This window comes from Antedon mediterranea, chromosome 3 (assembly GCF_964355755.1).
Source record: "Antedon mediterranea chromosome 3, ecAntMedi1.1, whole genome shotgun sequence".
NCBI classification, from domain to species: Eukaryota; Metazoa; Echinodermata; class Crinoidea; order Comatulida; family Antedonidae; genus Antedon; species Antedon mediterranea.
In genome coordinates, this window is record NC_092672.1 from 9,781,784 (window position 1) to 9,913,682 (window position 131,899).

General features: G+C 31.8%; 1 protein-coding gene across 6 annotated transcripts; it reads left to right on the forward strand.

The window, feature by feature from the left end:
• Positions 1–2,964: 2,964 nt before the first annotated feature.
• On the forward strand, positions 2,965–76,030 carry LOC140044793 (kazrin-like). 6 transcript variants are annotated; one of them, XM_072089456.1, is made up of 16 exons: positions 25,658–25,965; positions 36,700–36,920; positions 51,655–51,754; positions 52,610–52,831; positions 57,852–58,159; positions 58,563–58,794; positions 60,503–60,544; positions 66,250–66,447; positions 67,247–67,464; positions 68,055–68,167; positions 69,116–69,350; positions 69,767–69,868; positions 70,558–70,724; positions 71,597–71,747; positions 72,492–72,591; positions 75,768–75,831. In XM_072089456.1, the coding sequence occupies exons 1-15, from the start codon at positions 25,890–25,892 to the stop codon at positions 72,576–72,578; spliced, it is 2,472 nt and encodes an 823-aa protein (XP_071945557.1). In that variant the 5' UTR covers positions 25,658–25,889; the 3' UTR covers positions 72,579–72,591; positions 75,768–75,831. The 6 variants fall into 6 exon arrangements, with proteins under 6 accessions (XP_071945555.1, XP_071945557.1, XP_071945553.1 ...); XM_072089454.1 differs by lacking the exons at positions 25,658–25,965; positions 72,492–72,591 and adding an exon at positions 2,965–3,009 and having other exon boundaries at positions 75,768–76,030; XM_072089452.1 differs by lacking the exon at positions 72,492–72,591 and having other exon boundaries at positions 75,768–76,030.
• The last annotated feature ends 55,869 nt before the right edge of the window (positions 76,031–131,899 follow it).

Consider the following 131,899-nt stretch of genomic DNA (forward strand, 5'->3'; position numbering starts at 1 on the left):
TGGCAACTAAATTGTCAGTGTCAATGAGTTTAAGTGTAAGTTGTATGGAATTACAAACTTCATCTTTACATACCACATCAATATTCTTAATTTCATCAAGCTCCATTTTGTTTCTGAAAATTGCTCTCAGTTCGAACATTTCATCACAAAAAACAATTTTTTGAAAAACCATATCAAGGCGATGAACAGAAACTTCCAAGTCTGCTGTAGGTGCTTCGAAACCCTCTATATAAATGTGAAACTTGTATAAGCCTGTGGATTTTGGGGTAAATTTTAAAGCATATTTTCCATTCTTGTTATCATCAAGATTGAACACATGGGCTTCTTTATGATCATCACAGCAAGGAAAATCAACTCTTGCCCTTACTTGAAGACCACCGATTAGACAAACATTGCTGTTAGAAATTGACTGTATATGAACTTCAAACTGATGATCCTTAAAGGCTACTGTTGGGTGAGAGATCTGAAATCGAGATGGACTGGTTCTGATTTCATTAGCTGTTTTTAGCAAAGTCTGGAAGTTGTTATCAAAATCAGCATTGTCGACTTCCATAAAGACATTTACTGTTGCTTTTTCATTTTCAAAAGCAAGGTACTCTTTTAAATCACTTATTATCTTCCTAGATTCTTCAATCATGGAAACTGGTGATGCAAGATGGAATTGTTCAATTGCCGTTTGGATATTCTCAAAGGTTTTACATAGCTGCTCAGTTACTTCTACATCTTTTCTTAATTTAGAGGTTTTCTCTTCCTCCATGGTATGAAACTCACATTCCTTGTGCTTTCCATATTCTTGCAGCAATCTCATGGATGTTTCTTGACATTTAGAAATCTGTGATTTCACAACTTCCAAATTCTCGTTCAAAGTAACTTCAGCTTTTTTCAATTGACCCTTTCGATTAGAATCTTGCTTGTACTTCTTTAAAGCCTGGTTACATAACTCATCGACTTCTTGTTTTGTCTTTTCCATTTCTGTTATCAGATCAGTAAGATTATGGCCAGTGTGTCGGTCATCTTCGGCACACATGTCGCAAAGGTATTCTACCTGTTCATGATCATAGCACACCAAGGCAATGGAATGGCGTTTGTGCTTTGTGCAGCTTCTTTTTCTTCTAACCTCTTTCAGATCAATATATTGGATAGATGTAGATTGAGGATGGCCTTCAATTTCAAAACTGTCATGCATATGACAACATTCTTTACATAAAACTTTACTACACTCTTCACACCAGCCATATCCAATATTCTTTAAGCAACAATTGTCACAAGTAGGACTGTCCAATCTGCTCCGATTTGGTTTAAGTTGATCTTGAAGTAAATCTTTTAAATAAAGCGCTTCTATGTTAGTTGAACAGTATTCATTAAGTTCTGTATCGTTTGGAGGTAGCACATGCTTGTGGTTGCAGAAGGGGCATTTGACCGTCTTGTCATCAGGACTATGTTGAATCAATTTTTTAAGACACACAATGCACACGGTATGTTGTCTACATGGAAGATATTTTGGCAGGTGAATATGTCTATCATAGTCCTCATCACAGATGGGGCAAGAAACAAGTTGTTTTATTTTCTCCTTTTCAAAAGTTAATGCCATGTTTCCAATACTTTCTCTAAATGATCTAAAAAACAACAACAAAAGATATCATTAATTTTGTCGATGGACTCAAAACAAGTCTGTCACTGTCTCGTCCTCATAAAATTATTTGTTCAGTTTTAAATAAACATAAAGAAACCTTGTTAGTCTTTCACAGAAAACCATAACTAAAATCTTTAATAATTGAGTCTTCTAGAATAAAATTGATAAACCAATTAATACAAATATGTTATTTTAGGGAGTGTTGGTTAGGCCTACTGAATATAGCGATGATGAATTTGAACTAATAATATCATTATAAGATTAATCTCATACTTTTTTCCAGGCCCTTTTAGACCTCTTAGTAAGCCGACGGTAATACAAAATGGGGTCATGGTCATGGTCTCTTCCCCCTGCTCTACAAATGATTTTCGCTGGTCTGCCTGGTCTAGGCTATAGCAGAGAGAGTGTAAGATATAGTAGCTATATACTGCTGGTCCCCTATTCTGTTTATAATAAAATAGAAAAACAAACTTAATTTATCAAACAATATTATTATTCGTTACCTGTACAGTAAGTTTATCGATCTTGCTTTAAGCTTTCATGAAAACATGAATATAATGACGGAAAATGTTCTTCTTATGGGAACTGGGCGTGGTGTAAGATTTTCGGCAGATGTGGGGTTTTTCCAATAATCATTTTGGAATTCCCCATTGTAAATAACGCCACCAACGTGCACGAGAAGAACTTACGTACTTTATTTTTAAAATACCCGCTTTATTTTAAAAAACGTCATAAAAAGGAGCCACGTTTATTATTTCTAAATCCTTGATATGACTTTCAAAGTGGCTTTTAAAACTTTGTGTCATGTCTGTCTGACAAAGAACTTGCATCGAGCAGCTCCTTATTTATTATTTATAGGGCATACCCATAGGATAGGCCTACTATGAGAGAGGATTCCATTCACGGCCTGATTTTTTTTCCTAATAATTTATTTCTAATAATTTCTTTCTGCTTTATTCCACTATTTCAGGCCCACGATATTATATTATACAATGGCACTAAAAAGTAGTAGGCCCACGTCTTAACGTTAGTAATTATGTTATTTCATCAATTAGGCCTAATTGTCATTGGTGTTGATAATGAATACAAAGTAAGTAGGCCTACTATATCCATGACTTAAGTGAATCGTGCTTTCAAAATGTTAGTATTTCTTATTTACATTAAATATCAGACGGTTGTGGTTTTGTATCAACTCTTGATTCTTTACCGAAAAATGTAAGGCGCGAATTAATTTTTTTACTAGTTCAATCACCCCGGGAAAATTCTTACAAAGTATATAGCGCCCTCTCTGTTAACTAATTCTAAATGAGACATGGCTGGATTTGCAACCGTAAAGATGACCACGGACATGATAAATAAAGATTCTCTTTCAACTGGTAAGTAAAATCATTTAATTGCTACTACATTTTATAAAATGATACAATATCTTCCTGCATGTTGAATTGCAATTTTATGTCCGTTAGCCGTTTGGAATTTACCGGCGATTTTCTTCCACTGAAATCTAGGCCTCGGCTGCTAAGCACGTCGCGATGGCCTACTCAGCACTTGTTCAAGAAGTGGTTGGTGTCAATTCGCCTGGGAATAAATTCGCATTTTCCAAACAACGTCGATATTATTGAAATTGCCAATGAGCAGTTGTTAGAAACGTTTAGAAAATCTAAACTACTACCGTACTCAATTAGATTTTTTGATAACTCATCACACCTACCACTAGCTAGTATAACTTAAGAAATGGTTTTTATTTATACGATTGTTTGCAAAGGGCATTCACCCAACAAGATGATCCGAATATCCCCCTTATTCAAAATATAAAGCCCTGTTTCCATAATGGTCAATGAATGTACTCAGCAGAACTGATGCTTTTCAGACTATTATTCTCCCTTGAGGCCTATTTCATTCTAAATTGTGTGGTTGTAATTTACAACTCCTAATGGGTTTACTGAATGTATAGATTATTAATGGATCATATCTCTCTGGATGTTTTGCTATCAGATATAGTTATAATTATGCTAAATTTGGTATTTCTGTCTCAAATATCATAATTTGCATTTTCTGGTTCCATTGAATTGATGAAATAATAAATTAACATACTAATAAAATAAATTTAGTTTAGTTAATATTTTCTAGTAGTATAGTTTCTTTGGCAGAAATTAAAAAATATAATAAAAATTCCTCTGGACATAATTCCTTATTGCTCACCTATACACGGCGGAACATCCAGCATGAATCCTGCTAGTAACAGAGAACTGGAACTGGAACAACTTTGAATCTAGTCAGCCCTTCATGAAGAATAAACGCTACAGGAAAGCAATTTTAATTTTTGAATGAAATTACAATTTAATAGCATGATTTTCATAGGATTAGAATTTTCACAAATTCCTCTGTTGGCCTACAGCTATATATCTGAAATGTTATTTCATTCAGAGTCCCATAAAGAATGGGCCTGGTGTGTACCTTTAAAGCTAAATTTATAAATATTGTTTTAGATAATGATGTGATAATATGCACTATTTATCAAATGTAATAATTTAATGTGATTTAATGTGATTTAAGAATTTGGTATAAAACCATATTTAATTCTGAATAATTTCAACTTGATTAGATCGCTTAAGAAATTAGCCCTCGGGGGAATTTGTATGATCTTGGAGGCATCAACTGGGTTGCACTACAGGATAGAGTGACTCAGTCTTATATGTTTAAGCCAGAGTAGCTTTGACAGCTAAATGTAGCAAAGAAATTGGCATTTAAATATAGTTTCTTACAAATTACTGAGGCGCTGCTTTTGCAGATTGAACATGTCCTGACGTTTAAGTAGCAAGTAGGCTTGGCTAGGCATTTAATGGGATTTGAATAAATCTCCAATTTCCATAGTGTACTGCTATAAGCTAACGATCATTGCTAATTTTCTATAAAGATATATTATTAGATAAAAATGCAATATATCTCGCAGGCCCTTGGCAGAACAGAAGGAGGTCAGGGTTGAAAAACTTTCCACGACCTGTTTCTGTTAAGCGAGAGAATATGGTTTTAAAAATGTTTTAGTATTTTTACAGCCAATAGCATAACTACCATCCCAGAGATAAATGCTCCTTTAGTACCCCTCTACAGAAATGAAATAATCCATCAACCATGCCATTTTTTAGGCATCATCATGTCCCAACGTACCACCGATTTCATAACTGCCTTTAAAATCCTTTTTCCAATGTTTTTTGTATCGAAGGCAGATCCAGGAATTTTATAATGGGGAGTGCTAATATTCACAAGTGCTAACCTTACCCTGGATCTGCCCCTGTGTATTTACTTACATTAATTTAGTGTGGTAATTGAACAAACCATGAGTTTCAACAGATATTGTTGTCAGTAAAATATCTAATTAAATAATTTCTCCGTCTAAATTTTGGAGACTAACGTTGACACGGCAAATTTGAAGGGTACACACCTGTAAAGGAGAATCCTATGCAAATTGTACTATGTGAACATAGTACAAATTTAAGTTGTGCAAAGATTTAAATTGTTATTTGGTGCCTTTCAGTTTTAGTTCTAGATTGAGGAATTTCTAGTTTTCTGGCGCCAGCAGCATGTTCCGGGTGCATAACGTTACAGGGACGGCCCTATTTATATAAAAACTCATGTGACACCCATGTTGTATTAGTAGATAGATAGATAGATAGATACAATTTTATTCGTCATAAAATAAGTAAAATTACATTATGAAAATTGTCTTCCTTGGCAAGAATATAAAATTTAAAAAGACCATATTTAAAATATTACTAGTGTTAAAAATGCAACTGCATACTTTTCAATATTTGGAATACTGTTGTGAGATACTGTAAGCATTTAAAATGCTATTTACAGTAGTATTACACATCATGCTACACCCCATACTGCTTCATTCCACAAAAACATGATGGTCTAAACTGAATTAAATGGCAAGAATGTTTATGTAGCAAGTATTGGGTGGTAACCCTGTAACTATTTTCATCCCTCAGGTAGACCAAAACATTAGCTTAGGTTTCAATGCAATGTCTACCAATTGAACTTTGTACTTGCTGTTCTGCACTAAGTTTACCATGATTGGTATCAGATCCCTGAGATATTTGTGAAACATGTTTACATTGAATGTGAACATGAATTGAGAGTTTTATAGGTACTGAGATCTAAACTTTGTATAAAATTTGTTTTTGTGTAATATGTTGATAATTAATATGGGTATAGTACAGCACATCCACTTAATGTGTCACAACCTAGTATGTTATATTACATACAGTACATTACTGTATACAGATAAAGGTGACATGATGAATATGTAATGAAGGTCAAAGTACAGATCTTTATTCAAATTTTGAATTTTGAACTACTGTACTACCTAACAATCTAGGCTCGCGCTAACCGCTCGCCAATTCGCCAATGGCGACTGGAGTCTCCATTTGGCGAAAATAATTATTGCCTCGTTCGCCAAATTGGCGAAAATACATTTCCAAGCCTAGGCCTAGCCTGGTCGGCGTGACTTCTTATGGGAGCGAGAATTCGCCACACTTCGGTACTTTCTGACTCGGGTACACTTTTTACCACAACAGCATTTTATGTGACGACGTCACGATCGCCGTGTTCATTTTTTTAGTTCTGTTTAAACATGCGCAGAGCGTGCCTCGATGACGTTTTAATGACACACAGTTAATGTGATTGGTTCGTGGCCGGTCGTCGTCGACGTGATGATGAGCGAATAAAAGGGGAAGTCCCTATTTTTCGACGTAGAAAATGAACTTCGAGAAGAAAATGTAAACAGAAACATGTGGACGAATACTTCCGTAAACGAGGCTGTTCTGTTATTTAAAAAGGGGAATTTTAAATTTAACAAAGTAATTACCTCAATAGTATAATGTTAACATGTTTAATTTTATTTCCCTTTCGATTATTCTAACCGAAAGTTGCGCTTTAAATTGAATAGCTAAGAAACAACGTATACTACAACGGCAACCCTGGCCAAAGCGCGTTTCTGCCGCCTACATAGAATGGGTTACGGCCGCTGCATAGCAAATTCAAAGCTTCTTAAATTTCTGTGGTACATTTCTTCCTAACGTACTTGTTTTATATAATAGATTGATAAATATTCCACTTATTAAATAATTTAATAAATCGGTAAAATTGACGTTTCGAAGCAAGTATTCCATGATGAGAGGCGACATTTTTCGACATGCCTCGTGTGCGGCGAATACTAGTTCAGAAAATGGAACAGTCCACTGTGCGGGGGTTATCCAATCATTAATTAACGCGCTAATACCTAGGCGACGGTAATTTAGTAATAAGCGGAGAACTGAATCCCCCGTAAGGAAAATGGTAAACACTGATATTTATGGTAGGGATTATTTTTTTCAGTGGTTGGTCTTGTTGGCTTCTTCGCACCAGGTCCACGCAAAGTCAAATAAAACGATGTGGTTTATCAAACAGAAATATAAATTAGCTTTAATTCATTACTAAATTAGCCAGATTTTGATAATGAGAAAGGCTAAAAAATTGTTATCGTTAAAATTGACATATGAGGCGGATGTACATAATAATAATAACCGATTTACATATCAAAATAAAGAGTATTTAAAGCCTGATAACATGCAACAAAAATTACTCCACCACCTATTATGGACCTCGTGCGATCGGGTGCGAAAATGGGTAGGTGTTTTCCAAAGTTATTTTTAGCGCGCAGATTTCGGCTCGCCGGCTTTTGTACCTCATTTTTAACTCGTGTTTTCTATTAAAATATTTAATAAACATAGATTAAAAATATATAAAAATAATCCCTTAAACAAGATCTTTCCAGGCATATAATTTTTATTCTCATGGGTACATAAGAAATAGTATATTTTTAACTTCAAAGACACGTCACTTTTTGAAATTTCACGAACGTGTTAAAATCGCGGTAACGAAAATCAGCTTCATTGGGATAAATAATAATAATATAAATGTAAAAGAAGTAAAATAACAAACAAATACATGCATTATTTATTTAATAAACATTTTTGCGAATTTTTATGGTTTTTTAAATTTGGCTAAAGGATTTTCAATTTGGCTAATGTTTTTCAAAACCTTTCGCCATTTTGGCGAACGAAAATTTGACCTTAGCGCGAGCGTAGACAATGTAAGAGCAGGGAGTTGTAAAATATTTTACAACTCCCTGGTAAGAGCCAGTATGTTATATCCATCCTATATTAAAATCTATTTCTTGCCTTACTAATACCTGGATAAACTGACAATTAGTCTCTATCTCCAAAGAGAGGAATACATTTATGGAAATAATATAATTGTAATGTAATTGTTGAATGTCATTTTGCATCTATATTTAATTTTTATCAAGTTTGTGTGGTCCAAATGTTTCGTATTGTGATGGAAAATGCATTAACCATATTGGTTGGTGTAAAGATATTGAGAAATAATTTGTAAAAATCTTCTGTATGTATTCAAATTCAACTATAAAAGTGGAGTTTAAAATGTTTATATTTTCAATAGGCTTATCAGTGCAGTAATAAAGCACTTAAGTATGTACTTTGTAGTTTTAATCTACTTGGTTATTTATTGCCTCATTAATCTTGGCCTACTATATGGTCTTCGTTAATTAATAGCTTAATAAACTATTCAATCTAGCATGTGAAAATACAACCATGGTTTTTCTACCATAAATACAATATTTTCAATAGTTTGCTTATTTTAATCTAGTGTAGGCCTACTTTTTTCTCTCATCTAATTGTTCTTACATTATTTTACATCTATTTTACACAGTAACTTTGTCATTAGAAAATATTGTATATTCCAGCCTCATTGTTTCAAAACTTCAGCCTTATGCAGTCAACATAAATATCTATAGTACCATCTTGATACTGTATGTACATGTATCTATGTAGTAGGCTTACTGATGAAGTCTTGTCTTTGAAGTTATTTGAAATATGTAGTAACTGTTACATTTGACTGTAGTGTTCATGCAGAGATGATTGAAAATGTATGTATAATTATTCAATAAAAAAAAATCATTGAATGCCTATAGTTTTTTCACATGACCCTAAATCATCACATTATTTTGTCTATTTTGTGTATTTTTGCATTTAACACATTTATGTTGGCCTAATATTCTCCGAAAAATTGAAATATACCTAGGTTTCCATACAATTGCTACACAGCACAGTACAGTGTCAGTATACATACTGATGCAACAGAAATTTCAACAATTTTGTGACATAAGCATCTTAGTGCCACTGACCCAAATATAATATGATCCAATAATTTGTGGATGCTACAGTCATAATTCTTGGCAATCAAATTTTGATTTTAAACCCAATTTGTGCTGCACAAAATTTATTCTGTAAGGTTTGACCAGTTAACGTGACTGAGTAATTTCCTTTTGATCTTCATAAAACACTGTGTCTTCTATTTAACTGGATGAATTAAAAGTTTTTATTTGTTACAAGTGGAAATACATATATATATATAAGGCATGTTTATGATGCATAACGGTGGAAAACTGTTTTAATCTATCTCTAAAATAGATGAAAAAATATAATTTATATATTATTTAAAAAAAAAAAAAAAAATTTTGGATGATTGGCTATGAAAAATGTGAATATTACCCAGGATGCAATGTCGTTTGGCGGTAGGTAAAATGTTGTACATTCTAAAAGTAGTGATTGTATATTTTAACCATTTTCATAAACTAGTTACTTTATTAGAAATTTGTCTTTTTTCTGCTGACAAGAAATTGGGGGCATTTTAATTGTACAGTTGTTAATTATTTGTCTGCAGTAGAAACAGTTCCTTATTAAAGTAGCTAAAATAAGCAATTGCTATAATTTAGGTTAGAGTCAAAGGATTATTGATGACATTAGAAACAAATTATTTAATTTGATTAAAGTCAGACATATAATTAGATAGATTAGTATACTGTGAATGCCTTTTAATTATTTATTTAAATGCTTGTTGGGATGTATTAATAGAAGAAACAAACTTCAAGAAGAGGAATATTTTCGGTTTCTGTGAATTGGTTTTTTCATTAACATTTGTTTTTGTTGCACTAAATGGTAGCTTAAATGATAGCTCAGGGTATAAAGTTCCTAATTTTTTTTCCAGCCATGGAGCGAGCAAGCGTTGTGAAGTAAAAATGTGGAGTTAAACAGGACTTTTTTTCAAAAGGTATAATTTTAGTACAAACATTGCTACAGTACTACAGTACGAGAACAGTTTTAGGGTCGAAATTGAATGAATTGTATGTCTTTTTGTATGACAGACTTGACCTCAAAGAACTTAGTTTCAGTTCTTTTTGTTGACAAATTAGTTTGTTAACCGTTTTGTTCTTTTCAAGGCATTTACGTGAGAATTAACCGTATTCATTGCTTGGCAAATAGCCTGCAGACATTGCCTCTTAACTCATTAACCACTGTACACATATTAAGCAATTGTTGTAATCGTAAGAAACGTATGGGCTACAAACATCGTGTTTCTAGCCATGGCAAAACAAATGGTCTGGAAATAATGAAGTAAACGAGGATTTGCTAATTCTGTATGGTAAATTGACAGAACTCTTGGTTCATGATCGAGTCATAATCATAATTAATGATGTGATCACGCAATATATTTCATCCAAAATATGAAATTAACTATAATTTTCAAATAATTTCTTTGATTTTAATATTTGGTTTATCATGCCTAGCTTACTTGGATAAACCAAACATAGCCCACTCTCTCTCTGTAAAGAGGATACAATAAACATGATCAAGTGTTTAAAAAGTGGTCTAATGAAATCTGTAGAAATATATAGGAAAAGAAAGAGATTAGTGGGTAGCTGTACCAAAAATATAATATCGTCCAAACATAAAATGGATGTTTTTCTTATAAATATGAAAAGGTAAATATGATGAAAGGAAACATTGATTTATTTTTAAAAGGTGATAATTTAACACCCGGAAATTATCATCTTTTTCAAATTAGTGATCATCATAGAAGAAAAACAAGTGACATCTGGGCACAGTATGGTTTCCTTGTCCCACGGCCGAATACTATAAGTAAAATGTTTACAATTTGTGTAGGAAGCAAGCGGGATATAGCGTCCTATAAAAGTATACACTTTGGATTGTCTCAGGCATTTATGTAAATTTGTAAAATTTGCTCAATAAATATGTGGTACTTTATTATGTCTAGTATGTCTTTATTAACATTTTCTGCATTAAATTAATTACCAAAACAGTATCCAAAAACAACCTTAATATTCATGATAGCCTGAAATATTATTAGAATAAACATAGAGATATTATATAATATCTCTATGGAATAAATAACTGTCTTTTGTACAATGGGCATGAGATATTACTTACATCAATCCTAACCTAACATTTAACATGCCTCATTTCTTAACTGTATTTATACAATGAAAACACACATTGGCACACCATTCAGAAGCTAAAACTGTTTATATTTATTTCCTAAACTTTAGATAATGAACTTTCTTTAATTTGTTAATATCTTTTCATAATTACAACGTCTTCAAAGCACACTGACTTAACTTTGATGTTATGTTGTTCACTGGTGTGTACAAAGTAACTAACTTTAATGCATGCATCACTGAAGAGACATCTACTCACAGGATTAAAAAAACAACAACATTGGATGGATGCATTGCTAATTTGTAAGTTAGAAGTTCCAAGGCTAGTGTCTATGCATTTCTTGCTTTATATTACAGTACTGTGTAGGCTTAATTTTGTTGAAATAGACTCGAGACTGTTCAACCCAAAATTATATATACATTATCATAATGCATGTGTATGTATGTATAAACACAACAGGCAAAGAACATTCATTCATAACCGCCCAGGATATACTGAAAATGTATTAATTTGAAATGTTAAAGATGAAGAAATCTGTGAGAGTGAGAAAAAGTCGTCCCAAACCTGGAACCTTCTTACAATCTAAGATGTACAGTATGAAAATTATTGTTATGGCTATATTTAAAAAGATAATTTTATAATATATGATTATTATGTATAATTTTAATAATTTATATTAAATTATGTATATATAAATCTTGTTTTTTTATTTCCAGTTATTTCTATCTACATAATATACACTATGTGGTTTGATTATTTACATGGGAATATTAGTTTTAACTTCTTGATGTGGTGAAAACCCTATAATTAGATCTGAGTACCATACCTGTTTGCCTGCTACTGTCAGGTATTCACAGGTATCAACCACTCTCTTGTTATGATGTGAATTTTGCACTTGGTTCAATAACCACCCATTTATCAACACATCATTAGGCCTATAACTGTCAAGAATTCCACCAACTGCTCCTCTAGTAGCCAACAGATGTGATAGCATTTTTCCTTTTCATAAAACTGCCTATTTACTTACTAATAATTATTTGTAAATGATGTCTGGTTTTGTAGTTACTTTTGAATTGACATCTCCCTGAGGTAACAATTTGACCACGCCTATATTTTTTTTTCAACAGGCATCCATCAGTTACAAACTTGCCAATTTAAGCATGACAAATGAAACTTTCTAATCTAAGCACGTACCTGTTTCTGGCAAAGAAAAGAATGATTTTAAAACCAGATCTTTTTTCCTTAGCTATAGAAATAGTCCTGACAATACCACAAAAAAAAAATGATCTTAGATATTGTAATAAAACTCAAATTTATTTTACTAATATTAGTGGCTGTGGAGTAATTTTGAACAGCAGTGCTACACAATCTTGGTTTAAATTTGACCTTAAATGTCTGAGGTAATATTTTTGCTATTTTCTTCTGCCATGAGATGGATGTAATTTCACATACTTGTACTGTTATTTTCTCACAGCAAAAAACAGGCCATGTGTTAGTACAGTGAGTACAGTATATAAAAATGATAGGGGCACAACCCAACTGCAATTATTACTTAGCATTTGTGTTAATATATGTCTTAACATTTTTCTATTTTGCTTAAAATATTCCACTACAACTACAGACATAGTTTATCTTTTAATATGCTGATAGGTTGAGGAGGAAATCAGTCTTTATGTATGTTATGGATAGTAATTGGTTCTTCGGTTCATTTGATAACAGGACTATATGAATATTATGGATTAAGTATATTAAAAAGTGACTTGTTGACTCCCACTGTGTACAGTTAATTATAATTCCAATATATATACATTATTAAGCGATATTTATATTGTATACATACTATAGTAGGTTATTTTCACGGTTTTCTATGGGAGTTAACATATAACACAGTATATACTGTATAAAAATCTCAGGCACAAAATAAATTTTAAACCGTCTGAAATTTAATTAATTAATTTTAAATAATAAAAATGAGGAAACATGTGAGAATGAGAAATCACAACCACAGATTCGAACCAGAAACCTTCTGCTTGATATGCAGATGTCATAACCATTACATAGACCACTGGGGTTTTCATGGTATTGTAAAAATTTGATTGAGTAACGACTCTTTAACACAGTCTTACCATGGTATGGCAGAACAGCATTAGTTCCTCAATTGTACACACACGCACCAGAGATCTAATATAAAATGACAATTTCTTTTATCTTTTTTAAATATAAATTATTAGATTGTATACAATAAAAATGTTATAGAAAATTTCAAATAACCAGTTGGCATTCTCCAAAAAATATTCTGAATATTAAATCAATTTCTGTAAAAATTGTATTGGCACACTGGCAATGTAATGATTTACATTTTCATTAATGTTTAGAATTCTAGAAAAAAATGATCACCCTTACAGTTGTCATTCCTCATATAATTTTATCTATGAATATTCTGTGGATTTTGTCAATTTTATTTAATAAAATTGTATTTCAAGTTAAGTTACAACTCAACCGCTGCATACAAAATACCACAATAATAATTAAGGTTTTTATGCTTCAGTCAGTTTCAGCAAGATGAAAATATGCACAAAATAGATGTAGTTATCTGCACTGTAATCAGTTGGTAAATATATAATTCAGTTGTATAACATATACAGTATACACAGTAGTAAAACAGTAGCCTCTACTGAATAATTTATTGTAAGTAATTGGCTTTTCACTGATGACATCCTTATGAGATTTGGGTCATTCTTCTATTAATGGGTCATTGATCATTATGGGTCAGTAGATTTAAATTCTGTGGGGAAAAAGGAGAATCACACTTATTTCCCCTAGTAGTGCTTACTGTTGGTGACAAAAATATCTTGGCATTCCTTTATAAAGAGATACTGGTGATGTTTTGTTGACTTGAAATTAAATATTTCTGGGGGATAAAAATTTTACATTGATTTACAATTTTATAAGTTTTACATCACTTGACGGTGGTATGTTGATACGTTCCCACATGAGGGCATGGTTGTGGACTGGTCCATTATAATACAGGGGTGTTCTAGGAACTTTTCACTTTTGTATCTAAAGCCCTCCCTCTGGAGAGCATGGGCTATTGTCGGTTTATACAGGTAGCACTCATTGACTACTAACACCAATACTGGTTTGTTTATTTTTCAGGTACTCATGATTCTATTATTTCGGATATCTTGCCGATCATATAAAAATACCACATTTTCAGTTCTAATTCTGCGATTCATATATGAACACACCCACAAGGACTAATTTCCATTGTCATTTCCAAACAGGAAGGATGATCAGTAAAGACTGAAATTACATCATCTTTATAACAACAAATGATAAACATTCTTGTAAAATGATTCTTCTGGTACTTATCTACCAATAGTTCCCTCCTTTCAACCTTTGTTAATTGTATTGTGGTCAAGTAACATTACATGTTTCTCGTCCCTGACCGCATCCTTTTTTGGACCCGTCTCCTTTTTTAGGGCCGCCTCCTTTTTTGTGGCTGCCTCCTTTTGTTTATTTTTAAATTTAAACACGATTAATACTTAGGAATGAATGTATAATTGTTCAATTGGGAGAATATTCTCATGAGATTGAAGTTGTTCTATTCAACAATGGAAGCAAGGAAAACGAATGCTATTTAAGATACAGTAAGACAATTTTCTGTTTTTAAATACTGGAAATCTCACTTCATATGTAGATTAACCTATTCAACTTTAAATGCTTTATTGGTAGTACTTGTATGTGAAACATGTAGTCACTTGAATGGTATTTGTAAAATGCTATACAGTAACTACATCTCATTTGTTACACATATCTCAACTTATTTTAAAGCAATTATAAGTTATTTAGGAAACCACCCAACAGAAACAATATCATTGGGATTATTTAGCACTTGATCCAGATCATTGTATCTTAAAAGATTGACTCATATTGATAATGATTTATATATTCTATCAATATGACTCATTTGCAGTTTTATCTATTAGTTTTGTAGGTCATGTCCCCAGGTATTTCAACATAGTACCATGTCTGGGGTTGTTTGCCCTGTAGGTTATCTGTTGATTCAGAAGGGTTGATATACAGGCCTATAGGTATTCTGCAAACTGTACAAATGGTGGTATGGCATTGTTGCTTTGTGGTTAACCCACCTTTCCCAGGGTCCTGATTTCATAAGTAATATTCTGAGTTTCACTTCAAACCACTAAGTAAAACCTTATAAAACTTATTTTCTTCAAAATCATAGTAATCCGGATATACATGTTTAATTATTGTTGATAATTTGGTGGCATGTTCTCTGAAAAACAAGAACATGTTTCCTTTAGTTATTGGTATAATCCTATACACTTTCCTAGAAATTTCTACCACATAAATCATATTTATAGTAAAATAACTGTGTATATGCTAGCAATTGATATTTCCTTTAAGCTACAGAGTATAGGCTATGTATTATGCTCTCTAGTTCAGATTTCCCTTGAGTACTTATCTTTTTTCTTTTGTGCTTTAAAGAATACAAGCTGAAGCAAATCTGTATTGTTATAAACTCATTCACAACCTTATGTCTGGCAAAAGAAAATATAAGTTTGTTTCTCTGGCAGTTGAAGCTATAAAGACTTCATAGAAGTAAAGATAAATATTTACTGTATTATTTGAATAGTAACATAATGGCATTATTTGAAGATTAAACTTTAGAACTTCTAAACAATGAAGAGAGAAATAAACGTTTAAATTGTATGTATTCAATTCATTTCATATTCTGAAATATATTTTCCTATTGAAGAATCATGTGACTTTAAACTTGGCTTATGTTCAACATTTAGTCTTTAAATGTAAATAATAGAACCCCTTTTATGGGGACACCTCAGGACCAAAAAAGGAATCCCCTTAATAGGAATGTCCTAAATAATAAGGTTAGCTGTTAGTATATTTTCCTTAGGCCTACATCATATCATTAGCAAATGAGAAATTATCCCTTAATAGAGTTGTTGCCTGAAGGGGTTCAACTGTACAAAGTTATGGATGAAGAGTGACAAGAGCACATCATTTTTAGAGTGGTATTGACCCAAAACAAGTTGGTTACATCCCACAACAGATAAAAGCTTGATATAGGGCCAATACCCTCGAAAAAGAGTATAATCATCCTACACTAGGTATGCTACAATACTTTTGCCATTATGAGGAAAACAGTTGTTAGTTTTTACATAAAATTGGTCGTAAAATGGGCATTTTACTCTTGTTGACTATGTCGCATTGTCTCAATTTGGTGACAGCAGACTACCACTTGGCTTGGCTACCACTCCAAGGGTCCTGGGTTCAAGTCCCGTCACATGCCAGGATTTTTTCTAAGGACCAAATTCTCCACTCCCAAAGACTTGTAATAAGACTTTGTTTATGTAGAGCATCTTGTGTATATGTTTGTCTTGTGAACCTCTGAGGGTGCCTAATGATCAGCAATAGCTGGATGGATCACCCTCATTAAATATGGTAAAAAAAACATTAAAAAAAACAAACCAACAATGCTGATATTCCCATGAACCTGGGTTGAAATTAAGACCTTTTAAATCCTTATAGGTGTACTTAATGAACAAGACAATCATTAACACAATATGTGTTATCTACCCCCTTCGGGCCTTGCATTGTGATTTCAGAGCTATTCATTCCTCTTAGCCACAGACCTCTCAATACAGTTGCCTTTGGGATGTCTGAGCACCCTATGGATCACCCCACATTCAAAGCTGGGTTATTTATATAAATGACAAACAGTAGCTCATTATCCTTTTATCTGTGGTGTTGAATTGAAGTGTCTTTGATCTAACAACTATTGCTGGTAAATCTAAAGTATAGGTGTGTATAATTGCAGGCTTGATGCCAAGTCATTATTTGTAATGAATAACATGATTATCATAATTTACTGCATACAATTAAATGGGGAAAGAGAGTATTTATGTTAGAATTTATGACAGAAAAACAAATACTATCAAGTTTGTACAGTACCAATATTACTAAACACAATATAGTAGACTACTATTTGCCAAACTAAAAAGTGATAGTTAAATACTGTAATGAGCATCAGATAAGTTGACTAACTGTATAAAATCAATTGGCCTACTGAAATTTAAAATTCAAAATTATCTTTTCCAAGCAAGAAACTTCTGCAAAACCCAAATATTGTGCAATGAAATTCACCCTAAGTGCTTTCTAAACCTTGGAAAATTTGATAATTTTTAAAGAAAGGTCATGTTGTTATAACAAATTAACACAAGTATGTGCAGTACTTTGAATTGAAATAATATTATTGTAAGCTTCTATTCTAATAAAATAATCCTATTTAATAGCATAATGTAAACTTTATGACTAAAACATTTTTGATAAACGTGTTTTATATAGATTCATGATAAACCTGCACACTGCCCCCTATAGTTTTCACATGGTGGTATTTCAGGTGTACTGTTTGTCCTTGGTATTAATTGGATTTCTATTGTTAATTGAGAGTTATTTCATTAGCATGCAGTGTCATATTCTATCAATCCCCAAGTTCAAGCTATTACTTGAAAACATAAGATACCATTGGGACCTTTTGTATGCTTTGTGTTTTTTGATGGTCAAGGTTTTATAATAAGCCTTTAGGTGAATTTTATTGCAAACCAATTTTTTTGGATTTTTTTGCAGAAAAGTTTATTGCTTGGAAAAGATAATCATGATCTTTTTGATTTGCAATTTTAGCAGAGCAATTGATTTTATTTTATACAGAATTGTTCATCAGAACATTATAACTAACAGTTATTTGTCATACTTGTTAGTTGGTCTCATGACATACACCACATTTGTAAAATATTTTAAATACATTTTTTTAAAGAACAAAATAAGACCATAATGAGTGAACATAGCATAGTTGAAAATTATTGGAAAATAACTAAACTTAAATAATTCAGACATACAATTTTGTAAAAACCACACAAAGAACAAATCATTGGAGCTTAGGCCCTGTTCAGACCCATGGCGTTAGACCGTTTTAGCGTACGACGCTAAAAGAATGTGTGTCTGAACAGTTGGGGATTAGCGTACAACGCGTCGTACAACGGTTGTAGCGTTGTAGTGGAAAACGGTTGATAGTACCGTTTTAGCGTACGACGCTACTGTAAGTCAACGTTGTATCCAATCAGAACGTTTCCTGTTATGACGCGAAACAAGGTTTGACCTAGGCTGACATCTTGTATCGTCAATGTGTGAGATGGATTTCAATAACAAAAAGGCCAGAATAAATAAGGCCTAACTACACTACAAATACAACTGTTACAAAGGCTACAAACTATTATCAACTGATTACCATTATATTTTCTAACAAATGACATAAATACATGCACCTTGTATTTCAACATAGGGACTACGATCCCATCCGCTTTTAGGCCTAGCTAGGCCTAGAGCCATTCAGGCATTTCATTCAAGCTAAAAACTAGCGTGGGACATCAAGTCACTCATTCATACAAGGCAGACTAGACTGGACAAGTTTAATGCTGAAAACCCCCTAACTCCTAAAAAAATCAGTAAACAAACAAGGGGAGCTGTGTCCCTTTTATTAGCAAGTTAAGGGTTATTTTCAACCGACTGGACTGGGTGGGAATATATATCTTTGACTGGACTGGATAGACTAATCACAATCATATTTTTCTTCATCATTACGAGGCCTGCTTTATTTTCGTAGCACAAGAGCCTGGGGAAAATGTTTTTTACTACAAAATAAAAACAATTGAAACAGAAATTTGGCTTTACTATATTTTTCTTAAATAAATTCTGAGGTATGTTTTATTTACGGCAAATGTTGTCATAATTGTAGGGCTGAGATCTAGGCCTATATACAGTGGAAATGATGAAAACACGTGGGTAAGAGCACATGAATATGCAACTAGAAACAACCTGGATGACGTACTTCCGTTGTAACAATAATCGTACGCTATGGGTCTGAACACCTCGTTTTTTTCTCTGCGGTTTGTAACGTGACCTTGATAGTAACGTTGTACGCTAAAACGGTCTAACGCCATGGGTCTGAACAGGGCCTAAGTGATAAATATGTATTATTTAAATTATTATATGCAACAAGTTTTTAATAAATACCTTCATGTTCCAGACTTTAAAGATTGAATAGACAACCACATTCCTCAGACATGTTTTCCATCCTTTTCATCAATTTAGAATATTATGATTTATGTGAGAATAAAGTTTGTAATTTACTAGAAACCATAAATCTCAATTCCATGACAAATAACCCTTTTAGATTTATTAGCCTTTAATTTATTAGTATGCCTACAAAATTTCTCAATATATAAATTTATCTGATTTAGTATCTCCCCTAAATCTGTGTTAAAATTGTTTAGTTCTAGTAAAATAAATTGGTCTGCTTTATCTGTATTCAATAGTATTTTCTGTCAACTCTTCAAACTCTTGGACCGGCCTTATATGTCAGTCTTTGAAGAAATGTCAGTATTCTTGACCAAAATGTGTTATTTAATGGTAAAACAAATTTGGAATCTTTTGGACTTTAAAACAATTCATTGTGTCTGGTTTTAGGAAAGTTTCAGGTTTTCAGAAAGTATGGTGTTGGAGGAGTTGACTTATTGCGAAAAAATACACAACAACAAGAGAACTCATTTAATTTAAGCACGGAATACAAAAGAGAAGCCAATGAACTGTGACTTAAACCAGGTTCCTATTGTTGTTTGCTGCTTGTGCATGTGTCACCCTTTATTGTTTGTTTATTGCATTGTTCATTAACATCATAGTAATAATATTGAATCCATCAAATTTGATCACATTGTCAATTCTTCATATTCATGGGAATACAAGAACTGGAAGAAAAATGATATTTTGATGAATAATAGTTACTCTCTTCAGAGGTCCCAACTTGGGAAAGTCCATTCGCAGGAGGTTTTGTCGTGAACCACATTCAAATTCAATTCATCGGGGCGTCGAAAGTCAACGCGCGGGGAATCGAAAATCAACACGCGTGTCGTTTACGTCTCTTAGTCTTAATTAACTAAATATGTTACATATACAGTATATTATACAATATTTACACATAAGTTGGCTTAATTTTTACATAGGTTTATACATCAGTATTTTTACATTTTAATATTTTTTTTATGGACACATCCTCAGTACAAAAAATGTAAAAAATATATACTGTATTTTAACTAAAATTCAGTATATAAAATAATTTAACTTAATTACAAAATGTACAATAAACACATGATAGTATTGCCCAATAGAATTTACTCATTTTTTTTAGGCACAGGCCTAGGCCTAGCCTAGGGCTTCTACTTCTAGGCCCTAGCTAGCTACCATTACCCCAAAACAATCGAAATAACTATCCCGAATCCGTCTTATGCTACATTACGCGAGTTAACATATTATTTCAGATGAAAAACATTGAGTTTTATATTGTTTTATCCATACGTAATTACACTGGCATTAAAGATATAACATTAAAATGTAGGCCGTTTATGAGCTATTTCGCCGATTTCTTATCGCTGGGAAATTCCCCACCAGCGATATTGATCGATCGAGGAGTAGGCCTAGGCTAGAGGCCTAGCGTGCATGCCGGAACGGGTGGATTATTGCTATATAAATAACTAGTTTGAACAAAAGAGCTTACGAAAATCTTAGGTAAATTTTTATTAAACGTAGGCCTACTTGCTTGGCGAATCCATGCCTTTTAAATCATTTAACATGTTCGTATTATCGGATTGTACAGTAAAACCAAATAAAACACCGCCTCAACAACCTCGTGCGATGTGCGATCTGTTGTTCTTTGCAGCGCGCGGATCAACATTGGTAGAGTTCATTAATTATGAGGGTGTTTAAAATGTAATAACTATTAAAAACGTGTCTCAACCACTGTGTAATCAAAGCGTTTATTTAGTTAAAACTTGGATCCTCCCAAAATTTATAATCGCGTATTCCGGTTACCACGTGATTGATTCACGGTTGGTTGCACGCTTCTTTTTTTTCTACGTCCGGCGTGTAGTACCGTGCATGTTTATATTATTGTTACGGTTTAACAAAGGCAGTGCATACAAATAAAAATACAATAATAGACCACAAAGACTACATGAATAGACATTGTTTCAACATCCTGCCTCACTTTTTCCTGGTTATTGACTATTGTTGACCTGGGCTGAGCCTGGGTGTAACCGTAAATCAATTTGGCCAAAAATATGGGGAAATTTGAAAATGCGGTAAAAAAATCAAAATGCGGTAGAAAACGTCGAGATAGCGGTAGATGGGTACTAAAAGCGGTAGACTACCGCGAGTAGCGGTAGACTTGGGACCCCTGTCTCTTATCTGGATCTTTGACAGTTCATAATTTCAGTGACATAAGCCATTTTAGAATTAAATTATATGAATAAAATGAATATAAAATACACAGTTATAAACAATATGTATGATTTAATTGATGATAAGGAAGCATAAGTTGAGAGCGATACTAAAAATTGGCACTTAATCTAAATTGTTAATAGTGATATGGTATAACATGTAGCCTGTGTATATACACAGTAATACTAGGCAGATAATGAAACCATTTGTCACTGATGATTGCAAAATTCTTACTTTAAAGCTGAATTGGAACAAGAATAACACTGACAGTTATAAAAATACTTTATTATACTGTACTTACAAGTTCAAATTTATTGTCAGAAACTTACAATAAATACAATTTTTATGGACGTAATTTTTTTAATACTTTTCTATTGGATTAGTTACATTTTGTTTGTTCATCCATATACTATTCCGTATTGCCAGCATGAATTTACCTTGTCGCTTTAAAAGTATGGTCATTTGCACAGCCATTGTTGCAACCTACTGCATATACAAAAGAACAAGGTCTGAAGGTCTCACAGATGGACATCATTGCTAAAAATTGAACATGACATTATATGTACTATATTCAACATTGAAATAATATTAGGTATACATAAAAATAATTTAGATTAACAATAGCAGCAATGGAAACTTAGATATTTTTATTTTTACAACTTTACACAACCTTTTCATAGATACAACTAAAATGGTGACTTATATCCCAAATTAGAGAAGTTTATCAATTACTAGTAGAAATCTTTGTATAGAAATATGTGAAACTTCCAGAATTCCATTATCTCCTCTACACTAACAGGGCTGAAAATTAACGGTGACCTTTATTTGGTAAGGGCGAGTATTAATTTGGTGATGGTCGACCCGTCTGGCGACTTCCAGAAACTGCATCCACCTACCTTTTATAACCAATCTAGGCCTAGGCTAATATAAGCTAAGTTATAAAGCTACAAGCCTAATGGCAGTCCCTTGTTTTTAAGGATCGCGAGCGCAATCGCACTCAACAACCTTCGAAAAGGAGAGCAATTAATCGCGCTCCATCTCACAGTGCGAGGTGGTACACTACCAAGAAAGGGGATTCCCCTGCCTGCATTCAAGGGCGAGTTTACTTTATCGCCTCATAGTGCAACCAGTACGGTGTCATAGAGGGGGGGGGGTTATCCCCAGCCCCGTCGGGCAAAAAAAATTTGTACAAAAAATTAATAAGGGCCAGCCATTTTTAATAAGGGCGACCATCCTTCAACTTCAACTGGCCCTGCTGGCCACTATGGTTTAAAGGTTAATTTTCAGCCCTGCACTAATATAAAAAACATTTGATGTTGCTCTACTCCATTGGCTCAGTCCTCTAGATATTTTTTATTTAGGATAATGATCAAATTAGATATTTAGATACTGCGTGTTATTGATAAGAATTTCTTTATCTTAAGTTAACTGAATCTATTTGCTCATAAAATAATATCATTTTTACCAGTCCAAATTCTTTGAATAAATATAGATTTTACAAATTACTATTCAGTGCACGTTTTTTGCAAAGTGTGAAATGAGCTGAGAGAATCTTGTTTCATATTTTATATTATTTCATCCTTTGTTTTTGTTCTCTCAATGTTTGATTGAGTAAATGATTATTGTTTATAGTGATATAAACAGCTGTCAAATTGTATTGAAGAAATGTATCTTCACCCAGGCATAGAATTTTTCATTCTTTTTTCTCCGCACAATGGTATAACAGAGAGTATTTTCGGGCCTTTTGATTCATTTGTGGTAAAAATCTGAGCTTGACAGTAATATTTCTAGCCTGACCATGAACGTATCACAGTATCGGTGACAAGTTTCAAGTAAAAGAATAAAATATTTTTTCCATGTTGAAATATTTGAATGTTTTGTGCACAAATTAAACATGCTTTTATGAAGATTTTTATAGGATCTTCATATTCATTGTTCGGTTGCTTTTTATATTTAGTTGCTTATTAAGCAGTTTTATATGTTTGGATAATGGAATTACCTTGCTTAGAAGATCATGCTTTACCTTCTAATGAAGAAAATGATAAATATGAAGAGTTGATGCTTTTCACAGAAGGTATGTTAAAATAGTAGAATAATTATACAGTAATATTTATATTGACATTTATGAATTGGTTAAGGGCCTGTTCAGACCTACAAAGTTATTCTTTTGTATCATATATGGTCTGAACCAGGTAAAGACAAGGAAGCCAACTTTTACAACAAATTCTGACCTTTCTTTCTTTAAGCGAAATCTAGTACTTGCAAGATTTGTGCGCGATCCTTACAAAAGTCGTGCATCATCAATTTTAACAACTAAAGAATCAAATGTACATACCTGATGTTCGCCCCAATCATTGTAGAAAAAAATCCTTTTAATATTATCTATTCTTTCTGACCCATGCTTGTTCATTTCCTTATTGATTTCAATTATGTTGAACTATTACTGTATACTACCTCCTAAACCCAATTGAACTATAGGATAGTACCTTTTGACATTAATACTTCCTATTTTATTCTTTTCGACTGTTAATGATGCTATAACACAGTAAACATTTTGTTACATAGCATAGTGTGCAATTTTATGGTTTTGTACAGTCAACTATATTTATTATTACCCAACAATTGAAAATATGAGAACAATTGGTACATATAAATTCACTTAAGATCCTTGATTGATAGAAGATGCACTATTTCAGTTCACCAGTATTCTATGGAAATTATACAAACTTGAAATACAATTGCATAAAGATATTATGGGAGGAATGATTGTTTCTAGCATGCCTAAGTACTCTTTAAAGTTGGTACACATAGCAAATGTGTAAAAGATGACAGATATATGAGTGACTTGTCATGCTTTAATATCAAACTTGTTTTTATTCTGTCTCACAATATTTTGCAAAAGAGAATGTACTATATTGTCAATGAACCAAAACAAACATACTCTATTGCTTATAAATATATATATTTTTTTAGGTACAGTATTATTATTAAATATATAGAGTACCTGGTAATACAGTATCTTCCATGTTTGATCAAGTTTAATAACATTTGTACTGTAGGCTACATTTCCCCTAGTTTTACTCAGCATTGAAAAGTTTTGTAGCCACAAGAAATAGAGTTGTTAGTTGCAAGAAAAGAGAACAACCTGTGTGCTGACCACAGTGTTGTTGAAGGCATCTCTCTGAAAAAGTGGTTGGGTTGAGACCTTACAAACCATACTGGTGGCTACAACCTGTTGAGGTTGATCTAGGATTTTTACATATAATAGGGAGCATATAAAAAGAGACTTATGTCCCGTCTATTTTCATCGCATTGCAGATGTTTAATTTTATACACTTCAAATACTGTACTGTATCCAATAATGTGCCTACTTTATGTCAGCTATATTTTAGCTACGGCATGTCTTTTTTACAGTAAATTAATGCTCATTTAAAAATAATAATCCCTCCTCAATTACAGTACATTAATGTATTCTTTACACCTACTTCTTAGAACTAGACCAGTACTAGAATATGATTCAGACCTCACAAGTGGTGAGGTTAAACACTGCCATCTATAGTCTATAATATTATGTTAAATATATTTTGTAATGTCTGGAATATCATACATTTCTTAAAGGTAAAATTGTTAAAGACTACTATTACAGTTTATTGGTGGTCATAACTTAATTATGAAGTGATGAGTTGGATGATCTGAAGTCATAATCTTAATATTACTGTCTAATTTAAGAAAGTAAATAATAGTCTGTATAAAGCATATTAATTTAAAAACTTGAAAAAAAATTAATCAATGAAAAAAGGTTAAGGTCAGAAATACCAGTCGATTCATACTTATCAAGATCATTTCCTTTAAATAACTTCCTCTTGATATGCCACAAAAATGGGTTACATTAACCTTGGGCAGGAACTGATCCCATGTGGGCATCCAAGTGGGTCTTAATTATTTCTAGCACAAACACCACCCAACTATTGTTTTCTAACAAGTTGCTGATTGGTCAATGAAATCGATTCTATATATGTAGGAATTTCAACTTTGTGTGTATGGCTTTATTGCATTGTTTGTGACATTGTTTATATTGGTTGTGATAATTTATAGTCCATAAACATACTGGTTATGGAATGAGAAAGTATATAATCACTTCTACTCAGTGAGAAGAATTGTGAGAAGCAGTGCAGAACATATGACAGATGAGTTTATTTGGATTAAAAGGAAGGAAAGTGATAGATAACCACCTGTGTACATATTGTGTTATTCTTAACCTGTTGACAAGTCTTTTATACCTGTTTGACTCAATGTTTGAATATTGATTGTGGGAAAACACTATGTTAGTTAACATCAGTGCCACAAGTGGATAATAAACAGTTCATCACTGGATTGGATTTTATTAGATTTAGATAAAGTCTTTCAAAGGATAATAATAATGATCATTGATTGAAATATACAGGCTGTTGCTATAGTATTATAATACTGTATGAAGGAATACTAATTTTGGGTTAAAAAACACCTTTTGTGGTGTCAGTTTCACAATGATTTCGGTGCAAAGAGTGTGGCTAACAGAGGATTGGATGAACTCTGACTACGGATTTAACTATATGGAATTAGGTTTGTGTTAATTCTCTTTTTATTTTTATCTAATTAAAATGAAAAGGATAACCAAGGGTTAAAGTTGGGAACCTCTCCTTACAGTAGCTTCATGATTTATCAAGCTATAAATATGCCAGTTTTACACCTTTTCGCAATATATTTCCTGTGTGAAAAGGTGTAGACCGACATAACGTTGGCTTGTACCATAGTTTCTGTGTGGAAGGGATTCAAATCATTTGGTGACCATCTGTTTCCCTTCTCTTTTTCTAATGAAACACACACACAAACTTCTATTACTTAATTTTGAAAATATCTGTTTAATTATATTACAAAAATTATTTATCTAAATAACATTTCCAAAAATAAGAATGGTTATGTACAGTAGGCCTCAGTATGTTTGTTTAAATTTAAATGTGTTACTTTACAATTAATCTATATTTGGCATTACAAATGTAAAAATATAATTAATTAATATTATACAACATAGTACTATCTCTGACTTTACTATATAGCTTGAGGATATGATGTCACATTGTTTTGTATATACAGGAACTAATAAAGTGACTTATTTACTAAACATCAACTCCCACAAATTAGAGTTGAGTTTACAGTAATTTAAATGTAGTTGAGCTTAACATTTAAAAAATGTAATTATATTTCATTAACTACATTTATTTTGATTTATATATTTTGATTTATATATTTTAAAACCTCGGGAACGTAATAATTATTTCCATACTGCCCGTATATCGTGCCTAGCTTACTTGAACTAGCATACAGACCCTTTCCCTCCAAGGCGGGAACATGGTAGTCAATTGGTGAATACACTAATAGTAATAAAACTGTATAGCGAATTTATAAAAAAAAAACGTCTATACACTTAAACTACAACCATGTGCGAATGAAAGATAAAAAAAGAAAGGACTAGAAAAGTAACAAAAACTTTGAACACCCCAATAGGACAAAGTGGTATTGTCCATGAGCCACACCCTCATGTGGGCAACCGTGCCCATACATATCTCACCATTGTTACAGGATGTTATGTACGTTTTCTGTGGTTTTGTAAAAAACAAAAAATAGAAACGAAAAATTTGGTAATTTACTTGTTAAAACATGTTTTTTTTTTATGTTAGGATTAAAAAATATTATAAACTTATGTTAAATGGATGTAAAGTTTTGAGGAGAGCTAACTCGCTAAACACAGTCCGATTTACACAATGGCTGATCCAGAGTCATCCAAACGCCTCCTTGAATAGGACCATATTTCGTCTTCTCTGGTTTACATGGCATACCACTGCAGTGTATACAGTATTATTACTGTTAGTCTGAAAAGGAAGATTACTATTTATTAATAAAAAAAAAGTTTTGTTACGGTAACTTCATTGACATATACTTATTGCAAGATATTTTTTACCATAAAGTACATCCCATGTGGCATTTGGATTTTTAACTTGAAAGGCAATTCTTTGCAAAATGAAAATAGTTATTTTTTACTTGTAATTTAAAGCTGAGTTATATTTTCAGTACTATGAACAATGTGAATGGAATTCATAACACAATAACTACAAACAGCAACCCCATGTTGAGTAACACATTTATGCTTGACCACACCGCAATAGGATTGTTGGATCATGCGTAAATACCCAAGCTGCTTCTAGTTATTTTTTTGCAGTCGACAAGAATTCTATATTTTAATCGCTCACTTAATCAAGATTACATTTGATGTTTTGTTATTGAAGTTAATCCAAATTTTGTTACTGTATCTTTTGGCATATTTATTACAGTAATTATGATAATACAGTTTAGTTATAATAAATTCATTGATATTTCTGATATTGCCATGTTTAAGTACTGTATGCTTATTTCTGGTTTTGGCATTAATTATAAGCATGGCTTAGACACGAAGTCTTGGAGCAACCTAAGAATTTGTAGTAAAAGTGTAGGTGTTAAATGTGTTGTTTGTGGAAGACAACATGAATTATTATTTAATATCAATGACTGATACTGTATCGATATTTTAAAAAGAAAATTAACTATAACACTATTACTGTACATCATAAGGATTACCCAAAAGCCCTCTATTGAGCCATCAAAAATAAATACTCGGTACTATTTAAAAATAGATGACGCAGTCCTTCAAATTTCCCAGTGTCTCAATTTCAAATAATTTCCATCAATTTCCTAACAGCAAGGTATAAATCTGCAAAACAATTTATATTCTTTTGTTTACTATATTAATATATAATTGAAAAAATGATAAATATTGCTTTATTTCATGTCATATTTAAAGAGTAGGAAATGCAGAACTGCTTATGACTTATTAAAGAACACAGTTATAATAATAATGTTTCACACTCACAACTTAAATTTTATTAGATACAGTAGTACATTTAAAATCTTGTTCATTGCATAAAAACTCATTTTTACAATTATAGGTAATATTGTTCAAGGGTATTTGATCATTAATGTTTTATACAGGAAACTTAATCAGACTATAATATTGTTACATGAAATGTCAATGTTAAAATTAGTATAATAAATTTACAATAGAATACACAGACGATGACAAGCTCACTGAGGAATAGATAGCCGATACAATGCTATTGTGTTTTTTAGCCCTTCAGTGCTAAAAGTGCCCCATAGCATATGTCACTATAATTTATATTTCTTCCCACGCTAAATAATATTCCATAAGAAAAGTATAACGCTTTTATATTTGATCAACTTGTCATTGTTGATCGGAGGAGGAGTAACCGAAACGTGGTACTTCATATCTAAAGAAGAGCAACATTGTCATGTTTTTATTTTCATTGGATATATTATTGTTTGGTATTTCATAATTTTTTTCTGTGGATATATTTTCTTGGATTTGATTATACCACTTTGTTTTAGGGTTTGCAATTTTGGATTTATGATGTTTATGTGTGAAGACTGAGAATAGATGAGGAGAACTTGCATGAATAGATGTATGCGAGATGTAAAAAAAAAACACCAATATTAGGGATGGACCATATTTTTTAATTGATGTATAGATACAGTAGGCATTATGGTCATTAGATTAATGTCCAAAACCTAATAAGAATCATTCAGTACTGGATTCTTGTATTGTTTGTAGTAATACAGTACAATGGACATTTAGTTTTCCCTATGTTGAGAAAAATATTGGGTATACACGTAGCTGGTATCGTAGAGCAAAGATACTGTAGTAAGGGATCGCAATGACATGCCAGGGTTTTCAACCAGCAGTAGTATGACAGTGGCTGACTGCTGTATGATGATGATAAAGAATCTGTAAAATTGAAATGTCCAAGGACACATTTAGTATTGTACTATAGATATATAAATTTTTCAATGTGTATCTAAAGTATATTTATAGTTATTGAGTAAAGCTTAGGTTGAACATGAGCAAAAAGCAGATCTTTGCTGTATTGATTGTACCAGGTGGTACATTCTATAAGATCTTCATTATCATTTGATGTGTAGCATATGGTCTTTTTATTGTGAGTGTATAATATGGCCTTATTATGGAATTATTGATATTTATTTAAATCCATCAAAGGTGTGATTGAATTACAGAATGTTAGTGTTTTTTTTTCAAGTTCAAAAGTTTCAATAAACCAAACCAGGCTATAGGTAAACAACAGGTGTGTATTCAGATACAAAGGTGAATAAATATAGCTTTTCATACCAGTTTTCAAACAAAAATGAAGATAATCATTTCCACAGTATAGTGGTAGAACATATACAGTTTCCTATTTATTTTTGACAATTGCTTAAAGGCCAGGTGCGGGCAAAAAATTTCTATTGATCATACATTCCAATAATTATCGATCTATAGTTTCCCCTATGTTTCATAATTTTTGGGATTTTATTTGTGTTACACAAGCTTGTTGAAAATAAGCACTTTCTTATCAGTGGGGGGATAGTTCAAATTACACAGTAAAATCTGTATTCTTTTGTACACAAATTTTGTAAATAGAGAGGCATTTTAAAAAGCTACGAAAAATAAACAGTGTGGTAAAAAATTTTATCAGATGACTAAGTATAGGTAATATAACTTGAATATTACATTTCTGGAATTTTTATTCAACTTCAAATTTTAATTTTCATGCTATAGCAAAAATTATCCACCGTATATCCACCATCTTTTTTCACCTACTAGGGAGTCACAAGACATGTTATTACATTAGGTTAACTACCTAACTACTGAAAAAGGTCTTCCTGGTTTTTATGGAAGAATTTTGCAAAATTTTGTATTTGGCCATATTAAGGGAAATTCATGTTTTTTTGTCTTGATTTCTGTTACAAATATTTGATTTATGTACAATTAACCAAATATTATATTTAAAATTCATGCCTGTACCTGAGCTTTAATTCTATAATAAATCACCTGTGTATCTTTATAAACACCTGTTGTCTGTTTATACCCTTGCTTTCAGTTATGACATGCTTTTAGTAACTTGATATAGAAAAAAGATGTTCTTATTACTGTCATTATATAATTATTGATGGTATGGCATGATGATCAATTTTTATTGACTAGCCTTGTCTTTTGCATTGAGATCCATTTTGTCAATACATTCAATGACATGCATTGTTTTAAGTCGTTTACATTCAACTAGCCTTACTATAGTACTGTACAATGTCTTCATTTCAGGATTCATTTTAATTAAGTAGATCATGCTTCATTTATTTGACTGAAGGATATATTTGTTTATTTTTCATAAAAAATATCTTGAATATAGGCTATCTTTTAAATCTGGAATTTAGGAAGTATTAGAAGCTATTGAAGTTTTTCGATTTTGTTTGATACTGTACATTTGTTTGTAATTTTTCCTTTGTTGGGGGCTTTCATTTTGTTAAATATTGTGATCTACAGGTACAGGTACTATATACAAATAATTTACTCAACTGATGTGGATTGTTTGAAATGTGCTTTTATGTGATTTAGTTTGTTGTAATTAATTATACAACTAATCTGGATTTTTGGAAATATTAGATTTACTGTACCTGTAGTTACTTTATTTGTTCATGTACTTTAATATATTTGTCAAATTTAGATATTAGTTTGTTATTTTTATTTGTTATTTTGATATTTCTATTAACTTTAGAGTTTGTTTCAATTGATATTGATTTTGATAATCTTTAAAAAAGTGATCCGTATAAATATCTGGAGTGTTGGATTTAGTTTCTTTCTCATGGCATTGGTATCCTACTGTACTATTAGTACAGTACTTGGATTTAATTTGACATGAATTGAAGTATAGATGTTCGTAACCAACAAAAAGGAACTTAACTTTGGAATTTTTAATTTGATGCTCAAGTATTATGATAAACTCATTTGGTCTACTTTCAGTATGTATATTTGTGTATTCTGATATCTATCTCAAAATATCAAGTACAACGAATTGTTAAAAAGTTAAGTAGGGAAAAGTTATTAAAATTAAATCTCTTCACTGATCAGATCCATAGTATAACTTGGAAAACATTTGGTTTTAATACTAGTGCTTAAAAGTAAAGAAACTTAACTTTAAGTGTGTTATTTTATTTCAATTGATCTGGAGGGTATTTTAATTTGTATTCAATTCAAGATAAAACTTAATATTGTTGAAGGTAAAATAGGTAATTACTTATGTATTTATTCAAGATCCAACAGTGTAAAGAAAAAAACACCAAAACAGGATCGCCATAAAATATACATTTGATTTACATAAAAAAGAACAAGGAACAGATTTATATATTATTAAAAATGACATTAAAATCAGAAGTAGCTCTTCCCTGGTCAAATTCATAACAGATCTAGTACATTTGTTTACTAGTCACGCTATATACTGTAGATGATTTTGCCAAATTTTAGTCAAATTTAATTAATATATTTTTGTTTATTTGTTAAACTTTTCAGACAATTTTAATTTGTAGAATTAATTACTAATCAGTCTAATGTATATATTGTTTTATCATACAATATCTTAGAGCCTGTCTTTCTTGTAGATCCCAAGTTCACTATTTTGAACTTTATTGCCTTGGGCGTTAATTTAGGTTGAGACGAAGGAAGTTTGCATTTTAAATCCACGGTTATTAAATATTATATCTATAAATTCATATTTCCCAATTAATTCTGGAAAAAAAGTTAAAGAAACAGAGAGTTATTGCTTATTTCCATATTGTACTGTCTGGCTACTGATACACTGGAAATTATTCAAAGCATTAGGAATTTTGTCAATTGGTGAAATATTAACAGTAATTTTATTTTCTGCTTGAAGAACTTTTTATTCAGGATACAAGATTTATTACTGGTGTTTCCTTACAAGATGTGTCAGGTGTCATAAACATGTTTTAGTTTATTTTATCTGATGTTTTATGATGCTTTTATTGAATGCAAATTACAAGGTTTTAATGTTTTGAAACTATTGAATTTTTATTGAATATTCAATGTCTTCTTACAGATCTGTTTTCAATAAAAGAGTGATTGTTTTGTATCATCATTTATTAAGAAATAATTAGTGTAAACCACCTACTAACTACTGAAACAGACCATTCATTTAATTCAAAATGAAAATTCAAGGTGTTACTGTAGGTTAGCATATGATACCAAAGTCATGCACCATTGCTATTGACCGAAGTCAAGTGACCAATCAAATTGATTCTTGGATACCAGATTTTCACCCTGATTGGGAAACTTTTATTTATCATCACTATTAACTTACCTTGAGTTTAAACAAAACATCACTAATTAAAACAAGCTACCTTATTAAATGATTTTTAACCATTACTGAATATACTGGAGGTAATTTAGATTTTCCAGGCCTGAGTTTACCATAAAGTTGTCATCATTTTTTTAGCTTTAAAAAAACCAAAATAAATTAGTTTTTAATTATTCAACTACACTTCAACTTGCTAGCTCTGTTTACTATATTATAGTGAGATGGATTATTTTAATTTATTTACCAGTTCATCTCAATGTTTCTATGGACTTTCCTATAGGTTTTTATGCTGTAGGTTTGATCACTTTCTTTGTTGTGTGTTAATTTATCCAAGTTTGTCGGCTGTTATTTGAAACTCTCTCGAGTAACTCTTTAAAGTATCAATCTGAAAGCAAGAGAAGGAAACAACACTGTAAATTGTCCTTGCATTTAAAATCGGGATATCGACACAAGCCACCAAGTTTTGAATTGGCTCCAAATTGAATCGAAAGAACAAGCGATTGTTATTAGCTGGACTTAATTGTAGTTGTGTTTGCCTTGTTATTGGTACGGTGCGATTGCTCCGGTACACTATGTTGCAAACAGTGAATAAGGATATATTTGATGGGGCTAAAATGAAGCGGACTTTTGATAGCCGATTGATTCTTGGTAGGTATTTTATATTCATTGCATCTAAGTAATTACATTTTGGTAGATTTTTTTCTTCAGTTTTATGAACCAGTAAATTAATATTATTATACTAATGTGAATAACTAGTATTTTCAAGCCTGAGTACTTAAATGTGATTTACATAGGAAAATCATTTTGCAAAACATAAAATAACATTAATTTGTAATAGTATTTGATTAAAAATTAATATTTTTGCGTGAATTTCCCCTGTGATAATTTAGCATTTTGTGAAATCGATCTTTCTGTTCATTACCGGTATTTAGGCCTACGGTACATGAATATAAATGCATCCTGTTGATGATGATAATGACATTATTATACTCAGTTAAAAGTCAATTACTGTTAAGTACAGTGTGTTTACACTTTAACCTGATTTTATGAATTTAGAAAGTTTTTTAACACTTTGACTGCCACTTTGACTGGTTTTTCCAGTTAGAAACTGCCACCGCCAGCGTTTATAGCCCAATTAGATGTTTTTATTAAAGCTGATTGAAACTATGTATGTGATCTGATTTAAATGTAATTTAGACTAAAATAATCATATTTTAGCTTTACAATGGTACCAAGAACGATTTTCAAATTGCAATATGTAAATCGTAATAGTAAAATGAAAGTAACCCACTTTTTGAGTTTTTCGTAGTTTCGCGCAAGAAATTCGAGATATTCGCGATTTTGTGCAAGACATCACAATATGAAAATATCGCCCGGTGAGATCAACAAACAACGAAAAAGTTACTTACACGGCACCGGTAGGCCTATAAAAACAAGTTATCACTATCGAAAAATGTATTACATTTTATAAATCATAAACCTTACATCAATGTTTCGCCAAAATCCACATAGTAAAGACATCAGGCCTAGTTAACTAGGCCTAAAGTTGGTCCGGAACCGTTTTACGACTAGGCCTAGGCTATAGCCTAGATAGTACTAGCCTACTAGCCTAGCGAGTAAATTGATAATATTCATACCATTTCTAAACAAGTTTGTTGCGTGAAACTCGGCCACTTACAGTGAAACACCAAAACAATTAGGGTATACATACAATAATAAAATTAAAGACTTCATATTGAAAATTCATCCATTGTTTTTTATTCAGATAACAAACAAACATGCCAATCCACATAAACCTTTGTAATGCTCGGCGGCAAAGCTAGCGTGCGACCGATACACAATGCGCCAAACCATCGCTGTACGCGCTACTGTGAAGCGCGGTGTATGTTATTTCGGCAGGTACCATTTTGACAATCGTTCGTAACCAGATTAGTTACTTTCAAAAAGTAAAATATTCACGGTCCAGACCGAATATAGTGTCCATATTTATAGTATATACCAATAATTAACCTATCTACCAGATTTCGTAAAAAAACGCGAAAAACAAAGATCTTCGTGTTTGGCAGTCAAGCGTTGTGTTTCCAAAAACGAAGATCTTCGTGTTTGGCAGTCAAAGTGTTAATGTAATTGTCACACATTACTTGCAAAAACTGCCTTGTACAGTACATTGTAAATTGAAACAAACTAGAGTCATACAGTACATTTATACAGTAAAAAGTGTAGTTACTACAGTACAGTAACAGTAGTAAGATAATGTTGAATGATTCCTTTAAAAATAATTTAATTTGCTTAAATGAAGATTATTACATTGATTTCAATTATATACCTAATTTTGAACAAACAAAATTTAAGATAAATGTTCTTAAATTAAAAAGTATATTATATTTATATCAAAAAAGAAAGGCAACTTGTGGTACTGTATGCTTGCTGACTTATACTTTCTACCATAAATTTGCTACTGTATGAGGAAATCAGTAGTCAAGAGTGAGTACCGGTAGGCAGCCTACGTAATGTTAAAGTACTTCCCTTGTAAGTTGGCCATTGATTGAGTTTTGGATGTTGGAACATTATAAATGTCACATATACTCACATGTTCTGGATAGAATTTCCTCATACTGATGAAGTATGAAAGTAGGGTTAACATCCTTAATATTTCGGCTGTACCAATTAGTACCCCCGGAAAGATAGATAGTGGTAACAAAGTTTCAATACCACAGTGGCTATTGATTAAAAGTTGTCAATGTTGATCAATGTATGTTTATATATTTATATTTGGTCGAATGATGATTTGCAATTACTTAAGCTCTGTCTACACTATTAAATATTAGTTTGACAAAAAAAGTGTCAGGTGGCCAAATATGTGGTAGTAATATGATGTCATCGTATACATATATGGACACATCTCATTGTCACTTAAATTTTGATAGTGTAGACAGAGCTTAAGGGCAAATAAAGGCACAAAAAAGAACCTATAGTATCATAAGAATGGGTTAAAATACCCAAACAGTTTCTGGTCTCAATCACCAATAACCACTTTTGAACTTTCCGGCAGAGCAATTTTGAGCTCCAATGCAACAACAGTCTCAATTTGACACTGAAAACAGTGTGAACAGTCTAACTTCTGCTTAACGAACTACATTATGGGAACTATAATTACATCATTTTATAGCAAACCCTACCCTAGCTGGAACGCTCAGCTACTAAAATCCATGCCAAAGAAAAATGTTTGTTTGAGATTCTTAAATAGAAACAGAAGAGGCAATAGTATACTGGGCAGTAGTACGGAATTGAAGCTGGAATTTGTTGGCGTTTCAAAATTCACTGAATATAATGTTAAGTTAAGAGTATGTAAAAAAAAATGCAACGTAACGTGAATGTCCTTAACATTGTGTTAATATTTATAGACCTCAGGTGCAATGATTGATAGGAATAATGATGATAAAAAACATAAGTTTCATACTTTCTGTTCTGTTTACATTAAAACAAAGACATCATTCTTGAAAGGTACTCAATAAAGTATTGTATATAGTAAATTTGAATGCGATTGTTTCATTTTCTTTTTCTTCTGCTAATTAACAACTTCCTTATTACAGCCAAAGTTTACATTACATTGGATTATAGAATCATTAACTTCAATTAAAGTGGTTCGTTTTTAAACTTCTTTAGAAATTCAAAAAATGTGGTGTGTGATACCTTATTTTCTTTATACTGATTATGGACAATGAAAGTTGTTGAATGATGGTATAGTATAGCTACAGTAGGCTTATTACTCTGGGCCTACAAGACATATCGGGTGATATTTTAAATTCAAAAGGAGCAATAAAGTAACAAGTCAGACTTGTGTATGAAGGCACATATACGTTTTACCTTATATTTATAACATAGTGTACAGTACATACCTATATTAATAATATACACACTTCTACAAAACTGTTTGTCTGTCTTGTCTGTTTTATTACTGATATTCTCCAATAAATTTCTCTATTTCTGAGTCTTTGGTTGTTTCCTCCATTACACGATAACTTTTATAACGTTTGTATTTTTTCAGCAATCCAGTCCCTAGACACTCTCAATGACCAGATAGTCCAGTTCATCCTCTCGCCAAAGTCTTCCGAAAATGATACAAGTATCTCACACCCACCTGAACGAGATTCCCTCAAGTCAAATCTGGCGTTGATGAGACGACTACTCGTTGATGCACAATCAAAATTCCGTAAGGTCATGGAGGAAAACAAAAGGTTAACATCTCGGATAGATAATTCACTACAGGTGAGAAACACATTGAATGGGTATTGCTAAACACCGCAAACCCCGAAAACCTCCAAAAAACATAGCAAACCCCACCGAACCAACATAAAAGTGATTGAATCATGTAGTGTACGACCCACTGGGTATATCAATGTAAAAAAAAAAATTAAATTTCTACTGTTAACAACTTATTTTTGGGGTAAAACATCATTTTTTGATAAAAAATGATTGCTAAACCCCTCAAACCTCCAAAAAACCATAGCAAACCCCACCGAACCAACATAAAAGTGATTGAATAATGTAGTGTACGACCCACTGGGTATATAAATTATTAAATTTCTACTGTTAACTACTTTTTTGGGGATAAACCATCATTTTTTGGTTAAAAATTAGCAATCATTTTTGACCAAAAAATGATGTTTTACCCCAAAAATAAGTAGTTAACAGTAGAAATTTAATATTTTTTTTTTTACACGGATATACCCAGTGGGTTGTACACTTCATGATTCAATCACTTTTATGTTGGTTCGGTGGGGTTTGCTATGGTTTTTTGGAGGTTTGCGGGGTTTAGCAATCATTTTTGACCAAAAAATGATGTTTTACCCCAAAAATAAGTTGTTAACAATAGAAATTTAATTTTTTTTTACATTGATATACCCAGTGGGCGGTACACTATATGATGCAATCACTTTTATGTTGGTTCGATGGGGTTTGCTATGTTTTTTGGAGGTTTGCGGGGTTTAGCAATACCCCATTGAATTCCATTGTGAGTATCAAAAAACATAGATAGAATGTGCTACAACAAATTTGAGCACATGTACAGTAGTATACGCTATAGTTTGCATTACACACATTTTTTGTGGACTCTACAGGGACGTAGCCACGAGTACGGTTGGTAAGGGGTCAACCTTACAACTTTTCACGGAGGCCTTTGACAACCCGGTGGATTGAAAAAACATTGTTCCCTTTTCTTGGTGAAAACTGGACCACTTTATTTCTCATGGCTACATCACTGTATGCACTTTCATTTAACCTAATTTTATTCCCTATGAAAATGTGCATTACATTTGATCAGTTACAATATAATCAAATATACCAATTGCAATTAAATTAATTAATTTTATAACATTTCTGATGTACAGTAATATTGGTCAGATGCACTTAATACTACAGTATATGAGAACATCTTGTTCCCTGAAAACTGCTCCACAGTAGGCCTACAATTATCATCCAATTGTGATATAAATTATCAGAATCTTTATTGTATTGTTAACACTCTATTGTGTGTTTGGTATTTTGAACTTGATATATGACTTTACAAAGATATACAGTATTACAACTTTATAGAAGTTTAAAAAATGGATTGACAATTCGTTCTTTATTATTGCCTGTATTCAATATCTTTCTATTAAACAATATCTTACGGAAATACTTTGTAACACCTAAAAGACATATTTAAGGGATCAGTATATGTGCGGGCTTCATATGGTCTATATTTCCTATAATTAAATCCTTATTGTCTATAAAGTTCTTAACCAAACTTTAAAAAAACTTGTTCAAGCTGTTCACGATGGTGAAGATAATGCTATCATTTTTAAATAATAACATTTCCTTTCCAATTCTAATTTTGATTAGATTTCAAAGGTTGAACCCAAACACAAAATACATATAGTAATTATAACCAAAATATGCATCGTCATATCATATTTTTATTACAGATAATTTCATTTCCTATACGAACAAATATTTTTAAAAATTATATTTTACTTTGTTGTTTTTCATCGGAGTGTCATAAATGAATAATTCATTAAAAGTAACTTCCCAAACAGAGTTTGCGTTCAAATACAGCTCCTATTTTTATACTGTACACTAAATATTAAACCAACAAGTCTCCAGCGCTTCAAGGGAGATATTGTATGTGTGCATACTGCATTTTTATCCAGCAGTAGGCCTCTCAGTGACATAACGCAGAGGTTTAAAGCCCATAGTTTACAAACCCTAAGTGGCCCGCCAACGCTGGAGACCTGTGTCGTTTTTAGCCTATTTTAATGCGTGTTTTTTTTCCTCTGGGCACTGCTCAGGGGCCCCATAGCTGGCTAATTTTAGCCAATGAGCACTTATAGCCGTTGCGTAACTGGGCCTATAACTGTAGGTATCGAAATACATATTTCTAAACATTTGTATTTTTTATTTGATCATTTATTAAAGCTAACAATCTACAAAAAGAACTAAGATTTAAGTAAGATTAAAATATGATTTAATGTTTACGTCTTGTCTTTTCATCTGTTCTTTGGATTTCCAATTTGCACAAAGAGATCAGAAACAGGAAACACCTTAAGTCTATTGTTTCCCTTTTGTATTTCATTATCCTGGAAATTTCCAGGTTAAAAATTAAATAGGAACAATTTTTAAAATATGATATAATGTTATTGTTGTAGCATAGGGATTAAGTAATATCTATGTAGATATATACATTTTTGAGGTTCAGATCATGACAATTTTTTTTAAACAAAAGAAAATCAACAATATAACCCTTCCACCTGTTTTGTTTTATCCCATGGCATTTTATGACCATGCAATAGTTTGTTAAAATTCTGTAACTGAGTATAGTGTTGGGGCCTGGGTTCGGGGTATGAAGTTTGTTTTGATTGCATTAACATCTTACCTGTCTCCGAGCAGAGAAATCCACAAAAATTAATTAAAAAAACTGTGAGCATGTTGAACCCACAAATGTGAAAACGCCCACAAATGTGAAAACAACCACAAATGTGAAAACGCATCACCCACAAATGTAATAAAACAGCGCCCACAAATGTGAAAACGACCATCGCCCACAAATGTAAAAAAAAAATCAAATCAAATTTAGTGCTAGACTCAAACAAGTTTGATCAAGTTAATACATTATATCATGTGTATTGAGTTGTTTCAATAATTGTGTGTTCACGATACGTCTGTTAGAGTCGTCATTAACGCGTTGGAATATTACCATGTTCGATGTTTTTTGCATCGACTTGGAACTATACGTACATAATAGTAAGTCAACCAGTTAACAACTACACAACTACAAGCAACAATGATATAACATGGCCTTGATCTGGAAGGAAGTATTGTGCATGCGCGCAGCAAATATCGTCTTGAACTATACGTACATTAAACCACCAACAAGTTAACATGCAAATATCGCGCGCACGAGCAGTAAATTGTAATAATCCAACGCGTTAACGATGACCCTAACAGACGTATCGTGAACACACAATTTTTGAAACAACTCAATACAATGTATATACATTAACATTAACTCGATCAAAATTGTTTGGGTCTAGCACTAAATTTGATTTGGATTCTTTTTTACATTTGTGGGCGACAAGATCTCTCTTTTTTTCACATTTGTGGGCGCTGTTTTCACATTTGTGGGTGATGCGTTTTTACAATTGTGGTTGTTTTCACATTTGTGGGTGATACGTTTTCACATTTGTGGTTGTTTTCACATTTGTGGGCGTTTTCACATTTGTGGGTTCAACATGAGCACCTCTTGACCATTAGGTTTGTACTCACTGTACAGTTATTAAGAATATATACAACTTTCAAACAGAAACAGAACAAATTTTCAGTAATCGGCTAAATGGAATTCTAAAAAAAATCAGTTAAAAACACCCAATTAATGTTAGAATATCATTTAAGTGGTTATCGCTGTACATTAACTTTTACTGTATCTTATTTTAACGTTTTTTTGTTAAAGACCAACCAAAAATGTAAACTAAAGCAGAAATTTGGTCGGCATAAAAATTATATTTTTTAAATAAACAGTTTATTCAATGCTACAGTATATGCAGCAGAAACAAGTCCTATAAAAGCTTTCACTGTACTTTTACATACTGATTATTTTTTACAGGTAAAATAATAGATCATGTGAATGTTTGATATGTAGCACATGAGGTGCTCCATTTTCGTAACTGGTGTAATACTTGCTCTACATTTCTTATTCTAGATTTCAATCTCATTTCCTGAAGATCTTCAGCTCTGTGTTTCCATATGTTCACATGTTTCTAATAAAAACAGTTTAATTCCCATGTACTTTTGTTTTTTGTTTTTTTTTTTCAAAAGAAAAGAAAGTGTTTGAAACATTTTCCCATACTTTTTTTTATGTGACAATGTTTCCAATTGCCCTATTGTTAATTATTAATTAATATCTTCCTAGTAATGTTTGTCACATTTTCACGTAATTAAGCAAAATCAAATATCTAAAATAAATATACTGTTTTTGTTATAGATTTTTAGGTTAATTTTGTGCATAACTTACTGGGATAGCCAAATTCTTTCCAAAGAGACTAAATATTAAAAATAAGAGAGAGGATATGTTTTGTCATTTTGTTTCATTTTATCTACAGCAGCCAATTAAAAGCTTGCTTATTGCGTTATAAGAATGAATTATTTATGAAAAGACATTCGGTTAAAAATCTATTGTCCCCTAAAACAAATATAAAAATATGAAGATCAATAAATCAAACTTTGAATAAGTTATTTTGTAGTTTTAATAAAGCTAATAACTTCCATTGAAAAAAAACAAACAAATAATTTGGTTAAATTCAACCAAATTTGACTATTTTTGTGCTTTAAATTACATTTTTTTCAGGTCAATACATTTTTATTTCAATCTAATATCATAGTGGATAACTATGTGACAATAAAATGGTATATTAAAAAAAAAAATTATAAATTATACATCTTTAAGCTCCCTTAGCTCCCGGATTAAACCCTAGTCAGGCCTTCCATTGTCATTCTTTCTTTATTTTCCAAAGTTACCTTGCAAAATAAAACTTGATGTTTTTCTTATATGTAATCTTAGGATGCTGTGAACAAATTCAAATTACATTTTTGCTATTGGATTATATAAAATAACAACAGTGTAAATAACTATTCTATAACCATGTAGGTTATCCTGAATAACAGTAATTAAATGTGTTTCTGATCGATTACCGTATAATATCATCCGTTGCACTTTATGATTTCATTGGAAATCCCGCTTTGACATAAGGCCAAATGTGGTGTCATTCTTTTTGCCAAAATGGCTGTTTATAAATTACTTGCCAATAAGGTTGTTATAATTCATTTGACAGAGTCAGTTTCTATAATTAAATCTTTGAGATTTAGAAAAACCTGCCCCATTTTGTTGATATGTTTAATAATTGACACTAATCAGTGTTATCATTATGTTTGCCAAGTTTATTATCATTTCAAATTCTTCAGACAGTATAAGGCACTGTTTCTGCTGCCAAGAAAATACCGTATTTTATACGGTATTTTTTGAATACCGTATATATACCGTATTTTTTTGGCAGCAGAAATAGCGCTCATAAAAAAAATACCGTATTTTGTATACCGTATTTTCCCCACAAAATTTGTGGATAAAATACGGTATTTACAAATTTATACCGTATTTTTTGTACCCTTTTCTGCTGCCAATTAAAAAATACCGTATTTTTTTTGACCTGTGACATGAGGTCAACATCGTGTTTTTATTTTCTGTCGCTGTCAGCTTTTTTACACACGTGTATAGATATATTTGGCGAAAATGTGGAGCGAAGACGTCACAGTATTTACTATATAAATCTGTGTGGGGAAGCTAAAATGTCTGGCCAACTAAAAGGTAATAAAAGGGACAACCACATTTATAAAGACATTTCTAAAAAAATAAAGCAGCAGGAGTACGGAATAGACTTGTCTCCAAGCAAGTAAATTCAAGGCTGAAGAGCATGTGAAGCAGTACAACATTGCAAAAGACAATAACTCGGGAGGGAACGAATTACTTGTCCCCATTACGATGTTTTCTGTGCTCTCACAACATCTCTTCACTAGGGCTAGGCTGTTGAAAGTGAGACGTAAAACTTCCTTTATTACGACTTTTAATTATCGACCAAATAAATGAATGACAAATGTGTGTAAAAAGGATGAAATTTAACACGACCACCCAAGAAGTACAGTATTGTTAGCAGAAACAGGGTACTAAAAAATATGGTATAAAAAATACCGTATTTTGAGCAGTTGCAGCAGAAACAGGCCCTAATATGGAGAAAGATAATCATACATTAATATGTCAAATATGTGCATAATGTTTCAGGTTTCAAATGTTGTTAATATAAATCGAAATCGAATCAAAGTTGTGGTGATTATTTAATTTGGCTATTTGTTTGACCTATTGACTACAGTAGTTGGCTTAGAGTGTAGAGTAGTGATGTGGTTAGGAAGCTGGGATGGGAATTCTATTTCTGATGACTTAAAAAGAGGTAGCCTTTGCTTACCAGTTGCCTAGAGGGATTCTGTCTATTTTATGCCTACTGTAGGTTACCTGGATCCTTCCCTGGGAGAGTAAATGAAAAATTAAAGTAAATAAATAAAAAAATAAGGGTCGACCTTAAACACTCCTTCACCATAATGGACTACTCTTCCGTCCCACCATAAATAGGGATATATTCAAGTTCCTATAAGGCTAAACTTAATGCTAATTTACATCTCAACTTTGTTTAAGTGAACTTAACTTGCAGCGTGGTTGGTTAGTGTTTTTTATATCAATCATAATACAGATAGTTTTGGAATCCAAAGAAAATTACAAACTATATTTAATTTCAATATTTTCTATTTATTAACCTAAATCACATTACAAATTGACTGGTACCATGGCTGTTACCATTTAGTTTCGGAGAAAGTTTAAGTCATGATCGCTTAACTATGAATTTGTTTTGATACATAAATATAAGCAGGGTCTGCGGTAAGTAATTGGCTGTAATGAATCGTGTTATTCTATATGCATATATTTATGAAATAATTGTAGTAGACAGAGTTGAGGTCAAGAAACCTAAGCTTAGTTCCACTCGGCATACACTTTGAAAGACTTTTACCCAGCAACATCCCATCATTTACCTCTGATGGCTTTCAGGACATCCTCAAAGGAAATTAGTACCATATAAGCCTAGAGTTTATGTAGTGGTACAAATCTTAAGTCAAGTAGGCCTACTACAGTACTGTACAACAGGGTCGTAGCCACCAGTAGGTTGGTGTGGTTTCAACCTGATCACTTTCTCACAGAGGTCTTTGACAACCATGTGGGCTGCACAGAGGATTTTTCCCTGTTCTTGCGAAAATTTTACTTCCTTAGAACTTCTACCACTTTATTTCTTGTGCATACATCACTGCACAATCATGTTTTATGTTGTATTTTATTTTATAAAGGTTTAGGACTGTATCGCTACTAACCTAAAAACTTTATGATGATTCAGATCTCATTTTAATGTTAGAAACAATCTGCAGAACAGTTTACTAGAGTAGGGTCAAATTTGATGTGGATTTGGCCAGTCAGTAGATTTAGCATAGTGTTCCAACACTGTACCAGATGATGAGTTATGATGAATTTCAGACGAACCTGCTTGTGTCAACTTATTTAATACTTAATAATCCGACCGACCTTGTAAACAGTTATAAAGCTTTATTATTAGTACTAGTGTATAAAACTGCTGATATTTTGTTTCTTGTTTTATGTACATTTTTCAATTACATTTTTTGAGTTCAACAATTTCGTTCTTCTTTATTGACGACAAGAAACACATCTTTTTTTTTCTTATAAATTTTCATCTTCCAGCTTTCCATTCATTTATTTGTTCCAGTTTATCTATAAATGCATTTATATGTATATACAAATGATATAATAGCTATAAATAAAGATAAATTATGTATATAAAAAGTCTAAAAATGATTCCACTTTCATTTTCTAATTTGTATTTTACCGGAAACAAATGGTTTTGCAATAAAATTGTTTTCTTCTTATATGAAGTGCATTATTATTCAAAACAGTATTACAAACACTTAATTTAATTGTATATTGTTTCATATTGTTGACATGATATGATTGTTCCAGGGTTAAAGATATACTGTATCACATTAATGTTAAAAATATCAATGATTCATTAAGCATGATTTAAATTGATACCACTTGTGCAAGTCCATCATTAATAAGGGGTTCTCTATTCAAGGTTTTGGACTTCCTTACATTTAACATGTGTGTCTTGTTGATCACTGCTAATATCCATCTTGATTGGCCAAAGTTTTTACCGTGTATCTAACAAATAACCTGGTTTGTTACCTCTTGTGTCCTTTCCGATAGCAAATCATTTGACAGGAAACAATATTCAGTTCGAGGCCATGTATATGGTTTTATTTTTCAAGTTTTAGTTTTAGTCTGTTAAACACACTCATCAAAAGTATATCCAGCATGTTCATACAAGGCCAGGCTGCAATTTGATTGGACAAAATTCCAAGTAAACCCTGAACGAACAAATGCAGATTTTATCATATTAGAAAGAAGATCTGCGTAGTCTAGGAACAGATCATTTGTGCATGTGGATCTCGACAATCGATGTAGGCCCTGTATTGCATTCAGTTCTTCCCTGTAGTAGTTTGGATTATTTTATAAACTGAAGTGGAAAATGGGTTCCCGAATGAAACGGCACGAACAGTGGAAGTTTCAACATGATTTCTGGAGTACTTGCAAGTTAGCAACAATCTCTGAATCAATGGAAGCAGCATTTGTCTTCGCTGAAAAACAGAAGGTGCGTTTCTACTTCTAGGGTCTTCCGTCCAACATGCTCTCTACCACTTTATCTATTGTCATATGGGTCCATTAAATACCATGGAACATGTTACTACAATATTTAGAAGAGTTAAACACCTGTATTTATATTATACTTATTTACAATACGAAAATGTCTTTACTTTTTATAATCAACATGATTTTTAGCATTTTCAAATATTTCTGATTATTTTGTAAAAATGTTTTGATTTTTGTCAAATTTTGACCTACCGTAAATATTGTTTTGAGATTTGTAGCTCTAAATAATTGTTCAGAATTCTATGAAAATTATAGAATGTAATATATAATGAGTGTCATCTAATCTTTTTTAATATTTTGTTGTTTTTTTGCTTCAAACTTATATTTATTTGTTTTAAAATTTAAAAGTTTAAATTAAAAATATATGCATGGACTAAGGAAATATATTTGAAATTGCTTGTTTAAAAAAATCAGCAAATTATTATCAATTTAGTTATTTGAAAAATTTATTTTCCATACTTTTTTTTAACTGAAAAAAACAAATAGCCATATTTTGTTTTTATATTATGATATGGTATTTTCAACCAGTCATGCTTTATTAAAGATAACATTGACTTACAATTGTATGCAGAACATTTTTCATTCTCTAATTATGAATAATTAGATTAAATTAGTAAAGACCTTGTTAATTGAATGATTATATAACTGGATTTTGTGGAAGCTCTTATTTAATTTCTATCCAATAAACCTGATTTAGTTCAATTTACTTTATAGTGGAGACCTTAAGTAAATCCTGGTCTTAGCTGTGATGCCTTAGGGCTACAGCAGAGCTTATCCCCCCAGTTTCTGTGGCAGCACAGCTAAATTGGGTTCAAATGTTTTTTCCTCCATTTATCTTTGGTACCAATTTGTATTTATGTGTGATTGATACTAACACTGTGGAGGTGTGATGTTAAAACGCAACAAAGAGTGATGATAGCTACTGCAGTTCAATATACCAATACATTAAGCTGTGTTTATACTGTACGCACTGTGAGCTCCGTTCTAGGCATAGTTTAGTTGATCCTAATCATATCCATGTTACATCTGCAGTAAAATACTGTGTTGTTAACTGTGTACATTACCTCTGAGATGCGTTTGGTATAACTTTGACCTCATTAGCATAAAAAATGTAGAATACACAAACAATTTCCATTATCTTATTTATTTTATTTTATTAATTTTAGCAACATTAAAACAATACATAAACTTTGAGTGTGCGAAGGATCACTGTCGCCATAAGGCGTGCCACACCAGCACTCAAAGCATACATTAAAACATAAAACAATGTAAATATGTAATATTAATACCATAATTGTATACATCTTCATCTTCATTATCACTATCATCATCAACAGATGATTTTTTGTGAGTTTGAATGTCGAACAAGTTTTACCGTTTAGTCAAATTCCCTATACTGCAGTTTTACTCTCTAAAAGTGTGTGTATATAGTGTATAAAAAAAACTCTTAGTTAACAAATCTTTACTTCCAATACTCATGGCCATATTTTGTTTTTTTATTTTTTTCCATAAATAATAATAAATAAACATCAACTTGATATTCATGAACTGCGGATAGAACAAGTTATTTTATTTCTTTTTGTCATTAGACAAAGTGACTGGTATTTCCATCATAGATATTTTTATTATATCTTTAGCATTCATTCACTTTGTGCAAAGGTAGTATCAGTATGTATTAAAAGCATGCATTAGGAAATTAAATTGAAATGTGTAGTATTCGGCCCGTTTGAAGGTGCATGGCAATTCATTATAGCATTCTGAAAAGATAGTAAGAGAGTAATAACAGAATCATAATTGCACCTATTTATAATGTTTCATTTCAGTAACAATGTTTTGATATCAGCAAACAAATTACTACCTTACTTACGTATTATTATATCATAATAAAGTTCATGTTTATTACAAATATAGTACAACTTTCTTTAAATTATTTTTGTTTTGAGAATGAGGAGATGTATTGATTATTTAGCGGTCAAAAGAAGAGTTTAAAAAGAGTTTTTACGTTGTGAAAAAAATAATGAAATATTATCTTTTGGAACCTCTTGGTACTTTTAGACTTTATTGATATATTACTTTATGTTGAATTGAAAATTATTAAGAATAAACATATTTCATTTGTGACCGATTTGTATACTGTAGCTTTTTATTTCACTTAAGATATTTATTGGAAAGGCCAGAAGATTGAAGTAGTTTATGTTATTTTAAAGGAAAAGGGTTCCAGAGTGGTCTTGTGAATCATCATCTGTGAACGTGAGATCATTATATCAACAATTGACTTGTAATAAAATATTATATTTCTGTGTATTCAATTTGTTTTTTTGTCATAAAATATTCAATAATTTCCTGTTTGGTCTTTTCTGTATTGTTTGTGGTTGTGGTATATCCAAAAGATGGTACAACAATTACCTGAAATATTTCTTCTAAGAAAAAACATTGATTCTATCTTTATTCAATATTATTAACAGAATATTGGAATTTTAACCTGGATGCTGAGATTGCAGGATATCTCAAGATCTTGTTGCACAGTTTAATTCTTTGAATAACATATTGTGGTTTTTAATTGTTTCCTAAATTAAATAATACAACAGTGTATGTTATGATACATTACCATATAAACCAAATTAAGTTTATCACCGAACTTTAGGACCACATTTGAAACTGAGGGACATAAATTTGTTCACTGTCATTCTTTGACTTTCATAATGAAACTGAAGCATGTGTACTAAATTAGTAATTGAATAATTAGTGGGAATTTGCAACTAATTAGCTCTGGTAAATACCCACAACATACAGTTATTACTTCTTCATAGTTTAAAACGTATGTTTTCATTGATAGCAGACGGTTGATTTTCATTCTAAACTCTGCAAATCCTTGATATAAAAATCCTATCATTTTTAAATGTTTGTTTTTTTATATATTACTGAATAAATTACTGAAATTAATTTCTGTATCTGAGCAACAAAATCTCCATTTTTAATGTTTGTGTTTTCCAGAAACTGAATTCAGATATTGTTAAAACATATTGTGTATCATTCGTATCTTATTGTACTCATTTATCTGTATATTAACTGGTGGTATTAACACCCAGGTATGTAAACCCTAGAGAGTTTCTAGAGTGTTTTCAATATTTTGGATTCTGTTCAGGTACTATATTTGCTTTTAGAAAAAATCACATTTTATTCATCTAAATAAAAAGTGCAAATTACAGAATGAAACATGATACAGAGGCTTATGTCATAAGTGACCTTGCAAAAAGAAAATAACAAAATATAAATTGAATTCAATTTGTATTGTATTGTAGTTTTTTTGTTGTACCTATTCAGTAGTATTTTTACATTTGACAATAGGATCTTCAGAGTGAGACATGTAATTTTACAGTTGATTAGTCTTTAACATCCTCCTATTCTTTACAAATATCTTTGATATACACCCGCTTCCGTGGACAGTCAATTGATAGGAGTGTTACCTAAGGCATTACTGACACGTGTGATGTGTCATGTTCATCCAAGCATTCGTTGTTGTTATTTTATTATGGTAAACTGTAATTTACCTGATTAAAAAAAGTACACAAGTTCTAAAAACTATCGATGCATAAAGATTGACTGAATTTAGATGAACTATTGTATGAATAAATACATATTGTAAATGAATATACCAGTGTCTTTTCAGATCTGCAAAAATTAACTTGTAACAAGTTGAAATCAGGTTTGCATAGTGTGAAGACGATTTTTTGGAAAATCTTCTGAGACTTTACAGACGTCCCCTCCCAGCAAGAGGACTGTTTTTGTTTGAGTAGTTAACTGCGCATGTGTAATTGCCCTGATATTTAACTGACCAATCACAGTGTATGCATAATAATCAAATAGCGCCCAAAGTATACTTTCTCCCAAAATTCTACAAGGTTCCTGAAAGTGTGTTTGAAACGTGTAATAAATTGAAATATGAAAATGTGCTGCAACTTGTTAAAATTTGTACCAATTTATGCAGTGTGAAAAGGGTATACAAACTGTATCAGGCTTTAAATGGAACTCTTTATTTTTAGATCTGCCAGATCACCACCTGTGATAAAACTGCATATAATTGGTAGACCAGCTATAATTTGCTCAAATTAAGATATATGTGGTATTGATTCTGTAATTAACTTCTTGGGATAAGTATGTTTTCACAAATATCTGGCTATAATAAGAACACTGACACTTGTCTGGCTGAAGATTTGCTAGAAAAAAATCAATTCCAGTGATAGTACAGTAATTAGTAGTATCATGGTTGTGGTACTTCTTCAAGCTACACCTTTGACTGTGTTTAATATTTCTTCTATTAGTGTTTGTTCTGATGACATTTTATAGCTCTTTTCAACTTTCGTTCAAATTCTTCATTACTCTTATTATGCAAATAAATGTAAATATTCTAAATCTTATTCTCTCTTTAAACAATGTATTCCAAAAAATGCATATGTTTTGCTATAAATGCTAACTAACTAATAATTTATACAAAATTATCTAAGACTGAAATTGAACATGTTTTTGAATGTTTTCTACATTTATAAATATGTTAGACTAATTGAACAAAATGTATAAAGAATATTTAATTGCATTTCTTTATTCATCAATTATTGCTGTAGATTCTTATCAATCATGTTTGTTTCATGTCCGGACAACTATTCCTTGCATAATTACCTCTTTATTAACTGTGATATCTATAGTTTTAAATCCTTCGCTGTACAAATGGACATCATTCTAATTTTGTAGTTTTAAATTCTTTCTTTACAAAGTATGGTCAGTTTTACTGTATTCCATTTCAGTTAAATATTTTGTAATTCAACATGAATGTGTTTTTTGTCTTCTAAAATTATAAATACTTTCAGCTGTTTGCGGTTTTTGCATTTTGTCCTTTAGGTAACATTAATTACTGGTTGCGTTGTTGATTTCTTCATGAACTGCCTGGTACAATACAACTATAACATTTTTAACTGAGGAAGTCCTCGTTTGCTATTTGTACAAAAGTCTGCAGGCCATGTCTGACATTCAATGCTGAACAACATTTTCAGGATGGGATAATTTAAATAAAGCATCATTAAAATGTATGGAATAAGCTGATTTTTTGTACTGTATTATATAGTGCTAGCAGTTCAACTAGTTGTGTGATTGAAAAGTTGTATCCCATGGCATTTTTAATAATAAATATTTATAATGTGCTCTATATCCATTAATAGGCTCAGTATAAATAATAAACCAATTAAAATATGACTTATTTGTCTTAAGATGATGTTTAAACCAATATACAAACCACTCACAATTTTAATTAATCAGCAATCGCTCAGGAACTGAGTGAATACTTGGCAAAATTTTGAGCGACATAGGGCCTGCTATTTAATTTAATTTTTCCAGGTAAAAAATAATCAAACAGTTTGTCTATATTACCAAGCAAAATAAAATTAAATAGCACTTCCTATAACCTGAAAAATAAGCTCAAACCTGTCATACTAAATGCACATGCAGAGAAAGCATGCCATTTTCGGTGAGTTTGTCTGAGCAGTGTAACATTAAAACAAAATGATTAGGTCAAATGTCTCTTAAAGAACAATCCGAATGTCAAGTTTGAGCATAAACAACATTCATCTTCACCTTCACATGGATTGCTGCCAATAACATAATCATCAAACGCTGTCTACATACAAGTTTACGTCAATAATTGCACTACATAATCTCTTGTATTAGATACTCTTAATCCTATAATGTTTATGATCACTGCTCCAGAAAACGTAATCATTCAACTCCAAATTATTTCATCAAACCATTCAATCATTCTTTCAATCCAATCACAAATTTCAGTAAACAGAATGAAAAATATGTAAACTATGACAATTTCATGTGTTGTAGAATCTCTATTAAGGGGACACCTTTTTCGATTTTGTCAATAAATGTTTGCTAGTGCAGCAGGACAAACTTGATAAAACTATTAAAAAAAAAAGGAGGAAAACAAGAATTTGATAAAGTTTGAGCTTAAGATATTGTCGACATCACTTGACTACCATAACTTTTCAGCCTTTCACATTACATAGTTATTCAATATATTCTCTGTTTTATTTTATATAGAGTGCTAACCAAGAAGTCAATGCATTAAAATCAGAATTAGCAGAGAGAGATCGACGACTTACGGAAATCGGCGAACATGGTAATATTCAAGATAACAAAGGTTCGTAAATGTTAATATAATTACAATCGTATCCGATTGCGGTTGCAGAAACACCTACCATACAGATTGACTTTACTTGACAGTGTCAAGTCTCCCATGTTTTATAATCAAACCAAGGTGTATTGGAACTCCTGGGTGATATTCACATACTGTGGGGAAATTGATGTCAACGCAATCTCCAAGTGACTGTCATATTTACAGGTTCTTTCCTGAAATTGACAACATAAAGCACTGATGGATGTTGTAGATATGAGTAAACGATTGATGCAAGATTATTTTATAGATTGATGAACTGTAGCTTAAAATAAGGAAATAGTGAGTTACAGAGAGTCATTTTTAGTGGAACCAATGTCACTGGTATAGTCATAGTATGTTGTAAAATAGGGTTTGTGGTAGGCTACAACATACATGTGAAAAGGAAATAAAGTAAAGTTGAGAATAGCTTTTAGTTGTGATGCTATAACCATGTTCTGGAGTAACATCAAGTAACATTCTCAACTTTACTTTATTTTCATTGTGGAATATTGCAAACTTTTTAACAAATGTACATTATGTATTTAACATTGATCATGCTAACGGTTCTATTACTCTGGGCAGAATTTTCAAACCTTGCACATCAAACCTCTCAATATAGTGACTATCTTTCTAAAATATTTTCATTAAAAAAAAAAAAAGTTTAACATAAAATAGTACATTTGTGTATATAAGCCTTTCAGTTAATTTTCATTTGAAATGGAAAGTTGGCTGGCTATGTAAAAATACTGTATAAACAATCAGGCCAATGTAAATGACTAACACAGTTTTGCATTGATAATGATATGTTTTTGTTTTACGTAATGTTTATTTTAATCACAGAATGGCAAAGACAACAAGAGGAGAATGAACACCAAAAAGAATTACAGAAGTTAAGAGACAGAAATAGTAAATTAGAAGCTGAGAACAAGAACTTATTACGGCAGCTTGATGATTTACGAGTACTTAGTAGTTACCAGTCTGAGATACCACAAGCTAGCGAGCTTCAAATACAGTTGACAAGGACAGAACACGACTTAGCACGTGCTAAGGAAGCTCTTACAGGTACGATACTCAGGACTGTAGCTAGAAAAATCTAGGGTTTATGACAAAACAAAAGTGTGGGTATTCTCGGGTATCAAATGGTAGACTTTAACTGGTAGAACAATCCAGCAAACCATTTATTTCTCCAAAAATATTTTTCTAGCAATTACCACTGCCATACTCATCAATAAATGCTATGTATTAAGTTGTCAAATAAGTTAATATACTTTTTTTAGAAACAAGTAAAGACATTAAGTGGCTCATATGAACAGACAACTTCCATAAGTCCATACATGTCCAGGATTTTTTTTCCACAAAAGAGGCAAAAAAATGTTATGAACTTGTCTGGTCTGTAGTTTAAAACAGGCTCTTCAGCAAAGAGAAGGTGTTCGTTTGAACTTTTGAATTTCCCTGGCTATGGTTTTTCTTTCAATTCCACTGAAACTGAGATTTTGCACTGTACTGTAGGAGTAACCTTCGTTTTACATATTACATAGTATATAAAACGTTCAGTTAATATCTTTTAAATATAGTTTTGACAATCTAGTAAACTGCGTACCATGCAAGTGTCAAATGAGCAATGCTACATTATTTGCAGACTTTGTTTCCTGTATTCAATACATTGTTTTATTCATGCTGCCCTGGGAAGTATGTGAATCAGCAACCGGGCCCTGGATACAAATAAACTGTACCTGGGAATGTTAATTATCGGATTTGACCTATTAAATATTAATAGATGCATAATTTCAAATATTACTACCGTATCCTGTGAATAATTCTGCTTTCTCATAATTATTTTAATGTGTGTTAATTAATGTCTTTAAAGTTTTGCTATGATTGGACTATGTGTGTCACATGTGGTTAACTATAGACATGAGAATAGATAAGAACCTAATCTTCAGCATTGAAAGCATAAATATCTATGTTGAGTTTTGAAATTGTCAAAGTTGAGAAATAATATTGAAAATGTCAAGCCAGATTGCCAATATCTACACAATTGTTTAACGATCAAGTTTAAACCTAGTTGACATTTATGAACTATTTGACTGGTCAGTTTAAACAATCTTGTTTACCTAAACACCAATGATATATTTTTATTTTGATATCTGGGATTGATTTTGACCCTGTGAGTAACCTAAACTACTTCCATGTACAGCAATGTTTAACTTGTTGAATCTTTTTGACTTAGGTTAACTTTTACCTTTCTAACCCATATCAAAATATTAGCACCCTTCTCCAATGTTACAATGTCCAATCACGTCCTGTAAAAGACATCTTTAAATTTAAATGTATATTTATACATCAGTAGATTACATTAAAACCACCTAAGACATAAAGGGCTGTGTGATCACTAAAACTTACTTGTGTTGTTTACAGTGAGCGAAATCATCTGACAACTCTTGGAGGTTCCAAACATACATGTAACTTACTCTGATTTGAACGACGAACAAGCTAAACAATATTGTAACTTAAAGCATGCAACATAGCTTATAGCACTATTTTCCATAGTCATGTTATAGTCACAGCCAAATGTCAATCAGTAAACAATTGACTGACAAAAGGTCATAATCATTACACTATTGACAAGCTAGCTTTCAACAGATTCCCCACACAGGAGACAATACCAAAGCACTTAACAATCAATAGGGCTGGTGGGATAGCCAGAGGAATTCCCTCAGGAAACTGGCTTCTAGAACTCACACTACCACAATTTATAGATGAATTGCTTTTCTCATTCAAATCATGGACTGTTTTAAGAATCATTCTTTAGGTGTTAACATTTCAGACCTTTCTTATTAATTCTGGAGACACTTGTGGACCAGAATCTACAATATGTATTGTTGAATTTTGGATACCAAAGCTATGTTGTGATAATACAGTTTTTTTGAATAGCTAGATTTATAAAATTGATCTATAGACTATACAAGTATCCGATTAAAAACCACTATTTGGGTCAGACTTTTAGTGGACTGTATCAGGAGCGTCTAATTTGAAACCTAATTTGAAACAGTTTTTCTTTGTATTCATTCCAGCATTTTTTAAAGTTATTTTCAAGAGATACTGTAAATCTCGCCCAAAACAGGGAAACTATATGGAAAGATGTTTTTTAATATTCATTAACATAGGAAACTGTGTGGTTATTAAACAGATGACATATACTTTTATATTTATACTAATGACTCAATGACATTAGGGTTAAATGATGAATTCATTCATAAAATTCAAAGTTCTGACAACATTATATTATACAAAATGCACAGTTTGCAAAATATTTGAAACAGCACATTTTCTTGTTGTTGGCCTATAGCCAGCGTCCTGATTCCATCATTCAGTGTTCTATGTCTGCGATAATTTGTGACTGATATCTGCATGATTTGTAAGATCAAAATCTAAATCATTTTCTGGAACAGATTAAGTTTATAAAGCAGCTAAAGGGGAACAAAAAGGACAGTTTGTGTTATAGAAATTGTATCATTTTCTTTGTTCTGGAATTTTTTTTATGTTTACATTTTTGAATTAGACAATTAGCTTATAAAGCGTGTCTATAGGAAACTTATTAACAAATGTTGTTTAATACTGTAATGCTACTTTTCTCTTTCATTTTTTGGTTCCTTTTCTGTGGTGTAGACAACCTGGCTCATGCAATAATTGTTATACTGTACAAGTCTTTCCCTAACTTCACACATCCATACACATAGGGCAGCATTATGAAAGGTTTAAATGAAATGTGAAACATTTGTGCCTTTTTGGATCCAATATAGCTACCAAAATGGTGTATAAATTCCGACCTTTTAACGCTTAGGCAGGGTAGGTAAATTGTCTGTAACTGCTACTGGAGATGGGCTTAAGGAGGTCTTGTCGTCAATCTCAACATTTCTATCAATTCAGCCATCCACCCTTTTCCAAGCCAAGCCCCTTCATTAATCCAGTATAAAGTGAAATTGCATATCCATGAGTAGTATATTCCCCTGTGACGGTCAATGTCTAACTAGCCTTGAAAACTCATTCTTGAACTCCCACTCTGGATTTAAATACCAAAATTAAAGGATCTACCCAAGATTTACCCCTTCTAATTCAAGGACAATTTTACACTATTTTGTTTTTTATTTTGGTGTTTTAATTGGTGACTAAGTATCATAGTAGTTTTCAATGATATTATCTGATTATTTTATAGATATAAGTGAAAGTGTGGACTTGGAATTGGTCCTAAAAATTATTTGTTGATAATAAAATTGAATTTAAATGTACAAAAAAACTAATATCGTTGTATAAATCCAAAGAAAATTTTAATTTATTTATATATATTATTTTATATAATTTAAAATGACAATGATTTGGGTAAACATTGGTTGGATCTCAATGAAGATACAAAGTCAAAGTTAAATCAAAACAATAAAGTTAAACAACCAGAAAAATGCCAAACATGGAAACACTATTTTATTGTCAGGGCAACATACTCTGTGTATTGATTTACATAAACTATTTTTTATGCAAATTAACCAGACTTGAATGAATTACATTAGAGTATGGTTGTGTTTATTTCTATAAACTGGGTACTTAAGCGTTTAGCTTGATTGTCTGTTGTTTGAACAGTTTTTGTTGTCAGGATACAGTTTACAATTTGTTATTTACTTTACAAGCAAGTTCCTAAATAGCTGGCGTCAATTGTCGTCCATTCTTCCTAAGTGGCTTTTCATTTGTATTATAATTTTTTTGTCTGCTTTCAAAATCGTGACTCTAAGATATTATTTACTTTTTTGAAACAAATTATGTTCATGTTATCAGCTGATTGTTTCTGTTTTAATATTGTTATATCATTCCCTGTTGTCGAATTGTTTAATTTTGACCAATCCCAATTGTCCATGGGCATAATTTCATATGTCCCCGCTTTGTAATTCAATTTTATGAGGAGATAAAACATTACCATAAATTGCCAATGTCATAATTCAAATTAGATGAAGTGTTGAAAGCACTTTCTGATATTAAGGTGCCTTGTATTTTATTGCCTTAATGATATACAAGAAAGGAAATAATTTATTTTTTGTGTTAAGTAATTGTAGATCAAGGGTATTGTGTATCAATCACTGCTGACCTGTTTCATATTTACAATGCAACCCCTACCTTGGCTCATTCCTATCAAGGAGACATTTCCTGCAAAATGAACATCAATATAATTCTTAACATTACATAGAACACCTATTCATGGGACACCCCTATTAGGGGACACTTTCTGAAGTTCTGAAAATGTTTTACTGTTAGTAGTATGTTATTGGATATACATTTTAATGTACACTGTATGTTTAGATTTAGGGAGTTGGGTAGCTGAGTGGTTAGGACACTTAAACTGTCATACAGAGAGACCCGTGTTCAATTACCGACAACTCCCAGTCCACTTAGCTGTAAATGAGTACTTGGTTGAAAACACTAGGATAAGGCAGCATGGAAAGAAACTGGCCACCCTACCACATAATGCTGAGGCTTAGTACAATTAGCTCCTAACAGCTCATTCCCCTACATTCAGAATGAACATGGAACACCTCTCACCTCATGTTTAGATTAAGAACTTTGATGATGTCTGTAAAACTTTTAGGAAAACTATAAGTTTCCTTCTGAGTTTTTTGCACTTTAGTAGTTTTTTTTAAGCAGTGTGTGGTATACAGTACTTTTGGGTTCAGCTAATCACCCTAATCATTTCCTATTGTAGGTTTTAAAAGGAAATTTTATTAACGGTTAGTAGGTAATATTTTGGTCTATCTGCTTATTTGGGCAAAATATTGCATTTAATGACTCACTACGAAGGTGATTTGTAAAATACGGTTAATGGAAAATTAACACACAGCTAAAATGACAGTGTATTTTTATCTTCTTTATTAATATAATATAATTTATTGTATGCTTGATTTAATCTAGATAAAATTGCATAGATTGTTTTTTCAACTTGGAATTGCCCTTGTTTTTTTCTCCATTAATCATGGTTAGATTAGCACGTAATACAATTTTAATATTATTAATACATATGTTATATCTTTAACTTTGATAGCAATGAAGGCAGATAGGAAACGATTAAAAGGCGAGAAAGTTGATCTTTTAAAACAAATGAAGCAACTCTATCGAACGTTAGAAGCAAATGAGGGCAGTCTTCGCAATTACATTCATAAATTTGAAGAACAGATGGACGAAAAGGATGGTGAACTACACAGAATGCAAGATGAGAAAGAAGAAATTGAAAAGGACAAATGGGAAGTGCTAAGAAGAGCGAAGGAAGCTGCAGAAAGATCAATAGTATTAAGGGATAGCAATGAGGAAAAGGACCGTCAAATTGCTACTCTTCTTCATACTTTAGATCAGGTATAAGCAAAACGATATCTGACCTTTTTTTTCACCTCAGCTAGGTTCCATTATTTTTTGTAGCGTTCCACATTATTTGAGATGAAGCTTCCACAGTATTCGAGATGAAGCTATTCTAAAGCTCTGTATATCAAACTAGTTTGACGAAAAATATGTGATGTGCCCAAATATTTTAGTGATATGCCCAAATATGATAGTGATATAGACATCATTATATATGGGCACATCACATTTTGTTGTCACATAAAGTTTGATAGTGTAGACAGCTTTACAATTCTATAAAAACCATATTTAACCAATCTTCATATAAATCAAATAAAACATAATTTGCACCCGTTTCTGCTTTCAAAAAGTGATCAAATAAGAAATCTAAAGAGCCAACTTGTTTGTTTTTTTTATATAGTTAAGAAGAGAATTAAGTGAAGTGACACATCAGCCAGTAGATATAAAATACCCTATTCATATTACAACTAGTACTCCATATGACACACCTATAGACACGCCCATGTCAACGCCCGGGAGGAGTTCTCAGGAAGGTGACACAGACAATGACACGGCTTCTCTAATTCAAAGTGAAAATAGCACGCCACCAATGTCTAGAAGTCAAAGGTCACAGACGCAATCAATGATAGCAGGTAAGAATGGTAAACAAATATATTTTCAAAACAACTTTGTTCAAAAAAATAAATAAAATCAATGATTTTAAAAATTGAATTTAAAAATGTGTATAATTGTTTGAAATTTCCATATTTACATCATCAAAACAAGACTAAAATGTGCCACATTCAAACTATTTGTTTATTATTTATTGATTGACATGATCACAGCTTTTGACATTTCAAATTGAAACCATACGATATGCGCATCTTGGGTAAAGTAACATACGGATTTCATCATCTTTCAATTCTCAATTGTCAAACAGTTGACACAACATATCTCTGTGCAGTTCATATAGCAGTCTGCACAAACAAGAATTAGGCCATGCAAAGATGATTCGTTGGTTAACATCCATTCACACAATAAACTATATAATTTTAGGAACAGTTTGTATAACAAGATCTCTTTAAGCATCCATTCACACAATAAACTATATTTAGTTGTAAGAGCAGTTTGTAGATTAACAAGACTTTTTTTAGAATTCGTTTGCACACAATAAACTTTATAGTTTTATGAGCAGTTTGTATAGTCGTTTTAGCATCCAATCACAAAAGATTGTAATTGTGAGAATTAATTAAGCAATCAATATTAAATCAAACTAGCAAATTAAGTACATTTTCTAGTGGTTTAAAGAGAAAATAAATTAAAAACATTTATTTTAATAAACAATTGCATGCAAATAATAAACTTTCTAAACAAACTATTAGCATATTGAAACATATTGTTTGTGATTTAGCAAGTAGTATACAGTACTGTAATATGTTTGTTCCGCGAAGTATAATATGTATGTATTCAAAATAATCAAAAGAACAAAACATTTGCAGAGTGAATGTGATAAAAATAGTTCCAGAGTTTTAATGCTAATAGATTACAAAGAGGAATATGTTTATAAATAGAACCAATTAATAAACTGTACTTAAACTATAACATTTGATTAATTTTTATTTTTTTTAATCTAAAAAAAATATTGCTAATCATTATTGACATTTCATTGGCTTGTTAGAAAACATTTTATTTATCAACTCACGTTAATTGTCAGACATTCTTTCAACATCAACCATTTTTACTTTTTTTGACAACTATAATTACTCACCAACTTTTACAATTTCGTTTTTATCCATTGTTACAATCATCGTCTTTTATTTAACACCTAATAACATTTCTTTTGTTTTTTCTTAAATTTGTATATTTTTTGTGTATTTTTTATTTGTTTTTTTCGAAAAGTAGAAACATGTGAGAGGTGTGGTGGTAACTGAATTAATAAAACTGGGAATGGTGTGAAATTAATATAATAAGTGACTTAATTTCCAATGCATTATCTATACATAAAACATCATTAATAATGATGTTTTATGTATAGCTAATACTGTACCCTTCACATCTCTATACTGGTATGCTGGTGTGTGTAGACTCTGGAGTAATAATAATATATTGGATCTCTTTAAAATTGTCTTAATTTCACACCATTTCATGTGATATTAATAGCATCTTGACATAAATTTGTTATATATTTATTTATATTTTTTGAATATGTTAAAATTGTTCATACCATTGTTTTCCAATTTCTCCTTAATGGATTCCTCCCCTTTCCTAGTATTGTATCTTTCCCTTCCCCTGTACAGGGGAACCCACAAACCTTCCTTTCCAAATTCCTGCATTCGTGTGATGAAACGTCCTTTTTTTCAGCGGTCAAAGGTCAAATGGAGAAGATGTCGAAAAGTTTTAGTTGTGAGTAGAGAAGCGGAATTTAGCGTCCGCCATGCATCTAGCGAGCATGCTACCCATTAACTCATCTATTCTAAGAGACGTTTGTCTCTCTTTCTTTCTTTATCATCCACTTTTGTACCATCATCCTGTGTTATTCTCTCTTTGTATCTGATTTTCTAACAACCTAGCAAATTCATAAATTTCTTTAAAATCAGGGATACAGTAATCAGTGCTTAATTAATATTTTTAAGGAAATTATTTCTATATCTGATCAATGTTTGGTGAAAATTTAACTTTTTTTTCTGTTACAGTAGAACCTCTTATTTGGGACACCCCTATTCAGGGGATACCTCTATTCAGGGGATACCTCTATTAAGGGGGTACCTCTATTAAGGGGATACCTCTATTCAGGGGGTACCTCTATTAAGGGGATACCTCTATTCAGGGGATACCTCTATTAAGGGGATACCTCTATTCAGGGGATACCTCTATTCAGGGGATACCTCTATTCAGGGGATACCTCTATTCAGGGGATACCTCTATTAAGGGGATACCTCTATTCAGGGGGTACCTCTATTAAGGGGATACCTCTATTCAGGAGACACCCTATTTAGGGGATACCTCTATTCAGGGGACACCTCTATTCAGTGGACACCACTATTCAGTGGACACAATTTATAAGGTGGAAAAAAATAAGGGAAAATATATGTTTTAATAAACAGCCAACCGCTATTCTTAATAAATCTCTATAAAGTATGTTGGGTCCTGCAGGTGTCCTTAATAGGGTTCTACTCTAGTCTATTTTAAAATTAAATAATGTATTTAAAATTTTAGACTAATAAATAGAACTATATAATCTTTGAATGTTGAAGTTGACAAAAACAATTTTGAAACTCATAAAGCAATTTGAATGTATACATTTATACCTTAATAGTTGTTTTCTTAATTGGCATCTATTTTTTGGTGTCATATTTTAAATTATAACATTTCTTTTCTAGTTTAATTACATGTTTAAAGTACACATTCCATGCATGAATAGTTTAGACCACATTCACAAATTACATTCGTTCACTGTGTTGTTAACATTCCGTTTTGGATAAATCCTAAATTGTTCAGTTCAAATCAGTATATATTATAAAGTTCATCTAAATTTGTTTGCGAATTTGTGCACGAAAATGTAGTAAAATTAAACTACGTCGGTACAGTATTTTGTTTTGTAGGCCTATGTAATTTTACCTTTTGGATGAAAAAGTCATATTCACACTGTGTATTATTTTCATACATTATTCCAAATACACACATTTTACTGTACAGTAGCTTTTGTTTGAATTTTAGCGTTTGCTTTGAGTATAAGTGACTTTGATAACTCCAGAGGGCGGCATATTTACAACGTAAATCGTGACAAACATGTCCATCTAGGCCCTAGGCTAGGCGATGATGTAAGTTTACATCACCGCGCTATGGCCTAGATGGAAATTTTTGTCCCGATTTACGTTGTAAATATTGCGTCCTCTGGAGTTATCAAAGTCGCTTATTATCTCGAACAATAGTAAACATTGTTCATTTATTTTACTTAAGAATATAATAGATAAAACCTTTGAATTTTCTACTGTCTGCTATAGTAGCAATATTAACAATCAGGTTTTATAATATTAGAATTGGAATAAACTAATTTGTAGGCAATTAACAAATATTTATAATCAATGCTTCGTAAGTTAGGGTTTCTTTGCATTTTACCCTTTTTGTGTACATTTTCATTTATGTTGTCTATCAGCTGCTTACTATCTCTCTGCAATCTTGCCAATCATGCTTTAATTAATTAATTAATAATAATTAACTATGTGTGTTTTATAACTTAATTTTACCTTTTATGGTATTTTACCTTTAATTATAATTAATGTAATTAACATAGATACGTAGAAGCTAATAATTCTCTGTAGAACTCTTTCTCAAGACAATATACTTTGTGGACACCTGTATGTTAATTGCATGTATAAATATAATCGCAGGTGTTCACATTATTAAATCAATATACAATTTTTAGAAATTTGTTTAAATAATACAACCGTTTAGATTTAAAAAAAAAATATTTATTACTAGTAACAAAATAAAATATAACTTTTCGAATATGATATTAAATGACATATGAGAGCCATGATATTAAATTCAAAATTCTAAGTACATGAACACATTTCCAAAAAGTTTCATTTAATTATTAACTAACTCAATCATAATGAATCGGTTTTTTCTTTACATTTTATTCAACTTAGGTAATTTTTTTAAATGTACTCAAAATGAAGGCAAGTACACTAAATGATCATTATGGAAACATTTCTCTTCAGTTTCTATAAAGTTTCAAACTGATTTTGTATCAATTTCCTTTCTTCATTTACATTTGGTTGTTCATCTAATTTAACTTTTTAAATAAAGTTTTAATATAAATATATATATTAATCTTGGGTTTTCTTTTTTGGAGGTAAAAGAATTTGCTTATCATCATTATTATTAACATAGTTATTATTTTTTTCTTAATTTTTACCAATCTGTTTTCTCTACTGAATTAATATTATAAAGTGAAAGACTGAATTGAAAGAGAAGTAAAGATCAATCAATCGGTCAATCAAAAGATATAATAAATACAGAATGCAGATATCTGACTCATAATTTTGAATGCATTGGATTGTTTGACCTTTATAGTGACCTCTTATCAGATAATGTGATTCAAAATTAGACAAAATAAGAAAAAAATGATTCAACACAAAGAGCCTTGACTTGTAACCAGATTTTAAGTTTTTGATTATTTGTGATACATATGAACCACTCTGTCACTGACACCGTAAATTTAATTTTTTTTTTAATGTATAACATTTTACATTAAATTATTTTGTGGGTCCCAAAGGATCTGCCCAAGCTACCCTGCAAGTCTACATATAATAAAAAATGTGTAATTACTATTTTTTTTTTGAATGGATTCTTTTTAGTTGACATGATTACACAAAGACTGGCAGTGTCACTCTAGGATTTTAAACTAAAGCCAGTAAAATCTAATTATAAATGATCTCCCTTCCCTCCTTTTTTTTTGTATTTAATAATTTTTTAAAAAATATAGTTCAACAACATTGAACTATTTTCATTTAAATTTCTTTTTAAATATTTATTTAAAACTCTAAAACATTTGGTCCTTTTAAAAATGTTTTTATGTTTTTATTAAATGATTTTCTTAAAAATATAATCCTTGTATTTGTATTTAAATTTCTTTTGATTCTTAAAAACTTTTATTTTTATTCAAATGATTTTTAAGAATTTTAATACAATTGATAAAATCTATTGGTTAAAATCTAAGAATGATAAATGTGTCTGTCATTCCACTGTAGCCATTGTTTCTGGGCGTGCCTTAAATCTGATGAAAAATCCAGAACTCCTAAAATTAAAGTTAGATAAATAAATCAAAAAAGACGTTTTTGAGATAAGAATTAAGGTGATTAGCAGTTACAAGTGTATTTTCCTGACTTTTATCAACCCGTGCTTAAATAACAGGAAATCCCTTCAAGTTTAACAAATTTTATTTTTCTTTTTTTTTTTCCAACATTTATAATTCGTTTATAATTTCCTTCTGTCTGTCTTATTATCGGTAACCACCCATATCAAACTTATCCTTCCACATTTCCATCGTCATTACGGTACCATATTTATCATGAAACATTGTCATATTCACTATTAATACCCAATATGTAGTAATATAAATTAATATAAATAAATTGTTAACTTTGTTGAGTTGTGAAAAGCTCTGTCTAAACTATCAAATTTTGTGTAAAAAAAATGTGATGTGCCCATATATGGACATGATGATGTCATCACTACCATATTTGGGATATCACTACCATATTTGGGAATATGATAGTGTAGACAGAGCTTTAGAATTATCTCATATACTACTACCGTATACTAGGAAAACTGAATAATGATATATGTATAGACCTTTGAAACAATGTCAGACAACATTGTTTAAAATACATTTAAAAAAAATTGATTTGCAGTTAAAACATTTCAACTTCATTTTTCCACTCATAATGAATTTCTCTTTCACTAAAACTTCAAACTATTACTAATGGTTCGCTAGATGCATGGTGATAAACATAAAAATAAGCCATGATATACTCGGCGTTCGTTTCAGCATTTACTATATTAAATGCGTGTTGACTTGATCAGTTTGATAATGGTATCTTAAAATGGTAATTAATGCCCATAGATGGGGAAAGATGCCCAGGTACACAAAAAAGTACATGTACCTGTTTTGTAAAGGATTATAAACCTGAAGAAAAATTCCCCCTTGCCTCTATCCCTATTATGTTTAAAGTAACATTATTTTCCCTTAAAACTCTTCCTGATTTCATACTATGTCATGTATGACAGTAATTGTGTGTGTAAAATAGATCTGTCATTTTCCTTTTCTTTGATTTTCTCTGCCAAAAATGTCAATATTGATGGAAAATTAAAAGTATGTACTATTTCATAGACACTAACAATTGATTTTAAAAGCAGTTTTATATAATTTAATGTTGCCATATGTTAGGATAATTATTGATACCATATAATTAACATTTTTTAGACGTTTACAGTGCTCATTTAAATACAGCTAGGTAGGCCTATACTAATAGTATAAGACCAAATTGCAATAATGTAAGTAACACACATATATATATATATATATGTATATATATATATATAAACCAGATATAATAATTTTGGTCAGTAGTTTTAAAACTCTTGTTTCATTGGCTTTACTTCCAAACTTATACAACACCAGAGACAGTCAATGACTAGTCCTGTCCTGGGATGTCTAGAAAGACTTGGTTCTAGGCTCAAGGGACTAGAAAATAGAGAAAGCTCAGTCCACTGTCTCTCATGAGAAGAAGTTAGAATACTAAATCTTCCTAAACAGTTGGACCTACATTTTCTGTGTATCTTCCACATATGTTTCTATTGATTTGTCAAGTCTGTAGGCATATAAATTCCCCTGGGTGAGTGTTGTATGTTGAAGTCAAACACCAAATGATCTGACTAGGTGCATTAGACCTAGTTTTGTTTTGTTATGAGTCAGTTATGCAAGATTGAATAGAAATTAAAATGACAATCTTTAAAAAAAAGAGAGAGATCTCTGAGGTAATGATCTGTATGTAAAAAAGTAATGGAATATCTTTGCATAGCGGTTTTGTATAAGCACTTTAGAATTGTTGTTGCCCCATGTTTGTCAGCTTTTGCAGTTTTGAGTCACCCTCAATAAAAGAAGTTTGATAAAATAAAAAAAAATAAATACTGCAAAATAATGATAATGGAAAATTTAATTAACTTACATATGGCAATAATTGGTAAAACAAAAATTTTTATTTGAAAATAATAGGTCGTTATAACTATAAAAAAAACTAATTAAATAAACTAAAATAAAATTCATATACAATTCCTACAAATAAATATTAGAATTGACAGTGTGCTTTTAGGTATTAATGATACTTAATTAATGTGTATTAATATTATTGAACTTTGTTTGAAACTAGGTCATTGACCACGTTACCTCTTGATATAAGAACATCATACACAGCGAATTATTACTACTATTACAGTATTAAGTTGTTTTGTGGGAAATTAAAATGCGACTTTATGACAGACAATATCTATAATGTTTTATTATATCATTTTTTTTAATTTGATAAAATCATTTTCCTCAGATTCGCAAGAAGACGATGAAAGTCGTGTGTTTCTAATTTCGTCTGATCATATATCGGTTTCTTCGGAAGAATTGTCATCATCAAGCAGAACAGTAAATGATCATCACAAAAAGAAAAAGAAATCAGGAAAGTTCAACTCATTGTCAAAAATGTTTGGAAAGAAGAACAAATCAACTTTAGATCAATTATCGTTTGATGGTAAATAAATATTAATTTTGCTTTTTATTATTCTATTTAATAATATTCATTAATTGATGATGTAATGATTTGCTTTATAGAATGAAATACATTTGTATCTCTCATCAAAATTGGAAAAAATAAGAGCAACAGATTATTTTTTTAAATAATAAAATTGGCCTCGCATAATGCATAAAGCCTCTATGCTATTTCACATTAAAAGTAAAAAGCTAAATGACATCAACTTGAAACTAAAAGTGCAAAAAACGCTTGCCACCCTTCCTGTCTATTGATAATTTAATCAATTATTTAAGAGATTAATTTTTGAATTAACTGGACTTTTGATGTGTTGAATTATATTTATATAATATTTTTAAATAGATTAATGATTCATAAATAGTCTTAACACACCACTGTTTCCTGTTGTATCACACAGTTTGACATTATCAAAACAACATGCAAACAACATTATTGTAAAACGACCAGTGATATTAATTTGAAACGATAAGATGAGTAAATATGTGAGAATGAGAAAAAGTCGCCCCAACCGAAATTGCAACCCAGAACCTTCTGCTTGATATGCAGAATGTCCTTTCCATTAGACCACTGAGGCTTTCATGGTATTGTTCAAACACAATTGGATAAATGACATGAATCATACATTTGTAATCAAAAATTTGAAATAAAACACAACATTACTTTTCCTTAATTCACAGTGTATGAATGAAATGTTAATTTTACCTTTTTCTTAAATAACACCAGTGTCATAAGTAATTTAAAAACAATCCTAACTTGTGTTCTTCTTTTTGTTATTTTTTAGATTCATCAATATCAATAAATAATTTAAGCGTCTCTTCAAAACATAGTAGTATGGTAGAAATTGGTCTTGACGAGCAAGAGAAGCTACGATTGGCTGAACTTTGCAAAGTTCAACCGATGCAACAATGGAGAGCCAATACTGTCCTTGCTTGGTTAGAACTTGTCTTGTGCTTGCCACAGTATACCCTGAAGTGTGCTGAGAATGTTAAAAGTGGAAAGGTTAGATTTAGTTCTCTTTTGAAATATAATTTAACCTTATATGTTGGAAACAATTAAGAGAATGTAACTTTTAAGGGAATACTTTCCTTTAAAACAGACAAGGCCAATCAATCACATAATTGCTTAGTTTATTTAACCATAGGCCTATATTGGCCTATTAATATTTTATAGTACTAGTAAAATCGTAGTGGATGGAAGAACAATAACAAAACTCATTTAAATTCAAATATCTATTTTTCTTAAGAATCTTTAAATAGCTGTTTGCTAATAAATTGTTGTCCTAAATGTCAGTTGTATTGATTAAGCACTAAAATGTTATTGCTCGCCCGCATAAAAAATCCTGGATCCGCCCCCAAAGAAGTGTATAAGATGCTTGTTAAACATAGCACACTGTAGATATTCTTAGTTCATACATTTGTGGGTCAAAGTCCTAGGAAGCAGACATCTGTTGGTTGCTTCAACTTTGGTTATTATTTTCACATTAATAGTATTAAAAGCTTTATGCAAAATTCTTTACATTCTACAATTCCCACTATATTCTAGAGGGCGACATTGAAGATTTACCCAATGCCATGTTTTTTACTTTGCAGGTTTTATTAGGTTTATCTGATTCAGAGTTAGAAGTGGGACTTGGTGTAACAAACACGCTGCACAAAAGGAAAATTCGGCTAGCAATAGAAGAAAGCAGAAATTCTAACCAAGTGTAAGATTGAAATATATATTTATACTGGGTAACCTCTTCAGTCAAAGACTGGTCTCCCAGAGAGCCCAGTTGGTGATCAGTGGCTATGATGTACTAATACACCGGGGTAACCCCCTACTCGTCTCGAAAGATGTACTAGGTTCTTTAAAGTGCACACGAGCTAGATGTGTACACTGGACCTACGGTTTATAGTCCTTATCCGAGAAGACTCGTTCTACCACCAGAACCATGGAGTGAGCCTCGAACCCCTGCCGATGTTATGGCTACGTAATTACGGTTCCACTGTCTTAACCGCTCGGCCACTCACTCACTAAGAACACCAATTGAATTATATTTTATTTGTACACTGCAGTTCTTGGGTCATAGAAGCTCTTATTAACTACTGTGCGCCTTTTTCTCTGTTTATTTAATGTTTTCTATGCTGTTGTTCATTGAGGCTCTTATTAACTGCTTGTGTGCCTTTTCATCTTTTGTTTAATTTTAATTTTGTATATGTCATAATATAATGTTTCTCATAAGACATGCTCTAGCCACAGTTAATTAAAAGTTCTTAGTTCACAGTTCCCATTGCATCAGCAATTTTTAAACTACAAATACGTATTTGTAAAGAAATAAGTTCATAATAAGGGCAATACTTTTAATTTATTCAATAATTTAGTTTATTGTTAATTTAATACTTCAAGTTTTTGCTTGGGTTTTATTGCCAGCATTTTCTACAAATTGTAATAACAAATTGTTTGTGTTCTTCCTTTCTTTTTAAAATTTACAAATACATTTATTCATCAGATCAAAAATCATAATAAAATATATATGTACAGTGTTTTCAAGAAAATGATGAAATGGAGGTCTCAGAAAACCAGGTTAAACTTTGATAAATGGTAAATTGCACTTTCCTTATTTTTTCCTGGTTATACTCAGCTGATGTGATATGATATATTTTATTCATAGGCCTTATCCAAAAATAGGGGAGTTGGATCATAGGTGGGTTTGCCGGACATGGCTGAGCGACATCGGTCTACCGCAATATGCAGCAACATTTGAGCAGGAGAAGATTGATGGCAGAGTGCTGAACACACTGACAAAGAAAGACCTGGAGAAGTATTTACATATGACTGTACGCTTTCACCAAGTCAGCATACTCTATGGTATTGAGGTCCTTAAGAAAGTGCAATTTGATAAGAAGGTATGTGTGACAGAATTTGGTTAAATAATGATATATTTTATGGCTAAAAGGGGTTGATAAAAAACAATACACATTTATCATACGATTTTCACCATGTACACTTAACAATATCGGCATATGAAGCCGACTCATAATTCGAGTCTTCACAGATAAGGACTATAAACCGTAGGTTCAGCGTACATAGTTTTTCCGTGTGCAATTTAAAAAACCCAGTTCATCATTCAATATGAGTAGCGGTTAAGGTTTATTTACTGTTGGTATTAATCTTTGCCATGTGCCTAAAGACATAAAAGAAATAAATACAATAAAATATTGCCTTGAAATAAGATTTTTCTGTCTACATATATTTAAAAACAAAATTAAATGAACTAGAAAAAATGCATTGTAAACTAGGAGATGGTTTTACCTTTTATCAGATATTGATGGAACGTAGAAATAACTGTGAAAGTTTTGATACAGACCCGTTAGTTTGGACAAATCAGCGATTTATTAAATGGACAAAAACAATAGATCTGAAGGTAAGTTGATTTTATTATATGTACGCATTCCTACATCTGTTTTCAAAAGCTCTGTCTAAACTATCAAACTAGTTTGATGTGCCCAAATATGGTAGTGATATTCCCAATTAGTGATATGACATCATCATGTCCATATATAGGCACATCACATTTTTTGTCACATAAAGTTTGATAGTGTAGACAGCTTTATTTAAGTTTGAATTGGTTTGCTATCTTGCATCTGATCTCTCCCTCAATCCACTCATCATAAGATGTAAGAACATAATGTGGAACAGTTTTAATCCTTTATTGGATAAAAATTGAATTGTATTTTGTATCTAAAAGTTTCAAAACAATGTTATTCTACTAGTATGTTCATGAACTGTAATGATAGAGCTTTCATTATGGTAACATGATACAGCTATCAAGTTCTAGAATTTTAGCCTAGGCCTCTCTGTGACCAGTAGCAGATATTTTGAAATAGGTGGATCCAGGGCCTAAAAATGGTGAAATGAAGGGCTGAGCTTAATTTGATGTCCTATCTTTTGCATTACAATTGGAGAAAGTTAGGGGGCCGGGCCGACTGGGCCCCCTTGTATCCGCACCTGGTGACCGACTTTAAGAAAAATACATAATGTGACGGTGCAAATTTGCATATATTTCTTGTTGAATTGAGGTGCAATGATTATTAATTTGTTGATGTTTTGCAGGAATATTCTAATAATTTAATTGAAACTGGAGTGCATGGTGGCGTTGTGGTTCTTGACTCTTCGTTTACTCCTGAGCATCTTGGAACATTTTTAGGAATATCTTCAACCAAAAATATCCTTCGACGACATCTGACATCAGAGTTTAACTCATTAATCAGACCAGCAAGGTATGGTAGTCACAACTATAACATTTGGTGTTGTTTTTGTATATTTAAGTTGCATGATGCGGTCAATATCATCTTTTTTTTTTCATCTTTATTTTCACATTTTAACATTTCATGATCATCTGTCATAATAGCATCACCAAAATATAGAATTTAAAAAAATCCTACATTTTCAACAGCAGGTTACTCACCAATAATTAAAGGATAATTATATTGTGCTTGTAAATAAAGTCTTGTTCCATGCTTTGAGAGTGGAGTAGAAACAGTTACAATTACAACCCTTGGAATGAACCCTTGATGTTAGGACTAGAAATCAAGCTTCACCGATTTAGTTAGGCTGGGAAACTTAAATAAATGCATATCAATTAGTTGATTTAAAGGCTAGAAATTTGCTTCCCCCGCACTAAAAAAAATGTTATTTAGTATAATAAAATAGTAGCAACCATGTCTATAATGTATCATCAATATTTAGAATCATAATTTTCCATATAGATATCATCCAGGGAAAACTTCATATTAAAATTGTTCAGCAATATTGCTTATCAAACTGATTTTTTAGATCAGAAAAATAGTTGTATTGTATTTTTTGATACACAATTTTAGAAATGTGTAGCAATAAGGTTGTTTTGTATAGCTTACACTGGCGAAATTATTCCCTGTCATCATAAATGCTGTATTCGGTTTATAATAAACTATCTTCTAAAGTTCATTCATTTCCTGCATCTATCCTAAAATAGTCATCACCAATTACTATATCATCTATAAATGGATGATGCTAGTAGACCAAACTTTGTACTGTTTTTAATTTACATTTGTAAAATTATTTGAAAATATATGCATGCTCACAGCTTCTCCATTTCATGTCATATTTTCAGGTCATCATCAGACTCTGATAACACTTCGTTGCCAAATTTGACCACCAAATCCTCAAAGCACGTTCAGGCGTCTTTGCAGCGGTCATTTGTCCGTTCTTATGTGGGCAACGACGATGAACTTCGAGGGAGTCGGAGGCGCCCAATGTTTAGGGTAAGGAATAAGCAGGCTTTGATTTGTGAATATTTTGTCAAATATGTATTTTATTATATTAAAATTATTTATTTTTTTAAAGATATCTTACTATTACAACAATAAGCTAGACCTATTATATTTATTAACATGTGACCCTATATTTTTGTTGGAAATAAAACATGTAAATATTAAATTTAAACTGATGTTTAATTTTGTAGACATAATTTTCGAAGTAATAATTGTTTAAATATCAACTTATTACTTACTCTTTTATATACATTTGACTTTAATTACTTAATTAAAATACAGTATGACGTTCAAAATTTTAATATTTTATACAAAAAATTTATTTACATTTAAACTAATACATACTAGGCGTCTGTATTTTGCTTTTTATACAATTAACGTTTGTTTGCATCTTTTATATCGGCAAGATGATTCATAAACTCCCCACGTCTATTTTTATTATTATTATTAGTTTTATATTATACAAATGTGACTCATATTGTTTCATTCCAACATTATCTGCAAACACAATCAGTTGATTGGAATATTTGTTGGCGTCAGTTGATCATTAATACGATTTAAAAAAACACTTATGATGATGGATGAAATGTCAAATGAGCTGTTAAGAAAGTCGCATCTCAAGTATTTCATCATCTTTACTGAATGACACTTCTAATTAATGATTTTCAAACATTTTTTTTTTCATTTTTAATACCGAAATAAAGTTGATTGATTGATTGCTTACTTGCTCCCTAGATTATGAGACGGATTTCAAAGTCTGCCGCCGACCTTACCAAAGTCCCTCTTTACGAAACTCTCAGAGAGACAGCCTCTGAATATTGAGTAAAGCAATAAAGTAATTCTTTCTTTTCTGTTAACAATAACACTATAACCTTTGGGTGAATTCAATTCCTGCAATTGCCTGAAAAAAAAATCCCCAAATAATAACATTATTATCAACATTATAGTTTTAGATTTTCTGCAGTGTAGATTCTCAGATAATAATGCTTCGAAAAGTTAAAACTAATAACGTATTACGGTAGTATTACAACATAGATAGACCATTACTACAGTATAACAGTAACATAGCTTTATATACTAAATACTACATTATATAGTATGTAATGTTTGAAGATGTAACCCTTCTTAAAAATAAAAACAAATAAATTGCATATTTAAAAACTTCGGTATATTGCATTGTTAATTGAATATTAACACAGGTATCGAGAGATCACCTTCTTTTATGGCATATGTCGTTAATCAAAGTAAATTATTACCAAAACTTATAGAGTGCCTTGACTTCACTTATTGGTACTAATAAATATTTGCAGTCTTTATTAATTAACAATGCCACATCCAACATTTTTGTAATATTTAATATTCTTATTTAAAAAAAAAATGAACTGCCAAAAATTATTTTTTTAATTGGATAGAAACCAGTGCAATACAGAAAGAATTTTTGCTTCTCTTTAAAAGTTATTTGCAATATATTTTAAACTGCGCAACTTCAGTTATTTTTGTTTCATTTTTATAGTACTGTTACATCTTTTAAATCATTTTATAAATACATGTTATAACTTATAACATTTTAATTTCAGATGACAACAATGAAATAATATTTTTATGTGTTTTAATTTTGTGTCTGTTAAATATCTTGTATATTATTCATATTTTATATACTTGCATGTTATTAATTATTTATACATATAATTATTATATTATAATTTAAATTTTGTAATGAGCATGGCCATAATTAATAGCTTTGAATGAAATGTCATTCCATTATATATTTCAACTTTTACTAATTTTTAATTTGTTTTTATTTTCTGTATGTTGTTGCGATTTGTTGTGGAATATGGATTTATTTGTTTATGATGAAAATAGTGAAAATTGAATTAGAATAAGAAAAACATTTACATTTATTTATTTAATTTTTTTAGGTTGTTTTTTCCGCTACTACTGTAACTGTTTTGTACAGATTATAAGTAAAATTACAATTAAATTTCTTTTGCGTATACTTGCCATTTAATTTTGTACCAGGGTTCCAGTGTTCTATTTGATGCTAAATGATTCTATTTTTTAGAATTGTGTGCAGTGTGAGGGTGGTGTGTTGCATATTGAATAAATAACCTGTAGTATTATTAATCCCTTCAATTTATGTTGTACTCTGCAGCCAAACACCTACCGTATTCACTATCCTGACATCAACGGAATAATTAAATAAAAGTTCACTTCAGAACATTATATATTAGGTGTTATTAAACACATTATTTTTTATTTCAATGTAGAAAATACATCTGCAGATATGTAGCAGGCCATTTTCAGAATATACATAGACAGATAGCTGCTTAAAATAGAAATTAATCTTATATGTTATTTTGTATTCAATTTAATGTTTTCCTTGATAACATTTATGGAACCTTTAAGTACCAATACATGTCTGTCAATGTTTCATCATATCCTGTATCTTTCCTGTACCTTTACTAAAATCTAGGTTTGTTATTTAAAATCACAAACATACTTCAGGTGTGATTATTATTGACGTTGGTGAAAATCTTGTAAAATGTTGCTAAATAAGTAGATAACTATTTAGGAATTATTCTTTGAAATTATATTCCTGTCTTCTGATTAGATGTAAAGAATGGTTACACATTGTCATATGAACTTTTTAGATTATTTCATAGGTTGTACTTTATAGTTCTAGATTGTGATTTTTTCAGTTGGAGGTTGTTTTGAAAACTAATTTTATCATTCTTTGCTACCTATAGTGTCATTGATACTTGAATTGTGAGTCACTATAGTTTACTGTTAGTATGTAGGTTTTGGCAATCCTCATGCTAAGCCTACCCAGGTTAATGGAGATATATTAGTTTTGAAGGGTAATGCTGGGAGGGTAAATAGGCCCTTATAGGATAGATTATCAGATATATGCATAGAGAGGTAAAGGTCATACCACATAGTACAGATCCTATCACACCAGAGTTGTCAAAAGACCTGCATGGATTCTTGGTTGCTTCTCGCATGTGTCACATAGATTTAACTCTCATCACCAATCTCAGACCTGATGTGAAAGAAATCTCACTTCTGACAGCATGATATGGAGTCTATAACTTATCAGTTTCACATTTTCAATTTGGAAAATAAAGCACACTGATCCTGCTACTCACGATAACTTTTGACCTTCTAATAGCCTGTCAGTATTTGCATAGTGCCAGTTCATCCTCAGTTGACTGAGAAAATGCTATGTTAAAACATCATCTATAAGATACCATTGCGATGCATTTATTTGTAATGTTTGTTTGTATCCCAATAATTGGCGATCTTGATTGGAAATACTGATTCTGTTTTATTTGCATCAAATTCTAGTGGGTTAGTCTTGAATCTTTGAACAGAGGAGAATTCTGAGGCTGAACCGGTTTGGAGACATCATTTTTAGCTGGTGTGTGAGTCCTATCTACCAGATATACCAGAGTTTAACTCACTCTCTGATGTTGTTACTCCCTTCCTCTATCTAAATAAAAAAAGAATATCCTAAAACAAATGTACTATTTTTTTGGTTTAGATTTTTATACTAATATTGCATCAATTATAGCTTTTTCTATATATAAAAAAATCTTCTTCTCCCTTTTAATGTATTATTTTTGTTCAATGTTCTTTTTGTTTTCTTTGATCTGTATTATTATTTCAAAGCAATGATAATTGTAGTAAAAAGTATCAAATATCAAGAAATGCATGATAGAAAGTTATTTAAAAAAAATTAAATTAAATAATTTAAATTTAACAATTGTGGCTTTCAATTGTTTTATGTTCTGTCAAAATATAGAGCATTGTTTTTTTTTAAGTACTGTATTATATTTTTGTTTAGGTGCACTAAATTCCAAAACTGAATTATAAACAACAACATTACAGTAGTTATTTTATGTTTTATAATAATTTAGTTTGAGTTTACTTATTACATTATTAATTGATTAAGATTATACATTTTATTTAAATTAATTACAAACCCTAATTAACTGTATACAATTTTTTCAGGGTTCTGTCGGACGAGCTTTTGGCCGGAAATTTCGTCAGAGTGCAATGGAGTACCAGAACCAGGGCAACTTCTCACAGCCAATTCAGAAATCTCGAAGTCACGAACTCTTGAACAACTCGACCGTATCGTAGCAAATTTAGGACACTCTTCCAGACCAAAGATGATCTACTATTTATTCTTTTCTAAATTGTAAATGATGTGGTATTCTTAAAAGTGTAAGCAGCTGAATTTTAACACAATCTTTTATTTTACAAAATCTGTTGGATATCACAATTTCGTTTGATATTACCATTCACTTTGATATCAAAAACTTATTATTAATATTTGTTATGTGACCAGCAGGCAATAAAAATAATTGATATAAGATAATGTATGTTTATGTGGATAAAATCACTTTAATTAAAGTATAGACTCGAACATTAACATATCATCCTCAATATTATTATTATTATTATTATTATTATTATAAAATGAGGAACATATCAAGTAGCATAGTTTTCTATTAATACTATCAATACAATTTCATAAATTTAATACATGTTAACGTTACATAAATAACAACTTTAGGCATGCATATCAAGCATTAATAACAGTGATAACCCAGAAAACAATAGAAGTTTGTACCAAATATGTTTCAACCAAATATAATATCATTGCTTTGGTTTATGTTTTTTTAAATTTTATTTAGTAATATTTTTGTGTCAAATTCTGATAGATATTACCAGGAAAAGTGTTTAACATGTGATATATCATTACGCTGCCATGCGCAATACAAACAAATTAATTATTTTTTTTAAACTAGCAAAGCTTGTATAAAACAATAGATTTTATTGATTTTAAAAATTGTTAAAATGATGAGCACTCCGCCGCATCAAATATTGATTGCCCTCTGTTAAACTTGTGCTTGCAAAAATGATCTACACATTCTGGGATTCTTTCAACTGTGTATAGGAGAAAGATAGTATAGCATAAGTAAATTCCATAATAAATTGGTCACTTTTCCGAGAGACGAACAAGGAGAAATGTATGTTTTAACCGTGTGGCCAACCCCTTTTCATGGGACACCCATATTTGTTGGGTGCTGAAGGACATACTCTATAGCGTATTCATCACATGTGATCCTGTATTTATACTAATTTCCATACAGAACTCATGACACACTGATTCTGTCCATGATACTGTAAAATATATGCCATATAGCCTGAGAATCGTGTGTAGTTTCTGACTTAGTAACTTTTCAACTTGTTTATTACTTTAAAACACGTCAACATATCAAGCTATAATAGGTGGTAACATAAATATAAAAATAATATATATTACGTAGTGTGTGCTTAGCTATTTTAAGAGTTTTAATTTGAGACCAATTATTATGAGTGTAAATGTAAATTTTAATAATAATCATGGCCTTATTTATTGTACATTGTTTGAATGACACTTGTATATACTTTTGGCTAATGCTATAATGTGAGAATGGGCGCTAATTTTTATGTGTGATAAAATTATTAATTTAAAACTTGTGAATTATGTTGGACAGTGTTGTTTAAGAATAAATTTGGGTGATTAAATAAAATATAATAACTTTAGAAAGTTCAATTATGTTTATTTTCGTTTTAAACATTTAATTATTCTATGCACAAAAATTAAGTTAAAGGTGTATAGATTAAGTAGGTCAAATAGTTTCTTTGAAATGTTGGTATACAGTAGACCCCTTCTTTAGGACACCCTTATTCAGGACACCCTTATTCAAGGGACACATTACTGTGAAACGAGAGGAGATATATCTTTTAACACTACAGCCAACCCCACTCAGGGGAGACATTACTGTGAAAAGAGGGGAGATACAGTATATCTTTTAACACTACAGCCAACACCACTCGGGGGAGACATTCTTATGAAAACGAGGGAAATGTTTTAACACTGCAGGCAACCCCTAATACTTGTGTCCCTTTAATAAGAATCCTTCTGTATAAACATTTTGTGTTTTTGTGCACAATTACATTGAATACTGTATCACCTTTGGGTCTTTCTTTTCCAAAATATACAGGTTCCTGCTTAGGTGTCAAATTCAATGTTTTTTTTTAACACAAAACATTAAATTAACACTAACTAACTAATTGATAAGACAGTAATGCAATGTAATTAATATATTTATATTTGTGATATTATAACATGTAAAGTGTAGATAATTATATATAACCCAATTATGATATAAAACACTCTAATTTAAACACATGTTCATGTAAATATGAATAATGTGATTGGATACAAACAAAGGTTAATAACAACCATTGGCTTATTAATAAACGTATTCAATCACATTTTAGAAATAAAGAAAATCCCTTTCTTGTTTTTTGAATGCATACATTTGGATACATGGCAGTAAAACTAGATACTAAATGTTTCAGCCTTCTTTAGAATGGGAATTAAGACATTGTATCAGTGGGTATTTGTATGTGGTTTTAATTGAATCTAAACGTCAACTCATGTGACTTTTATTTCATGTTCATATTGAGAGATTGTTTTCAATTTTAAAGATTATTAAGTGATAGTGCTGACTTAGTACCAAGTATACTTTTTCTGCTTAAGTGGTTCTAATTATTTAGTACATTATTTTGTATCATTATGGCAAATGCACATTAATCTAATGTACGGTATATGTTGATAAAACTGATATGCTTTCAAGCCTAACTAACACGGTTGTTTCAGATGTGCCCTCCACATGAAATATAGTCTTTCCAAAGTTATTTTAATAGTCGTATAGCGTTTAACCTAGGTGGTGACTCTTTTATTTTTGTTTTAATAGCGTTGTATATGAATTTATTCAATAGATCTTGCGTTTTGCCCTTACAAAGTACTATAATGTCACCGTGCAATTTTAGTTGTATTTTGATGGTTTTGTTTGAAAAATAAAATGACTTTTTTTTCTTTAAAATGTCATAGTATCAACTTGCCACAAAATACTTATTGTTTTCTTTGTTATTGTCAGAAAGTAATTTTGTATCCAATAATAATATGCCAGTGAGTTTATAACTTACATTTAATATTCAATTACATTAGATATACAGTATAATTTATTAATGTAATAAGAATTTCTTTTTATACATTGTGTTGCTATCTTTATAAAACTTTTGAACCCAATTCTTAGTGTTGTGTCCTCCACATATTGCAATATTTGCCCAGTGTCATAGGAAAATTCTGTAATTCATCATCTAGTTGATATGTGAAACACATGTGATGCTCTAATTACAAAGTTATCATATGATACTGGAGAAAGTATCGAGAATTGAGTGAAGTTTGATAGGAAATATACAAAATTAAATAGATATAATATAGCTATAGGCTAGGCTACTATTGTAAGTTTGATGATCGTAATAGCTAAACTTCAGTTGATGACTCTGGAGTAGTTATCTAATATTTTCAATTTAAAGATAACTCATAATCAATTTAATTTAATTACTTTAATTTATGTAGTGAAAATAAAATCATACCAAACTATTATTTACCTCTTATACAAGTATTTGGTATCCTATAAATATTTCATATTTTTGTATCTGAAATGACTCTGTGAACCATTTAAATGTTGTTTTTATAGATAGATGAACATTTATAAAATAATTAAGACTATACATTGCGAAGAATGGACGTATTTTTAATTGTATATACTATACAACAGACTGGTGTATATAATATATTGTACTGTATTTGAAATCAAGAAAATATGAAGAAGTATGTAAAGAATAGTAGCTTGAAAATTGTGTGTTTGCAAGAGAATTTTAATAAAGATTTAGGGAGGCTTATGCATTGTTTTTTGTTATTTCTTTACTGGATGTTATTTTTACAGTACCGGTAAAACATTTGTAATCTTCTATATCATTATTACAATGTAGGCCTATCTTGATGTTCAATATAATAATAAATAAATAAGATAATGAAGTATAACAATAAAAAAAATATGAAATGCGATAATATACATCATTTCCATGAGTCCTTAATAATAATGTGATACTTTTCATATTGGTTGGTTTTCTGATTGGTTAGAAGTTGCCAAGACTAGTTTACGTTATCTGATTGGCTACTCAGCAACCGGGGAGAAAGCGCGCGCTGCGCGTACAGACGATTGCCGTGGTGATATTCGAATGTTTCTGTCATGGAATGCATAGTGATCGCTGCTGCTGAATAATCACAAGCTATCGCTCTGGACTGAAATTGGTCTGAAATGATTTCTGTTTCATTTCATAATATATTTTCTTGATGCATGCCTAGGAATAGTCTGCTACAACTTTCTACCGGTAACAGGATTACGTTATTTGAGGTAAGTAGTGTGTATTTGGATGTGTAATTGTGCCTCACACAAGGCTAGCTAGGCCTAGCCGCCTAGAATGACATGAAATGAATGTTGCGTCTGCGGTTCGAACTTATTTGGTCGCCTAGTAGGCGCCCTAAGCCCTAAGTAGTGGCTTAATGTCGTAGACGGTCTTCTTACTCTAGAACTACCTAGAACGGAATAGAGGGGCCTAGCTATTCTAGGATTAGATACGTTTCTGATTATTAGGTTGTTAGGAACTTAGTCTTAGGCCTAAAAGTAAGTCTACTTTTTTATACTAAAAGCTTATTATTGATGAATAATAAAGTTGTAGGCTACTTGGCCTTAAGGTCAATTTTCACAAGAGCAGTAACGGTTAGCGGACGTTTAGGCTGACCGTGATATGCAATGGATGGTTATTTTATTGCAGAATTTTAATTAACATTTATTTTATTATTTTGTAAATAAAAACTGTAGGCATGATACATTAGATCCATATTAAATATTGATAAGGTTCTAAACTATTTAAAAATAGCGTAGATGTATTCCATTCTTTGGAGCTCAGTGGCCTAGCTGCAGCAGGTAAAAGAGGAAGTTTATTTCCTTGATAAAATTGGCCTACACATTTTTTGGATTGTGCCCTTGTAGGGATGTGCATCAGATAGACGGATGTCCCTCAAAGGATGAGGAGTTGTAGTTAAATATAAACTCTGTATCGACCTTGACATCAGTGTCTATTGCATCGATAGTTAATTGTTAATTATTAAGCAGGGGTTATAGAAGTTGTGATCCTATAACATAGCGATTTAACATTTAATATCTTAATGTGCTTACTGTTTTAGGGTCTCGTATGCATTGTTGAATGGTAATTTGGATTCATTAAACGTTTTGCATTATCTTGCAATTCAATCAGCAGGCCTAATTTTTATCCAATTATATAAAGATCATATTGCATGAAACACGTGTCTCTATAGGTAACAATCATACGTTCTGATTTATACCGACGTTGGTGATCTTTCTAACATTCTATCATAATTTCAAAATATGATGGTCCTATCAATCTTGATTGTGGTCAATACTACATTAATCGTCGACATTTTTGCCCCAGGCCATCCTTATTTCTAAATAGCCTACCCATTTTTTTGTAGTTTGATTAATCAGGGAAGTATACAAATAATAACCTATTTTGATACCACCCTGGATAAATTATAATCCTCCACTCCACTCGGATAATTGCTGGATGGATCACCTCCTTATATATGCTAAAAAAACAAACAAAAAAACGGAATCTATGAAAATGGGAAACTCTCCAAACCAGACTTTTCTTGGACCAAAATTCAATTCACATTCGGAGTTTCTATCGACCAAACGGTACGTCGGTATGTCAGACTTGACTACTACATTGGTGTAAAGTAAACTTCTATATTAATAGTTGAGTATAACCATACCTCCATGGTATAACAGGCTGGTACAGTGGGTATACTGTAGGGTGTCGATGATTGCTGTGCTCTGGTCATCGATCTGAATAATATATATATATTTCATATTTACGCATAGTAAAATAGTATATTTAGCATCGGGTTAAACTGTATCAAAACTTTTGCTTCAATGTTTGTTGATTCTTTGTCACTGTCGCCACTAGGTGATTATCGTTGTCGTATGATCTAGGATATCACAAGTGACAGGATGTAGATTGATTTTAAAACGATAGCCTGAAACGTTATAAGGTAACGAAAATATGACATCCATCATCGGCTTCTTTTTCCCAGTATTAACTATTATTAATTTGTTTTTGACGTTTTAGAAGTTTGCTAAAGCATACCATATCGATCTTCCATGTTCTCTTGACGACAGGTAATATATATAACTGCACCTTTAAGTGGATGTTAGTGAAAAACCAAATTGTTGTTCATCGACAAAATACAATATTACGCCAGTCCGTCCATTCAATTCAAGTTCCATTGTTGCTACTTGTATGGACATGGATAACTTTCATGTTGAAAGTGATGATAAAGAATAATTTCTTTAAAAAACCAAGTTAAATATATCTTGAAGGTCTGCACAAAAGATTGTAAATATTGTATTGTAAAACAAATATTGTTGAATTGCAGAATATTGTTTGAAGTGGGGTTCACACACTGCGAAATTTAATGTATAAAGCAATATACAGTTGTTGTTCATGTTCATACAAGCAAGGTGGTCATATTTTGTTCAATTTATCTCTAAGCTGTATCTATACGGCTATGTAAGTTGACAACTGTCCAGTACACCCTAAGACTTTCTCAGCACGGTAATTTAAGGTAATATTACAAGATCTTCTGTTGATTATCTCTTATGTCATCACACAGTAGAGGTAAGCTATTTAAAACAATAATGATACAACTCTTGATTCATTATGTGACATTATATGAACACACCCTACACAAATCGGCCTTTAACGCTTTGTTTTAGCTTGTGAAGTCAGATGCTTAACCTTTTCCATACGAGTGTTTATATTTGCTTAGAATTTAACCCATACCTTTCGAGGGAGGAGGAATGACGGTCTTTATGTAAAAAAAAAATGCTTGCGGTAATATTTAATATATAGTGTCCAATCAATTTAGCACATCGAGAATCATCGTAATACAAATTTCTGCATCATTGAGTTTTCACATCACTTTGGACTTATCATGATTGTACGGTAACACGTCAGCAGATTTTTTTTTCTTTGAAATGGTTTTTTGATTTGCTAACTGTAAGTATACGCTTTATTATACGTTTTTTTGGCTGTGTTGTAAAATGTATTGTATAGAATAATACGTATCTGAACAACAATATAAGATAGATCTAAGAAGATTATTTATTTGTGTAATTCACAAGCACAAACATTTTGACTCGTTAACATCAGCGCATATGTTCTCTATTTTGACTCTACAGCTCATTGTGTCGGTTGGTCGGTCGATTGGTCTGTAAACACTAACTCAAATTTGAGCACGCGACTGCAGCCATGTATTATGGCCTTCTTTTTCCAGATTGTACATTTTATAGAATGAACTAAGTTTGTTTTGGTCGAAGTATCTAAACCATTTTGTAAGTTGTCCAAGTATGATGAACATGTGCATATTATATTAGTTATTTTAATTTCTATATTTATTTAAATAAACATCGACTTTTTTAATTCTTTTGGAAAAGATTAATTGACAATAGAGTGTTCTAAAGCGCCCTCTGCGTATAATTATAAACGATACCTGTTTGCACGTAAAATCGATCATCAATTTGAAGTATCTAAGTTATCGTGTCACCATTTATTGAAATTTCGTCAACGTTTTCCACAGCCTATGGTAATACAATTTATGTCATATACTACAATAAGGTAGGACATTAATTTCTAAGACCGGCTTTCTTATTGTTTTCTTACTTTACCACGTAGGCCTAGGCCACGATTTATAATATCATGCTACGATGGGCCTACTATTTTATGTATGATTAGTATTTACTATTCGTTGGTGACATTCACGTTTGCAAAATTAGCATAGTTAGTTGCTAAGTTACAAAAAAAAATATTTTGATACAATAATTAAATGTAAAAGTAACGTTTATTTATTAAAGATTAGTTTTATGTTTAATATAACAATTTCATGTACTATACTCGCAGACACATTATTTAACTCGATATTTTCCTAAGTACCTGATTATGTGCTGTTCATTAATAACCGTTTTATCCTTTTTTTCTTATGCGCTATAGGATATTTCAACAAAACTATTTAAATTTCTTTTTATGTTGATAATTCACTATAATTACCGTACAGTTCATTATACTATGTGTTTAAGTAAAACATTTGCTATCAATTCATGATACAACAACACAGAATCGCACTACGATATTCAACGTAATAGCTGTAAATTAGCGCATGTATATATTTCATTTTTTACATTTATAAAGATCGACATATTTAAGGCTTACTCTTTTAATACGGTAATTATTATCAAAATATCATTAAACGATACACTTTGTATTTTTGAAAATGAGTTGATAATAATTACTAAGGAACACGGTAAAATGAATGTTATCACCGTAATTGCGGTACTATAAAGGACTTTATATTAATAATCACGTTAATTATGCACATACATAATTTTTCCAAGGTCCATATTCGTTTTTCGTTTACAAATTTAATAAGTACATGGATTCATTAATTCAATCATTCCTTGATAATAATATGAACGATTGTTTCCAAAAAGATGGTAAGCATCTGCCTAAATATAAAGGATTCAATACAGCTGAAAACCCCATGTTATGTTTAAAACACATTTTATAATCTACAAATCGATATTATTCGAGTATGGTCATTTAGGCCTATAAAAACAGAAATACTATTTTTTTTTAAAGCTGCTTTGCATTTAGCTCAACGTAATTATAATAATCGGTAAAAAGAGATTTAAATCTAATACACGGTCTGGTGGGAAAACACAAAATGAGTTATACAGATTGATTTATCTATTTATACCTAATTGCGTTGGAAATTATGACTTTTTTTTAATGCATAGTTGTGTATTAATGTTAGTCTAGAGTGTAAATACAATGCTAACGTGTTTAGTGTGATACTTTGCCACACACATTTCGCTAACATGAGACATATCATCACAATCAATAAAATTGTGTGACGGTGTAATCAGTTCCGTTTTGGCGCCTTGTTATTACGGATATTGTGTAGGCCTACAGATCGGTATACTTTATTTCTCAACGATATAAGAAATAAGAAAAACTAAAAAACCGAATAATAACAATTTAGTCAAATATAACTGTAGAAAATCCAGAAGTCTTACCCGGAGTTTCCCATGAGATATTGGCCGTAGTGTTAAAACATTATTTTCCCTCATTCGTTTTTCGGGAAAGTGTCCCCTTAAAAGGGTGTCCTCGGAATATAGGCTGTCTCAAAAGATATCAGGAAAATAGACCCAGATCTTGTCTTTATCCATCGGGTTGTTTGAAAGTGTTTGATTATATTGCAATTAAGCCATCATAAATATGGAGATGATATATTAAATCGTATAAAAGCAGAACGTTCTTTTGTCGGAACCATTTCTTAATATTCGATTGAATGTCACGTTAGGTCACTGGTGATGGAAATAAATTGTTATTGAAAGATATAATATCCACCCGTGCTTATTACATAAGATCTCCTGTTATACATTTCGGTACGCTTTCCTTTTATCTAAAACTAGATCAGGTCATATAATTGTTTTATTGTCTCAACTACGATTTTATCGATAGTATCAACAGTAGTAGAAAATTGATAGTTTGATCGATGATTTGTTGTTGATTCCATTCCCATTAAGACAAAGTATAACTTTACCTGCTACGTGGACAGTTCCTGATTAATATCTGCAGATTCACAATGCCTAAACCCATGCTCTGGTTGTTGATTACGGTGGCTTTTATGCCTTTTATTTCTAAATACATATAAAGAAAGGTTATGTCTTTATAGTTGATTGCTTTTTAATTCACCAACACTGTTTTTAATCAAAGCTTGATTCCCACTTGTAGGCAACACAAGTGTGTTGACCAATCCCAAACGACAGTTCTGACGATCCACCGCGTCGTGATTGGTTAATTTACTTCTGGTGCCAAATTGGAACCAAGCGTTACTTCTAATAAGCAAAATACTGATAAGAATATGGGATTCAATGCACCAATAAATAACACATTTAGATGAATAAATTAAGAATGAACGTTGAAAATGACAAGGTTTGTCGCCTAATGCCCTTTCCATCCCGCCATATTGTCCCTTACAGCAACGGACATAATGAATACTTTTTTTTAATTCAAACCATTAATATGTTTTACGGACCATCAATTTAACTGTCGATGTTTAATGTGACGTTTAGAGTTGATGCTTCTTTCATAGCAAATAACTTTGTTCAGTGTTTCGAACAATTATGTTATTTTAGTAAATATTATTTTATTATAACAGGGATTGCTTTAAAAACTAGCATATGCCCTTAACATTAACATTTGGTTTATGTAATACCATTATTGTGGCATTTATCAATATGTTTGCAGAAGTCAGTACAGTTCAGCAGTGTTTAGGTGAAAAAGGTCTATCAAACTTGGTAAAGCTCGTTACATCTAAAGAAATGTACTAATTGTCTAAGATTTAAGAAAAATTATGAAAATAATATATACTTACGTTATTTTTGAATTCGGACTTAAAACAAACTAAAGAAGATTCCATTTCTTTAGGGGTTAGCAAGTTTGATAACTTTGACCCCAGTGGCCGTATTCACCAATCACACTTAAGTGAGATATTTCCCTTAAATCTTAAGAATTTCCCTTAAATCAAGAAAATATTAAGGGTTTCACTTAAGTGGTATTCACAAATGGTTTAGGTTAAGGGAAACCCTTAACTTGGTCTATTTTCCCCTTAACTTTTAAGGGACCTCAGAGGTCCCTTAAAAGTTCCCTTAACTATTCAGTACCTTGGTTGTGCTGACGATTTTGTATGTGCGAGTACATGCCTACTTGCAGATAGCCCCAGTCTAGGCTAGGTAGAGATGCTAAGGCCCCCTATTGATCTTTACACTTTAAACCAGTCTATATCTATGGTTATTTATTTGATGTGATGTTATTTTCTGTTGATAAGAAAAGGATAAAATAGTACAATAAACTATACATTATATTCAAGGAGAGACTAGAATGGTGATGTTAGTTCCATTCTTCCATTTTGGTCTGGTATACCTCGGTGGTATTCTTGATATGAGGACGCTGTGTACTACGTCGTCGTCGTCGACCCTTCTTACCTTTCTGGACCGGGATGATGTCATAGGAGGTAGTTTAGCCCATCATACATTGCCATTTGATTTTATTTTTTTCCCTAATTCAGGTGGATTATCTAACATTTTGTTAATGATTTTGCTTTCTGAATAATTTTAGTGTATGTGTTGTTATAGTTGAATGGTCACAAAGAGATTGTTTTTTTTTTTATTTCTGAAACACGTGCATAAGTGGCTTATATTTTGTGCGAATGTTGTTATTAGATAGAATAATCAATAATCAATAATTGTTTGATTTCGGAGATCGCTATTGAAACCGTTGTTAAAATAAATAATACGACTATGAAAGTAATAACCGGATATGTTTGTTATTCATGAGTTTATAATTTTGAACATGCTGGTAAATACGCTTGTTGTTGATGACGGTTGAAGTGATAATGTTATGTAGATTGTTTTTTAATTTAATCTAGAGTATAATAATATAGATCAACTCCACAATAAATTGACTGTAAACACATTGAATCTCTGTATACTTGCTATACTTTTGATCAACTTTCGCAAATGCATTTACACGTGGCGCGTCATAGAATTTACTGCCTGGCCAGTGAACTAGGCATAATATTAAAATACATCGGCTGGGGTTTGAACCTCGACGGATATTTTTTTTCTGTTAATTGTTATATTGTTATATTTTATATTGTGAAGGATGCACCTTTGTGCTAAGTGTGCCACCGATCTAAAGGTGTAATTCCAAATAAATAAATAAATAAATAAAACATAATTAATACAAACAATAGTATTAGTCTGTAATAAACAGTTGGCAATTAACAGTTGGTATTTTATATATATATATAGGCCTATATCCCTGTGTGTTGTTGTATTGGTACTTATTTTATAATATATATGGAAAACAATAGTAATGGAAAATGTGATAATTATTATTATTATTATAAAAGAAAATGAATAGGTCTACAACTGTACAATTATATTTTAAGCCTAAACAGATAATAAACAAACATAGCTAATCGAATAGTATGTATATTGTGTATAGTATAACAATGAAAATAAGTTTAGAAAAAAAAATAATGTAGATGAGGAACATGTAATATGAAAATAAAAAGTGGGACGAACCCACATAAGATAGAAAAATAATCAATAAATATTTGAAGATTACTTCAGTTTTCATACTGATTTAACATACATACGACTCGGGTGTAATATTTTACTGAACTCGATGACACTTATAATCCTAGTAATGTATAACCGGTGATCCCTTTAACTTATAATGCATGTTTAATGATTGCTATATGTCACAAATGTGGCATTTTATATATCAATTTGTTGGTCTGTCAAATCATGTTTTTCCGAATTAAAATCAGGGTCGATGCTTCATTATGGTTCATCTTTAAAACTGTTCTAATGGCATAATTGTGTTATAATGTTACCTACGCCTATTCGATTCGTACAGTGAAACCTAAATACCCAAAACCCACACACACAAACCACCCCATATGAATATCAGTGGTGCTCGATTCAATGTAACATATATGATGAACCTTGTAATACCCGTAGTTGTTTATTGATACCTGGTTATATTGTTGTGTATTAAAAACAAATACAAATCAACAAATGTGAATTTCATCCCCAGTGTCAAACATAACAGTAGAACTCCTATTGAAGCGTGGTTCCCACTAGCGACGCAACACAAGGACGTAACGCAACGCAAGTGAATTGACCAATCACAAGCGATGGCTTATTCGCTTGTGATTGCTAACTGTCTATAAATTCGCTTTTCATTGGTTAAAACGCTTGCGTTGCGTTTACGTCATTGCGTTACGTTCTAGTGGGAACCAAGCTTAAGGGGACAATTTCTTGACGCAATGTATAGTGTCTTCTTAATTGAGTGTCCCTTGGCCGTAAATAGGTTAAAAAATACCATCTTTTTGAGAATATATACACTTAATGATAGTAGTATGGGTGTCCCAAATTAGAGGTTCTATTTTATAATATGGCCTAATTATTCCCAGTGTAAGGTACAAACGTATCTTTGCTTAACAGTCAAATACTCTATCCGGAAAGTAATGTTTACGTTTATCATTTAAATTTTATTTGAGCATTAGTGATAAATTTGATTATGATGGTACTGGTAGGATAATAGTCTTTTCATATAATGAATTTGATGCATTTTAGTTACTGATGCTCTGCAAGAAGCGTTCAGCAAGCCTGTAATAGGGTTATCGGGCGAAACGAGATGACTTAATTTAATAATTTCTCTAATTGAATGTTTACTCTAGGAGTGAATAAATATGTCATCTATGTACTAATGATAATTAGTAATGAAAACAACAGGGTGTAGATACTTTCACAGTCCGTCTGCTTTCATATTAAACGACTGGAATTGCGACTACTGCTTGGCAACACACGGTGTATATACAGGATTCATTTCGTGATGCGCCATCGACTCGACGTTTTCGGACAGATGTGTTCTCTACGTGTTATTATACGTCTTACGTCATAGCAGGTCCCACAGCCTGACTACCTGGTTATGCTTGATAAAATATGTCAATGCTTTTGTTTTTAAAGAACTACAATGTAAGTTTTTTATTGTTTTAAACATGTTATCTAACTGGTGAATTTGTTTTTAATCTAATGTCAATTAGTCCGATTTTGACCCGGCGTCCGAGTACACGAATCAGCCTGAAGGCTATGAACGTGGTTGCGTTTCTTGATCAATATCAGTAAGTGGGAATATCCAGTCTTTGAAATAATTACGATAATGTGCTGATTGCCATGGATTTTATCACATGTTAATTTATACGTCGTCCGCTTACGTTTAACACTGCTGTCGATTTCAGGATATATTATTATTATTATAAAGAACAATAACGGTAAGATTTTCTTGATTGAACCATGTTTATCATATTCGCTTATCTTTTATATATTGTAATTTTGTCTAGTTATGAGCGAATGCAGTTTATTAAATGAACTAAAATGTAGGTCTATAAGTGTGGATACTATCAGCGATATTGATGAAGACGTCGTTGGTGACAACTGGTGACGAAATGAACGATAGTTAGAAAACATGACAATGAACAGTTGCAGGTCTAGAAAAGACTATTTCTTTTTAAATGTACTCAATATAAATAGCTTAATTATTCTGTGTTCTGGGCCATAGAGTATCTAGCCCACTTACAGGTCCATTCATATTCTGACGTTATTGATTACGTTAGATAGATGATCATTACAACATTAACTATTGATCTAGCTAATTATATTGTTCAGAGTTATTTAACGATGATTGTAATAATTTGTTTGGGGTATGATGTAACGTTGAATCGTGTTGATCTTTGTAAATTGATCAAACTTTTTATATACCTTAAACCGTTAAAATGTTACGGAATATACTTTTTTAAAATAATATCGTTACGTATTGAGTTCAGTAATTTTAAAGTGCTTACAGTAGTCTACCCAGGGAAGAGTGGAATTCACTCTTCCATCGTTTTGTACTAGGCCTAATGCTGGTATGTTTCCAAGCGGCAGTATTTTTATAGTTGAATATACCAACCACATCAACAAGACAATACAAAAAATCCGACATCATAATTGTAATTCAGTGTCAGGTTCAAATTCAAATTTAAAACGATTTTATTTGATGGTTCCCCCGCTCGCCCTTTTTCGATACATCAACAACCTCTTTTGTATTATTTTACACTTTTGGCTCAGTGTCCATGAATCGTATGTTATTACCAACGCAGTTTAACGTATTTAGTAAGTTAAAATGTCTCCTTTTACTCTTATCTATCATATACTTTCTTGTGATTGGTACAATTTTAAATTTGGTAAGACGTACTGATATCAATCGTGATATTATATGTTGGTATTAATTCGTTATCTTATATTGAACAATACTTTCATTGCATTTTAATTATATTATCTTGTAGGTAGGCTCCAATCATGTCTGTTAGTTAATATCTGTACGTAGTTTTCAGAATAATAATGTGCACTAGGCCTCTGTATAAGCCTAATCACTTAATCAAGCAATCAAAGTAACATGTATTTCTTATAATTTCATAATAAATAAAAATTAACAGTTTAATACGATTAAAATAAGAGGGGCAACATTCCAAAAAAGCAAAGCTTGAAGGCAGCCTAAGAAATACATTTTATCCATTATTTCATAACTGAAATATTCATAACTAACTAGATTAATTATATTATCGGTATACTGCTGTCATAGTATTGTCTCTCTCTCTCTCTCTTTCTTCTCATCTTGACACTTGACATGATACCCCGTGTGCGCACGAACACGTTCCGAATGCCATTAACATATTTGTGAGTTTGCGCCACGGACTGCCGATGGTCAAAAGTATCGACATAAGTTCGCTTTTATATCAGATAGATATTTAGATAACATGAATGTGTAAAGTACATCCTACGGCGGTTTTTTTAACTGCCGTCATCTTGGGACAAGACCTACTTTCTATGCAAATTGTACTCGTGGTTTTTGCACACATGTATAGGCCTATCTATACAACGTGTTATTGGCGAATCTGTATCGTTTCAAGTTGGAGTTACAATGGTAGGGGTTGCTAGTCTCCGTAATAGAAATCAATTAGCACTCAGTAGGCATGGGTTGAATATTAACCACACATCTTTGTACTAAATGTGACCCATCTAGACAAAAAGTCTTCAACGTATCGGTCTAGTTTTGATGACATTTAGATCATTGTTAGTTGTTAAGTTTGCTCATTAATTTGTTCTTGAGAATGGTTCCATGATATTTGTCATTACATTTTATTTTATAGTTACAGTAAACGTCTTTCCTTTCTTATTTTATAGAAAAATAAAGGGCGCTAAAAAATTGTGGGCTTTACAGTCTATACAAATAGTTAAGGAAAGTTATTAGGTTATACCTTTTGGGGGCTTAGAATACTTTTCATTAAGAATTATAGGCCTTATTGTTAGGAAAATTGCGTATTCTTTGAAGAAGAATGCAATTTTATATTTTATTGTCATCAATACCGTAATGTAATAATAATAACTAGAGGGTACTCCGAGAGTACAAACCTCCGCCTACTGTCAAATTCCCCTACATAAAATGTCCCCGGAAAATATATATATTTTTTAACATTTTTTTTATTAGTTCTAACTGTAAATAGGCCAACTACACACTACGAAGTTGTGAATGAGAGTTTGGTGTAATGGTTATGTATCCAGGCTCTCACAGTTGAGATCGCTGGTTCAAGTCCCTTTGAGTTTTTTTTTTTTTTTTTTTGTGGACCTTATCTTTGACCCTGACCTTTCAAAATTTAAACATAATTATATGATGAGTCATTGATCATTGTGACTAAGTTTGGTGAAAATTTGATAAAAACTGTGGTCTCTAGGCAGTAAAATAGTTTTTTTGTTAGTTGTAACCTTGACCTATGACCTTATCCCCTCACAATCGAACTCGTCCAAGCTTTTGGGGCATAGATCATTGTGGCCAAATTTGGTGAGAATCGGATGAAAACTGTGGCCTCCAGGCTCTTCACAGACACACACACACAAACATACAGGGGTGAAAATATAACCTCCTTGGCGGAGGTAATAATAATATATAGTAGTATGGCAGACGTCTGTCGCAAACGACAATGTCAAAAATAGAATACCTATAATATATAGAATAAACTGTATAGCGAGCAAGAATATATTTTTGTCAATGTTACTTCACCATTCTATCTGGAGTCCTATATAAAACTCTCTTGATTACTAACTTATCAATTCTTATTCTGTTTGTATGTTGCTATAAGTGAACATCCTTCTTACAGTCTCAATAGACTGTGTTAGTCTTTCTTCTGGCTGTAAAGAAAACGTTTAGGCGTCATTGACACAGTGGTCCATTGGGATAGACTCGTTAAGGCAGGTAGTGCCAAATCCTCCTTGTATTAGGAGTTTCTTTGAAAGTTTACATAATAGAAAATACACTTCACCGAGTTCGTGGCCCCTACATATTATTAATTAATACAAATAGTAGGCCAAATATACAGAGAAAAGCAACTGCAGTATTGAGGTGAACATTTTTCCATAATTAAACCCTGCGTATGTTCACCGTGTTTTTTTTTTACACCAACAATATGCCTTTACTTTATTCAGTTTTAAGGTAGGCTCAGATTGTTTTCTCTTTACAGTCATTATTATTAGTATAGTTTTTAAATTACCAAGCATGTTATTTAAGAATGTTTCTTCAAATCCACTACGGGATAGCAGCAGCCATATTTCGAACCGTGTTTTACCACTATATTGATAATTGATAGGTTTAGTCGATGTATATTTAGAAATGATTTATAAGACAGTCCTAAATTTGTAGGACTAGGCCTACTAAGAGCAGCTGAATTTCGATTCATATAACACACTTTCCACTTTTACCATAAACTACTGAACAATTGCAATCTTTGATGTAATTATGTGATCACCATCTTCCTTTGATTTGGATATATTAGGCCTATAAACGAATTTGTAAAGCGTCAATTCCAGCAACAATTAGTGATCAAAGGTGATGTGGACTTAGATGTTACATCTTTTCAACAACATTCTTCTCCCCTAAGGGTCACATCGTGTCATCGGCAGCCAACTACGGCGCCATCACGTCTGTCCACGACAGTGTGTATGTATGAACTAGTACACCGGGGTAACCCCCTACTCATCTCGAAAGATGTACTAGGTTCTTTAAAGTGCACATGAGCCAGATGTACACTGGACCTACGGTTTATAGTCCTTATCCGAGAAGACATTGTTCTACCACCAGAACCATGGAGCGAGTGAGCCTCGAACCCTTGCCGATGTTATGGCTATGGATTATAATAATATGTATTATGCTCTTTTAATCGTTTAGGAATAATACTGTAGTTTTAGTTGTAGGAGGCCTCAATGTGTATAATATATTTTTCAGCAGCCTTTTCAGAATTTAGGATTAGCTCTGTCTACACTATTAAACTTCATGTGCAAAATCATGTGATTTGCCCATATATGGACATGATGATGTCATATCACACTACTATATTTTGGCATGTCACTACCATATTTGGGCACATCACACTTTTTTTGTCAAACTAGTTTGATAGTGTAGAGCTTTATGTAGATATTAACATGTTTAGTATTGATGTTTAACACAACCATCTCGTTGTATTTATTACGTCGTTATCTGTTCTATTTCACATTACATTTAATAGCAATTAATAATAAAGCCATGTGACCTCAGTTAAAGATAAATCCTTTAAAGTAATCTAAACGACATTCATAATGTAACCAAAATATGAAAAATACTCCATCCAGTTGTAAGGAACCACAAACAGACTAATTGAAATGTTCTATTTAAAACATATCTGAAGATTTATATGTTACTATCTTTAAAAGGGTCACGTTCGTACAGCGCGACATTGCTAAATCGTCAATTCAGTTTCGTAAAACCGCTTTGATCTGTGTATCTGTGTAGGTTTACTCCGATTTGGTCGTATTGCATCGATTTGTTCATTCATTCATCTAAAAATGTCTTAGAAAATACGCCAGACAAAAATAACCGTTTTACCGCATTTTCAATGTGTACAATATAAACATATGAAGGAAGACGTGACCTACTTTTTTTTACAAATCATGCTTATGAATATGATTAATATAAATAAATACATTCTTTGAATGACGCAACCAGATACAATACAATAACTTTAATAAAATTTTATTATAGGCATTTTGATTTTCCTTTGGGTGCAAAGATGCGACTACCCCTTAATATGGTATAGTTTGTGGTAATTTATGTTGAATGTATTAATTACATAATAAGTATACCACAATAATTTATATTTTCCTTTTTACCAAAACTGTAACTAGTTATTGCATAGATTTTATGAAACCATTTTCGAATGTTTAAGAAGGTCATTAATGTGATGCAAAACTTTAATAAATCTCTTTATAATAAGTATGTTATTTAAATAAAATGGAGAATAATACACTAAATACGCTAAATTGTGTCTCCCACGAAAGATCTCAAGAAAGTGTTACAATCACCATTGAATATCACTGCGATGACGTCGTATTATATTATTTTGTATTCATATCATAATTATTTAAAACGTATATCTATATTAACGTTCTTATTAATATTAATGTTATCAACGCAGTATGTGTGTTTGAAATCAATGTATATAGTTAGATTACCCTAAGGGGCTTCATAGACTCATTACCCCCAGTTTATTGTTTCCCTGTCTGTTCAATCCAATCCAATCTAATCAGCTGTGATATGCACATTCCTTATACTACTTTATAAGATTAACTCTAGGCATGGCGTTTCGGTTATTAGAAGCTAAACCATGTAGAAGAGTATAGAAGTAAATGTTGACAATTCCCTGTATAAACTGCAAATACACCTCATACAGTAGGATTTAAAGTAATAAAATCTCCCCGTGTACTCTATCTTGATTATTTATGCAGTATAGAAAACATTATTTTATTACTTAACAATAAGAATATTGTAATTGAGGATTTTTTGACGTCCTAATTTTCTGCAATTTTGGACGAACATATTATTGTGAATATGACTATATCTATTTCAAAATTCAAAAGATTCAAGATTCAATTTATTGTCACATAATGTAACATAGAATTGAATTGAATTGAATTTATTTGGAAATAATAAAATCATCATCATAAAAAATACATACAAAGTGATAACATAAATTACGGACATTACAAATAATACATTTATAAAAGATTTTCAAGGATAGCCCAAAAAGCTTATCAGCTTATTTCCATTGGGATCCTTGATGTTTGTTTTCCTGACCTTAGAAACATAGATACAATACAATTTAAAACACAATATAAAAACGTATCGTATCACCTTAACTAATTATCTTGAAAAATGTACATTATATATATACAAGCATAGGCCCTATAGGAAAAAAGGAGTCCCATTGTTCTTTATTTGATAACTCAATAGAAAGGAAAAAAATAACACAATTCGATACAGACTAAAATGCATTGTTACAGCTAGCAGGCCATTAACTACTCGTAACGTCTCCATCTCACACGGTTCTGGGTGATTCCTTCCAACCCTGTCCAGTTATATAACGAGTATTTCCACTTCCCTGTCAAGTTCTCGCATCTATAGGTGTTTCTTGGGCATCTTCTGTATCTTTCTTGTGAGCTCCAGGGGGCGTGCCTATGCATGGTTTGTCTCTCCTCAGTGTGTGACCATCCATATTTCCGTCTCCATCTCTCTTTCCACTGGCTCCATCTAAGTCTTTTCCCGCAGATGATAATTACTTCTCGCCACCATATTCCTCCTCGCCACCGAATCCTTCGTAAACATTATTGATGAAAACTTGAATTTTCGTTATTAATTAATTAGTAATTCTCAATATTTCGATCCATTATTATAGCAATTTTAATTATATTATAATTGAATACTTTGATCTTCGTCTGTATAAGTGTTATAATTGTATAGCATATCGCCTAAAACGAATGAGCTATTAAAAAACAAACGATATTTCATGGTACCTTTTATAGTGTTAAGTTGTAGCCTACTTACTAGGCCTAAACTATGACCATGGATTATTCATTAATCCATGATATGGTCATAGAGATATTATGACCAATCGAGCGTGTATTGTTATGACAGAAAGTCCTCCCCTTATGAGGTTAAGGCAGAGATCATAAATTATTCATGATTTCTGCCTTAACCCCATAGAAAAAAATGGGATGATTTTCTATAATGTCTAGTTTTGTGGAAATCCGTGAGTCTAGTTGTAGCGGTTGGCTCCTTTCATCGTCTGGATTATCACACATGCAGCTGCCCCTTCACATTAATTACTAACAGCATGCTAGCTAGCCCCCTACAAAAACAGATAATTAAACTTTAGTTTATATGGTAAGGGAATGTTAATTATACTAGTCATTATATGTTTACGGGGGTTAGGCCTTATACTTAAAAAGCGTCAAATCATGGAAACTATAGTGGTAGGCCTACACATTGAAATCAGCAGTTCTGTAGTTTTTCTAATGCCATTTTTTTCTACAAACCTTTTAAATGATGTATTTAATGCCAGGATGGTCTACAAATTGTTTTCTAGAACATATATTACAACATTTAAGTAGGCCATAACATATTGTATTTATACTTTATCATTTTAAAATAACTGCTGACTCGGTAGAAATGTACTATTGATTTAAAATGATAGTTTTAGTGAGTTTAGCGTTATTGATACTGTAAAAACAAACATTATTTTAAATAGTTAACTGAAATTAATTCCCAATTCACCTACTCCGACATTGTGGCATCTCATTCAACTAATAACATCACAGCCTATTATTAACAATTTTAAACTATAGATTGAATGTTCGTAATCGCCGTTACTGTAATTGATACGTTTAGCGGTGATCAGATAAAACATTTAAACATTTATCTATTAACCATGATTTACCGTAATTCTATTATGTTCATCAAAATAAACGAATCAATTAGTGGTCTCGTTAATGTGTTCTTGTCATACTTTAATAAGATTAAGCTGTAAACATGTTACTACCAATTACCACCATGAATAGACTTTAAGAAATATTCAACTGATATGATATCAATAAAAGATTTGCAATTTTGTTGAATAAGTTGAGTGTTGAGTCTATTTACATTGTGAGATTCTATGCTCGTGTTATCTTTACATTTAAGAAAGAGTTTTAATGAGTTGTATAAATATTCGTCTGCTTTTCATAATTATCAACATAACGGTATATTTTACATGCGGACGCACCCGATTCTCGTACGGCGTTGTTTCATGCAATCGACGGCACATACAGCGTTGAAACACCGGTTCTCGTCAGATCATCGAAGTTAAGCAATGCTGGACCCGGTTGCATTCTGGTTAGGAGAAAGTCTGGAATCGCGGCAGGTGCTGTATATACCGGAGAGTGATGTGTAATGATAATATCGGACTAGCATTTGATCGAACCTATCTGTACCATATTAACTTATCCTTAGGCAAGATGCTTTACTATCATTGCCTCGTCCTTCGGATGGGACGTAAAGCCGTTGGTCCCGTGTACATAGTGCACGTTAAAGAACTTGTTACACTATTCGCAAAGAGTATGGGACGTCTCCCGATGTGCTGATCTGGTAGGCGCTGCACTGCTGGCTGCCGTGGGTCCGCGGAGGGCCTAATCCGTATTTCCTCAGTTTCCAGTTAATCTTGAGGACAAATATAAAACATGTAAATACCTTATAGCCTATCCGCAATCCGCACGGATCATTGGTCTTTTATATAGTTCACATCAGAGATTGCATGTTTGTATTTTTATGTATGACAATGAGAAATAGTATTTCTTTATTGGAAAATGAAGATGAACATTATCTGTATATTTCCAAATCTTTTAGTCTCTTTCTCCGAGCCATTGTATAATGAATCTTAATAATATTCACTATTATTATTCAAGAAATGTCTCCAGTCCCTTAATTTATAGTTAATTCATTTTGATATTCTTCAATTTATTTTTTAATTTAATTACGTCTAGTCTTTATATAAACGCCCACTCTTTATGGCGTCTAGATTATTAATATTATTATGCCATTGTGATGAATATCTATTAACTAAGCTGAATTTTAATTTAATACAGTTTTTATTTTATAGAATAGGCTGAAATAATACTGTTTTTTTAAAGTGACGTAATGAATTACGTTTTACTGTAGCACAATAGTAACCGTACCTTACACACGTGCGTTTTTGTCAGTCAAACAATGGAGATCAATTGCTTTACCAAACTCTCGGAAAACTCAGTCGATTATCGTGCGGTATCACGTCTAGCGACGTTAAACATTCTGCAGTATCGCGTCACTCTGCTGACACAGAAACATAGCATGCCTTAACGTCCGGATACGGAATGTAATTTTATTTTTAGAGGCGTCGTCATGTTAGTTTGCGCACAATCCCTGTCGGCCACATATCTAAAGATTGGATGATCACCAATCACGTAGTAATTGGTCAATTTACGTAAGCTTGGTTCCCACTAGGACGCAACGTAATGGCGTAGACCCAACTCAAATGAGTTGACCAATGACAAGCGATAGTTCGAATAATCCATCACTTGTGATTGGTCAAATTCCTTACGTTGCGTTACGTCGTTGTGTTGCGTCTCTAGTGGGAAGCACGCATTACGTTGCGCTTACGTCCTTGCGTTCCGTCCTAGATTATAAATATTAAAGCAAAAAAAAACAAAAACAAATTAATGAAGGTTAGGTTAGAACGTGATGTCTTTAACGTATACCATTTTGTTTCCCAAACGGGAAAGCATTTTAATAGACGCAACGCAAGCGAGTTGACCAATTCCAAGCGGCAGTTTGAATAATCCATCGTCAAATCACTTACGTTGCGCTTACGTAAATTGTATTTCTTCTCTAGTGGGAACCAAGCATTACGTTGTGCTTACGTAATTGCGTTGCTTCTTTAGTGGGAACCAAGTATTATGCTGTGTTAACCATGCGTTTGCATATCGGTTGACACCTTAAAACATTATCATCTCTCTAAAGTATTATAATTTCGCTATGTATTCACCTATGCTCAGATTCCAAGCTGTTTTACACTTGTCGTCCACACCTGAAAATACAATTTCTATTGTTGTCATTTGACGGGGATCACGCTTCTCAATTAAACCCCTGTGGAGCGATCACGCAAAACAAGATCGTTTTCTTAAACGAAATATAATACAAATCGTTTCAACGGTATTCACAACCATAACGGCATATCTCATGACAGCATTTTAATAAACGTAAATTGAGTTATGTATATTGAAATGCCCATACGATGTACAGGATAGGTTGGCGTCGTATCGCTTATATGTGAATTTATAAGTTATTGTTATTTCATTCACGGTTAATTAACAGTAGCCCATCGGTTAATTTGTTACGTTTCATTAGCGAACCCTTATAATCCACGTGCGTATGATATTACCACTTATTAACAAAGTGTTTGCAAGGATTCAGAGATGTTGATAATATATCGCATTCAAAAATGTAATAAATGCATTTCTTTCTGATGTGTGTTTTAAAAAATGATGCAGCTCACTTATAATGTACCAATCATCTTAACATAACACAGACACTATGCATTGTAATTTGTTAAAATAATATTAATTTTGTAATATTATATATAGTTTAATATTTAATTTCTTTGTCATTTTATTAATTTTTGATTTTGTTTTTGTCAATCAGCACATTGTTTATTTTTGTGTGTGTTTTTTTTTCTGTAATTTCTGTTTCTTTAAATTAATGAATAAAGGAAAACCAAATCAAAGTATTTTGTAATTATCGGTTAGCTCTCTTGACGTTATTTTTAATACATCGATGCTTGATTAATAAACTGATTATTAAGAATACTATAAGTGTTTGTTGATGGCATTGGATTTTTACTAAAACTGTTGAATGCTAATTCCAGTAGAATCCATTAAATTTACAGGTTTAGCCTCAGTGATGGAACTTAATTTAGTTTATTAATAATACTGCAAGATTTCATTAGTTAAATTACTTGGAACGGCATCTCATAAATATCGATAATTTGAAAAAAAATGGTCCGTTTTCTAATTACATAAATGGTAATAAGTCACGAAATTGCAGATTTGTAGAATTATTTATTTCTGCTGTAGTATTCTGTTATTTCAATTCAATTCAATTCAATTTATTTATTTTCCAGAAGACATACAAAACATATAATACAATAAAAAATACAAACACAAGAAAACTGACACCAGTCTGGCGGATTGTAGTCATAAACATTATGAATGTATCTTGTTGCTTTTCAAATTCATTTAGATTTTCCACAAAAAAAATCATTGATTATCATCGTACGAGAATTGATTTCTATAGAATACCGTTTTTCGCCTGCTGTGAATACTTTCATTTTTTCTCTTTGAGACTTGATTTGAAATTCAAATCATTGCCCACCTCTTGTATTGTAAAAACATATATTTGTGGAGGTGGTTCTTTTTTTGGAACTTCCAAAACGATTGATGAACGCTCTGTTTGAACTCTGTGTCTATGTGTCGGTATTTACAATATACTGGTATTATTTTTGGGAAATATTCCATTTTTGTCAGTAGATAGAGTCTAACTGACTATCGCAAGTCATATAATATTTAATACAGCCACATTTGTTTCTACATGAATTGCGATAGTCAGTTAGACTCGATCTACCAACAGCTGCAAAAAGTGGTAGCCTGTCAGCAGTTCAAACTTTCGGTTTCCATAAACCATAATATACATTGCTGTTTAGTTAAAAACACTCTTATTACAGTATTATTACAGTCTTACACTATATTTGTTGATCTTTGTTGCCGCTGTATTTTTTGTGTTTGTTTTTCAATATGTTGATGTAATTTTCTCCGTTAAGAAGTAGCTATGATGGCAATCTCGAATATAGTTGAAGGAGTTTGTTTAGCTGCAGATCCAGTCTATCGTATTCTGCGATACATATCGTTTAAAGTTTTTACTGTCGAACGAAAGGTTGTTCGCGTATCCGTTGCCACTCAAACATGTATTTGAATATTATGCGTTGGATATGGTTAAAGTTATTAAAACACATAGATAAAATTGACTAACACTTTATTTCTTTTTATCTGCTCAATTAACTTCTCTCGTACCATCACCTCGTCGTTTAGTTGTATTTATTTTATTTACTCAATTACGTCATTAAACACTAGTGACGCAGTTTCTAAGTATATCGATATATAATTTCAAATTCTGAAAAATCGTATTACAAAAATACTTCATATATGTCATCGTACTTTCGAAGGATCTAAATGATCTGTCTGTATCAATATCAGCTGATCTTTCTTAGAACTAGTCGATTTTAACTAGCACTAGGCCTATATAATCTCGTGTTATGGCTTACGGTATACTCCGTTTTATCGTCATACATTATCTCCACTTTATCGTTTTTAGACAAAATTGTCTGAGGAATGGTTAAACTATTGTACATTGCAGTCGGTCTTTCATTTCCACATCATGATATTTTATGTCTAGGAGTATATCATAGAGAAGAGTTATAATACAAATCATATAGGCCTCTATGTATCACATGTGTTAAGTTAAATGTTTGTTTTATATCCTATGATACTAGGTGTTGCATGTGATACCAATGACACTGTATTACATAGTTTGCCTGTGCTGTACATATTACAGACATAGCATATAACATTTTATAAACGGTAACATCAAATACAAGCATATCCTTACACCCAATTGGGCCTGGAAACAAATATTATACAGAATATAGATTGTTGAGAATTAACATGCGGTGTAACTTGCGTAAATTGTTCTTAATAGTTAATGTAGATTTCAATTATGTATACATTATTGGTAACACATTAAATTAGGCCAATAACTTCCTTATGTGTAGGTTCCATACATAACAAATGCGTTACTATGGCAGCAATGTATGTTTTTTGATTGGTTTATTTAATTATTTTTTGGCCTTCAAAGCATGTAATTAGAATCTTGAATAATAAAAAATCGTTGCATAATAATTTGTCTGAGTTGAAATAAATATTTATGATCTTTTTATCGTGAAGTTTTACTGCCCATTCAAACTGTAGGCTATAATAACAGAAAATATACAAAAACAATACAGTTTAATGATTATAAAAATATATATATATATATATTCTAATTACTCTTCCATTTTTAACTTAAGTTGTTTTCTCTTCAAAAGGAAACGGTATTAATATATTATTAGTTCTTAATAGAATACCCGTGTTTAAAAACATTAACTAAATTCTCTGTTAAGAAGGTACATTTTTTTCTAGCTATTAAAACACTTGCATTTGTCATTATAGTACAAATCTGCGTTCTTGATAAAATAGAAGTGGTAGGGGAATAACCTGCGACATGTGAAAACACAACAACTTTCTTCTCTCTGCTAATAATCCACTGTGTCGTACAGCTAACAACAAACGGCGCTCATTCGTATTCCGACAATACCAGGGTTTAGGTGGTCGTCCGGTATATCAGGGTACAACTACTTCTCCGAAAGAGGGGTTGTTTAAAGTGCACACTTGAGCCAGATGTGTACACTGTACCTCTGGTCCATGCCAGTTTGCGGCGCCCCTGCCTTAACCGAATCGACATGTAAATAATAATAAATGATTATGAATTAATTTGAAGGCATTGAAGTACGACAATAGTTCAGTATTGAGTGGCATTGGTTTTAAAAGTCTCGGACTTTACATATGTCAAAATAAATATTAAATTTCGTGTCAAGTACGTCGTTAGATCTGAACTTTTACAGTTTATTATTAAGTTCACGTTTTCTTGTTGTTGAATGTTACATTAGACAATTATCATGTTATTCCAAATTACAAATCGTTCGTAAATCAAATGAATTTAAGTCATTAAATTACTTATTAAGAAGGTTTAATCTTGTTTATTACATTTACCCGGGTCATCTGGGACGTATTTTGGGGAGAAATCGTACACAATCTGAAATTGATACTTCATATCAAGTATTATTGATATTTACAATGTAAACTGATAGTGATATTAATCGAAAATTCATCGGTGTGTAACAAAACGAATATTACACTTACGTATTGTGAACTTTGGATAAACATATGGATGTTCATCTTCATTATTTGACGGCTAGTACAATGTGCTAAACATTGCATCCGAAAAGGTCATTTATATTTAACGAGTGAAAACTTATTTCCATATAATCACCCATATTTCACACCAATTCGATTAACTTATGACAGAAACTATTGTCGCTTATATTAATTATAACACCGTGCTAACTATACATAGCTGCTGAAATATACACATTTTAACGAATAGTATATAGATCTCAGAATTAATCCCAGAGGTGACTATCCGTTTTTGTTGTTTGGTTCGCATGAATTAACGTAATTTATTTTATTTAGCAGTGATATCTGGTGTATATTCTTCTATGGCTACATGAGCCTATAACAATACAATTGAAAAATGTAATATTTTAATATTAAATTGTATGAAGAAAATTAATTATTAAAGATAATTATTACTGTATTTAATTATCACATATGCAACAAAAAAAATAACAACACATTCATTGACATGCTTTGTTGTTATTACCTATACGTTAATCTTAAGCTCTGTCAAACTATACTGATATGCCCAAATATGGCAGTGGTATGACCAAATATGGTAGTGATATGACATCATCATTTCGATAGGCACATTACAATTGTTTGTCACATAAAGTTTGATAGTGTACTGAACTGAACTGAACTTGTATTGTATCTCTTTTAAATCAGAGGCACAGTCTCAATGAGATGTGCAACAAGTTTACAGTGAAAAATAATACATACACACTTAAATATAAATACAAAACAAGAAATTAGACATAAGAACAAAATAATAAAAAAATAAAAAATTTAAGAAAACTGAGACAGATTAAATACTAAGAAAATGAATAAATTAAGTTTGAGAAGGAATTGTATTATATATATCATTTCGTGTGTTCCAAGCCATGGTCAGAAAAATTTTACAATGTTTGTCGAAAATAATACTTGCTAATTCGTATAGACAAGGCTTTATATACTGTTGTTAAAAAACGATTAGATTATGATTTCTATAGAAGTAATATTGATACACTAAACAAAACAATGATCTGCTTTATATATAAACAAATACGGCAATTGCTTGAAATAACACATTATGTAACTGGCAATAGTTTGATCAAATCATATTCTGAATCAAAATAGAACGATATATATAACTGACCTTAATAATTAGCATTCAATTAAATCTACTTAATCACAATTTAATTTGACGTGCCCGCTGGCTTTTATCAATAATTCCTAAGTAAATTGTTGTAAAAGTAGATTAAATAACACAAAATAGAAGTCGATATGGAGGGCACACTCATACTCGTCGAAAATAATCCATGTCCTTTGTTAATGTATATTGCTGCTTTCATTATGGGTTAGGCCTGCTCAATATGCAGCAGAGCATCTAACAACAGGACACTGAGCTCACATTGCCAAGATATGAACTCGTAACAGTCATTTGATCTTATGTCTGGCTGCGACAAATACAGACAGTACTGTACTAATATTCTCCTCGGTGCGCGGTGTCTGCAGGGTGATGGAACTGATCGTGTCGCAGCCACAGATAAACCCTTTGATCTCATCCTGATGTTGGATTGCTTTGGTAGAACCCCTTCTTTTGGGACACATGTATTTAAGGACACTTACACGAAAAAAAGTGGAGAATATGTTTTTTTTAGGGAAGAGTTCCTTTGTTTTTACACTATATACAGCCATATTCAGAGGAAAACCTCGTATTAGGGAAACACTTGGTCTTACAGCTTTTAAATTCCAGTTTTATTATTTTCACTTCATTAGGCGCAAATTTACACAGACGAGCGCTTACTTGTCCGACGTAAAATATGTATCAACTTAGGCCTAAGCAATTTTTTCCGCTCAACCCACGTCCGCTCCTCATTTTGTGTAAATGTTCATAAAAAATAATTATATATGTATGTGTGTATTATATTTTGTTTTCCGCTTAGCTTTTACCGTTTTTACCCATACCGCTCGTCTGCGTAAATTGGCCTTTAGGCGTCAATGAAACAAAGTGGACAGGATACCTTGGTTTAATGCATTGAATTCTTATTTCATCTTAATGCTATAGATCATACTTTAACGAATCATTCTTTGTTAATGGAATTTGTTTTTCAGAATGGCCATGGATGATATTCTTTTGTGATAATATTAATGATGTTAATGTTTGCAATTGATTGGTTATTGCTTAGTGCAATATAAGCCAATAAGACCGTCGTAGGAGATTCATCTATGGTAACATTAAGAACAAGGCTTATAATATCATTAAATTAATCATATTGTGTTTTTAAACTCGAATGAAATAGCTAAATTCGAAGTCTCCGAGTAGATTGTCTCAAATTCTTGACTCTCTAATTTTAAATATTCATTGTTTCTTTTTTTATAAAAAAATCCGCATCTTTTAATAACAGACATGAAATGTGTAAGCCTACAAGAAAAATATTTTAGTACGAATATATACAATTTTATAAGATAAATAGTACATTTAAATAATACAAACAATACATTAAATTGTGTAATAGGGACGAATTAATTGAATTAACTCCCATGCAATTCTAATGTTTATGTTTGTGAGAATGGAGGGTATAACTTATAATACATCTATTTTTTTTTCATTATGTCATTAGAGCCACCAAGTCATACCGGATTCAATTCGTATCGATGCGATTTATGAGGGTCCCTAATGATCAGCCTGTTTAAATACTGTGTTAAAATATTTATTATTATTATTTTGTGATACCATGGAGAATTATTTATTCAGGCAAAAGATACATTTTACAAAATATAATACAAATCAGCAAATTAAACAAACACGACGCAAGAAGAAAAAATAAAATCATAGTCACTAGCTGCCAGGAAAGCACAAACGCAGCCTAAGTCACTGTCACCAATTCGGTGTGTACCTCCAACCAGTGACTAATTATTACAAATAATATAGATGATAATAATATAGATAATATTATTATATTCTATAAGGCTCTTAACATTACATAGATACAGTTATATAATCTGATGTATTGCAAACTTGCATTGGGAAGCGATGATCTGCGTACATTAGTTGGTGAAATTAAACTAGTGAACTCAACATTATTATGCGAACGATTAGTAACCAATTGTGATTAATAGATGGGCGCCAATAATGATAATTGAACTGACCACGTTAATGTTATTGTTTTGATGGCTTTACTGATAGCATTAATGCGATATGTTTATCTATATGATTTTTCGATTGGCCACGTGTCTGCTCTCAGCAAAACAAGATGGATGTATTATACCTCTATTTAATTGGTTTTATCAACCCTGTGGTTTGATGGTTAGTGTGCCTGTCTCATAAAGTCAAGTACACAAGTTCATTCTTTAGCCAGGTTTAATTCAATTTAACCGCGGATTACCAAATGGATTGAATATTTTACTTTATTTTTTAATTATACACAAAATATAGAACAAATTTAACACTATTATATAATATAGTTATTATATCTATATATACAGTATATTAGTAAACGTATAGGCATGGAATGGAACAGACTCACTGAACACAACATTATGCATTTAACAATGTTCAACCTCACTGAAAGTAATACACGTAGTATATTTTCTCTATTAATATTATATTGCGTTACGTCAAGATACGCCGCCAATCTATAACTTTACGTCATTTAACGATATACGTTGGCGGCGCATGATAAACACGGTTACAAATTCAAATGTGTCGTCGTTTTCACGTCAGTTGTGATAAAGTGACATCAACAATGTTCTAGTTGTCGTCTGCAACGTCAAAATCATGATTATGTGTAGAGTTATGGTATAGTAGTATCAATTAATGTAACTGTTGTTGAGACGACGGAAGGTTACGTTGTAGGTTTGAAATTACAAAATGATGTAGGCCTACTTTAGTTATGTACTATACGTATATATCAAGATGCCAGAAGCGGCTGATGAGTAAGTCTATTCATTAACAAACATACAGGTACGGTGTAAGCAAAGGCTACACCTTAAATCACATTCCTTTGTTTGAGCATTCTTCCAACTTAATTTCAATTAACACGTATCTTAAATCATGGATTCTTAAGCTTGGTTCCCACTAGAACGTTACGCAAGGACGTAAACGCAACGCAAGCGTTTTAACCAATCAAATCAAGCGAATAAGACATCGCTTGTGATTGGTCAATTCACTTGCGTTGCGTTTACGTCCTTGCGTTGCGTCGCTAGTGGGAACCACGCTTTAGATGTGTAGGCCTACGTACGTCTACTACGGTGTCAGTTTCAAGCGTCATGACTTAGAGTAGGCCTACATCAACGTCTTAAAGTGATCTAATTTTTTTCAAAATGTTAAACAAAAGCAATTCTGGGAGATCGTTCATATAATCGTAACCTACTCTCTGTCTATTCAATGTTCTCCTATTCTAAGAAATTTAATTAACATATGTGTTCTCACTGAACTTTAGCATCTCTTTAGGCATACTATTATGTAGGCCTACATTTTGTATTATTTATCTTTTGTAGATGTATGAGATTTTTACAGTTATATCTATTTATAAGACCTATAGGCCTAGACCTATGATTACTCTGACCCGCACATTAAAACAAGTTGGTGTTGGTTATTTTGTTTTTAATGTACTGCGGATACCAAGCGTATTTCCTGGGGAAAATATCCAACTTACACGAATATATACTTACTGAGAATAGTATTTTCATTCTCGCAACGTTGCATCTGCAACAGTAGCAATGTTTGAACGGTTTGAATACATTGAATCTTGCATGGAAATTAAGAATAATCATGATACATCTTCTTTCACTAGTAAATTTAACAGTACAATGGTAGCCTTTGGTGATACAGAAATCTTACAAACACGTAGATCCAATACCGTACTAAATTTTAGTTAGTGCAAAGCCCTGATTTTAGATAGATTGACTCTCTAAAACCGCCAAAGGGATATTTTAGCGCACGGTACAAATAATTGTCTATAGTTTTATCTTGGAGCAAATTCATTCACGATTCAACTCGAACGCACAATGCATTCAAACAAAACATTCGGCGATTCCATTCTGTTAACAAGTTGCTCTATGTTTCGTCAATTGGTTAACATTAACTTTTACATAGCATATCAACATTAAATCATTGATAATCAATCAATCAATCAATATGTACCAATCATAAATTGATTGGTACATACCGTAGTTCATTTGTATTATTACGTTATACAACATATGCAATGCACACATAGCTTTTAGTTGTGGATTTATAAAGTAGGCCTAGACAGAGTCTTTTTATCGATTTTTGGAATTTTAGCTCTAAATAACATCATGACTAAAATACGTCGTTTTTATGTTACATTCAATGATATACTATATAGCATAACAACTATATTAGTGTGTCGCGCTATAGTATTGATATTATTTATAGTCGAGAATGACATCAGAAAGCATCTGTGAATTATTAGCCTGAACTGTGATTTCAAAGATGCATTGTTTGGTAACCTGACAATCTGATCAATAATGTTTGGGTAAACATTTTAGGGTTTGACACTTTCACCTGCTGTTTTATTCTGTTCTGAATCAAGAGTTACTTTCACCTATCTTTATTGAGACAATACATTGACTGATGACGTGTCTTCGCCCATAATGAAGTTTAGCAATTGAAAAAAGGTCTTCAATCTGTATAATAAACAACAGAATAAATCTTAAAACATGAATCGATGACTGATTTATCAGACGTTACTTAAACTATACCGTAACAATTCATTCATCGTTATGTTTTTCTATTCGGGGTTGTATTACCTAACATATTATCTAACTATGTACCTCAGTTCCATACCATGTATTTCTTCTCATGCTATTGCCTTTTTTTCAGCAAACTTGTTTTCTGCAGTTTGCCGAAGTTTGTCAGTAAACCTTGGAAAACTTCCCTTGACAAACCCGGGGTTTTCTGGAGTTTTCAACAGTTTGCCAGTGTAGATTAGGTTTAACAACCGTGAATGCGCATGCGCCTTAGCACAACGTAAGCTATCGTATTGTGCTAATGTAAACTTTCTAGTTTTCCTGATTTCCGTACGTTTAGTAACGCATTGGATATACCTTCAATAACGTAATGTAACGTTCTTTTACTATGTCGAAACCTTGCAATTATTTAGATACATGACTATCCTATTGGACCTAACGTTACGTAAATGTTCTGGCTTGCCTTGTGATCGTGTAAATGTTTACTTTTTTTTAGCTGCGGGCCTATATCCAAATAAAATCTAAACAATGGTAAATATGCACTTAATATGGTATGAACTTTTATGAGATATTGGAGAAACTCCGTGCTACTGATAATGTTTTAATTAGAATAATCAATATAAGTATTATAACTGTACCATTGTTTACATTAAATATTACACCTACCGAGTTGTTTAAAGGATAACTAGTTGATACTTGGAAAACCGAAATAGGCCTTTCCTCTCACTCAAAGGAAACAAACATACAAACTACGAAACCCTCCAAGACCAATATTATTATCTGGGATCTCTATCATACAAAAATCCTGGTTTCCTGAGTTTGTTCGCGCGAATCGAAGGCGTCAGCTAATACGCATGCGTAGAGAAGGATTTGGAAGACGTAAACATGAATACACATGCGTACAAGCTGGCGCGTTCGATTCGCGCGAACAAATTCGCCTAGTGGAAAATCGGCTTTACTCCTTCATTTTCTTCCTGTTTTATATTTCAATTCCAATTAATATTATCACACCAGATAACCACATTTTTAAGCTACTGTTTCCATTGAAAATATTCAAAATTATATTTCCCCCACTGTAAACCAGAATTAGATCTTTTTATGAGCATCATATAAAATATTTAATAATATGCATGCATATATAAATAATTTCATTTGATCCTATTATCAATATTTCTTTTCACTGTCAATCAATTGTTATGTCATGTTTATATATATGTTTTTTTTTCAGCCGTAGGAACACATTTAAGAAGTATAGAGCAGATGCAGATGAAATTTAAATTTTAAATAATAGCGTTTAAAACAAGAAAATCCAAAGTAGTACGCAATTCCTGTTATTTCTGAAAAATGATAAATTAATTGTCATTTATTGATTCTGATGCACACGATAAGTTTATTCTAATGGACAATGATCAACTGGAGATAAACAATGTTGGCACCTAAGTATACGTATACACATGTGTGATGAATTATTCTATAACCCAGAGGCAGAATAAGTCATAATAACCAGAGATTAGCAGTCATATAACTGAACTACTTTACTATGGTGCGTACGGATACTGTCATACTTTTGCGCCAATTGCTATGATGTCGGATATATATGCGTAAATGCGTATTGTGACGCGTATTTAACCCATGTATTAATCGTATTCTGATTTTTTATTATTAATCCATAAGAGATATATATATATGTTGGACACGTGTTGTAACATAACAGTCTCGAACATCTGCAACCTATAGCTATACTTTCGCACAGCAGATTTGATTTTATTGAGGAATTTATAATCAAAAGTTTATAAATGGAAAGTCTTTGACGAAGAACAAAACGCGATTTATTAAAGGAACAAAGTACACGAGAAAGCCAAGCCAAGATGGAGTCGTGGATTTTGGAAATACTGTCCATACTATGTTTCGTTTTAGTATCATCAACTGGTAAGTTACTATTGTTTCTATTTTCTCAAATGATATGATTATTCATATTTTGGGCTTGGTAAAGTTAATCGTTGTACTCGCATAGTCTCAACAAACAACGCGTTTTTCTCGCATATAGTCTCAACAAAAAACGCGTTTTACTTACATAGTTCAACGCGTTTTACTTGCATAGTCTTAACAAACAACGCGTTTTACTCGCATAGTCCAACGCGTTTTACTCGCATACTATAGTTTCCACAACGGTGTTTTACTCGGTCCCAACAACGCGTTTTTAACAATTTTTCATCAACGTGTATTTTAGACAAAACGTGCTTGTTTGCGTTTGAAAAACGTAGGACATATGATTATGTTCCTCGAGTATAGTACCTTGACCCGGTATATATAAAGTAGGCGTAGGAGAAAAGATTCTTTATGATTTTATGGATGGTGAGTATCATTCATCTCACCGTCAGAATATGTTAAAACACATAAAATACTATTGATTATAAATTGAAGCGTCATGTTATAAAAGAATTAGCTTGATGTAGCTCAATACATTGTTTTTTAATCTCTCAAACAACCACGTCTCCTTATTAGTTACAGGTAGGCCAATTTATTAGATTGTGGTTCAATTCATTGCATTTATATTGATAGATCTATTTGTTAATTACAATACAGTTACACTGCAGTACGTCAACACAAAAGTACAGTCAAAACTACGCGTTTTAACTTGCATATTCCAACGCGTTTTATTCGCATAGTCCAACGCGTTTTACTTGCATATTATAATCTCCAAAACGCGTTTGCCGAATGTTTTAATATAATTTTCACGTTCATCTCTTGTCTGTTATATTTGATAATGATTATGTTGATACCTAAAATTACATAATCTGTTTCTTATAAATTTAATATGATTTGGAAGACACTTGATATGTTGCTATTTTACCTTCAGTTGATATAATACCGTTATATACAACAGTCTAATCACGTTCAATTGAAAAGTACACATATAATGTTCCCGACATTCATTTGGTGACGTCATGATGGTAATATACCATGGATTGAAATACGAAATGAAATATAAGGTGTTTCATTCGCTGCTTGATGTTTGACTTTCTTAAATAGCTCATCATAATAATGTTGTTTTAGCATTTATCTGTGGTGTGATTAAACCCCGTGTATGTATTATGTAGTCGATTACCGTACCACACTGACACTGCACATCCAACACGCTCGCTTATTACATGGTGTTTCATATCATAATTACACTGTCACTTCAATATTTAAAGGGTTAGCATTCTATAACTCCCTCATGACGATCACATTAATTTAATGACATATGTTATTAGTACGATAACCAATCTTTAAATTCTATTATGTTGATGTTGGCACATCCGTTTATTATACAAGACACCTTTCATAACATATTGTTATGCCTACCTCTCATCACGATCATGACTACAGTTTTTCTGATAGCTCTCACGGGAATTAATACTTAAAGCGAATACTGACATCTTCGTTTAAAACGTGTATTCTATGTTTAAAAAAAAAGTAACATCACATGTGAACCTATTCCATTAGCATAGTTATTTTTTAAACAATCTAAACTGTGAACAAGAGCGACTGGTGTCGACACTGACGATCAACCAGGGTCTATATCAAAACAAACATAACATTAACCTAAGCTATTACATTTCAGTGACGAATCAAGGCGTTGTACAGCCTGACAATATGTATAATTATATTACATTATACTGTGCATGCATTATGTGTTTGATCGAAGTGTGTAAATTAGTGTATGTAGGTTTATAAAGAGAACTTAGTTAGAGTTAAAATAATAATTATCGCACACTATAACATACACAATTAAATCGAGTCTAAAGTTTTTATTTGGTTTTATTAAATATCAGTAAGACTAGATTACATATTATTGTAAAATTAAATTTGTTTATTGATTTGATGATGGAATATTTATTCTATTTTATAATGGAATGGGCGGATAAACATATGTAGTAGTACGGTATATCTCTGTATATACCCAGAAGAACAATATTAACTATTAAATGTAGACGTTGGTCTATCTCTTTTTTTCTATTTTCACAAAATTGTCCATATTAAAAAAAAAAAACATTATATACCTAAACATTTACAGTATGAGCATTGAACCAATCAACGTTTTTCTACTGAGCCGATTAGTCGCAATCATGTTAGGGGATTTGGGTAAAGATAGTTAGAATTATTTCAGCTGTCATACTCAGGAATGTCAAAGGTTGTTCGTATACGTTTACAGTTAATTTTGTACTAAAGTAAAGTGTCTTGACAATAGCAACTTGATACTATGTCCACTTAAGACTTATTCACACTAACAATTAATTAAAATTCTCTACCTTACTTGCAGTTTCCCAAAATGTGTATCTTATAATAGGAGAATACACTTGTCAGATCCTAATTGTCTTAAAATACGCCGTCGTGAAAGAGCAACATTTTTTTAGAAAAGTTTTCCATCGATAGAGGGGGCAGTTTTAAATAGTAAGAATATTCTGTTAGTCCGTTTCTTAGTTCGCAATCTGCGCCCTCATTCGGTTCAATGTGAAAGTAAAACTCATGAGCCCGGAGAGCACAGCTTGTTGCCTTTTCTTACTTTACAATTTTGAAGCATTCGTATTATTAAGGGAAGACACATAATTCATGAGAAAAGAACAATATACATAGGTGACACGTAACATAGGCTGTGCGTAAAATGGGAAAATTAAATGATTATGCCTACTTAGGTAGGCCTACGGATCATATGGGTGGATGGAATAGAGGATGGGTGAACTATGCAAATTAGTTTCTTATTTACCAAGTTAAGCTAGTAGGCCTAAGGCCAAATACTGAATTCTAACATTAACCACTACCAAAAACGTTAAATAGCAAATCTATTTTAAAAAGTCACGAGTGCCTCTAACATTTGATGACGTCACATTGTTTTATTTGGCCTTAACTGTGCCTTGTTAGTTTATTTTTGTATTATTGTGTTTGGTTGCCATGACAATCTTATGAAAAAATATTAACGTTGTATTAACATGACAAAAACTTGACAATGACGTGTATAATGAAATAATAGCTAATTTTAGAAATCTGGCTTACGGTTTTATGGTTATACCGCCACCAATATTAAACGGTACAATTCGGCGTTAGACTTACGGTAATTCACGGCTCTCAAAAATGAGCTTTCAGAGATACACGATAGCTTGAAATATCATGTTTGCTTATTATTGTCTGTATATTAACACGTCATATAATCAATAGGCCTATTTTTAATACCATTTTAGTATTTCTAAGAACGGACCTTGTACGGAGGCAGTTGGTTATGGGTCTAGTAATCACACATTAATAAATAAATAAACTAGTTATTAATTAATAAATAGGTTAATAGATAAGATAGGAAATAAATAGATGTTGTGTGTCTGAATCATTATAACGCCTTTTGAGGAGAAAATTAATGCTGAGAATAATTTCGCGCGCCAGCGTAGCAGCAAAGAAGCTATACAAAACTACCGTATTTTTATTACACGTGTAAAATACAATGCAAACATATATATTTTTCTTGACACAAAAAATTCATTTTTAAAATTAACCTTTATCTGATTGTACCATGTATATAAATATAATTGTAAAAAAGGTTTTACTAAATTGTCGAAATTGTATATATATTAACATTCATAAAACACTTATTTAATTAATTTTGTAGCCACAGGTTTTACAGTGTCTCAAACTAACCAAACACGTTCGCTAATACTATTACTAGCTTACTTGTAGTTTCTCTAAGAGTAGCATAAAACATTATCTGTGCATACAGTAAATACCTTAACATCGTCGTGTACATAAATCGGCAAAGTGGGACACTTTAATGCTAAACGATCCGAACAAGCCTACTTGTCATTATGGCTTTACCTCACCGACTTATTACGAGTTCAATGGACGATATCTTAATATTCCTTCAAGATCAAAATATATACAAGGCTTAATGCGTTTCATATAGCATTTATTAAGTGATTTGACTAAGTAAATTGATATCTTGTAAGCATGTAGAATCTAAATCATGTTTAAATTAATGTCGGTAGCTTTTAGTATCGCAAGAAAAGCATGACCTAGCTAATCATATTCAAATCGAATCTTATTATTTCAATCTTGTTTTATTTTTCTAAATTATCCGTATTGCCTTATGTTTCGATTCCAGGCCTCTGACAATTTCTTAATCGATTATCTTAAACAAATAAAATAAACAAAATAAATTACAGGTTCACATTTGCAAGGCTAACAACCCTAAACAAACCAACATAAACATGGCTAGATGATATTAGGACTGTATTTTTACTCCTTATATATTTTTGGGAATTTAAAACAAATCACATCGTTGCTTTAACATTCCAACTGTTATTAAATTATAAATCCTCATGATTTGTTTTACTATATTTTTCGTTTTCAATTCTCTCTCCCCCCCCCCCACTCCCAAAAGAGATCGTATTCTATTTGTGCCTAGCTTATCCGGATAAAGATTATTGTAGGGATGCTCCACTCATGTGGAGAGGACGTTTAATGGATTTTCGTGTTTAAAAATCCCGATCTTCGAGAATAGGCTTTAGACCTCATAAAGTTAGTTTATCTAAGTAAATACCAACACCACTGTTGGTGTGTGTGTATTTAATGCGACATAAATATATTTAATACCGTGATGCTGCTGATGATAGTGTATGTGGGCCACACGATCATAATGAATAACGCCCCTACCCCATAATATGTACAGACTATTATATCGCACAACATTTTTACTACAGTACTGATTGTTAATAAAAAATAATTTATATTAAATTATAATTTCTTAAATTATTAAGAATATAGGCCAAATATTTAAAAAAAATACATTATTTAATGAAGAAAGAACAAATATTAAAGCTGTTACGTTAAAATGTCGTGCGGCGTTTTTTGTATTTATTTTTTCACATATTTGACAATGTAGCTAGTCCTACATTGTAGTTTGACACTGAGTGATGAATTAGCTCCGATACTAAAACGCATCTGACAAGCGTGTGGAATATATGGTAATCCATACGTACACATTTTGTAAGAACTAATGTTTTTATTTATTTATATACGTTTGGTACTGTCAGATGTCTGTCTAAGATACATTAGTATCATGAATTCGTATAATGTTCGATAAAAATACATTCTTTTTGCGTCTTTATGAATATCGCACATGGTGCTGTCGTTTTCTCGCGTCCTGTTTTCTTGTGAATAAAAACGTCAACATTGGTTGGTTGAACTGCCGGACATTGTTCGTCACATCGGACTATTACATTTCAATCATGAATTACCGTAAAATTACCGTAAAATTACCGTAAATTTATAAGTCAGGGTAATACAGTAAAATGTACCTCATCGCTAAACCAGTCATATCATTTAAATCGCGGCGAAAGTACAACATAGGTGGTGCTGTTGTATTTCAAAAGCAATAGTATAAAACAAAATATTTTCCAAACGCGAAAAGATTTTCGTACACAAAAAAGTACTATTAAACGATCGTTTAATAGTGCGTACTATTGCACGCTATGTGACCCACATTCGTCCAATCAAATGACAGGAATTTATTTAGGTGTTATCATAGCTAGGACGAAAACGCGTTTGATGTTACTGCTGTGTTCATACGCCCTATAATAGTCAAGCGTTAAAAAAAAAAGATTGAAATTGATACAAATCATATTCGAGTTAAATTCAACGTATACAAAACACGCCCTAATTACACGTGTGTTCGGTTAGCTTTCTTACCACGGCGTTCGTTGTCGTTTACGCCGATTAGATATCCGATGTGACGTCATATGCGTGTGAACGCGAAAAGTAAAACACTGTATTTTACTCCAATAGACAACGGAGCGTGAAGTATATTACTGCCAACACTTAAAATAGAGCTATTACGCTGATTTGTTAGTAAATTACGCGTCGGTTTGTGCAAAACTGTAAACCTTGGTAATAACGGTCAACGGTAAAATTATTACTCGGCGCCGTTGAACACATCACATTCTAGAGCTTTCCAAGTATCTGTAATGTAATTGACTGATTGATTGGTCGTTTTGAATGACTGCGAAATTAGTTACATGATTTGTTTGGTTGTGTGATTAATTTGCTTAAGCTAAATATAATAAGTCATACTTAATACCGGTAATTGACATCAAAGTTCACAGATTGAAGCACGTTTGTCTTCTTTGCGGGCTTCCAGCTAAAACATTGCTGCCCGTCTGGTTCTTCGCATCCCAACATGTCAAAACACAACAACATTATTGGAACATCTACATTGGTTGCCAGTTGAGAAGAGAATACTGTTTAAAATTCTTCTCATTACTTTGAAATCACTTTATAACATGGCTCCAACTTTTCTATCTGATATCATTTCTCCATACAAGCCAAAACGAACTGTCAGGTCATCATCTGAGGTTTTAATCAGGCCTATACCTACACGGCCTTCAACAAAACTGTATGGACAACGTGCCTTTTCGTTGTCAGCTGCTGTTCTCTGGAACGCCCTTCAAAATTATATCAGGAATCACTCACCACACTCAAACAACCCCTGACCCACCTTTTTAATTTGCATTTGATTTAGTTTTTGCTCTTATTTTTTCTGTTGATTGTTCAGCGCTTAGAGGCGTCCTGCATTTTGCACTATAGTAAATTGAACATTATTATTATTATTAAGTATGTGTACAGTATACACCAACGATGTGATGATATTATAAATCTAATTCCTACAGAGATTTAGTCAAAATGTTCCTACATCTTAACTATACTATATTGCACACTTTTTGGTCAAATTACTTGCGCCGCGCTTACGACCACCTTGAAAGGTAAACTCCGGAGTTAGTTCAAAACACCGGTGTTAAACAGGTGAATGTTCACATCGAAACGGTTGGGGTGAAAGGTACCAACATCAAACACCGGATTTTTTAAGAAGTCAACAGGTCATCCTCACATGATCAATCATTTAATTAAAAAAATTATTACTAAATATATAGCGGGTCTACAAATAAATACTATATATGACTGACACTCTTGAAAATAATTATTACATTAGAAATATTATCAATTAAAATGATTCTAATGATCGTCGCTATGCAAACAAACAGAGGGCGGTATTTAAAATTTTATTTAAAAAAAACAACCGTGTTGCTAGGTTGGTGTGAATGCGGTCTCTCCAGAGTTTCTCGACATGTGAATGATCATCCGGGGTGTCTCCGGAGATCAATACGGAGTTTTGGTGTGAAAGGGGTACTAGTTTTAGGCCTACAGTATGTTACCGTCTTGTCTAGTGGCAAACACTGATTCACTCTCCGAGCTCTCGGTCTAAGATTAGGAACATTTCTAGTGTTTCATAATATGTAACTGGTACAAATTTTCAAAAGTGCAAAACCGAGTATGTTATTATTATTATAGTTTTATAGTTGCACATTATCAGTAAATAAGTTCATTGAACATCTTTCTGTTTCTACTGACAGACATACATTTCACAATCATGAAATTAAAATCATATCGATAGACGCGGCAATTCATTTTATAATTCAGTTTTATGGTCGACATTAAGATATCGTGTCATTTCGCTGACATCTATATATAAATGAATTATTGATTTATAAGAGTATCATTTTAAAACCACTGATAATGAATTTTATTAATAGTATATTTGAAACGTTAACGCGTACTAAACTGTGAATTTTGCCCACTCACTACAAACTTTAACTTCTATAGATTATCAACATTCTATTTTCAATTATTGTCAATTATTGACTTTATGATATCAATTAAACAGTTGACATTTTTTTCGTGTGGAGTTATTTTTTATTGATTTTCTATTGGTAAAATTCATATTATCCGTGTTTAAATAAAAACCTTCTCAATATCTCATTATGCAAACAGACTACTTCAACAAAACTATTCTCTATCTACAAACAATTGTTATAAATGCGCATGTGCCAGTTATTATGGTTACGATGTCCTGAACCGAATTGTAATGGAAAACTAACTAACGAATACAAATATTATACATATTGTACAATAAAGTTTGTTGTTGTGATTGACCTACAATCTAATACAAGGTGAACGTATATTTTCTTTTTTGTTACCGAAAGTATAACAATGACTCCGGTAGACATAAAATATATTGCGTTGATTAAAACGAAAATCCCATAAAGAATGCGCCTAAATTGCTTGAGTAATTAACTCGTATTCAGATAGCACGTATATTGCAATAACGTGGTGTCGTGGATTGCTTATATACCGTTTCTTTATTACTCCATTAACCCGTTGTATACATTCTCACAAGGCAGTAACACTAACAGAGACTAAAATCGCTTTAAAATAAAAACGAAAAAAATCTGAATAATTTTTTTTATCAAAATTAAACCGAGCAATTTAAGCTTACCGCAGCGGCATAAACGCTGCAAAACATTGGCTCTGATCTTGTGTGAATCTTCATTCGTTTTAGTAGATAAAAGTCTGAAATTAAAAGTAGGACGAGAAAATGCAGTGTTTGAATTATTATATATTTTTACATATTCACAACTATTCAGTTGTAGGCCTACATCCATCAATCGTTTTTTTTTAAACTTGTACGTTATACTATCGATTTCTTTTACCTGAGAGACCACATTTCACTCGGAAAGATGTCGTTTCCAGTTTCCATTAAATATAAAGGGCCAGTATTATTTATATTGTGACGTTAGGGAGTAACTGTGAATAATAATGTTCTCCGCATGCGCGCGCGTAGGTCAGGAATACATAGAGGGCGCTACAAAACCTATTACTAATGTATAAATAGCTTACCTAGTATTATGTTATATCAATATCTTTTATATCTGTTAATATCTATAATAATCAGATTAGTATGAATAGACACTGAAATACAGCACCATGTCTTTATCGTAAATAATATTGATGTATGATTATTCCATATTATATTTTTTACGATAAATGTGTTAGAGAAATGCTGTAAGAAATTACAGTGTTTATAGCTATAATATTCCATGCATACTATCAATTTAATTGTCAAATATATTGCTGACAGATAGGCCTATTGGTTTCAAAAGATCAATACTATTATAACATAACGTGGCCATTGGTGAAGTCATTCACATTCTCAATAATGTATTATATATATATATATATATATATATATATATATATATATATATATATATATATATATATATATATATATATATATATATATAAGCAAGATAAGCAAAACTATACTCGATCGTATTAACAGCAAAATTACATCAAAACTGCGCACCAATCAATGGAAAAATACCTCATCGGTCATCGCAATGACCTGCTGAATAAAGCACTAGACTTCGCTAATAGATACGATGATATTACCAACGACGAAAGAGACATCATCGTACATACTAAAAAATCAGTACTATCACACAAACAGCAACCATGGCAAAAGAAAGGCCTCACAGCATTCGATGTGACTATGGGTAGTTATGATGGCGCAGAAACATGTGAACTTGTTGGAAACTTCCTGTTACACCAATTACAACAGAAACTAGGAATCAACATAGGACTTTACAGAGATGACGGCCTTGCAGTCACAGACACCACACCTAAAAGCACAGACAATATTAAAAAAGACATATGCCAAATATTCAAAGACAACGGCCTACGCATTACCATAGAAGCAAACAAACAAGTCATCAACTTCTTAGACGTCACACTCAACCTAGCGAAGAACACATACCAGCCCTACACCAAACCAAACGCCACGTTAAAGTATATCCATCAACAAAGTAACCACCCACCGACCATCCTAAAGAATATACCCGCCGGAATAAACAAACGACTCTCGTCCTTGTCATCCGACAAGAATTCATTCAACCAAGCCGCCCCTGTATACCAAAAAACTCTCAACGACAGTGGATACAAGTACACACTAAAATACGAGCCGGTAACCCAGACAAGACGAAAAAACAGACAACGAAACGACATTCTGTGGTACAACCCACCGTTCAGCAAAAACGTCGGCACAAACATTGGACAGAAATTCCTATCCCTAGTAGACAAACATTTTCCAAAAGATAACAAACTAAGAAATATCTTCAACCGAAACACTATCAAGATTAGCTACAGTTGTATGAACAATATGAAATAGATAATAGACAGTCACAACAAGAGAATACTCAACCAGCCCGAAACAACATCCGTGGAAAACACGCAAGAAAACAAAACATGCAACTGCCGACAGAAAAACACATGCCCGCTAAACGGAAATTGCTTACAATCATCTGTAATATACCAAGCCACAGTTACACGCAAAGACAAATCCACCTCGGAAACTTATATCGGACTCACTGAAAATGATTTTAAAACACGATACAGAAATCACACCTCATCATTCCGTAATACACGTTCTAGAAACTCAACCGAACTCAGTAAACATATTTGGACACTCAAGGACAACAACACAGACTATTCAATCTCATGGCGCATCTTGGCATCTACTAAAGCATATAGTAGCGCAAACAAAAAATGCAACCTCTGCCTCAAAGAGAAATTATTTATCATCCGCCACCCTGAATTATCGACATTAAACAAACGTAACGAACTTGTGTCCGCCTGCCGGCACAGAAAGAAAGCATTGTTACATAACAGCTGACATTCCAAAACATATCACCTGTAAATGCTAATTCTACAAGTAAATGTGCTTATAAGCAACGTTGTAATTGATTCTTCTCATTATAGTCTCCTGATGAGTGAGTTTCACGACTCACGAAACAAGCCTGTAGAGACCAAACTAGTTTTTACTTCTTTTCCAGACTTAACGTATATTTTAGCTCTACTTTACCGTATTGAGCACTTTTTAGACGGTTACATTGAACCGAACATTTATATATATATATATATATATATATATATATATATATATCTAATTATTATTAATAATATATTATTAATAATAATTATTATTATTATTATTTAACGACCGACAAGAGCCACCATTATGTACACGTGACAACGTGCATACAAGTTAGGCTCCATTGTACAGATTGTTTTTCTTTATTGTTAGATCTACATGTACGCGCAATGACCTGGTCCTGCTTGAATCAGAACTTACTTCAAACAAACTCACACATATTGCATCTAAAAATACACGTCATATCTATGCTAAACATTTACATAATTAACATGTTTTAGCATCTAGTAGGATTGTCGAAAATCCTTTTTTTCGAATCTACATAAATGATGTATTTTGTGCCAGACCTACTACACTCATAAACAGAATGTTTATTAATTACTGTAAATTAGAAACACAAAGTATTAACGATTCCACTAAATCATTAACAACAATTTAGTTAAAATAAATGCGATAAAAATAATTATGTAGCGCCCTCTTGGGATTTTAATCTTTGCACAAAATTTAAAATAAATTTGTGACAAGAATAGGATGAAATGGATTATCTTGTTTCTCTAACTTTGAACTATCTAGTAGTGAAGCCTTTGGTGTAACTAATTAATAACACACAGCGCTCATTTATTGGCCTAATAAAAACACCCAAAGGCTTTCAACAACGATAAGGTTCACTATTTACTATCGCCATAAAATATACATTTTGTTTAGAAGTAGTTCGTGTAACTAGAGAGACATTCCATTTACATAATAATCGCCTTAATACAATACGCAAAATCCAGTACATGTTTACATTTGATGCATTTAAGTGAAGACTGCATCCTGTATAATTAACCTATGTATCATCATAATATTCAGTAGTTAATGTTTGACATAGACCTATCAATAAAGACTTGCCAATCGGTGGGAATGTATATGGGTTTATTGACTCATGCGATGAACTCTGTGTAACATTGCTAATGACAATTGAACATTTTGGCATGAAATACTTTCATTTGGTGTTTAAATCGCCCTCAATCACAGGAAAAGAGTAGGTCAATGAGAAATGTAAATAAATTACTACATTAACGAAAGTTAGATTAGGTCGGTATACCTTAATCCAAATGACACTTATTATGGGCATTACCACTAAAATACTAGTTCAACAAATGGATAAAGTGTTAGTAACCAAAGTTAGGTGAATGTTATAGGCTGCAATTCTAATTTTCACTTCTGTAACTAGGAAATGACTATCTTTTAAGTAAACCATAAAGCTATAGATTAGGTAGATATAATTTAATTCACATGAGCTTATCATGGGAATTACCACTAACTAAGTTCAACAAATGGATAGAGTTTAGTAATCACATTTAGGTGAATGTTATAGGCTACAATTCTTTTCTTCTTCTTCACTTCTTTAATGAAATGCCCATCTTTTAAGTACATCCTAAATCTAGATTAGATCGATGTAACTTAATTCAAATAGAACAAATAAATAGAGTTTAGTATGCGTCGAACTAAATCATCGACGCGGCGCTTATTTTTCGACCATTAGTTTTCGTATGATATAAAATGTCACGTTTGCTTGTTATTAAATTGCTTACATTGTTTGTGTTTTCATGTGTGACGATCGTTAAATTAAAAATGATGATAATATACCGATCAGTGAGTGTTCAATTGATGATGACAACATGTCATTTGTCAGTAAATCTAGGCCTTAGTGCATTCGTGTCCACCTTTACAGATAATAAAAATCGCTACTCTTTCTCGCGATTGATTACGAATCTTAAAATTACACACACTGATGACGCTGAATAATAATTTTCTCAGAACGCATTTCTATCAGTTATTAAACTAGATCCCTAAAGTAACTTTGTTTTATTCAAAAGATACAATATCCATTACATTGTCACAGATACATACCTATGCCAGACTTTCCAACGATCGTAAAACAGCTAACTACAAATACAGTTCGCAAGGAAATTAGCTTATATACGTTTCATACAGTTATGATGCTTTATTATTACACGGTAATCATACTAGTAATGCACAAAAATTATGTACTCGACCTAATTTCTATTTTTATCATATTTAATGACTATCTGTGTAGGTCAATGTGTATATATTTCATTGTGATATAAACGTAGAAATGATGTAAATCAATTCATAATGTTACTGTTTAGTTTATGAAATCTGCACCACTCGAGTTTCTATTTCACAAGAGATTGGACACAAATGACTTGCTTTTCGCGCACTTCATAGCGTTCATGCATCCTAGTATGAACCAAGCTTTAGAAATTGTGCAGCTTTACAAAAATCGATTGGACATAAATGACTTGCTTTGCGCGTACATAGCTTTAGAAATTCTGTAGCTTGACAAAAAAAAGAGATTGAACACAATGACTTGCTTTGCGCGTTCTTCATTGTGTTCATGCACCCTAGTATGAACCAAGCTTTAGTAATTATGTACCTTGACAAATCACAAATAATTGGTCAAATGACTTGCTTGGCGCGTACTTTATTGCGTTTATGCATCCTAGTATGAATCAAGCTTTAGTAATTGTCTTGTTTTATAAATAACAAGCGATTGGTCAAATGATTTACTTTGCGCTTCTTTCATTGCGTTTTTGTATCCTAGTATGAACCAAGCTTTAGTAATTGTCTTGTTTTATAAACAACAAGCGATTGGTCAAATGATTTACTTTGCGCTTATTTAATTGCGTTTATGTATCCTGGTATGAACCAAGCTTTAGTAATTGTCTTGTTTTATAAATAACAAGCGATTGGTCAAATGATTTACTTTGCGCTTATTTAATTGCGTTTATGTATCCTGGTATGAACCAAGCTTTAGTAATTGTCTTGTTTTATAAATAACAAGCGATTGGTCAAATGATTTACTTTGCGCTTATTTCATTGCGTTTATGTATCCTAGTATGAACCAAGCTTTAGTAATTGTCTTGTTTTATAAATAACAAGCGATTGGTCAAATGATTTACTTTGCGCTTCTTTCATTGCGTTTTTGTATCCTAGTATGAACCAAGCTTTAGTAATTGTCTTGTTTTATAAACAACAAGCGATTGGTCAAATGATTTACTTTGCGCTTATTTAATTGCGTTTATGTATCCTGGTATGAACCAAGCTTTAGTAATTGTCTTGTTTTATAAATAACAAGCGATTGGTCAAATGATTTACTTTGCGCTTATTTAATTGCGTTTATGTATCCTGGTATGAACCAAGCTTTAGTAATTGTCTTGTTTTATAAATAACAAGCGATTGGTCAAATGATTTACTTTGCGCTTATTTCATTGCGTTTATGTATCCTAGTATGAACCAAGCTTTAGTAATTGTCTTGTTTTATAAATAACAAGCGATTGGTCAAATGATTTACTTAGCGCTTATTTAATTGCGTTTATGTATCCTGGTATGAACCAAGCTTTAGTAATTGTCTTGTTTTATAAATAACAAGCGATTGGTCAAATGATTTACTTTGCGCTTATTTAATTGCGTTTATGTATCCTTGTATGAACCAAGCTTTAGTAATTGTGTAGCTTGACAAATCAAAAAAACATAAGCATAAACAACTGGAAACGAATGTCTTGTTTGCGTTTACGCATCCTAGTATCAACCAAGCTTTAGTAATTTTCTTGTTTTATAAATAACAAGCGATTGGTCAAATGATTTACTTTGCGCTTATTTCATTGCGTTTATGTATCCTTGTATGAACCAAGCTTTAGTAATTGTGTAGCTTGACAAATCAAAAAAACATAAGCATAAACAACTGGAAACGAATGTCTTGTTTGCGTTTACGCATCCTAGTATCAACCAAGCTTTAGTAATTTTCTTGTTTTATAAATAACAAGCGATTGGTCAAATGATTTACTTTGCGCTTATTTCATTGCGTTTATGTATCCTTGTATGAACCAAGCTTTAGTAATTGTGTAGCTTGACAAATCAAAAAAACATAAGCATAAACAACTGGAAACGAATGTCTTGTTTGCGTTTACGCATCCTAGTATGAACCAAGCTTTAGTAATTGTCTTGTTTTATAAATAACAAGCGATTGGTCAAATGATTTACTTTGCGCTTATTTAATTGCGTTTACGCATCCTAGTATGAACCAAGCTTTAGTAATTGTGTAGCTTGACAAATCAAAAAAACATAAGCATAAACAACTGGAAACGAATGTCTTGTTTGCGTTTACGCATCCTAGTATCAACCAAGCTTTAGTAATTTTCTTGTTTTATAAATAACAAGCGATTGGTCAAATGATTTACTTTGCGCTTATTTCATTGCGTTTATGTATCCTTGTATGAACCAAGCTTTAGTAATTGTGTAGCTTGACAAATCAAAAAAACATAAGCATAAACAACTGGAAACGAATGTCTTGTTTGCGTTTACGCATCCTAGTATCAACCAAGCTTTAGTAATTTTCTTGTTTTATAAATAACAAGCGATTGGTCAAATGATTTACTTTGCGCTTATTTCATTGCGTTTATGTATCCTTGTATGAACCAAGCTTTAGTAATTGTGTAGCTTGACAAATCAAAAAAACATAAGCATAAACAACTGGAAACGAATGTCTTGTTTGCGTTTACGCATCCTAGTATGAACCAAGCTTTAGTAATTGTCTTGTTTTATAAATAACAAGCGATTGGTCAAATGATTTACTTTGCGCTTATTTAATTGCGTTTACGCATCCTAGTATGAACCAAGCTTTAGTAATTGTGTAGCTTGACAAATCAAAAAAACATAAGCATAAACAACTGGAAACGAATGTCTTGTTTGCGTTTACGCATCCTAGTATCAACCAAGCTTTAGTAATTTTCTTGTTTTATAAATAACAAGCGATTGGTCAAATGATTTACTTTGCGCTTATTTCATTGCGTTTATGTATCCTTGTATGAACCAAGCTTTAGTAATTGTGTAGCTTGACAAATCAAAAAAACATAAGCATAAACAACTGGAAACGAATGTCTTGTTTGCGTTTACGCATCCTAGTATCAACCAAGCTTTAGTAATTTTCTTGTTTTATAAATAACAAGCGATTGGTCAAATGATTTACTTTGCGCTTATTTCATTGCGTTTATGTATCCTTGTATGAACCAAGCTTTAGTAATTGTGTAGCTTGACAAATCAAAAAAACATAAGCATAAACAACTGGAAACGAATGTCTTGTTTGCGTTTACGCATCCTAGTATGAACCAAGCTTTAGTAATTGTCTTGTTTTATAAATAACAAGCGATTGGTCAAATGATTTACTTTGCGCTTATTTAATTGCGTTTACGCATCCTAGTATGAACCAAGCTTTAGTAATTGTGTAGCTTGACAAATCAAAAAAACATAAGCATAAACAACTGGAAACGAATGTCTTGTTTGCGTTTACGCATCCTAGTATCAACCAAGCTTTAGTAATTTTCTTGTTTTATAAATAACAAGCGATTGGTCAAATGATTTACTTTGCGCTTATTTCATTGCGTTTATGTATCCTTGTATGAACCAAGCTTTAGTAATTGTGTAGCTTGACAAATCAAAAAAACATAAGCATAAACAACTGGAAACGAATGTCTTGTTTGCGTTTACGCATCCTAGTATCAACCAAGCTTTAGTAATTTTCTTGTTTTATAAATAACAAGCGATTGGTCAAATGATTTACTTTGCGCTTATTTCATTGCGTTTATGTATCCTTGTATGAACCAAGCTTTAGTAATTGTGTAGCTTGACAAATCAAAAAAACATAAGCATAAACAACTGGAAACGAATGTCTTGTTTGCGTTTACGCATCCTAGTATCAACCAAGCTTTAGTAATTTTCTTGTTTTATAAATAACAAGCGATTGGTCAAATGATTTACTTTGCGCTTATTTGATTGCGTTTATGTATCCTTGTATGAGCCAAGCTTTAGTAATTGTGTAGCTTGACAAATCAAAAAAACATAAGCATAAACAACTGGAAACGAATGTCTTGTTTGCGTTTACGCATCCTAGTATGAACCAAGCTTTAGTAATTGTCTTGTTTGCGTTTACGCATCCTAGTATGAACCAAGCTTTAGTAATTGTCTTGTTTGCGTTTACGCATCCTAGTATGAACCAAGCTTTAGTAATTGTCTTGTTTGCGTTTACGCATCCTAGTATGAACCAAGCTTTAGTAATTGTCTTGTTTGCGTTTACGCATCCTAGTATGAACCAAGCTTTAGTAATTGTCTTGTTTGCGTTTACGCATCCTAGTATCAACCAAGCTTTAGTAATTGTCTTGTTTGCGTTTACGCATCCTAGTATGAACCAAGCTTTAGTAATTGTCTTGTTTGCGTTTACGCATCCTAGTATCAACCAAGCTTTAGTAATTGTCTTGTTTGCGTTTACGCATCCTAGTATGAACCAAGCTTTAGTAATTGTCTTGTTTGCGTTTACGCATCCTAGTATGAACCAAGCTTTAGTAATTGTCTTGTTTGCGTTTACGCATCCTAGTATCAACCAAGCTTTAGTAATTGTCTTGTTTGCGTTTACGCATCCTAGTATGAACCAAGCTTTAGTAATTGTCTTGTTTGCGTTTACGCATCCTAGTATCAACCAAGCTTTAGTAATTGTCTTGTTTGCGTTTACGCATCCTAGTATCAACCAAGCTTTAGTAATTGTCTTGTTTGCGTTTACGCATCCTAGTATGAACCAAGCTTTAGTAATTGTCTTGTTTGCGTTTACGCATCCTAGTATGAACCAAGCTTTAGTAATTGTCTTGTTTGCGTTTACGCATCCTAGTATGAACCAAGCTTTAGTAATTGTCTTGTTTGCGTTTACGCATCCTAGTATGAACCAAGCTTTAGTAATTGTCTTGTTTGCGTTTACGCATCCTAGTATGAACCAAGCTTTAGTAATTTTCTTTTTTGTATAAATTAAAGCCCAAAAGGAACAATAAACAATAATATCACAATAAAAACATACAATTCAAGATAAAATACATTTTCAAAATAATAGTTTAAAGCCAAGATACTTAATCAATCATAGTGTTCAATAGTTAAGTGTTAGAGTCTCTTTCCATGGTATTAATTAGGTATTATTGAAGCCATTGTAACTACATTCATAAACTATACAATACTAAAAATAATATTTAAATACATAGTTGATAAACAGAAGTTGCTCTACTAATAATTACGATGATTACAAAAACTAACTAAGTTATAAACGTGAACGATAACGACGGAGCCCCACGAGAACGATGTCTTTGATCATGTTGTATCTAAATTTATCTTGAACATCAATCCCTACGGCTGGTCGTTATATTATGCTCAATTTCATACTTTGAAGAAATAAATAAAATACTACTATAAAAAAAACTTATAAAAAGTAAAAAAATGAATCATTTAAAGGATGCCATTTTCAAAATTGTTACTACATACATTAAGTAGTAGCAAATCATATAGTATACTCAAGCAAACACTGCTTTTAACATCACGTCATTTTTTTAAATGCGGTATAGATACATTTGTTACCTTTTAAACAAGTGATCATCACAACAGTGAACTATCGTTGTATGTAATAATGTTTTGTTTCGTTTATTATTTATATCGTATATCGACCAGAACACCATAATCACAATACATACAGTACAACATATGAAAATGCTTGGCAGTGTCGCTGTACTCAAATGAGCAAGCTACACATTATGTAGTATTAATATAACTGTTTATATGTTCCACGGGCATGATGGGTCATTAAAGCTTCTGGGGGAAACAAACCTAAGGCCACTTGTCGCTTATTGTCCAGTAAAGTGACAGGACCGCAAGTGATTTGACCAATCACATGCGATGCGAGCATCTTAACTGTCACTTGCTATTTGCTAGATTACTTGCGTTGTGCGCACTTGTCTTGTTTTGTCCAAGCAGGTTCTCGGTACAAGTAATTGGCACATTCTGTGATACAGTGTCACATATGTGTCCCAGGTCACACAGTAAGCCTAAACAACCATAACCTTAACACAATACAGCCACTGGAATCTGAAAATGTATGATGCTGTACATATTGCTAATGTGGAGATACAATACAGAAGATTGGATGGAATAAGCGCCAAACATTTCAGAAAAACATACATATGATCGTGTGTTCAATCAGAATAATTTTCTTTGAAGTAATTATCAGTAAAATCTGTGTAGATGTAAAATGGATTGAAGTTCCGTATTGTATGGTTATCCTCTTAGTTCAAGAAGTGTATCGATCATCCTTTTTCATTTATTTTGTCACTTTGTTTAAAATCTTTATAATACAAACGGACAGATTGAAAGCCACCAGAAATTAGTATTTGTCATGAGACGGAATTGGAAATCACAATAGCGAAACACTGTCATATAACCATCCCGGTTTTTACAGGTTATCTGTTTAGTTCATAGTTCATATACATTTATTCAGTTATTATTAAACTGACAACAACAACTATGAGGCCCGCACTAGAAGAAGCTTGTCTCATGAGGGCCCCTACAAAACAAGTATGCAGAAATACATAAAAATCTGTTTTTACGAAACAATATTTGTATTGAAATAGCACTGACGAATGCTATTATACAATGTCATGGTTGATCAATATGGATATAAGCGTATGGACAAATGGAAAAGTGGAACTTTATCAACAAGTTTGATCATCTTATATGCCAGCCGATTCTCTCTTCTTTGTCTTATCTTGTATCTATAAACCATGAACATTAAATATGTATAACATGTGACTTCTGTATCTTAGACACATTATCACACGTAGCACTGATAACTAGAGATATTCAACAATTTATTCTAAGCATTTTAATATCCCACAACAATAATACGATGCATAATTACATGAATCAACTCAATAGTTAATTGTTTAAAATATTTCGAGATTAAACTAAAAAATAGAAAAATTATATTATAGATTGGCATTCCTGCTGTGAACATGAGTAATGTTGCAATAAATAAAAATGTATAACATCTGGCAAAACATTTCATACCAAAAAAAGAGAACAATAATATCATTGATTGTTATTCGTTTCTATAGAAATACACATACATAACATGTTTTTGGCGTTTTAGTGTGACAGACGAATATTATTATGTCGCTCTGGCGCCAATTTAATGTTTAGTTGTTATGTTCAATGCTGGTTCTATAATTACGATGTGTGTATTCAATGAGCCCATGAATATGTTTTTAGTTTACATTACAGTAGAAGATTGTCTCATAAAGTTATTAACTCAGGTGGTTTTCATTTATGTTTATTTTGTCTTATCACATTATATTGTATTTAAATCCATTTAACGATCACGTGACTACATCATGCCAAGTTACCCTCTGACTGCATACAATGGAAGTATTACAATATAGACTGTCTTCTATAAATAAGATACATGCATTTTCGCAACCCGATGGGCGCGATTTCAATAATTCAATTGCATTGTATATTATTAGTTTTGTCTGTAAATAAATGTTATAGAACTTAAAATGAAACTAGATACATCAAACAAGTCGAGGTGTTTAGTCCATAATAAGGGAGACTGCGGCTGACAGTTTCATCACCGATGTTTAGCAAGCCGAAGACTTTTTTAGACCATTTTGAAAGTTTCATCAGCATGCGTCCAGCGAGCCAACGCGGAGCCAGTGTACTTTGTGACCATTTGACCGAGGTCTAGCAAGTCGAAGAGTCCATATATATGGAAGATTTTACAAATTATTACTGCGGGTTAGCAAACCCTAGTGTCAACGTTTATGAAAGTTGCACCAGCAATGAAATTCAGCAAGCCAATGAATACTTTGTAACCATTTTGTCCGTGTTATCGTTTATGTTTAGTAAGCCAATGAATCCATGTATTGCGACCATTTTGAAAGTTCTATCAAAGAAGTTCAGCAAGCCAAAATATACTTTGTAACAATGTTGTCAGATTCACCGTTCATGTTTAGTAAGCCGATGCATCT

Excerpts from the sequence above, each read along its gene's own strand:
- LOC140044793 (XM_072089452.1), top strand. The coding sequence starts at position 25,890 with ATGATTTCGGTGCAAAGAGTGTGGCTAACAGAGGATTGGATGAACTCT. Across the intron at positions 36,921-51,654 it reads GGATAGATAATTCACTACAG|AGTGCTAACCAAGAAGTCAA; the intron begins GTGAGAAACACA and ends TATTTTATATAG. Across the intron at positions 67,465-68,054 it reads AGAATGTTAAAAGTGGAAAG|GTTTTATTAGGTTTATCTGA; the intron begins GTTAGATTTAGT and ends TTTACTTTGCAG.